Source organism: Chiloscyllium punctatum, chromosome 27 (assembly GCF_047496795.1).
Source record: "Chiloscyllium punctatum isolate Juve2018m chromosome 27, sChiPun1.3, whole genome shotgun sequence".
Taxonomy (NCBI): Eukaryota; Metazoa; Chordata; class Chondrichthyes; order Orectolobiformes; family Hemiscylliidae; genus Chiloscyllium; species Chiloscyllium punctatum.
The window spans coordinates 24,789,959-24,934,137 of NC_092765.1; the positions used below are offsets into that span (position 1 = coordinate 24,789,959).

Consider the following 144,179-nt stretch of genomic DNA (forward strand, 5'->3'; position numbering starts at 1 on the left):
AAAACAAGATGAAAGAGCAATGGATGTATACACTGATTTTAGCAAGGTGTTTGATAATGTTCCCCATGGCAGGTTCATTCAGAAAGTAAGGAGGCATGGGATACAGGGAAACTTGTCTGGATGCCGAATTAGCTGGCCCATGGAAGATGGTTGCAGATGGAAAGTATTCAGGCTGGAGCTAACTGACCAGTGGTGTTCTGCAGGAATCTGTTCTGGGACCTCTGCTCTGTGATTTTTATAAATGACTTGTATGAGGAAGTGGAGGGGTAAGTTAATAAGTTTGCCGATGACAGGAAGGTTGGTGATGTTGTGGTTAGTGTGGAGGTCTGTTTTAGGTTGCAATGAGACTTTGACAGGATGCAGAACTGGGCTGGTAAGTGGCAGATAGAGTTCAACCTGGAAAAGTGGGAAGTCATTTACTTTGGAAGGTTGAATTTGAATGCAAAATATGGGGTTAAAGGCAGGATTCTTGGCAGTATGGCAGAACGGGGGATCTTGGGATCCATGTCCATAGATCCCTAAAATCGCCACCCAGGTTGATAGGGCTGTTATGGTGCACTGACTTTTATTTGCAGCGGGATTAAGTTTAAGAGCAGTGAGGTTACGCTGCAGCTCTGCAGAGCCCTGGTTAGACCGCACTTGGAATATTGTGTTCAGTTCTGATCACCTCAATATAGGAAAAAGGTGGAAGCTTTAGAGAGGGTACAGAAGAGATTTACCAAGATGCTTCCTGGACTGGAGAGCATGTCTTACAAGGAAAGATGGGGCTTTACTTATCGAAGAAGGATGAGAGGTGACTTGATAGAGGTGTACAAGATGGTGAGAGGCAGAGATAATGTGAATAGCCAGAGATTTGTTTTTCCCATGGTGGAAATGTCTGCCACGAGGAGGCATAATTTTTATTGGAGAAAGGTTTATGGGAGATGTTAAAGGGAGGTTCCTTCCATTGAGAGTGGTGGGTGTGTGAAATGCACTGAGTCAGATGTATTAGGGACATTTAAGCGACTCTTGGATAGGTATATGGACGTTACTACAATGAAGGGTATGTAGGTTAGTCTGATCGTAGAGTAGGATTAAAAGTTGCACAACATAGAAGGTCAAAGGGCCAGTACTGTGCTGTACTGTTTGGTGAAGTGGTTGTCGGTCCCACTAACAGTAACCATAGTGTGGCATTAAGTCTATAAGAAGTAATATTAGATGCTTGTAATAAAGTCACCCAATAATCATGGGTGACTTTAATCTTCACAGAAAAATTTGGTTAGATTCCAGTGGTAGCCTGGAAGAGGAGTTAATAGAATGACTTGAAGATAGTTTCTTCGAGCAATGCTTTTTGGAGCCAATCAGAGGGCAGGTTACTCTCAGCACTGCTGCCCCACAATGACAGGGGCGTGGGTTCAATTCCAGCCTTGTGTGACTGTGGACTTTGCATATTCTCCTTGTGTCTGTGTGAGTTTCCTGAGTGCTTCAGTTTCTTCCTACGGTCCTAAGGTGTACAAATTAGATGGATTGGCCCTGCTAAATTGCCCATCATGCCCAGGGATGTGCAGGCTAAGTCGTTTAACCATGGTAAATGTGGGGTTAGGATGGGGGTCTGAGGGCGATTGATCTTTGGAGGATTGGTGTTGAGTCAATGGGTTAATGGCCTCTTTCTGCACTGTAGGGGTTCGGTGATATGGTTGATATGGTTTTGTGTAATGTGACAAGATTAACTCATGACCTCAAAATTAAAGCTCTCACAGGTAACAGCGACCACAATGTAATTGAATTTGCTTCACAGTTTGAAAGGGAGAAGATTAGATTGAAACCTACTACTTTAAACCTAAATATCTATGAACACATTAATGTTGAGTTAGCTGAAGTGGACTAGTGTATGAGACCAGGAGATGGATCAATATAGACACACTAGTAGAAATTTAAGGTGATATTTCAGAACGCTCAGAATAAGTATACTTCTTCTATTTAAAAAAAAATTCTCAATGGAGGGCCCACCATTCTTCATTAACTAAAAGAAGTTACAAAAATATCAAACTTCAGGAAAAAGCATATAACTGTGATAAGCTGAATGGCAGGTCAGATGATTGATTAGAATACAAAGAATGGCAGACAATAACTAACAGATTAATCAGGAGGAAGAAATCAAAATGAGGAAATTTAATATTTAAAAAGTGGATCGTGAGTTTCTCCAGGGAGTTACAAGAGACCAAGTGAAAATGGGGAGTTAGACAATAAGGAAACAGCAGATGAAATGAACAGCTGTTTTGCTTTTGTCTTGACTATTGATGATACAAATAACATTCTAATAATAACTGTAAATGAGGAGTTGGAGGGCAAGAATGAACTTTAGTGAAATTACAATCATAAGGGAGGTGCCACCGAGCAAACTGATCTAGCTTTGGATTGACAAACCTCCATGTCCAGATGGATTTTGTTCTCAGCTCCTAAAGTGGTTGCTGATAAGATGATGAATACGTTGGTGTTAATTTTTCAATTCTCCCCAGATTAAGGAAAGTTCTCTGTTCTGTAAAGTGATAAATCTGATCTCTCTATTCAAGAAGGGAGGAGGAGAGAAAACAAAACTATGGGCCAGTTACTTTGCCATCTGTTGTGAAGAAGGTATTAAAATTGATTATTAGAGGTTACAGCTACACATAGAGAAAAACAAAGTAATTGGGAAGAATCAACATGGTTTTATCAAAGGGAAAATCGCATTTAACCAATTTATTTTGATGAATGTGGATAAAGAGAATCCATAGATTAGGTGCCACAGCAATGATTATTCTAAAAAAATAGAAGCTCTGGTGTAGGGGATACTGTATAAACTTGGATGGAAGATTGGCTGGCTGGCTGGCAGAAATGTCAGAAGAGTTAGCAGAAGGTATTAAAAACAAATTGCTGGAAAAGCTCAGCAGGTCTGGCAGCATCAGAAGAGAAAGCAGAGTTATGCTTTTTAGTCCAGTGACTCTTCTTCAGAACTGTTCTGAACAATTTAATGCATAAATGGGTCTTTGCCAGGAAATGAGTGAAGGTGCAGTAGCTAAATTTGCAGACAAAGATATGTTGGAAAGTATATTGTGAAACAGACATAAAGACATTGCAAATGGATAGGGATCAATCATCAAATGACCAAAAATATTGTCAGATGAATATAACATGAGAAAATGTGAAGTGGTTTATTTTGGCAAGAAGAATGAAAAAGGGTATAATCTAAATAGCGAACGATGGTGAAATTCCGAGGTCCGGAGGAGTTCAGATATTCTAGTGTATGAATCACAAAAAGTGAGCATGCAGGTACAGAATGTAATCAAGAAGGATAATGGAGCACTATCATTTGATGTGAGAGGAATTGATCCTAATAAGGAAATTATGCTTCAATTGCATAGGGCCACATCTTGAAAATTGTGTGCCATTTTGGTCACCTTAAGGACTTTAATGCAGTGGAGGTGGTTCAGAGGACCTTTTCTCAATTGATGTCAGAATAAGTCTCAGGAAGATCTGTTGGCCAGGCTGTGATTATTTCCACTGCAGTTTAGAAGAGTGAGGAGTGACTTATTGAAGTGAATTAGAATAAGCACCTCACCAAGACCTTCCCCACCCCTCCACTTCTTACCTTTAAACAACCAGATCCTTGTTCGTAGCAAACTGCCAGGCTTTCAGGACAACACCATACAACCTTGCCATGGTAGATGCTTCAAGCCGTGTCAGTGTGTTGACACATACCACCATTACATGTGGGGACATCTCCCACTGTGTACGCAGTAGGTACTCATGACTCGACCAATGTTGTCTATCTCCTGCGCTGCAGGCAAGGATGCCCTGAGGCATGGTACATTGGTGAGACCGAGTAGAGGCTACAGGCAATGGATGAATGAACACCGCACAACAATCAACAGACAGGAATGTTCCCTCTCAGTTGGAGAACACTTCAGCGGTCCAGGACATTCGATCTCGGAACTTCGTGTAATCATGCTCCAAGGTAGACTTCGGGACAGGCAACAACACAAAGTGGCCGAGCAGAGGCTGTTAGCCAAGTTTAGTACCCGTGGGGATGGCCTCAACTAGGACCTTCGGTTCATGTCACACTACAGGTGACCGCACTGCACCACGCACACTCACAAACACACGTGCTCCTACAGACCCATACACTCACGCATACCCTCTCTCAAATGCTCACATATACACCCTCTCACAGACTTTTACACACACACATACATACTCTCTCACAGACACTCATGCCCCTCCCACCCACTCACCGCACGCGTGCACACAAGTTTGTGGGATGAATTTGTATTTGCACAATTACATTTGATTTTGTTCAAAAACTGCATTAATCCATGTAAGATTCTGTAAACCCTTTTTTAGATTAGAATCCGTCTGAACATTGGGGCACAGACAGCCTTACACAGGGCACCTCACACCTTCAATGCATTATCTGGGTCAACATGATACCATTGTTAAAGTTCCCTTGAGAATATAACTTTAATGAAGTCCTGGGATTTACATATGAAAGAACTGAAGCCAACATGTTCATGCTAAAAATGAGAGACTTAAACAAACAATCCAGGTCTTTTTCAATATATCATTCCAATTACATCACACTGTAAACTTTTGCTATAAATTCTGTCTTACCATTTTATACTCCTTAACCACCTGATGAAGGAGCAGCGCTCCGAAAGCTAGCGCTTCCAAACAAAACTGTTGGACTATAACCAGGTGGTGTGTGATTTTTAACTTTGTCCATCCCAGTCCAACACCGGCACCTCCAAATCATAGATCCTGAATGATCTTGACAAGGTTTATGCGAAGAGGATAAATCTTGTGATCAATCCGGAACAGGAGGGGTCTCTGTTCATATTTCACATGTTAATGGCCCTTTGCATTTGTCTGACAGTTTGTAAAATAGGATGCAGATTAATAAACCTGGAGGCTAAAACTTGAGTATGTTTTATATGTATATTAAAAAATCATTTGTCCTTACTTGTTCACTTAAAGCTAATAAAGACCTAGTGTGTGGGATCACAGTTAACAAGAAAATTGACTCTTTGGATCTGATAATCTGTCCAAATTTTTTTTAAGTATAGAGGCTCAGTGAAGAATCCATTTGTACAAATAATTTTATTCAATATTTCCACTACCAGGAAAAACACTCCTGTGGGCAGGGAACCAGGGACAAGCAAGGCTTGATAAGGGCAACATGGTGTTCAAGGGGTTGTGTTCAAAGTAAGGTACCGTACATGTATTGTCGGGATTTGCACCTAAGATCTCCTGCTGACAAAGCAGGCACTTTAACCCACTAAGCCACAGCACTTGTTTATAATCACAGTGACCATCAGCTGTTTTGACCGAGCATCCACCATTTGTCATGACATTATCTTGTATGAGACAATTTAAAAACTCCCCTATTGACTAAGGTACCCACAGTAGTTTGAAGTTTTCAATTTGGATGTTGATCCCCAATTTTACTGAGTACTATAGTAGGTTGTGCAACATTACCACTAGATGGCAGCAAAACAACAGTCTAATCTATAAAGAAAGCGCCATGTTTGCAGTCACCGAATGCTCATCATTTTGGTGAAAAAATTTGAATCTTTCATTCAAAAACCACAATTGAACAGTGATGAGAGGAGCACAATCAGCTCATTGAAAGTACCTGTTTCAAATTGATTCTTGTTCATTAATTGTACATTTTCCAGTCCTCTGGGACCCTCCCTGACTCCAGTGATTCCTGAAATATCACCATCAATGTCTCTACAATCCTCTCAGCAATCTCCTTCAGAACTCTGTGTGTAGTCCATTCAGGCTGGTTGATTTACTTATCTTCAGACTTTTAAGCTTCCCCAGCACCTTCTTAGCCATAGCCTCTACACTCACATCTGGCCCCAGATTCTCTTGAAATTCCGGTGCCTTCCACTGTGAAAATACCTATTCAGTTCCTCTCACTTCTTCAGTCCACATTATGATTTCTCCAGTCTCAACTTCTATACATCTAAAAAAATTATTGCAATCTGCTTTTATATTACAAGCTGGCTTACAAGTCACCATTTCCCACCTTATTGCTTTTTTTTAGTTGTCCTCTATGTTGGTTTTTAAGTTTCCCATTGGTCTTTACCACATATATGCTTTTACTTTTCTGCAGTCCCCGACCTCCCCTGTCAGCCATGGTTGTCCTGTCCTCCCCCTTAGTATATTTTGTCTTGCTTGGGATGAATTTCTGCTGTGCCTCCTGAATTACTCCCAGAAACCCCCGCCATTGCTGCTACACCATCTTCCCTGCTGGGTACCCCTTCCAATCAATTCTGGCCAGCCCCTCCCTCATATCTTTGTAGTTACTCAGTTGTAATACATCTGATTTCAGCTCCTCCCTCTCAAACTACAGAATGAATTCTATCATATAATGGCCACTGCCCGCTAAGGGTCCCTTTACCTTAAGTTCACTAATCATGTCTGCCTCATTACACATCATCAAATCCAGAATTGCCTGCTCCATAATGGGCTCTATCACAAGCTGCTGCAGCAAAAAAATGATCTTATAGACATTCTAAGAATTTCTTAGAATCTGCTACACATAATGCTACACATTGTGGTGCTCAGTCCACCTGCATATTATAATCCTCCATGGTTATTGTAGTGACCTTTTCTATCTTCTGATTTATTTTCTGTCCCACATCCTGATTACTGCTAGGAGGCCTCTACATAATTCCCATCGCAATTTTCTGTCCTTTACGAATCCTCAAATCTACCCCAACAGATTTTACGCCTTCCAGTCCTATATTGCTTCTTCCTATGGACTTAATTTGATTTCTTTTAAACAAAGCAATCCTGACCCCTCTGCCCATCATCTTTTCTTTTCAATAGGATGCATATCATACAATATTTAGTTCCAAATCCTGATCCACTTGCAACCAAATCTCTGTGATACCCACAACATCATACCTGCCAATTTCAATCTGCACTACAACCTTATTTACCTTGTTTTGTATACTGCGTGCATTAAAGAACTTTATCCTCACTCCTGCGTTGACTTCGCCCTTCATTTAACTGTCCCCTTATCTGCTGCGCCTGAAGTTAGATTCCTGACCCTTTCCATACTCCCTGCCCTTTTACTTGTTCGAGAAACTTTACTAACTTCTCCTCAGCTGTCATCCCTTTAACTAGATTCAAGTCCTTATGATGATCCTAATTAACATTTCCATCAGCATCTTGCTCCCAGATCGGTTCAGGTGGAGCCCATTCTGATGGTACAGTTCCGTCCTGTCCCAATATTGATGCCAGTATGCCATGAAATGGAGCCCCTCTTTCTTGCACCACTCCTTTATTCATGTGTTTATTTCTTCTTATCTCTTTGCCAATTTGCATGTAGCTCAGGTGATAATCCAAAGGTCACAACCTGTTTTTAACTTCTGTCCCAAATTCCTGAAATTCACCAAACAGGATCTCTTGTCTTCTCTTGCCTATGTTGTTAGTGCCAAGATGGATCGCAACAACTGGATCTTACCCCTCCCTCTCCAGTATCTTTTCAAGTTAACTTGAGACGTCCTTTATTTTGGCACCAAGAAGACAATACACCATGTGGGACTGCTCATAAAAGATGCAATCTATCCACCTAATTATAAAATCCCATACCACTATCCCTTTCCTTGTGCTTCCTCATTCAAAAGGCTTCCCAGACCATACTGCAGTGGTCAGTTTGACTATCGTCCCTGCAGACTCTTTCCTCATCCATAAGTACCTCATACCTGTCAGACAAGGTCAAGAGCTAAGGCTGCGCCATTGCTCTGTTCCGGATTCCTCAATCTGCCTCACTTGTTTGTCACACCCTCCTGTGCCTGACCAGTGGGCAAATTTGAAATATAATATTTAAACTACAGGATATGACTGCCTGGAACATAGCATCAAGGTAAGTCTCCACCTCCTAGATGTGCCGCATCGTCTGAAGCTCAGATTCAAGCTCCACAGCACTGAGCCAAAGATCCTCGAGCTGTAGACACTCTCGGTAGATCTGGTCATGGTAGTTTACAAGGGGATCCACTAGATTCCATCCCATATAAGAACAATGTATTGGTATTTCAAAATAATTGGATTTATATTGTTAAAAATGTGAATTCTCAGATAGTTCCCAAATTATTATTATCCCGCTTTCTGATTCTACTGCTGTTTAAGGCCAGTCATGAAAGTGGATTGCTTACCAACCAATCACACCACACCTTCTGTGATGTCACTGGCACTCCCTTTTCAATCACTTCAAATGTGAACACATACATCAGCTCCATTCCCAGTCTGCCTCATCGCTCCATCCCAGTCTCCCTCATCGCTCCATCCCAGTCTCCTTCATTGCTCCATCACAGTTTCCTTCATCACTCCATCCCAGTCTCCTTCCCTGCTTCATCCCAGTCTCCTTCATCACTCCATCCTAGTCTCCTTCACCGCTCCATCCGAGCCTGCCTCACCGCTCCATCCCAGTCTGCCTCACCGCTCCATCCCAGACTCCCTCATCGCTCCATCCCAGTCTCCTTCATTGCTCCATCCCAGTTTCCTTCACTGCTCCATCCCAGTCTCCTTCACTGCTCCATTCCAGTCTCCTTCACTGCTCCATCCCAGTCTCCTTCATCACTCCATCCCAGTCTCCTTCCCTGCTTCATCCCAGTCTCCTTCATCACTCCATTCCAGTCTCCTTCACCACTCTATCTCTGTCTCCTTCACCACTCCATCCCAGTCTCCTTCACCACTCCACCCCAGTCTCCTTCACCACTCCATCTCAGTCTCCACCCCGTTCCATCCCAGTCTCCCTCATTACTCCATCCCAGACTCCTTCATCACTCCATCTCAGTGTCCACCCCTGTTCCATCCCAGTCTGCTCCCCCGGTCCAATCCAGTCTCCCTCACTACTCCATCCCAGTCTCCTTCACTGCTCCATCCCAGACTGCCTCACCATGACACTGACTGTGAGCACACCATTCCCCACCTTGGCGCCTTTCGCACTGTAGTAAAACACCTCTACGTTTATATTCTATTCCCCTTGCAATAACACACTCCATTTGCTTTCTTGATGATTAAAATTTTATGATTAATGTAGCAGGACACTCTGATGTCTTTGTACCTCTGAATACATCAACTTCTATCCACTTACACAAAATACTGTTTTTGTCGTCTTCCTGTCAAAGTAGTCAAATTCACATTTGTCCACAATACCACCTGACAGAAAGTGAGGACTGCAGATGCTGGAGAGTCACATTGGTGCCAGAAAAGCACAGCTGGCCAGGCAGCATGCGATGAGCAGGAGAGTTTGTTTACTCTCTTCCTTTTAAAATGTTTACAGACACTATTACTGTTTTTATATTTCTAGCTAGCTTTCTCTCATTGCCTAATTTTTCTCTCCTTTTTAATCTTTTAGTTGTTCATTGCTGTTTTTTATTTTCTTCCAAATTTCTGTTGTATTACAAATCTTCGCGGTGTTGACTTTCGTTCAATTTGATATTATTTTTAATCGCTTTAGCTCGCACAGATGCAACATCCTAACCTAATTTTTGTTCAGAAAAATCCACATTTTTTTGAGTATTCCGAAATGCCTGCCATTTACCCACCTATTAATATAATTTACTGACTAATTTCAGTCAGCTGTCTCATTGCCCTTAATTTAAAACTGCAATATTAGATTCATTCTTCTCATCCTCAGGTTAAATATGATATTCAATCATATTATGATAAATGTTCCCTCTAAGTTTCTCTGCTGCTGCATGAACCTCAGAGGTCTGTGCATGATAACAGCTTCTGCAACCTGAAGCTAAATGTTAGCATGCCAATGGTGTACACACAGCTTCCATGGCAGCACAGTTTACAGGGATGACTGGTTATGATTACTGTTACCTTGTACCTTTCCTATGAGGGCATTAATTAATTCTGCCTCATCGCTGATTAACAGAAATAGTAAAGCTTTCTCTCTGGTTGGCTCTAAAATGGACTACAATTAGAAACTGTTCCAAAAATATTCCACGAATGCATCATCCAGGTTACCTTCATCATTTAGATGCATGTAGCTTAAAATCACTGATGATTAACGCTGTACGTTTCTCACAAGCCCCATTATTTCTTCCTTACTCTATCCTATATATTGCTAGGGAGTCTATAAACCACTCCAACTAGTGCTTTCTTACTATTGCTATTTATTTTCTCTAAAATAAATTATTTTTTTTTAACCGTCTTGATTTCTAAAAGAAAGCTTATTTCTCTCTGCTATATCAATGCCACAGTTAATTAACAGTGTTATCTCTGCACCTTATCTTGGCTTCTGGTCCTTCATAGATGCTATGTGCTTGAAATAACTGCACTGAGGCTGGTATTCTGTCACCGAGTCACCCTTCATTCACATGTACTCTGACTAGCCAACTCAGAGCTAATCCCTAGGATGAGGAGACCTTATGTATCTCCTGTTTATTTTTTATTTTTTATGCTGGGTGATCAAACACTGAAAGGGAGGGCAGGGGTTAAATCAAAATAGAGTTGGAGGGGGAAATAATGCGCTCCACTCCCTGTGGCGCCCACCTCTCCCTGAACAACTCCAGAGTGTTGGTGGACCTTCTCCAGAGCCACCTGGGCTCTAATGTATCCGCGGAAGAGGAGCAGGCAGTCGGACCTAACGACCCCCTCCACGGCCCGCTGCCTGGACCTGTTGATGGCCAGTTTGGCCAGGCCCAGGAGCAGACCCACGAGGAGGTCTTCGGACCTGCCCTCCCTCCTCCGTACTGGGTGCCCGAAGATCAGGAGTGTGGAACTGAAGTGCAACCAAAAGCAGAGAAGGAGGTTTTTTTAGAAATCTCCTACTTACTTTTTTCTTCTTTTTTGTTTATTTTCTATTTTTTTTCCTTTTTGTTCCATTACCCCCACACTACCGCCTAACTGCGGTAGTGCTTATTTTTTCCCCAGCACCCATGGTGTGTGTGCAGGTGTGAGACACAATGAAAGACACAAGGTGCACAAATCTTTATTCAGTTTCCACCACCAGGAAGATAGGAAAACACCCGTGGCCAGTGACAAGCACTGCCCTTCACACCAATGGGCAATGCTGTATGATCAAAGTGAAGGGGAGGGCATGGATTAAATCAAAATAGAGTTGGAGGGGGAAATAATGCACTCCACTCCCTGTGGCGCCCACCTCCCCCTGAACGACTCCAGGGTGTTGGTGGACACCGCGTGCTCCTTCTCCAAGGACACCCGGGCTCTAACGTAACCGCGGAAGAGGGGCAGGCAGTCGGCCCTAACGACCCCCTCCACGGCCCGCTGCCTGGACCTGTTGATGGCCAGTTTGGCCAGGCCCAGGAGCAGACCCACGAGGAGGTCTTCAGACCTGCCCTCCCTCCTCCGTACCGGGTGCCCGAAGATCAGGAGCGTGGGACTGAAGAGCAACCAAAAGCAGAGGGGAAGGTTTTTGAGAAATCTCCTATTTTTTTTGTGACGAGCACTGCCCTTCACATCAAAGGGCAATGCTGTGTGATCAAAACAGTGAATGGGAGGGTAGGGACTAAATCAAAATAGAGTTGGAAGGAGAAATAATGCACCCCACTCCCTGTGGTGCCCACCTCTGCCATCTCCTGGTTATATTTTTTTAATGCTGTGTGATCAGTTTTTAGATTTATATTTTTTTTATTTAACCCCCACTCTACCGCCTAACCGCGATAGTGCTTATTTTTTCCCCAGCACCCATAGTGTGTGTGCAGGTGTGAGACAGTGAAAGACACAAGGTGTGCGAATCTTTATTCAATTTCCACCACCAGGAAGAAAATCTCCTATTTATATCTGTCAGCCAGGACTGCCTGATTCACTCCGGTTATCAACCCCAATCAAGAATCTCATAGTCAATGAGATCCACTTGGCCCTAGTTCCAATCATTTCAGTGCTCTAGAATATTCAGTTCACCGTCTTTGTCATCTTGAAACCAATTTTCTGTATTAACTATTGCATCAAATATATTTATTTCTATGTCTGCTGACAATACATTTGTTTGTTTGCAAACTTTATGTACATTCATAACAAACCTGAATGGAAGGAAAACCAGATACTGGTTATATTGAGTGTGTAATCCCCCTGCTGGATTTTCCTTTTTGTGCACCCCAAGGTGATGCTTCATATCCAGACTGCAAAGATGGCAGAGGAAAGTTCCTTGAGTCCATACTAGTCAGACACTACAGTGCAGTATTAATGGAGAGTTGCACCGTCAGTGTTGTAAAAGTGGTGTAGTAAAAGATTTCATGTAGTAGAAGATCTTTAAGAAGACCTCTGAGCAGTACCATGGCTCAGTGGTTAGCACTGCTACTTCACAGTGCCAAGGAGCTGGGTTCAATTCCACCTTTGAATGACTGCCAATATGGACTTTGCATGTTTTCCCTGTGCCTGTTTGGGTTTCCTCCAGGTGCTCTGGTTTCCTCACACAGTCCAAAAGTGCATTGGTTAGGTGGATTAGCCATGGGCAATGTAGGGATGAGGTAGGTCCGGGTGCGATGCTCTTCAGAAGGTCAGTGTGAACTCGATGGACCAAATGGCCTGCTGGTGCTCTGGGAAGTTCTCCCAGTATATCCTTTAACTGAAGTGACTAAAAGACAAAAATGATCTGGTTATTGGTTAATTCTGTTTGTAGGATCTTACTGTGCAAAATACTTGTTATATTTGCTACACTAAACACACAATATACTTCATAGAAAATTACATGGTCATGAAAGGTGGCATATAAACATAAATCTTTGTTGTACATTTATATATACAAATTGATTGGGGTGGCACCATGGCTCAGTGGTTAGCACTGCTGCCTCACGGCACCAGGTCCTGGGTTTGATTCCAGCCTTGGGTGGCTGTCTGTGTGGAGTTTGCATATTCTCCCCATGTCTGCTTGGGTTTCCTCTGGGTGCTCTGGTTTCCTCCCACAATCTAAAGATGTGCAGGTCAGGTGAATTGGCTATGTTAACTTCCCAAATCAGGGGTAAATATAGGGTTACTCTTTGGAGGGTCAGTATGGACTGGTTGGGCTGAAGGGCCTGTTTCAATATTGTAGGGAATCTAAGTCTAAATCTTTGAAACACAAAATATGCAGGAATTACCATCATCAATAACAAAAAAGTTACCAAATTCAATCTTGTCATGACTTTTGGAAATTAAGATTTAAATGTGAACTCTAATATGGCCTGCATTTATTTAAACAGAACAGACTGAAGTACCTGTGTTGGTGTCTTAAGTGTATTAATATGATCTTGATTTAAATCCAGACATCAAAAGGAATCATTCCGAACTGAGTTGAACCTGATCCGAGTTCTCACAGTTGGACAAAGATTTGCTTGATCTTTTACCAATTAGCGTTTTGATGGTTTGATCTAGGTTTTGGCTCCTGCACAGTAATCTGTCACCAGGGCAGTTTTTATGTCTGTTCATCAATACAAATTTAGGCCTTTGAACAAGTCCCTTCCTGATCCCCTGGTGAACAGGTGTGCTATGGAACAGCCAAAATCAGTTTTTATTTAATCTCATGTGCTTTCTACTGAAAAAAAACCCCTAAACTCAAGTTTAATATGTATTTCATGCCATTGGATTGAACCATTTATATATATGTCAGGCCAAGTTGCAGATTGGTAATTGAACTCATGGTACTATCTTTCTCTTCTCAAAGAGCTTTGGCTGAGAAAGATATGATGTTGAAATAAAAGATCACTGATGGAATTCACATTAATTTTTAAGAGGTTTAGCCATTTCCCTACAAATCAAACTAACAACAATGGTAAATAATGAAAAATGTCTGAAGTACTTAGCAGTACAAGTCAAAGTGATGCAGTCCTCAAAGGATTATACAGGCTATTAGTTATAACTCTCTTTATCTTCACCTTATCAAAAGTTCATCCTGATTGCCAGTTTTTATGTATTGTAGCAACTCCTTAAAAGGAGAAACACAATTTCTTTGAGATGTTGCTTAAAGGAACATAGGAAGTATGAATTAACATGCCAAGCAAAGTTATTTTATGCTGTTTAAATCCAACTTTCTATATAAAAGACACCATCCAAAACAAATACGTTAATAAACAGGCAAATATTCACTGAGAAATCATAGAATGGGGTGGTTCAGCAAGGTTAGGGTTCATGAATGTTGACAGGGGAAAATGTTGATTAACAATCACTGAAAACAGAAAATAAATATATTCCACATAATGTTGTCTTTTTGGGAAATAGTCCAAGCACCATCTAGTATTTACATTGTTTTCACCTTCTTGTAACTTAACTATATTAATCCTGTTTGTATTAATCAATGTCTTGGCTTCGTATTCAGATCTGAATCAGAACGTCTTGGTTTGAATTGAACTTCAGAAACTTGGGTATTTAATGTATGACACTATAGCTACATTTTGCACTGAGAGTGTGCAGTTCTGATGGCGGTACTATCAGGAAGTTATTTGGGTGGAACTGAGAACTAAGAAAGGGATGATCATCTTATTGGGACTGTATTATAGACCCCCTAATGGTCAGAGGGAAATTGAGAAACAAGCTTGTAAGGAGATCTCAGCTATCTATAAGAATAATAGGGTGGTTACGGTAGGGGATTTTAACTTTCCAAACATAGACTGGGACTTCCATAGTGTTAAAGGTTTAGATGGAGAGGAATGTGTTAAGTGTGTACAAGAAAATTCTCTGATTCAGTATGTGGATGTACCTACTAGAGAAAGTGCAAAAGTTGATCTACTCTTGGGACATAAGGCAGGGCAGGTGACTGAGGTGTCAGTGGGGGAGCACTTTGGGGCCAGTGACTATAATATAGATTTAAAATAGTCATGATTCGGAGATGCCGGTGTTGGACTGGGGTGTACAAAGTTAAAAATCACACAACACCAGGTTATAGTCCCACAGGTTTAATTGGAAGCACACTAGCTTTCGGAGCGACGCTCCTTCATCAGGTGATAGTGGAGGGCTCAATCGTAACACAGAATTTATAGCAAAAATTTACAGTGTGATGTAACTGAAATTATACATTTTTCAATGTATAATTTCAGTTACATCACACTGTAAACTCTTGCTATAAATTCTGTGTTACGATTGAGCCCTCCACTATCACCTAATGAAGGAGCGTCGCTCCGAAAGCTAGTGTGCTTCCAATTAAACCTGTTGGACTATAACCTGGTGTTGTGTGATTTTCAACTAGATTTAAAATAGTGATGGAAAAGGATAGACCAGATCCAAAAGTTGAAGTTCTAAATTGGAGAAAGGCCAATTTTGACGATATTAGGCAAGAACTTTCAAAAGCTGATTGGGGGCAGATGTTCGCATGTAAAGGGACAGCTGGAAAATGGAAAGCCTTCAGAAATGAGATAATGAGAATCCAGAGAAAGTATATTCCTGTTAGGGGGAAAGGAAAGGCTGGTAGCTATAGGGAATGCTGGATGACTAAAGAAATTGAGGGATTGGTTAAGAAAAAAAAGGAAGCATATGTAAGGTATATACAGGATAGATCAAGTGAATCCTTAGAAGAGTATAAAGGAAGTAGGAGTATACTTAAGAGGGGAATCAGGTGAGCAAAAAGGGGACATGAAATAGCTTTGGCAAATAGAATTAAGGAGAATCCAAAGGGGTTTTACAAATACATTAAGGACAAAAAGGTAACTAGGGAGAGAATAGGGCCCCTCAAAGATCAGCAAGGCGGCATTTGTGTGGAGCCACAGAAAATGGGGGATATCCTAAATGAGTATTTTGCATCAGTATTTACTGTGGAAAAGACTTAGAAGATAAAGACTGTAGGGAAATAGATGGTAACACCTTGAAAAATGTCCAGATTACAGAGGAGGAGGTGCTGGATGTCTTGAAACGGGTAAAGGTGGATAAATCCCCAGGACCTGATGAGGTGTACCCTAGAACTCAAGGGAAACTAGGGAAGTGATTGCTGGGCCTCTTGCTGAGATATTTGTATCATCGATAGTCACAGGTGAGGTGCCGGAAGACTGGAGATTGGCTAACGTGGTGCACTCTTTAAGAAGGATAGTAAGGACAAGCCAGGGAACTATAGACCAGTGAGCCTGATGTTGATGGTGGGTAAGTTGTTGGAGGGAATCCTGAGGGACAGGATGTACATGTATTTGGAAAGGCAAGGGATTAGGGATAGTCAACATGGTTTTGTGTGTGGGAAATCATGTCTCACAAACTTGATTGAGTTTTTTGATGAAGTAACAAAGAGGATTGATGAGGGCAGAGCGGTAGATGTAAGGCGCTCGACAAAGTTCCCCATGGGAGACTGGTTAGCAAGGTTAGATCTCACGGAACACAGGGAGAACTAGCCATTTGGATACAGAACCGGCTCAAAGGTAGAAGACAGAGGGTGGTGGTGGAGGGTTGTTTTTCAGACTGGAGGCCTGTGACCAGTGGAGTGCCACAAGGATTGGTGCTGGGTCCTCTATGTTTTGTCTGTTATATAAATGATTTGGATGTGAGCATAAGAGATATAGTTCGGAAGTTTTCAGATGACACCAAAATTGGAGGTGGAGTGGACAGTGAAGAAGGTTATCTTAGATTACAACAGGATCTTGAAACGGGTAAAGGTGGATAAATCCCAAGGACTGAGGAGTGGCAGTTGGAGTTTAATTCAGATAAGTGCGAGGTGCTGCATTTTGGGAAAGCAAACCTTAGCAGGATTTATACACTTAATGGTAAGGTCCTAGGGTGTATTGCTGAACAAAGAGACCTTGGAGTGCAGGTTCATAGCTCCTTGAAATTGGAGTCACAGGTAGATAGGATAGTGAAGAAGGCGTTTGGTACGCTTTCCTTTACTGGTCAGAGTACTGACTACAGGATTTGGGAAGTCATGTTGCAGCTGTATAGGCCATTGGTTAGGCTACTGTTGGAATATTGCGTGCAATTCTGGTCTCCTTCCTATCGGAAAGATGTTGTGAAACTTGAAAGGGTTCAGAAAAGATTTACAAGGATGTTGCCAGGGTTGGAGGATTTGAGCTACGGGGAGAGGCTGAACAGGCTGGGACTGTTTTCCCTGGAGCGTCAGAGGCTGAGGGGTGACCTTATTGAGGTTTACAAAATTATGAGGGGCATGGATAGGATAAATAGACAAAGTCTTTTCCCTGGAGTCGGGGAGTCCAGAACTAGAGGGCATTCGTTTAGGGTGAGAGGGAAAGATATAAAAGAGACTTAAGGGACAACTTTTTCACACAGAAGGTGGTACGTGTATGGAATGAGCTGCCAGAGGAAGTGGTGGTGGCTGTTACAATTGCAACTTTTAAAAGGCATTTGGATGGGTATATGAATAGGAAGGGTTTGGAGGGATATGGGCCAGGTGCTGGCAGGTGGAACTAGATTGGGTTGGGATATCTGGTCGGCATGGACGGGTTGGCCAAAGGGTCTGTTTCCATGCTGTATATCTCTATTATTTGGAGCATTATTTGGAGAAATTAAAATGAGGTTGTGTCTAGGGCAGTTGCTTAGAAACTGCTGTGATGCACTGGGGATGACGTCATTAGAATTAGAATTAGAATTAGAAATAGGCTATCCTTTATTGTCACATGTACTCAAGTACAGAAGTACTGGAATACAGTGAAAGGTTTACAATATTGCCCCATATGGCAGCATCTTGGGTACAAAGTATCTCAATACAGATCTTACATACAAAATACAGAAATAAAGCAGAAAAGAAAGGAAAAAGTTACATTATACATGACATCTATTGTGATTTGAGATGGATATGCCAACTGCTCGCTTACTTAAATGGGAGACGGTGTTGGCGAGAAAAAGAACGAAAACCAACAATGTTTTCTGTGTCCCAATCAGTTAAGGAGGACAGTTTATAAATAATATTAATTGAAATATTGTATGCTATGTTATTTTAAAAAGTAGTCAATGTAAAATTGTCATACGCTTGAACTGCCAAATGAGGAATCACTATAGCTATTGTACGAAGGAATAAGTGAGGACTGCAGTTGCTGGAGATCAGAGTCAAAAAGTGTGGCACTGGAAAAGCACAGCAGGTCAGGCAGCGTCCGAGGAGCAGGAGGGTCAATGTTTCAGGATTCCTGATGAAGGGATTATGCCTGAAATGTCAATTCTCCTGCTCCTCAGATGCTGCCTGATCTGCTGTGTTTTTCCAGCACCACAGCTATTGTACAAAACCTGACAATGTAATTGTTTAGTATGTGGGCAGTATATTTTTTATGTATTTGAATTTTTTTATGGTCATTTGTTGAACACTTTTATTTGACATGAGCTTTAAGAGTCTCAATTCAAAAGTGTGATTTGGTTATATGAAAGGTATAAAGCAGATCTTTTGTATTCGTTTTCCCCTATTTTGCTGCCACTTTTCAATGATTTACAAAAGGTTTGCATCCAAATAAATTTTGTAAACAATTACAATTATTCTGTTAATTTTCACTCTATGTATTCAGACCCCCAAGTAACACAGCTGCCAATCAGGTGAAATATAGCATTCCTGGAGAGAACAGAAGAAGTAGGAGCAGCAGTACCTGCTCCACCAAACAATAACATCACGATTGATCTGAGTGTCACTTTCATTCCATTTTCTTGCTTGTCCTGCCCTGAACCTTTGCCTATTTTCCTTGCCGCATTGTAGTCCATTTGCAACCATGTCTGTACATGCTAAATCCTTGAGGTCGAGAAAACATACTTCAGCACACAATCCTTGCAGTTTCAGAATTCAAGGAACCATCAAGCTTTTATTCAACTGCAACAATAACCAGTAGAAGTTGACCAACAACCAACCTGAAAAATGCTGTATTACTCCAATCCCTTGAAGTAGAAGCTGGGAGGGAATGTTGCCTGTGAGTCTGAAAGGTTTAGTAATGAGTGCCATAAGCATCAACCATAAGGACTTGTTAGCAGAACAGATTGGTGCTTTCTAAACCTCTTCACTCTGTGACCTCATTTCAAGACTTGAAAATTGTTGCAACTCCTTAATGTGAACTGTTGAAGTTTGGGCACAACTGTTTTAACTTGGCCAAAGGTCTACAGTATCCATTAATGACCCAGGGTGAGTTTTTTTTTACCTTAAGATCCCACTTGGAGTTCTGACCCCAACTTTGGGAAACTCTGATTTAACTGGTTGCTAACCTGTAATAAAATATATCTTGTTAACTGGGCCGAGCGCTGCCAAATGGTACTAGATTAGGCTGGGATATCTGGGCGGCATGGATGAGTTGGACTGAAGGGTCTGTTCTGTGCTGTACCTCTCTATGACTCTATAAGTTTACATTAAGAAGTAGTTTTCCTCTACCATGTGAAACCAAACAAGCTGTGTAGTTTCCTACATTTAAAGATGATGGTGGCAGTAAACTTTGTCATGAGCTGTATAGCATGGTGAGATGGCATAGCCATACACATAGGAGAGATGTTCTTCTTGCTGATGAACACATTTTCAGTTGTATGTTTTTCAGAAATGGTTTTAAGTTGAGCTCCAAAGTGGCATTGAATCATCATATTTGGCCCTCCCTAAAATTGCAATAAGCTTCTTCAAGATTGCTATGGATATGCCAATTCTATTCAGCCATCATAGAGCAGGACTTTGACATTGGAATTTAACTGACATTAAGAGAAAATGACCTGGAGTTTGCAGCTGTATTAATAGCAAAACTATTAGTGTTTGCCATCATTACAATTATGGAACTGATAGCAACCTTTGACATTAGCATTTGCAGTTAAACATGGAAAATTCATAACTTGCTATCAATGGATTCTTTGCTCCTTCACAGGGATGGCTGTGAATGCTTCACATGGAAACCTGGCGTAATTCACATGGTGTAAATGTTCACTTTTTATGCTTTATAGTCTCTATGTCTTGTAATTGTATTGCTACTTCCTCCCTCAATGCTGTACCAGAGCAAGTTGTGGCTTGAAATGTGAAGGATTATTAATCCACACCAGAAGTCATTAAACTTTTGTAAATAGCTTTTACTGGTAAGTGCTATTGATTCCAAAATCTGGGATCATATTAAAGTTAAGAATTTCAGATCATGGGGACTTATTTGTAACATGGACACGTAAAGATGTTTGGAGTTCAGAAGCCAAGCATTTTATCCTCAGGAAATTGCTGGAGAAGTTTTGCAAAATAATATGCAAGGCACGATCATCTTGCGCTCCTTCACTTCTGATCTTGCTGACAACACAATGTCTGGAATGTTTGTGGAGGGTTACATCTTGTTTAATACAGCTTGTAACTCCTCAGAAACAGTCTGTGTCAGCATGCAACAAGATCAGGACAACATTCAGACTTGAGCCATTAAGTGACAATTAACATTCATTCCACAAAATAATAGGTAATACCACTTTCAACAGCAGAGTCTATCTCCGTGATGATATTAAATGCACATTACTTTTACATAATGTCCCATCACCATCCTGAGGTTGAAATAAACAAGAACCTAACAGGACTATGCATATAAATAGCACCTAGAAAACGGCAGAAATTGAGAATTCTACATTGTGACACTTGCCTGCTGATATTCCAAAGCTTATCTAGCATTTACAAAATGTAAATCAGTAGTGTAATGGAATGCTTTCCACTTCGTTTATAAAGAGAGCTTCAACCACACTTGAGAAGTTCAACTCCACAAAGCAGTTAACTTGCTTGAACTTCATCTCTCAGTTTAAATCTTACCTAACCCCCACAGGAATATTGCAGTGTCAGTAAAATCCACATAACTGAGCTCTACCATCTGGAACAATTATCAACCAACTATAGTTCATGCACGTCTCTTTTCGCATCTCAGTTGCAGCTTCCAACTTTTATCAGCCACTTTGCATTTCATGAAACAATCCTAAAACTGAGGAAATGACAGCACGGAGAAAAAGGAGACAATTTTTGACTTCCACAGTGAAATGGTATTAAATAATTTTGGTAAATTTTATTGGTGCTAAACAAAAACAGCACCACAAGCTTAAAATAAATTGATTTGGGTCACATCTACACACAATAGGTACAATGTGTTCAAGGGTTGTTTCACAACTGACACGTTAGCTTTATCATAGCTGAACACAATTATTTTGTATGTTGTATTTTCATATGACTAGAATTTAAGGGCTGGAAAATGACTTCATTCTTTAATTATGATCTTAACACAAATTTAACAATTTTGCTGATTACAAACATGAAAACAGAAAGCATTTATTTTTCGTCAATTTTGAAAAAATAAGTAGGTAATTGATGTTTTGTTGCTGTGCTGTCTTGAAAAGTTGGCATTTTAGACAAAGTCCGGAAAAGAGGGACAAGGGAAGCTGAAACATAGGAACACCATTACCTGAAAGTTACAAATTGCCCTGACTTGAAATTATGTTGCTGTTCATTCGTGGTCACCAGATCAAAACTCTGGAACACCCTCCCCAATAGTGGGCATAACCATACCCAGGATTTTACGTGGTATGGTGACAAAATATCTGAAAACAAACCTTCCAGCTCAACGAGCACACCTACATCCAGACCTCAACCTGAGCTACAAATCTTCTCGAGACTTGCTAATACCCATCCTACACAGACAGCGATGAAAGCTCATCATTACCTTTTTGAGGGTAATTAGGGTGGACTGTCCTTGCATACCCCACAAATGATTAAAATATAAGTCTTTTCCAAAGAACTCTATAGAAAATGTATTTGAATTCCTTTCAAAATTTGAAAATAACTTAGGAACATGTGCTAAGTTAATGTGAAGCTTATTTAATCTGTACAATTTATCCATACACTATTACAAGGATATTTACATTGAATACATTTTACAGAAAAGCAAATTTTCGTTAGCAAAGATTGGTGTCCAGTGACAATTGTTTTCTGTTGAATATATTTACAGAAGCTTTACATTTGTATTCACCAATATTTTGCCAACGCTTGCAATTAAAATAGTTTCATGACTGATAAAAGCAAGCTTTATTCAACAATGTATCCTCAATCTTCATAAGAAGCAAAAAATGACTAAGACTTTGACAAAATCATCTTAGACATCATACCAAATTCCTTTTGAATAACGAATAGATAACAAGTCAAACAATCTTAATTGCTTGATAGTCCAAAACAAGTCACAAAAAACACTCTGCATGGAGACATAATCCAGGATGACACTATAAACATTGGCAGTCATCAGAAAAGCATATTCCAGTAAATGATATGACATACAGACTCTCTGTTAGAGATCACAAGTGATGTTCATTGCATTAAATATTTTGTAACACCAGTAAAAGGTTGAATTTGTACATCAGTCCAGGATAAAATCATAATCTCTACATGGCATAAAGCGTAAGCAATTTGAATCTTTTCAGAAAACATGTCAGACAGCAGTTCCTCTCTCCAAATTCTGCTTGATCTCTGCAGTGTATTTTCCATAGAATCGTTCTGCTTTCTTGTTAAAATTGGCATTCCTCTCATTAATATAGTCAATATCAGCATCATCATTGTAACGACGACGTCTGCTGTATTTGGCACGCTTCTCAATTCTGGGAAGAAAAATGAGGTACATTTTATACTACAGCAAATAACAACACAAAGCAGAATGATATACCAAACAACTGCCCAGGAGAAACTTCTGTTATCTGTGCTGATTTGAAAGGTCTCAATGATGCCAACACTACTGATAATTTTCTTGGTAGAAAGATGTGTATTTACAGACAATCCTATTTCATGAATTACACTCAACACACTCGACAAACATAGGAACTGCAGCTCTTAGTATCTCAATGGAATGCAGTTTCTCCAATGGCTCCCAAAGGAGACATTGTAAGTGAGGTACTGACACTCGGAAATACTTTGTGCAACCTGTCTGACTGCCTTGTATTCTGACAGTCTGGTTAGCTCCTGAAGCGTTTTCATTCAATGGCTGTAATTAGAATTTTACAGGGAAATTTCATTGGAATGGGGGTGGGGAGTACTTTCAGAAAAGTACTCCTATCACGACTGTAAAAGAACAAGCTTATTTGTTCCAGTTCAGCAACAGCCTCATGGAGACTCACTGTGTTGGGTTTCCTGGCCGGAAAAGACATGCTTGGATAATGTATTCAAGGGATTTGTTTCCCGACAGCTGTCATTGAGACGAGAGGAGGAATTAGCTCCTTCTAGAGCTCTGGATGCCAGCCTTGGCACCAGGAAACAACTTTAATATTCAGAACCAGCCAACATCCCCATAGGGTCTGTCCAGTAATTTGATGCACATTCCTCACCAATCCACAGATCAGAGCAACATGGAAACTGGGAGTCTTCCAGCTAAACACAGACACATCAGGTAGGCTAAGTAATTTAAAAAAAAGTCACCAATCCCTGGCAGCATCTTAGAGAATAGTGCAAACTATTATAGGCCACACCTGGATTATCTATCATCATTGTCTAGTCACACCTATTGAAATTTACAGTGAGGTACAAGTTGGTTAAAACACAAGATAGCTCAACACTTTCATCAGCACCCTATCAGTTCCTAACACAGCATTATCACAACTAAACCATGACTATTAGTTTATATCAGTTATGTATGCTACTATTCTGTCTTTCCAGTTCTGCAAAATTAATTCCTTCTGTATTAGTTACATTTTACAAACACAGATTAGGCACTAAAACTATAAAAACACTCACTGCTTTTCAACATCTGCCACCAGCCTGTCCACACCTGCTTTGGATGGAACATGAGTTCCATGTATTAGACTGTTTGCAGTTGCGTAGAACTCGTCCCCACTGTTGGAAAGAAATACAAAAGCAATCCCCTTAATACAATGAGAAATGTGATGTAACTTCAATAATAATTTTAAAAAAGCAACTAATGATATCAGTTCTTCCACTGTTTGAAAACCAAGTGAAATGTGAACTGTTCATGAGAAAGGAAAAGTACTTCCTAAGTAGAAAGGTTTTGCAATTAGCACATTAATTCAAGCCTAGCAGAAACCCACAAAACAATTGCATTCAAATTAGTACCTTTACTGCACAACACTATTTCTTTAAACTCAGTATTTCTAGTTATCCAAACCCACGACCACTTCATTCCAGTCGAGCAGCAGATGCACAGAAATGCCATCTGCAAGTTCCCTTCCAAACCACTCATTATCGTGACTTAGAAATATGTTACCATTCCTTCTCTGTCTCTGGGTCAAGATCGAGGAATTTCCTCCCTAAGGCATTTAGTACACTAAAGATCAAGGCGGCAGCTCACCACACCTTCTCAAGAGCAACTAGGGGCAAGCAATAAATGTTGGTCAGCCAGTGACACCCACATCCCATCAGTAAAATTTAAGAACATCCAAGTCATTGTCAATGGAAGCAAGTTACAGCTTTCTTAGTCACTAAAGAACTGAAGGTCTCAGACAGACAATAACAATTTTGAATGTAACCTGGGGAGAGTTCTTTAAAGTCTAGTATGGATGCAGATTTATAGACTTTGTACACAGCATTTGGGCAACAACAAATATTAGTAAGTTCATGAGAACTACTTTGAAATTGAAAGTTTGTAACGTAAATGAGGATATAGGATGGGGTAGGGGTAGGGTAACAGGTAGCTAAGTGGGTCATGATAAAATATGCCAGGTGGGTGACAGGGCAGAGTGTATCAGATGTTGTTGGGAGCAGGGGGCAGCATTTGGACTGGGGTGATGTTGGTGGGGAAATATGTGGGCTGCGGCATCAGCTTCCTGTGGGTTTGTTGGTTTTCTGGCAGGTAGTTGAGGGGGATGTCAGAGTGATGAGGGATCAATTTTATAATTAACTAGGAGTTAGAGCAAGGTTTAATCCTGGTAATTTATCAACGCAATTAAATTAGAATCATGTGGAGTCACACAGCTAGGGATCATGTTGGTATGTTCCAAATGCCAGGTAATTGCCCATTAGATGTTATAACTTCTTGGACAAGAGAAATTTGACATTCCACAAATATAAAAATGAGCTCTTCATGATCATTGAGGGTGTTTATCTATAAAAAAGTTAGTACACTTTTAAACTCCAGTTAAACAAGACATACCTTATTGAATTTGTTGTAAGTGTTATACTGATAAGTCTTATCTTTATGGTTAGTGGTTCTATATAACATTTGCCTTTATTTTCTTCCTTGGTCAGTGAATAGGATGAAGATCAGAAGGCACAAATTTAAAAAGTGACTCACGCATCATCCTTCTGCTTGTCATATGCCTCCAAGTCTGGTTTAATCTGCTTCACTAATCTCTGATATTGGCGGAACTGAGCTGCTGCAAAGTCTGGAATAAAAATATAAACATTGTCTAACCAGCATCTTGATGTTCGAATGACAAACCTAGATCAGAAATGAACCAAGTCTGTGATAATGTAATTAAACGAAACATTACAAAAATCTCACATTTCTTTGTTTACAAATGAAAAAGGCTCAGCCTGGTAAACCTCAGAATGTTCTTGAAATGTAAGACTGAAATAAAATTGTCACCCCAGAATTCTTTGTTTTACAATAAAAGGAAGAAAAGTATAGCACAACTGTGATGGATTCAAAAATCATTTATACAATCAGGAGACTCATACACTACAGAAGCAGATACTTCGGTCCAACCAGTCCATGCCCAACATAATCTCAAACTAAACTAGTCCCACCAACCTGCTTCTGGTGCATATCCGTCCAAACCTTTCCTATTCATGTACTTATCCAAATGTCTTGTAACTGTGTAATTGTAACAGTGTAATTATATCTGTGCCCGCACGTACTGCTTCCTCATGAAGTTCATTCCACTGCGAACTGGCTCCTGTGCAAAAAATCTGTCCCTCATGTCTTTTTTAAATCTCTCCCTTCTCATCTTAAAAATATGCCCTCAGTCTTGAAATCCCCCATCCTAGGGAAAAGAGACCCACCATTAACTCTATCTATACCACTCATGATTTTATAAATCTCTAAAGGTCACCTCTTAACCTCCTCTCCTCCACTGAACAAAGTCCCAGCCTTTCTTTGCAACTTAAACCCTCATATCCGGCAACATGCTGTCAAATCTCTTCTTAACCCTCCCTCGCATATCATTCTTCGAACAGGGAGACCAGAACTGGTAACAGTACTCCAGAAGAGGCCTCACCAATTTCTTGTACAACCTCAACATATTCTCTAGAGTTTGAAAATACAAGTTATAGTTAAGGCCGCATCAGAGTATTTGGTAATGAATCACATGTCTTTAAGTGATATTCCTGAATATCTCTACAATAAGTTGCTTGCTAGGCCATTTCAGATGGCATGTTATAGAGTTAAAAGTTTGGTTAGACAGGGATCCTGTGACTATACCTTTAAGAGTCTTAGAAACGTACAGCACGGAAATAGACCCTTTGGTCCAACTCGTCTATGCTGACCAGATATCCCAACCATTTACCATCTAGCACCATTTGCCAGCACTTGGCCCATATCCCTCTAAACCCTTTCTATTCATATACCCATTCAAATGCATTTTAAATATTGCAATTGTACTCACCTCCACCACTTCCCCTGGCAGCTCAGTCCATACATGTACCACCCTCTGCGTGAAAAAGTTGCCCCTTAGGTCCCTTTTATATCTTTCCTATCTCACCCTAAACCTATGCCCTCTAGTTCTGGACTCCCCTACCCCAGGGAAAAGACCTTATCTATTTACCCTATCCACGCCCTTCGTGATTTTGTAAACCTCTATAAGGGCTCTGACGCTCCAGGGAAAACAGCCCCAGCCTATTCAGCCTCTCCCTGTATTGCAAATCCTCCAACCCTGGCACTCCACTGGTCACAGGCCTCCAGTCTGAAAAACAACACTCCACTACCACCCTCTATCTTCTACCTTTGAGCCAGTTCTGTATTCTGAATAGATCCCCCTGTATTCCATGAGATCTAACCTGGCTAACCAGTCTCCCATTGGGAACCTTGTCGACAGCCTTACTGAAGTCCATGCGGATCACATTGTTCTCTCAAAACAAAACTCTAATCCACTAATTACTTAAAATCTTTTCTGAACCCTTTCAAGTTTCACAACATCCTACCGATAGGAAGGAGACCAGAATTGTATGCAATATTCAAAAAGTGGCCTAACCAACATCCTGTACAGCCACAACATGACCTCAACTCCTGTACTCAATACTCTGACCAATAAAGGAAAGCATACCAAGCGCCTTCTTCACTATCTTATCTACCTGCGACTCCACTTTCAAGGAGCTATGAACCTGCACTCCAAAGTCTCTTTGTTCAGCAACACTCCCTAGGACCTTACCATTAAGTGTATAAATCCTGCTAAGGTTTGCTTTTCCAAAATACAGCACCTCGCATTTATCTGAACTAAACTCCATCTGCCACTCCTCAGCCCATTAGCTCATCTGATCAAGGTCCTGTTGTAATCTGAGGTAACCTTCTTCGCTGTCCACTACACCTCTAATTTTGGTGTCATCTACAAACTTACTAATTATAACTCCTATATTCATATCCAAATCACTTATATAAATGACGAAAAGTAGTGAACTCAGCTCTGATCGTTGTGGCACTCCACTGGTCACAGGCCTCCAGTCTGAAAAACAACCCTCCATCACCATCCTCTGCCTTCTACCTTTCAGCCAGTTCTGTATACTGAATAGCTTTCCCTGTATTAAATGAAATCTAACCTTGCTAACCAGTCTCCCATGGGGAACCTTGTCGAACGCCTTACTGAAATCCATACAGATCATATTATTCTCTCCAAACAAAACTCTCATCCACTAATTACTTATAATATCCAGTTCTCACCCAATTATCCATTCATTAACATGCTACCATGTTCCCTCATTTCATTTGGTCATATTTTGGTTAGTGCTGTATTTTGTTTTATAATTCATCTGTGAAGCACATTTTATTAACGGTGCTACATAAATACAAATTGTTGCTGTTGAGTTTACCGTGCAGATCTTTATCCAGATCATAGCAGCTGTTTATGAAGTAGTAAAGGCAGAAGACCAAGAACAGGTTTGTTGCCTGTGCTTTTAGCTACTGAATGATGCTTGCAGAAATTTCAGTAACAATGAGTCTAATACAGATATTAAATCAGGTATTTTATAGAAACAGTTCGTTCCATTCTTACACTGAATTCCAGCAGAAAAGTTACTAATTAGGATGTTTGAAGATTTTCTCTAAAAGTGGTTGAACCATACAAACCCAAGTTAATAATTTGAGCTGGATTAGCTGATCTCAATCAGTGTAGCAATACCCCTGTTACCATTAGCTTCAATATCTCAAAGGAAATGGCAATAGAGGGAGAATAAAGCCAGGCAGAGTTTCTCTTTCAGATTCAAGTCCAGTGGCTCCTACAATCTATTCTGACATAACGCAATAGCTCTGTTCCCGTGAGATCCTGCATTATGTGAAAATTGTGTATTAGCAGTACCATTTAAAGCTATGGGACTGGAATCACACTGAAGCCAATACAGATAAGAAAAGTTCACCTTCTTCAAATAATGGTCTAAATTCTTCAAGTGCGAAATGTGCATAACAGCAGATCCGACTTTATTTGATGCAGGCACATGGATGCGCTGGGGGACAGATAGGTTCTGAAAATACTCATTGTTAAAGTTCACACATGAATAATAACCACTAAGTGAGAATAGCCACAAAGCCACACACTAGCAAAGTGAGAAGGCCTTTAGGAGACAAATAGTGGCAGAATGTTTTTCCAAAAACTTCCTGCACACTAAAGTGTATTGAATTATTTTTAAAGCAGTAATACACTGTCAGAATCACTAATTTATTCTGGGCTGTACCAATGCTTTTCCAGTCTGATCCTTTGGAGCATGCTGTCTAGAAAAAGTGGGTAAGGACATGCTGCTATAGTACCAAGTGGTCATCAAACAACTCCTTGAAAACCACAGTATGTTAAGTTTGATAAAACCAAAATATTTTTGAAGAGTTATTAATGGACAAATGACACTATTTCAAGCAGTGAATGGTCACTGAAGCCAAGTACCTGAAAAACCTGGATCCGAATTTTTCTTTTTTTTCTTTCTTTCCCATCGCTCTGCATCATCAGCACTTATTTCCAATAGCTTAACTCGTTCATAATTTTCTCCCTTCTCCAGACACTCCTAGAAGGTAAAGCAGGAAATAGAGATAGAAATCACTGCTCTAGAATCATTATACATAACTGTTTCATGCTGATGCACTTTTTAGTTTGTCAAAGACCAAACAAATGTGCTCCAATTAATTTGGAGAAGGCAAGAAACATTGAGTTTTACACAAGAGTTAAAAATGTATTTACTGCTCTTTGTTGTGAAACTAATATCAGGCTAAATGACGCCCCTTTGTGGGAATCAATTTTAAGATTTAATTTTATACACTTGCTGAAAAAGATTGCATTGGACAGATTGCATGGTGGCATCCCTAGACCTAGTTTTACTGTGGCATTTCTGCAGTTACATGCAACAATAGTATTCATTCTACTATAAACATCTGGATTGCTGATACTGTAAAAACAGACCTTTATCAGATTAAATACCCAACTGCACTTCATAGTTTGATTACTTCCAAGATTCTCATTTCAATTTACATCATAATGAAATATTTAGAGATGTATTTGGATGAGCTGATTAAACACAAATAGCAATAACAATACAATTCCTGCCCCACAAACATACAACTTATATTTTTATGTAATTTCTGTATTAGAAGTAAGAGAATTGCATTTAGAGTCCCATATTATACTTCCGGAGGAATGGGTCCAAACTTTCACACAAAATGGATTTCTTTGTATTTGTGATTGCTATATTGGCAAATGTGAAAGCCATATTGACAAAAAGCTCTGCTTTTTTGAGCAAAGTCATGTACTTGCCATTTAAGTAGCTAACAATGCAAAATATTGATATACTTTATAATCTCAAACTTTCAAGGAATGCTTAAGGTTAGCATAAATGCTGGTTTAGTGACTGGTAAACTGAAGATGGAACAAATTTCATAATTCAGACAATATTTTTCCAGATGGTGAGATGCTTTGTATCACAAGATCAAAGGGAATTTTGTTTTGAAATTTAAAGAAAAACTTAGTCCTTAGCCTCCAATTTGTGAATTGCTACAAAGGACTTACAGAGTCATAGAGATGTAAAGTACGGAAACAGACCCTTCAGTCCAACTTGTCCATGCCAATCAGATATCCCAACCTAATCTAGTACCTTTTGCCAGCACTTGGCCCATATCTCTCTAAACTCTTTCTATTCATAAACCCATCCAGATGTCTTTTAAATGCTGTAATTGTACCAGCCTCCACCACCTACTCTGACAGCTCATTCCATGCTTGCACCACGGTGCGGCACGGTGGCACAGTGGCTAGCACTGCTGCCTCACAGTGCCAGAGACCCGGGTTCAATTCCCACCTCAGGCGACTGTCTGTGTGGAGTTTGCACGTTCTCCCCGTGTCTGCATGGGTTTCCTCCGGGTGCTCTGGTTTCCTCCCACAGTCCAAAGATGTGCAGGTCAGGTGAACTGGCCATTCTAAATTGCCCGTAGTGTTAGGTAAGGGGTAAATGTAGGGGTATGGGTGGGTTGCGCTTCGGCAGGGCGGTGTGGACTTGTTGGGCCGAAGGGCCTGTTTCCACACTGTAAGTAATCTAATCTAATCTAATCTAAAACCCTCTGCGTGTAAAGGTTGCCCCTTAGGTCCCTTCTATATCCTGAACCTATGCCCTCTAGTTCTGGACTCCACATGCCAGAGAAAAGACCTTGTCTATTTATCCTATCCATGCTCCTTGTGATTTTATAAGCCTCTATAAGGTCACCCCTCAGCCTCCAGGGAAAACAGCCCCAGCCTATTTAGTCTCTCCCTATAGCTCAAATCCTCAAACCCTGGCAACGTCCTTGTAAATCTTTTCTGAACCCTTTCAAGTTTCACAACCTTCCGACAGGAAGGAGTCCAGAATTGCATGCAATATTCCAAAAGTGGCCTAACAATGTCCTGCACAGCCGCAACATGACCTCCCAACTCCTGTACTCAATACTCTCACCAATAAAGGAAAGCATACCAAACACCTTCTTCACTATCCTATCAACCTGCAACTCTACTTTCAAGGAACTATGAACCTGCACTCTGAGATTTCTGTTCAGCAACACGGAACTTGACAGTTCAGATACTCAATGAGAGATAAAAATATTGTGGATACCTTTTTTTTCTCTTCCACTTTCAGCTCCCATTCCAATCGTGCTTTTTTAGACTCCCAGTTAGCTGGTAATTTCAGGATTCTGTCCTCCTCTGCCACTGCCTGATGATTCAATTTCCGAGATTCATTCTGGGAATAAAGGAACAAAGACTTTTGCAGCTTATGTCCGAAATGCAAGAATTTTTAAAGAGCCTGTGCACTGTCATAACACGATAACTTTCCAAATTCACATTTAAAAGGAGGTAGCAGTCACAACAATATTAAACTACTTGCAATTTGATCAGGTAGTTACCAGAAGGACAACAGAAAAGCTTTGGGAATATCCTCAAATAATCACTGAAGAGGTCAAACAGCTCCATTTACAATGGGAGCCCCTGGTTTGCGACCAACTAGAGTGAAGGATAATCATGTTGAAATCCAGTGAACTGATTTAGAGACTTTATCAGGAACCTACAAAACCAAAGGCAACACATCAGAGAACACACAAACCTCCCAGTCTCAAATCATCTACCGAGACTCCAAGCATCAACTGCGTCACATACAGTAGAGTCTGCAGATTAAACAGAAGACCATAAGATGGTAGAGCTGAGCTAGGTCTTTCAAGCCATTAAATCAGCTCCGCCACTGAATGAGATCACAACTCTAAACTTCTCTTGCCTGGCTTTTCTCCATAACATATGATTCCCTTACTAATTGAAAATCTGCCTATTTCAGCCTTGAATATAAATTAATGACCCAGCTGCAACAATTGTGATAATAATATTTCATAGATTCATAACCCACACAGAGGGGAAAAAAAAGTCTTCCTCATTTCTTCTTGAATTGACTATTCCTTATACTGAGATTATGACCTCTGGTACTAGACTCAGAGCAAAAGCCTCGTTATATCGATCTTGTCAAGCCCCCTAACAATTTTATATTTTTCAAAAAAATCTCCTCTCAATCTCCTAAACTCCAATGAGTGCAAGTCCAACTTAATCAAACTTTCCTCCCAGGAAAATCCCTCCACTCCCTACCTAATGAACTTTCCCTGGACTGCCTCCAAAACCAGTATCTTTTCCTTATGCAAGGGGACCAAAACTGCTCTCAGTTTTCAGGTGCAATCGGACTAGTCCCCTGTAAAGTTTTAGGAAGATTCTACTACTTTATACTCCCTTCCTTTTGAAATAAAGGCCAACAGTCCATTGGCATTCTTTATTACCTGCTAAATTTCAATCCCTCCATGCTGCAGGTTTCTGTAGTCTTTCGCCATTTAAACAAATTCAGCTCTTCTATTCTTCCTGATAAAGTGCATAATCTCACATTTTCCCACATTATATTCCATCTACCATGTTTTTGCCCACTCACATAGTCTACGGGGCAAACAGCAGTTTATCACCCTCATGACTTATCTTCCCACCTATTTTTGGGTCCTCTGCAAATGTGGTGACTGCGCATTCACTTTCCAACAAGTCATAAATATATATTGTAAATAATTGTGACCCCAACAACAATCAGTATGGCAGTCCAGTAGTTACAGGTATCCATCCTGAAAATGTCATGTTTATCCCAATTCACTGCCTTCTATTAGGCAGCCAATCCTCTAAAAATATTAATGCTAATAAACATTTTTAATCACAGTTCAGATGTCAGATGTTAGGACATTATTGCTGTGTCACAGGAGCCTTTACCCATGTTAATGTACCACCTGCAATGTGTGGGTTCTTACCTTGTTAAGGTAGGCTTATGGGTGGTACTGTATTGAATGCCCTTTGGAAATCCCAACATATTAATGTACTGGTTCTCCTGTATCCATTCTCTTTGTTAACTCCTCAAAGAATTGCAACAATATTGTCTGGCATGATTTTCCCTTTCTAAACCAAGTTGATTCTGCTTACTTATACTCTGCATTTCAAAATGCCCTGATATTACACTCTTCATAATAGGCTTTAGCAGTTTCCCAATGACAGATGTTAAGCTAACTGACCTATAAATACCTAGTGTTTGTGCCTCTCCCTTTCTGAATAAAGATGTTACACTGGCAGTCTTGCAAGTCTCTATGACTACCAACACATCCACTACCTCTGTAGATACTTATGCTAAAACCCAAGGACGCAAATCCATCAGGTTCAGGGGGCAAAGGTTTTAGGTCTGTGATCATCTTACCAATAAGATCCCAAAATGTTTGAGTTACTAGCAACAGCCTTCCCAATTTCAAAACAAACTACTGCACAGCAGATTGGGGAATATCTTCTGCTAACAACCACGTGATCTACGTTACCTATGCTGAACATAAATCAGCAACAATGCACAAACAATATGACAATGGTCAATTAAGAAGTACCATATACTTTAATGAGTTAACATGACAGGAAGACGGTCCCAATATGACTTACCTCTCAGTAATCAAAGGAATTTTATATACAATTAAATTCATACATATTTCTCTTATTGGCTAGTTTGCATTGATTTAATACATTTAGTAGCTACTGGTTGCTTTTTCCATTAAAAACCAGCTCAGTCAGTGAGGTATACAAGATACTACATAATGTAGCCAGTGATTTCTCACCCGCTTAAGATGCAGATCTCTAAATCTCTTCAGTCTTTCCTCCCTTTTCTCTGCTGCTGAAATTGTAGGCTCTCCACTGCTGCAAGGAATGTCCTGGACCTGCAGATATTAAAAAAAACAAAATTCAGGCAGAAATTCAAACTTATTTCTAAAATAAGATAGCTTCCGAATGTAGTTTGATGCAGAGAAAACCTTGGATAAGAAAGTAAGCTCATTGTGTTCACTGAAAGTCAGTGGTTATAGAACACAGATACTGCCCTGGGTAAGAAAGGCCAGGATTCTACAGGCCAGTGCAAAGAACAGAACTTCACAGAAAAAGTCAGAAAAGGACAATTATATGCACTTAATGGGGTCTGTCATACCTCTGTGAATCCACAGAGTTACAAAAAATAAAGGAAGTAGTATGTCATGCAGATTATTGACCCTGCAGAATAAGATTCTGGCAAATCTTTGGTGCCAACTCTAATTTCCTGCCAGTATCCAGTTTTAATTACTCCCTTAAGAAACCAAAAAGCTACACGTCAGGCTTGAATATACTTAATGTCAACAACTACAGCAGTCACAGGTACAAAATTCCAAGAACTCAGCATTCTCTACATGAAGTAGTCATTCTTCATCTCAGTCTAGGTGGCTGACCCTTTAACCTGAGATTACATAGCTGGCACTCAAACCTGCATTGTCTGAGGTACTATACAAATGGAATTTGTTGACACACGTCAGTGGAGAACCATTAAAGTCAGTAAAGCTCATACCATTATTAAGCATTCAAGCCTAATGCCCATATTTGAGACCTGTAGAATGCAGCTTATCAATCAAAGGTAATGTAAAGGAAAAAAAAATCAGCAATGCAGTCAAACAGACTTTGTTGTGTATTCAATATTAACCTGGATATTTTAATTAATAGTATAATGATTGGAGTTTCTTTTCTTGTCCTGACACATTCGGGTAATTAGTATTCTTTTACCACGGGGCAGCACAATGGCTAGCACTTCTACCTCAAAGCGCCAGGGTCCCAGGTTCAATTTCAGCCTCGGGTGATTATCTGTGTGGAGTTTGCACATTCTCCCAGAGTCTGCATGGGTTTCCTCCAAGCGCTCCAGTTCCTCCCACAATCCAAAGATGTGCAGGTCAGGTGAATTGGCCATGCTAAATGGCCCATAGTGATAGGTGCATTCGTCAGAGGGAAATGGGTCTGGCTGAGTTACTCTTCAGAGGGTCGGTGTGGACTCTTTTTTAGATTAGATTACTTACAGTGTGGAAACAGGCCCTTCGGCCCAACAAGTCCACACCGACCCGCCGAAGTGTAACCCACCCATTCCCGTATATTTACCCCTTTACCTAACACTTCGGGCACACCTTTGGGCTGTGGGAGGAAACCAGAGCACCCGGAGGAAACCCACGCAGACACGGGGAGAATGTGCAAACTCCGCACAGTCAGTCGTCTGAGTCAGGAATTGAATCTGGGTGTCTGGCGCTGTGAGGCAGCAGTGCTAACCATTGGGCCACCGTGTCGCCCATATTGTTGGGCTGAAGGGCCTGTTTCTACACTGTAGGGAATCTAATCTAAACAACAAGCCTATTTTTGTAAATATTAATGTATTTATTAGGCCGTGAAGATCACCGCCGCTATCGGACATGCCACTGTTCTAAACTCAGAAAGGACTGCGGATGGGGGGGGGGGGGGGGCATCTGAAACAAGGTAAAAACAATGACTGCAGATGCTGGAAACCAGATTCTGGGTTAGTGATGCTGGAAGAGCACAGCAGTTCAGGCAGCATCCGAGGAGCTTCGAAATCGACGTTTCGGGCAAAATCCCTTCATCAGGGATATAGGGATCTGAAACAAACACAGAGGACGCTGGAGAAACTCAGCAGGTCAGGCAGAAGCCGTGGAGAGAAAAGCAGAGTTAATGCTTCAGCTCCGGTTACTCCTCATCACAACTCAACATCACTACTCCATTAGCGTTCCCTCCACCTCCTCCTCCTTACACACACACTCCAGGCAGGACTCGACAGGAACCGCACCTTCCCCCCTCACCTCGCTATCCGCCGCCATCTTCCTTTCGCCGCCGCCGCCCTGTGCGGAAATGACGCGATAATCGAGCGCCGCGGCCACGTCACCATGAGACGGTCGGTTGCCATGGTAGCGCGTGGCCTTCCAGGTGGGCCGGCGGCGGAGGAGAGGGACAGAGGGACTAATGTCCCGGCGAGGAGGAGGGTGCAGCACCGGGCCAGCGGGGAGCTGCCGAGATCCCCCCCCCCGGGCCGCCCCCACCCGATCAACAGCCCTTCACCATCTGCACAGCTCAATCCGCATTGACTGGAGTGACCCTGGACAACAACAACAATATACACATATAATACAGGTACCGAGACTGCCCGCAATCTGACATCCCAGTTAAAAACAAAACACGGCTGGAAAAGCTCACCAAGCGTGCCTGCACCTCTGGAGTTCTGACTGAAGGCCAGCCTTATCCTCTACCTCCCTCCGTGCTGACTACCACATCTTATCTTTATATTTATTCCTCATAGAACCGTTCTGTTCTCTCAAATCCAGCTTCCAAATCATGTCCGCTCCCAAAGGTTGACAATGGAAAAAGAAACTGCACTGAGGATATGTCCATAAAATAAAATGCTTATAGTTGCTTATAGTAGAACAAGTTAAAGTTAGTTGTGAGCAAGATTCTACACCAAAACTCGTTTGAAGCAATGACGATCTGAGAAATAACTAACAGGATTTGCTTTTCCTTTTTGGAGACTGTGGTGTCTATTATGGAACTGACTTTCAAACCAAAATTATTGTTGACAGCACAGAGACATTTTAAGTATGAAAATGAACTAGTTGTACAGGCTTGTTTTGTCAATTTAAATTGTGTTCCCCATTAATGCAATCAAAGGTTAAATTATTTTAGATAGAGTCATACAACAAGGAAACAGACCCTTTGTTTTAACTTGCCCGTGGTTTCCCAAACTAAACTGGTCCAAATTGTCTGTGTTTGACACACATTCCTCCAAATCTCTCCTATTCATGCATTTGTCCAAACATCTTAAATGTTGTAACTGTACCTGAATCTACCACTTCCTCTGGCAGTTCATTCCATATACAAACCATCCTCTGTGTGAAAGTTGTCCCTCAGGTCCCTTTTAAAATTTTCTCCTCTCACCTTAAAATTATGCCCTCTAGTTTTGAACTCTCCAATCCTATTCACTTTATCTATCCCTGTCATGATTTTACAAAGCTCTACAAAGTCACACCTTAATCTCCAAATCTCAATGAAAAATGTCGCAGCCTATTCACCCTGTCCATAACTCAAATTGAATTGAATTGAATTTATTGTCACGTGTACAGAAGCATAGTGAAAACTTTGTCGTGTGAGCGATACAGGCAGGTCACAGAGTTCAGTAGCATAGATAAGTAAATAATAGGTAAACAGCAGCAAAAACAAAAGCACAGGTACAGGCGAATGTTAAGAGTTTGTGAGTCCATTCAGTATTCTAACAACAGTAGGGTAGAAACTGTTTCAAAACTGGCTGGTGCGTGTGTTCAGGCTTCTGTACCTTCTCCCCGATGTAGAAGTTGTAGAAAAACATTGCTGGAGTGGGATGGATCTTTGAGAATGCTGGCGGCCTTTCCTTGACAGTGGGCCTGGTAGATGGATTGTATAGATATGAAATTGGTCTTTGTGATTGTCCGGGCTGAGTTCACCACTCTCTGTAACTGTCTCTGTCTCTGATCTTGAATAGTACAGTTGCCATACCAGGTAGTGATACATCCAGACAAAATGTTGGCAAGGGTATTTGCCATCATGCCAAATTTCTTCAGCTGCCTGAGGAAGAAGAGACATTGTAGAGCCTTTGTAACCAGTGCATCCCAGTAGCATCCTTGTAAATCTTTTCTGCAGTCTTTCCAGTTTAATAATATCTTTCCTGTAGCAGGGTGACCAGAACTAATTTGATATAGTTTTTAATATGTAGAGCAAAAATACACTTAAACTAATAAATGGTATAGCAATGCAGCTAAAGATAATAATTGATAGAAAGATGAGGACCCTACATCTCTTCATCAGTTATTCTAAATCAACATTTCCAGTATTTCAGAGGTATTTCAAGTAATTTTATTAGTTACAGAAGTAAGGAATCTGACCGTACCTATTTGCAAAAAAAACCTGCTCTTTCTTGAAACACAGCTTTCAGAGAGGCAACTTAAAATAACTCCTAAGACCGCATTGATGCAGCACGTTTTGAACACTGAGTGAAATCTAACCTATTGTGCAGTGTTGAAAATGTGTTGCTGGAAAAGCATAGCAGGTCAGGCAGCATCCAAGGAGCAGGAGAATCGACATTTCGGGCATGAGCTCTTCTTCAGCTGAGCTTTGACAAAGGGTCAGTTAGACTCAAAACATCAGCTCTTTTCTCTCCTTACAGATGCTGCAAGGCTTGCTGAGATTTTCCAGCATTTTCTCTTTTTTGGTTTCAGATGCCAGCATCTGCAGTAATTTGCTTTTATTATTGTTGAGTTTGTTGAGTTTGGTACAGGTAGAAACAGCCTGTAGAAGATTAACAATAGAACTCATGGAAGATATTTTTCAATTGAAAAGCCATCATCTGAGGTTTGACATGATAGCCCATTGCATGCAGTCACAGCCATCTTTGCCATTGTTAAAGTAGTTGGCAGAGCTAATGTAATTATGAGTAGTGAAAATAACTAGTATCAATTTTCTGGAGTCACAGTTATGTAATGACAACTGGAAGATGTGAACAAATAATGATTGAATAATAATAGTTATATGTATTAGTTTAATGTGATTGGACAATAAAGTCATATGTACTAACTTGGAACATAAACTATGCAAACACGTGAATGGGTAGAATTATACGTGAGTAAATGTATAACCTTTTGACTGGAAATTATTATCTGTAAGAATAGTGGTTAGGAAGCTCTAAAACTGCTCTTCAAACCTTTGTTCTTCTAATAAAGATTTGAACAGTATGTCATTTTTTGAAGTGTACATTTCCCATGCATGAATAAAAGTTTTAACATAAAAACCTGAGTTCTTCTGGTTTAATAGAAACAAAGGATTAACTCACCCTTTCAGTGAGAGATTCAATTTTCAATTGCTTTATCATTCCCGTACAGCTATAGATGTGATCTCATGCACCTTGACACAGAACAAGAAAATAGTCAACTCTCTGGGATGGTATATTTTATTGCCAATTGCTTCTGAGACTTTCAGAAGTATTGAGCGTCATTGATTGGCAAGAGATTGACTATCAATTTTGTGTTACTGGATTTGGTCACCACAGTGTAGAAGTAACTGAACAGTTGGTACTGAATACAGAGATATAGATTAGAGGAAATCAAACATACCGCATTTTTATTTTAAATTTATCTAATTCTATTTTACACTGTCCTGCAGATTCTCACATTTTCCTAGGGGACAGTTCCACAGTTCTGGTTGCTGTACAGAGCTTTGTTCAACTTGTCATATATTCACATATGAACTTTGGTACTAAATGCTGATAGCACATTAAAATAATGGGTATATTATAGATAAGCTTGATGGTACCCTCATCTGGCATCAACATGCACAGTTAGAACTGGAAGAGTTAGACAACACTGGATGATTTTCTTATGTAATCCAGAGGCACTGAGGACCAAGATAATTGTCTTTGCTGAGATCATAATCCCAATACATAATGTTGAAAGTTTCTACTAGGTGTCTGTTAATGATCCCCGTTCAATGGAGTCCTAACAATCTGAAGTCCTCAATCTTGGTATATCCTGGTAAACCACAATGTCTTTCTAAGGCCTTTGCATTCTTTCTAAAGTATGGTATCTGTAATTATCCACAATACTTCAACTGCAACTTAAACAGTGATTAACAAACTTAGAACATGTTCTCTGCTTTTTTTTTGTTATCAGTTCCTTCATTTAGAAACTTAAGCAATGCATATGACTTTTTAATTATCTTATGAATTTACCCTATTACTTTTAAGCATTTGTATTTATACACTCACAGAGTCATGGCAAAAAACGAGACCAATCAGTAAACTGAGTTCATGTCAGCTCCCTGTAGCTCCCTGCAGTGCTCCGAAAGCTAGTGCTTCCAAATAAACGTGTTGGACTATATCTTGGCCATGTGTGATTTTTAACTTTGTCCACCCCAGTACAGTACCGGGTCCTATCACTCTATTAGGTAAAAACAATAACTGCAGATGCTGGAAACCAAATACTGGATTAGTGGTGCTGGAAGAGCACAGCAGTTCAGGCAGCATCCAACGAGCAGCGAAATCGACGTTTCGGGCAAAAGCCCTTCAGCCCTATCACTCTATTGCTGTTTCCTGGAAGTTAATTTCTGTTAAATGCCTGTCCAATTTAAAAAAAACTCTTTTTTCACTTTATAGACACTGAATTCCAGGTATTTGTCACTTGTATAAAATGTTCTTCCTTACAATCCTTTGCACCCCTCGCCAAAAACCTTAATTCTGTATCCACTCATCCTTATACAAACAGCAAAGGGAATACATTTTCTTCATCAACCATATGTATATCAATCACGATTTGGAGGTGCCAGTGTTGGACTGGAGTGGACAAAGTTAAAAATTGCACAACACCAGGTTTATTCGGAAGGTTTATTCGGAAGCACTAGCTTTTGGAGCGCTGCTCCTTCATCAGGTGGTTGATAACCTTGCACATAAATGAAAAAAACTAAAAGAAGTGCAGGCGCTGGAAATCAGAAACCAAAACAGAAATTGCTGGAAAAACTCAACAGGTCAGAACATGTTCTAAAGAAAGACCCAAAACGGTAATTGTGCTTACTCTCCAAAGATGTGCCAGACCTACTGAGTCTTTCCAGTCATTTCTATTTTTATAATGTGCATTTCCATTTGATCTACCTAGCTCTTTTGCTTCAAGTAGAACAACCCTACCTTCTCTAGCCTAACCTTGTAGCTAAATTATCTCATCCCAGGAGCCATTCTGGCAAACTTCCTCTGTTCCTCAAGGACTTTCACATCCTTTCTAAAATATGTTCATCAAAATAAGGCATTGTACTCAGTTATGACCAAGCCAAAGTTTAGTAAGGGTTCTGTCTAACTTCTGTCATTAACTGCTTTTGTATTCAATACCTCAATTTATAAAGTCGAAGATCCCATGCACTTGCTAATGACTCCCTGTGTCCTTCCACATTCAAAACCTATGCCCATGAACCCCCAGATTCTGACTTCTCTCCACACTTTCTGAACTATATCATTAAGTATAGATTGCCTCTCCAAAGCCCTTTTGCCAAAATGCAATTAACATTCACACCACATAAGTGCCAGACAATGAACATCTTCAGTGAAGGTGAGTCTGACCATGACTCCTTGACATTCAAAGGCATTAACTGAAATCATACTATTGACATTCTGGGGTTACTATTGACTACAAATTGAACTGGACCAGCTACATGAATACAATGGTTACAATAACATGTCAGAAGGTGGGACTTCTGCAGCAGGTAACCTCCCTCTAATCTCCCCAAAGCTAGTCCATCAAGACATTTCAGGAGCCTGATGGAATACTCCACTCTTACTTGGATGAGTACAACTTCAGCAACACTTAAGAAGCTTCACACTGTCCAGGACAAAGCACCCTGCTTGACTGGTACCCCAGCCAACACTTAATTGTCACTCCCTTCACTATTGGTGCACAGTGTCAGCAGTGTAGACCATCCACAACTTACAGTGCAGTAACCTGCCAGGACTCCTTTGACAGCACAATCCAAACCTGTGACCTCTACCACCTATGAGGATGACAGCAACAGAGCAATGGGAACGTGAACACCTGCAAATTGATGTCCAAGAAATGCATCAATCTGATTTGAATCTATATTGCTAACTGTCACTGGATCAAAATTCTGGAAATCCCTTCCTAACAGAACTGTGGGTATCCCTATACCACAAGGACTGCACCAGTTCAAGGAAGTGGCTTCTGCCTTCCCAAGTGCAACCAGGGATGAGTAAGAAATGCTAGCCTAAGCAGTGATGCCTGCATCTATTGTTACCATCAACAAATTCACACAACCCTCCAACGAGATTTTACCACTTACAATGAATGAAAATATCTCTCTATATTACATTCCATGTATCACTTATCAACCCATTCTGCTAGCCCATATACGTCTTATTGCAAATGGATTGTTGACATTCTTCACTGTTTACCATTCCTCCAAGTTTAGTAATATTAACAACTTTTTGAAATTTTACTTTGTAATGTAATCTCTAATTCCTTATATATCACAAGCAGTGCTCCTTGCACTGATTCTTGAGGAACCACTAACAACCAACTTCTATTCTGAAAAACATTTCAGTGTTTTGTCCTTGAATCAATTTTTGATTGAGGCTGACACTAACCATAATCCCTGAGACTCAATACTTATGGTTTCATAAAATCTATATAGACAACATCCACTATATTTCCTTCATCGCCTCATCATGATGTTATTGTATGAAAGCAAAAGTTATGTTCAAATGATGTATTCTGTCCGCAGTCAAAAGATACTTGGGGTGGTAGAGGAATGTCTTCCTCAGTTGACCAATAATGGGCCTAGAGTTGTCTCTGCCATGCTCACCGAATGTATGGAAAGTTTGCCCAAAGACAGGATACGTAACATTTTTTTTTGTTTTGCTCCTGGTCTCATCTTAGCCCTGAAATTCTAATACATATCACCCAGGTGGTGATGTATTATATGGGCCATCTGGAAGTGCACCTTCATTTGTGACATTTTGAGATCAGCACCACTTTATACTGAGGTCCGGAGTATCATCCATGGCTATCTATCTTTGATCACAACTCTACCATAAGATTTTTACTAATGGGACATAAAATTGAGTACAATCTTCCTTTTTTAATTGGAGGAATAAAATATTTTTAAAGATTGAAAATGATTAAATTACAAAATGTGAAGAACAAAGAACTATGATAACTAGTCAGAGAAAGAAATGCAGGGCTGAGAGGAGATAACAGGGAAATAGGGATAATTGTATAGTCCCTTACAAAAAGCGGATACAGGCTACATGGTTCTACTTCAGTACTGTATTATTCCATGATTCTATTGCCCTGTAGCTTTGTCTACATTCAATCTCCTTTCATGGTGCATATTAGGGTTATTACTGGTGGATAATGCTTAATTACCTGTAGAGAATGAGGAAATCTTTGTTACCAATTAGTGTCTGTTCATACTCACCTCTGTCATATTCAAATATGTCTTCTGAATCTGAGAGACCATGTAATTTCCCAGAAACTAGCTCTAATTTTCATTGTCTAAGTGGAAGTAAATCCCACTGAAGGAACAAAATTAATCCCATTAAACCAATCTTCTGCAGAATTCCCTTGTGGGCAGCTTTGGTTGCATTCACATACATCTCACAGACAGTAAGGCCCTGATAAAGCAGTGTCATGGGTACGAGCTGCTGATGGATTCTCTGACAGCTTTAAAAGCTATCACTCACATACTTAAAACCCATTCAAGAGATCAGGTTGACAAATATTGATAAATGATTTCCCGGAATTACATTGAATGGCATACCAATATATCGACACAACTGACTTCCACATTTAACGCTTCCATCTCTCCGTTTAAACTTCAGGGTTTAAGGGTATAACTTATGTTTCTACACAATCAAATATATATGCTGTTTCTGACCTCTCCATTTCCATTGAAATGCTGAGGTTCTCGGTGATAGAATCATAAAATGGTTGCAACGTAATCACAGAGAAATATAGTATTAGCATAAATGAAAGATATGACAAAATGAAATGATTTATGGAGACTTTGTTTTAACAATGAATTGTGTCTTACAAATCAAATTATGTTTACTACTGGATAAGAATTAATTATGTGATTGTCTTGATTTTCATAAACAAAATGGAAAATCTTCCATAAACTGCAGTAGGGATGGGTTATAATTGTGATATTCAAGGGGAATATGAAATAGGATACATATATTGATAGGCAATTGATTGAAAAGGATGCTTATAAAATAACACTTCTCATGATGGATCAGTAATGAGTGGAGTTGAGGATTGATCGAGGTGAAGTTGTAAGATTGGCACTTTGTGTTATGAAGATGGACGTTCTCAAGAATGAGAGGCTAGGCACATGAGAAAACTATTGTCAAATCTCATGTTTATGATTGTTAATAACACGTATTGATTTAGTGCACAAAAATGTAAATTTTAAAGAAGATGTCAGAAGAAGCAGAATTGCAAAATCGAAACAAAATTAAAATATTGCAAGTGCTAGAAATCTGAAAGGAAAATTGGAAATGCTGGAAGTACTCAACAGATCAGTTAGTATCTGTAGAATCTGTTTCTCTTTGCCAATGCTGCCTGATCTGCTGAGTATATGGAGCACTTTCTTTTGTTTTTATGTCTCAAAACTCAGCATGAGATGAAAGTGACAGGCTAGATCCTTTTTATCCAAAGATTAGGATTACAGAAGAGTGATTTAGATTGTTTGAAGAGCATTTCCTGAATTTGCTATGGTCTAATTACTCCCTTATGATCTGAAATTAGACCTGGATAAATGGATAGAGAAAATAAAAGATAATGGAGTTGAAGGATCAAAATAAACCAGTAAATGACTAGTTCTGTGACTTTTAAAATGTAGATTTTGTTGATGTTTTCTTTTAACATAGCATTTTGTTGAATAGTCGTAACTACCCAAAGTTCCAGATGTAGGACTGAAAGAAAGCAGATGTCATTGTTGTACTGTGAGAAGTGCCCAGAGGAAAGTGAAGATGAGCTGTAAACAGGAAATCCAGTTCTTTTATGTTCTGTGTGTATTCTAGTTTAGGAATTGATTTCAGCTGACCTAGCAGCCTATCTATTTGTTAGCACATGTAATTTATATTCAAGATGATTTTACTACCCTTTGTTACTGCTTGCCTGCAGTCTCCTCATCAGTGATCTTACTAGGCATTGAACTAAATATAATGTTCGCTCAGTAAGAAATTATAAATATGATTAAAAATATCCTTTTATAATTTTATTTACCACATAAAATACAGGAATCATATGACTTCGCAGTACAACAGTATGCTGTATAGTGTAATAGATAACTTAATTCAACAATTGATAAATAAAAACCTGGGCAGACATTTAATAGCATAATAGAGAAACATACCTGCCATGCTAGATGATCTGTTGCTCAAGAAACTATCATATCCTTAAGCAGTTGACCGTTCAAAAAAGTTCTAAAAGGCTTGTCATATCTAAGCAGCAGGTGTGCCAAATATTCCATAACTTTTATTGAAGTTAAATGTCTACAAAAAAGCAAATTCTGAAGCAGTTGTGTGTTTAGAAATTATTGAAAGGGATATGAGTACTGAAGGCATGGGAAACCAAATCAGAAATTGCTGGAAAAACTAAGCTGGCCTTGCAACATCTGTGGAAAGAAAGCAAAGTTAAAGCTTCAGGTCCAGCGATCGTTCTTACATTTACCAAATATGCTCATTGTCATATCTTTCCCATCTCGGGATCCCATTGAAACCCAAAGACTATTGTTTAGAGTAATGGTTCTGATTTATAATTTTGGAATCTTCATTAAGCTCTACTCAATGTAGTAATTTCAGGAGGATTGGATGAAAGGAGCATAGATAAGGTGAATAGCAAGCATCTTTTCCTTAGGGTGGGGAGTTCAAAATGAGGGTGCATTTTTTTAAGGTGAGAGGAGAAAGATTTAAGAAAGGACATGAGGGCAAGGTTTTTACACAGAAAGTCTTTCATATTTGGAATGAATGGCCTGAGGAAGTAGTTGATACAGGTATAGTTGCAACGTTTAAAAGACATTTGGATAAGTACATGAATAGGAAAGGTTTGAAGGGATATGGGCCAAATGCAGGCAAGTGGGACCAGTTAGGTTTGGGAACATGGTTGGCCTGGACTAGTTGGACTGCAGTATCTGTTTCCATGCTGTTTGACTCTCTGAAAGGAAGAACATGGGCTCCTGAAGAGGACAGACTTGTTATGCTAAATATCCTCATTGACCTCTTTTAAAAATTGGTATTGAAGTGAAATTGTGTGATTGGCAATTGTGTTCTGAAGATGGAAGTTCTTGAAAATGAGAGGCCAAGCTTATGAGAGAACCATTGGCAAATCCCATATTTATGACTGTTAAAAGCACACATATTAGTTATCAGTGCACACAATCATGTAACTTCAAAAGGAGCAAAAATGTAAATTCAAAAAAAAGATAAAATACTGCAGATGCTAGAAATCTGAAAGTAAAATTGAAAATTCTAGAAATATTCAACCAATCAGACTGTATCTATCAAGATAATCTGTTTCTTTCTACAGATGCTGCCTGGTCATATTCCAGAAAGTAGCATGAGATTGAAAGAGACAGGTTAAAAATCTTTTTATCCAGAGATCAGGATTATAGAAGAATGATTTAGATGATTTGAAGGGCATTTCCTGAATTTCCTACAGTCTTGATTAATCCTTTGTGATCTGAAATTATGCCTGGATAAATGTGAGTTGAAGGATTAAAATAAACCTTAAAATGACTTATTCGGTGACTTTAACAAGTTGATTTTGTTAATGTTTTATTTAGGTGTTGTAACTTAATTGGTTTTATTTAATAAACTGCACCTTGTTTAAGACAAGAGTCTCTTTTCGTTAAGACTCACAAATAGATTGCCTCTACCACTGTAAAGCAAGTAGGTCCTTAGACACATCAAGGAAAGAGGATAGTGACAGCAAACTGCCCCTACCCCAAGCTGGTAGTGTTTGATATCACAGCACATACAACAGAAACCATCGGGGGAATGAGCTGCATTGAGAATATGTTGATTTAATGAAACTGTAATTATTTTAATAATATATCAATTATTGTATATTACTGGGACAAAAAGGAATTCTGATAAAAATTACATCAAATTATTGGCCTCCCCCGCCCCCATTTTCTTTTAGATTGTGTAGTTAGTACAGTTCAATAAAACTTCTAAGTTAGAAACAGTAGTTAACAATGTTTGAGGATAAAATACACAAAGTAGTCTGTAACCCTTCAAATTAAGAAGATAAGATATGAAAGGAATCCTCTTCAAAAGTTTATAAAGGCATTAAAAATATTCATTGCAATTATCATGGCTTGCTAATCAAAAATGCTTAATACAGAGTGTTAATACACTTCATACATAGCATAATATTTTAAAATAAATGAAGCTGGTTTCAACTCAAAACCTTGTAAGTTCACTGGGCGCTGACATAAATAAAACTAGTTAATGCACTTACACCAGGGAACATACTTTTTTCTCTCTTCATCTATTAGAAAACGGCTACAACAAGAAGACGGATTAACTGGCTCCCCTTCTTTCTTCCACTATCTTCTTTGGTTTGTTATAACAGAGTTTATTTAAAAAGGATTCCTTTCCCTTCTCCAAGACCTAACTGAACATATGTTTTAAAAAGGAGCTAATTTGATGAGGCTACACTTGATCATCAATAAGTGATGGAAGACATCATCAACGGTGCTATCAAGCAGCACCTGCTCAGCAATAACCTGTCCGATGACACCCAGTTTGGGTTCTGCCAGGGTCACTCAGCTCCTTACTTCATCACAGTCTTGGTTCAAACATGGATAAAAGAGCTGAATTCCAGAGATGAGGTAAGATTGACAGCCCTTGACATCAAGGCTGCATTTAACCCAGTGTGGCATCAAGGAGCCGTAGCAAACCTGAAATCAATGAGCATCAAGGGGCAAAATCTCTGCTGGTTGAATTCATACTTGGCACATTGAAAGATGGTCATGGTTGTTGAAGGTCAGTCATCTCAGCTCCAAGACATCTCTGCAGATGTTTCTCAGGGTAGTGTTCAACGCTCAATCACCTTCAGCTGTTTCATCAATCACCTTCTCTCCATCATAAGTGGGGATATTTGTTGATGATTGCACAATGTTCAAAACCATTTGCAACACTCAAATACTGAAGCAGTCCATGTTCAAATGCAACAAGATCTGGACACTATCCAGACTTGGGCTGACAAGTGACAAGTAACATTCACATCATATAAATGCCAGTCAATGAACATCTTCAATAAGAGAGAGTCTAATCACCACCTCTTCACATTCAATGTTGTCAATGAATCCCCATTATCAACACTCTTGGGGTACCATTAGAAATTCAACCAGATTCACTACATAAATACAGTGGCTATAAGGTAAGTCAGAGGCTAGGAATACCGCAAGTAACGTACATCCTGACTCCCCACATTTAAAAGGCACAAGTCAGGAGTATCTATGGAATACTCCCCATTTACCTGGATGTGTGCAGCTCCAGTAACACTCAAGAAGCTTGGCACCATTCAGGACAATGCAGCTTGCTTGATTGGCATCACAGCCACAAGCATCCACTCCTTCAATTACCGATGCTCAGTAGCAAAATTTTGTACTATCTACGAGATGCATTGCAGAAAATCACCAATGATCCTTAGACAGCATCTTCCAAATGCACGACCACTTCCATCTGGAATGACAAAGGCAGCACATACATGGGAACACCAGCAGCTACATGTTTCCCTCCAAGCCACTCACCATCTTTGAAATACATCGCCGTTCCTTCACTGTTGCTGGATCAAAATCCTGGAATTCCATCCCTAATGCTATTGAGGGTCAACCCACAGCAGGTGAACTGCACCAGTTCAAGAAGGCAATTCGCCACCACTTTCTCAAGGATAACCAGGGACAGGCAATAAAGGCTGGCCCTGTTAGTGATGTCCACATCCTACAAGTGAATAAAAAAAGTCATACTTGAACATAAATCAGGAGTTTACTAACTGCTAAGGAAAAAGAACTTAGAATGTAACAAATATATCCACAAAGTAGAAATAAGAGGTGAGTCCAAAAACATAAAAGTTTAAAAGATTGTCATACAGATCAGTCTCTGAATTATATGTGAAGAGTGGAAGGTTGAATGTGCAGACACTGCAGTGGAGGTTATCGTTAGCATTGACTTCGGGAATTGAACTGTTGTATTTTGAAATTCTGGATTTTGTAGGCTGATTGAAGTTCTTTTGTTATGATTCCTTTAGTAACCTGGTATGCAGCACTCAGTAGAAAAAGTCTTTACCTGCAACTCAGAGATATCTAAGTAACAGTTCTTCAACTGTGACTTTCATTGCACACAAATGCTTGAATACAAGCTCATACACATAAGAACTTTCAATTCCAACAGCATGTTCCTGTACAGCTTAAAGTGGCTTTTCAACCCCTGTACTTGTGCACTCTTCACAGGACAAAGGACAAAATGTATCTCCAATTTGGGACATAATCAGCAGAAGGTCATCAGCTCCTTGCTACCTTTGTAGTCAAGCAATCTTAGTCCAGTTTGCTTTAGGTTTCTTTGTCAGCTTTAGGTGTTGCATCCAATTGGTCTTGTACAGAATTGTTTAGGTCTGCAGTTATCTTATCACTGTAGCAGTTCTCTTTTAAACTGTATTTTGGGGCTCTGTTCTATCGTCATAACAACTGTTTGTTGCATGTGTTTGACATGATGGGTGGAATTTCACACTCCCTTGAGCAGTGTAGGCAAAGGAGAGAATTGTGGGAAAATATGATGAAAATGAAAACAAAGTCAGAACCTCAACATCACGAAGTGTCCGTTATTTTCCTGAAGGTTTAAAATGGTAAGTTCAACATGTTGCTAATGAGTGACAATTCCCTTATTTCTATACATTTGCAACTCGTATATAGCCCAACTCACCTTATTTCTGTGAATCATATAACGGAAAATGGGTTGAGTCTATGGGGAAGGTAGAACATCATAGCTTTCAAACAGTTAATTTTGCTGTCAGTAATTTCTTGAAAAGCAACAGGCTAAAGATATCAATTACAAAAATACCATGTGTTTTCCAGTATTTTCCTGTAGGTAGTAGCAGCAACCAGTGGGACCTGAGAAGCATTAGCTTGCATCAGTGACATCCCTCATTTCGGAACCTGATCAGCTTTGCAGTCTGCGAATACTCATCTATTTTAAAGATTATTCAGGCTAATGACCTCTTTAGAAGCTCAGGTATCCTCCTGAGGTTGCTGTTTACAAATCTACCTACTCTTCAATATTTTTATAACATCACTGATTTTTGTCAAACAGAAAATTTAGTGGGAAACCTGATTCCAAGAGGTAAATCTTAACATGAACTTGTTTTCAAATATTGAATGGCTTGCTGTGTGGGCTACAAAATGGGTTTAACAAATGATTGGAACACAGTTAAAATGTACCCTTTATACCTAACTAGGTTCTCTTGATAATTTTTTAGCATGAATTCTTTACAGAATTATTCCAGACTGTGGAGAAAGTCAAACCACTGTCTATCTCTTTGCTGATGGTCAATGGCAACTGTTTGAAATTATAAAACTTGAAGGTAGCACTGAGCAATGTTATGCCATTCTTTTGTATCAAATTCCTTTACCCTCTACTTTAATGTCAATGATAAGCTGTTTAATTTTAATAATGAAAATCCACTTCAAAATACTAAATACAGGTATCATATACAAAGATGTTGCCACATGATGAGTTTCTTGAGTAAATATTTTCAAGCCAAATCTCTTGCAAGTACCAAAAAGGGAAGCTGTCAATCACTTTGGGCCATTTTTGCAAATCTCTTTATGACTCGTTACAGAGTGGTGTTGACAAGAACCCAGGGAGTAGATACTCTGCCCTTTTCCAGATGGGAATGAAACATAATCTAGGAGCCTTTAAAAAAGAAAATATATTGAAAGAATGGGTTACAGGAATAAGACCTCTGGTTCGAAGATTGACAAAATATTAATAACATACAACCTGAAAACTTTCAGAGCGTGGGATAAGAGGGCAAGAGCGAAAAACAGTATATAGGAACTGGCATTAATTCACATTAATATGGCAGCTATTTGGTGAGATCACAAGAAACGTAGGAAATGAATAGGTTCTACATTGCTTCAATTTCCCTGAGGTTAGTTTTGAAATCATTCCATTGTTTACATAATATGTTACCTTTGCTTGATGCACCTTTTCACACAAATCAAATCAACATATGAGCACTCTTTTGGGTGGATTTACAATTGTCATGTCAAGCTATTATTACTTCAAAACACTTCAGAGCTAGTTATGTACTTGTGCAAAACTTGGGCAAATTAGACAACTAATTTCTACATCTTAAAAATGTGTTGCTGGAAAAGCGCAGCAGGTCAGGCAGCATCAAAGGAACAGGAGAATCGAGGTTTCGGGCATAAGCCCTTCTTCAGGACAGCTAATTTCTACTTGGCAAGAAAAAAATATACATGTTCTGTTGATTTGTTTTTATATCCTTGTTTAAAGTGTGAATATGAAGAACCTCCTACTCTTCTTTTAATATTTCTTTGGTACCTTTTGCTTGCTCCTCAACAGTCAGAAAAGGCACCACTTTAGCTTCTCATTCAAACATAATGTAGTATTATTGCTGTACTGTGCTGATATATCAGTCCAGATAGTAGTACTTTCTAATCAACCTGTTACACATGTTAGTAAAGACCTCTGGAGCATGTGGCATTTAAACCTGGGTTTTCTGGCTCAGGGGTTGGGACATGCTTATCTCTTAATCCAGATTACTTGCTTACATCCTGAAGTGGTTTTTGAACCCATAACAAATTGACTTCAAGGGGTAAGTGTTATCAAGAGACAAACTGACACTTAGCAGGTATTAATCCAATGATACATTTTCATTGCAAGTTCATGTCAATTTATCAGAACCTAATTAGTCAATGGGACATACGTCATGCTGCACAAAGTTGTGGAAAATGTTTTTCTTAACTTTTATCCTAATGTGAGAATATAAGAAACTGTAGTTTATCCTTCGTTCATTCTTCCTCCTAGCTGAAAGGATCAGTGTGGAGAAAGCTAATGATGACTTTCAGTCCCCCTTTTCCAAATGAAACAAGTTATGTGGGACAATTATTCATTTTAATTCTCTGCCACATAAAACTGGCAACATGGAGATCAGTTTTATTGCGCTCCTTTTACTTGGAGCCTCGCAGAACATCTATACATCTTGTTCTCCAGCTAAAGCTGACTGCTTCAAAATTATTGTTTGCTTGTCCATCTTAAATTAATTATGACAGTGACTTCCTCAACATTTCAGTTGCTGCTATGATGTGGTATTCAACTTTTCCTCTGCTGTCCTTAGCAGATAGGTAACTTTGTGATTGAGACTCTTCCCCATCCCCAGTCTGTTGAGCTGAAGCAGGCCATTTGAATTTTGAAACACTAAAGGGACAAAAAAAAACTTAGGAAAAGAATAAAAAACAGTGGTTACACCATGGTCAAATCATTCATTCTTCTGAATATGGAATAAAATAACATTAGCAGCAGTACAGCTGCTTCACATCTGGAACAGTCATCTAAACAGTGAGGTTTATAAATCCGTTCCGTGCTCTTAATTACTATTCCTGTAATTTCCACTCTGAGTGCACAGTTATTCATGGGGTTCCAAAACAAACACACTTTGGTAAAAACTAAGAGTCTTTAGGAACAAACTCCCCTCTCTCCTCTACCTGTTTTTGAGCAGTAGAAATTCCAAATGTCATTTGAAACATGCAGACCTGTTTTTTAAAATAGCAAAGTCCATCTGTGTGGGCCATTCAGTGGAATGTTTTGGCACATTCCAAATTAATTTTAATACCCATTCATTTCTCCTTGTGCTTGAGCAATTAAACACACAAAGAGAAATTGATTAATTGAAATCGTGTCAATATCCTGGATCCTCTTTGCTTCTCTGATTTTCCTTTCTAATTTCGTTAAAGCGGTGGTAAGAATTGTTTTCAAGGCATAAACAGCAGAGCTAACCTAAATACAGAATTGGTCAGGTGAAATAATACCTTGCCGCTTGGTGCTCAGAGAAAGAACAATCTATCTTGGTCTATCTACATGGATGCTGCAGTCAAGAAAGCACACCAACGCCTCTAAATCCTCAGAAGGCTAAGGAAATTCTGCATGTCCACAATAACTCTTACTATTTTTATAGATGCACTGTCGAAAGCATCCTTTCAGGATGAATCACAGCTTGGTATGGTAACTGCTCTGCCCAAGACCACAAAAAATTTACAGAGATTTGTGAATGCAGCCCAGCCCATCACGCAAACCAGCTTTCTTTCCATTGACTCCATCTGCCTAGGGAAAGCATCCAACATAATCAAATACTGCCCGCCCTCACCCCGGTTACCCTCTCTTCCACCCTCTTCCTTTGGGCAGAAGATAAAAAGGTTTGAAAATATGTACCAACAGGTTCAAGAGTAGCTTCTTCATCACTGTCATCAGAATTATGAATGGACCTCTCATATATTTGAGGTAATCTTTCTCTGCACCTTGCTGTAGCTGTCACACTATATTCTGCTTTCTGTTCTATTGCCCTGATGTTCTTATGTAAGGTATGATTTGTCTGGTTGGCATGGAAAACAATATTCTTCACTGTATCGGTACATGTGACAATAATAAATCAATCAAATCAAATGAACAACATTCCTGTGCAAATGCTATTTTCCGTATTTTTGTTCTTACAACATCTAAGAACTAGACTCACCAACCAGTACTGGCTGAATGCTTTTTCAAAATGTTTATATGGACTTGAAGTAAACTATTCAAAAAATTAAGCTATAACAAAATTTTGGATAATGGCAGAATCTGCTGTTGGTATACAGTATATTTTAATTGGTTACGCACTACCAAAAATTTGTACTATCACAATATCTTGCAAAGTTAGGAAATAATGTGAGAGGCAAGGTTAAATTTTAATAGATTTTAAATTGGTTGTCACACTATTTTTACTAATATACACATGAGCATTGTTCCACTAATCTTCAAATGATCTTGTTAATGTTGATCTTGCTTTGTGCACCTCCTACATAGTGTAACCTGTATTCCTTACACTGTCCAAGCACCCAATGATCTGTATGTCCTTGCTTACTATGATCTGCCTGTACTGCTCACAAACAAAGCTTTTCACTGCACTTAGGTAAACGTGACAATAAATCAAATCATCATCATAAATCAAGTCATCATCCTCATTATCACTATCAATACTAATTTGTCATCATTAGGACCTGGTAATATTTGACGTAAATAGATAAGCAGGAGCTTGCTTGCCATATTAGACTCCAAAAGATAAATGTAAAATTTGTGGGATCATTTAGGATAGTCAGAGATTTAATTTCTGCTTCTGTGTTAGTTGACCATAGCCAGAATGCTGGTCAGGATACACCTCAAGGTCTTAGTATCATTGCAGAAAATTGTCCTAATAACTCCTTGTAGGAGGTTAATATGAGGAGGCTTTAGGTGAGGCTGAAGCAGTTTAGCTGTGGTGTTCCCTCCACCCCTGCATTAAAAAAATCCCCCAATTCTTAGTGTTGAACGTTATACTTGGATAGTGTCCAAATTATGCTAATGCTTTCAGGAGAGAAGGAGAAAGATGCAATTATCAAGGTAAAAATGTAGTACTTTTGAAAAGTGCTATAATCTAATAGCCTTCTTTTTTGCTAACAGTGAAATGAAAGTAAACAAAAATTCCTGCAGGGTCTGTAGTTTTGCTTTTAATGACCATCTTCTGTCCTAATTATAAAATTGTCCAAAATATCAAGCAATATGAAATAGATCCCTGCAAAACAAAATTAAGTTTGAAAAATGGAAACTAATAGATAACAAACATAACTGGGGTGGCCTACTTTTGATTGTTGAGGTCATATAGCTCTTTGATTACAGCTCAGGAATTACTCAATGCTCAGTCACTCAGAATATTCAAGACGTATAAATAATTATATAATTTTGCCTACTAAAAGAATGAAGGGATATTGAGATAATGCAGGAAGGTGGAATTGAGGGAGAAGATCACCATGGCGTTATTTTCTGGGTCTGTAGATTGTGAAGGAGCAAAAATGGCCTTTGCAGTGATATGTACTTCTTGTCAGATGTGGGAGTTTAAAGAAAGTTTAAGGGTTACTGCAGATTATATCTGCCAGAAATGCTGTTGGATGCGAATCTTATCAGATCGAGTGGATCGGTTGGAGAGACAGATAGAAGCGATGAGGAATTTGCAACAGCAACAGTATGTGATGGATGGCAGTTATAGGAAGGAGAGGGGAAGAGTCTCAGATACAGTCACATAGACGGGTTAACTCCAGGAAGGGTAAGAGAGGTAGGCAGCGAGTGCAGGAGTCTTTTGTGGATATACCCATTTCAAACAGGTATGCTGTTTTGGAAAATGTAGGGGGTGATGGATTCTCAGGGGAACGTAGCACCAACAGCCAAGTTTCTGGTATTGAGAATGGCTGTAATGCAATGAGGGGTACGCCGGCTTCCAAGAGATCAATTGTGTTAAGGGATTCTGTAGTCAGAGGTACAGACAGACGTTTCTGTGGCCAGCAGAGAAAAAGCAGAATGGTGTGTTGTTTCCCTGGTGCCAGGATCAAGGATATCTCAGAGAGGGTGCAGAATGTTCTCACGGGGGAGAGGGGCCGGCAAGGGGTCATTGTCCACATTAGAACCAAGGACATTGGAAGGGAAAAGGTTGAGACTCTGAAGGGAGATTACAGAGAGTTAGGCAGAAATTTAAAAAGGAGGTCCTCAAGGGTAATATCTGGATTACGCCCAGTGCTACGAGCTAGTGATGACAGGACAAGGAGGATAGAGCAAATGAATGCATGGCTGAAGAGCTGGTGTATGGGAGAAGGATTCACATTTTTGGATCATTGGAATCTCTTTTGGGGTAGAAGTGACCTGTACAAGAAGGATGGATTGCACCTAAATTGGAAGGGGACTAATATACTGGCAGGGAAATTTGCTAGAACTGCTCAGGAGGATTTGAACTGGTAAGGTGGGGGGCTGGGGTGGGGGGTGGGGGGTGTGGGACCCAGGGAGATAGTGAGGAAAGAGATCGATCTGAGACGGGTACAGTTGAGAACAGAAGTGAGTCAAACAGTCAGGGCAGGCAGGGACAAGGTAGGACTAATAAATTAAACTGCATTTATTTCAATGCAAGGGGCCTAACAGGGAAGGCAGATGTACTCAAGGCATGGTTAGGAACATGGGACTGGGATATCACAGCAATTACAGAAACACGGCTCAGGGATGGGCAGGACTGGCAGCTTAATGTTCCGGGATACAAATGCTACAGGCAGGATAGAAAGGGAGGCAAGAGAGGATGGGGAGTGGTATTATTGGTAAGTAATAGCATTACAGCTGTGCTGAGGGAGGATCTTCCCGGAAATACATCCAGGGAAGTTATTTGGGTGGAACTGGGAAATAAGAAAGGGATGATCACCTTATTGGGATTGTATTATAGACCCCCTAATAGTCAGAAGGAAATTGAGAAACAAACTTGTAAGGAGAGCTCAGCTATCTGTAAGAATAATAGGGTAGTTATGGATTTTAACTTTGCAAACATTGACTAAGACTGCCATAGTGTTAAAGGTTTAGATGGAAAGGAATTTCTTAAGTGTGTACAAGACAATTTTCTGATTCAGTATGTGGATGTACCTACTAGAGAAGGTGCAAAACTTGACCTACTCTTGGGAAATAAGGCAGGGCAGGTGACTGAGGTGTCAGTGGGGGAGCACTTTGGGGCCAGCGACCATAATTCTATTTGTTTTAAAATCGTGATGGAAAAGGATAGACCAGATCTAAAAGTTGAAGTTCTAAATTGGAGAAAGGCAAATTTTGACGGGTATTAGGCAAAAACTTTTGAAAGCTGATTGGGGGCAGATGTTCGCAGATAAAGGGACAGATGGAAAATGGGAAGCCTTCAGAAATGAGATAACAAGAATCCAGAGAAAGTATATTCCTGTCAGGGTAAAAGGGAAGGCTGGTAGGTATAGGGAATGCTGGATGACTAAAGAAATTGAGAGTTTGGTTAAGAAAAAGAAGGAAGCATATGTCAGGTATAGACAGGATAGATCGAGTGAATCCTTAGAAGAGTATAAAAAAAAGGAGTATACTTAAGAGGGAAATCAGGAGGGCAAAAAAGGGACATGAGATAGGTTTGGCAAATAGAATTAAGGAGAATCCAAAGGGTTTTTACAAATATATTAAGGAAAAAAGGATAGCTAAGGAGAGAATAGGGCCTCTGAAAGATCAGCAAGGCGGCCTTTGTTTGGAGCCACAGAAAATGGGGGAGATACTAAATGAATATTTTGCATCAATATTTACTGTGGAAAAGGGTATGGAAGATATAGACTGTAGGGAAATAGATGGTGACATCTTACAAAATGTCCAGATTACAGAGGAGGAAGTGCTGGATATCTTGAAACGGTTAAAAGTGGATAAATCCCTAGGACCTGATCAGGTGTACCCAAGAACTCTGTGGGAAGCTAGAGAAGTGATTGCTGGACCTCTTGCTGAGATATTTGTATCATTGATAGTCACAGGTGAGTTGCCGGAAGACTGGAGGTTGTTTAAGAAGGGCGGTAAAGACAAGCCAGGGAACTATAGACCGGTGAGCCTGGGCAGGTTGTTGGAGGGAATCCTGAGGGACAGGATGGACATGTATTTGGAAAGGCAAGGACTGATTCGGGATAGTCAACATGGCTTTGTGTGTGGGAAATCATGTCTCACAAACTTGATTGAGGATTTTTAAGAAGGAACAAAGAAGACTGATGAGGGCAGAGCAGTATTTGTGATCTATATGGACTTCAGTAAGGCGTTCGACAAGGTTCCCCATGGGAGACTGATTAGCAAGGTTAGATCTCATGGAATACAGGGAGAACTAGCCATTTGGATACAGAACTGGCTCAGAGGATGGTGGTGGAGGGTTGTTTTTCAGACTGGAGGTCTGTGACCAGTGGAGTGCCACAAGGATCGGTGCGGGCCCTCTACTTTTCATCATTAACATAAATGATTTGGATGCGAGCATAAGACGTACAGTTAGTTAATTTGCAGATGACACCAAAATTGGAGGTGTAGTGGACAGTGAAGAGGGTTACCTCAGATTACAACAGAATCCAGACCAGATGAGCCAATGGGCTGAGAAGTGGCTGATGGAGTTTAATTCAGATAATTACGAGGTGCTGCATTTTGGGAAAGCAAATCTTAGCAGGACTTATACACTTAATGGTAAGGTCGTAGGGAGTATTGCTGAACAAAGAGACCTTGGAGTGCATGTTCATAGCTCCTTGAAAGTGGAGTCACAGGTAGATAGGATAGTGAAGAAGGTGTTTGGTATGCTTTCCTTTATTGGTCAGAGTATTGAATACAGGAGTTGGGAGGTCATGTTGCAACTGTACAGGACATTGGTTAGGCTACTGTTGGAATATTGCATGCAATTCTGGTCTCCTTCCTATCGGAAAGATGTTGTGAAACTTGAAAGGGTTCAGAAAAGATTTACAAGGATGTTGCCAGGGTTGGAGGTCTGAACTACAGGGAGATACTGAACAGGCTGAGGCTGTTTTCCCTGGAGCGTCAGAGGCTGAGAGGTGACCTTATAGAGGTTTACAAAATTATAATGGGCATGGATAGGATAAATAGACAAAGTCTTTTCCCTGGGGTCGGGGAGTCCAGAACTAGAGGGCGTAGGTTTAGGGTGAGAGGGGAAAGATATAAAAGAGACGTAAGGGGCATCCTTTTCACGCAGAGGGTGGTATGTGTATGGAATGAGCTGCCAGATGAGGCTGATACAATTGCAACATTTAAGAGGCATTTGGATGGGTATATGAATAGGAAGAGCTTGGAGGGATATGGGCCAGGTGCTGGCAAGTGGAACTAGATTTGGATTGGGATATCTGGTCGGCATGGACGGGTTGAACCGAAGGGTCTCTTTCCATGCTGTACATCTCTATGACTCTATTGAATGGTGGAAGAGGCTCAAAGGGATGAGTGGCCATTTCTGCTCTTATTTTGCATGTTTTAAATGGGAGTATCAGTGATTCAAAGTATACTCAGTGTTGCTTCAGCTGGACTACACCTTGTACTCAACTGTTTTAGAAGCTAATGACACAGTATTTGCTTTTCAGCTTTGACCACATTGTAATGTTTCTAAATTCTTGGTTAGGACTGTACTAACATTCTCGGCAGTGTGTGAAAATCCACAGTAACCACATTCTACCTTGTTTGTTATTTCATCGAGTAAGACAGTGTATTGGGGTTCAATCATGTTCTTGAATATCTTTTGCGAGCCAAAGGATTATGCTAGTAGAATTTAAGAAAATTTGTTAGTAGATTTGTTAAAACCTCATAGGCACCTTGTGTTCACAAAATACTTCAGATTACGGTACTAATTGCAATGAGTCTGATTTTGTTGCTGAGATGTATATCAGCTATACAGTTTTTTTATTAATACTTTAGCCGAATTTTAAAAATGAATCGTCTAATAGGCTCCTCATCTGGAATTGATTTTTTAATAAATATTTATACAGTTGTGAAAAGTATTTTATAATAAATAACATAAGATCTCATTTGAAACAATGTCTTTTTATAATGTAACAGGCAAGTTCAAGGAACATCCCAAACAATGGCTGAGTCATTTGGTGATAATTGTAATATTGTTATGTTATTTGTAAAGAGCTAAGAACTAATCGTTCTTATATATAAATCAGGATATTCCATTCACTGCTGCACTGTAGTCATGTGCCGATTAACAATGGGCTAAATTTTACCAGAAATCAACTGTGTCAATTTTGATGAATTTCATGAGGGTTTCTCTGTGAGCCCCAGCAAGATTTCTCATGCTATCATTCCAAACTCACCTCATTATCTGTGCACCATTCTTGAAGCTGAGCCGTGCACCCAGCCAGATGCTGGTACTTCTGAGTTGCATTGCACTGTCCCTGTCAATTGCCCAAATATATCAAACAGAGGCAAATTGCCCACTTTGCTGACACGGTCTGGAGTTCTTGGTAGATGAGGGGTGCGTGTGGTTGTAGCACAAGATTCGAGGACTGGAAGAATAAGCGGCCAGCTGGGGTCACCAGGTTACTGTTCTGAATTTCATGTCAGGAATTGTCACCATCAGTCTCTATCCAGTGGTAGGAGAATGGAAAGCTTCATAACAATGAGGTGAGATTAACTAACAGCGAGATGATAATGCATACAAATAGTCTTCTCATCACTTGCTAGTGAGAATCTTGTCTCACTATACAATTGTTGGTTCCACATTGGAAATCTCCCCACTGCTAATCTCACATGATTTTCCCAACTTTCTCATTCATGCCCATGGTTGTTCAGTGACTGGGAAAGTTCTGCCCAATGTTTCAGTTCATCAGCCGCATGGAGAGAAGCAAGAAATACATCTGCTGAAGTTCCAGTCTTTTGAATCTAAAGTGTGGTTTTATCTAATAGAATCCAGAAGATATAACAATAACCATGTCTATTTTACAGGCATGAAGAAGCTTAAGTATCCAATATTGAAGGAACATGCACATATTGCACCAAAAATGTGTCACCTGCTTATCATGTTAGTCATGGTTCACACCTGAAACAAATGTCTGTCTGCATATTAAATAGGAGACCTATGGCTAGACACTGCCATCAAAATGGTGTTTAGAGTAAAATGATTATCCTAGATCTTGGAGAAGCTTTGTGATCTTTATGTTCCTCCTGGGCTCATTGCATTCATAAAGATCATTTAGTTTCCAGATGCTCTGTCCCCTGTCTGATCATCACCACCCCCAACCTGAAGGCTCCTTCTGACAATGCAGTGGTTTTTTTTTCCAGTTAATTTATTTCAGGATATGGGTATCACAGAATCATAGAGTCTTACAGCATGGAAACAGACTCTTCGGACCAACCAATCCATGCCGAACATAATCCCAAACTAAAATAGTCCCACCTGCCTGTGTCTGCCCCATATCCCTCCAACCATTTCTTATTCATGTACTTATCCAAATGTTTTTTAAACATTGTCATTGCACCTGCATCTACCACTTCCTCTGGAAGTTATTCCACACGTGAACCACCCCATGTATTTTTTAAACTTTCTCCTCTCACCTTAAAAATATTCCCCCTTGTCTTGCAATCCCTCACCTAGGGAAAAGATACCTGCCATTTAACTTTATCTATACCTCTCATGATTTTATAAACCTCTACAAAATCACCCCTCGACCTTCTACGCTCCACTGGCTAGGCCAGTACTTATGCAAATCCCTAACTGCCAGAGGGCAATTAAGAGTCAACCTCTTCCTTCACTCCCTATGCCCAATGGCACCTTCCCCTGCAAACGCCAAAGGTATAACACCTGCCCATTTATCTCCTCCCTCCTCAATATCCAAGGGCCCAACTATAACTTCCAGGTGAAGCAGCACTTTTTCTGCACTTCTCACACATTGCTGATGAAGGGCTTATGCCTGGAATGTTGACTCTCCTGCTTCTTGGATGCTGCCTGACCTGCTGTGCTTTTCCAGTGCCACACTTTTTGACTCTGATCTCCACAGTCCTCGCTTTCTCCTACTTCTCTCAATCTAGTTTACTGCATTCACTGCTCACAATGTGGTCTCGTCCAAATTGGGGAAACGATGCATGGACTGGGTGAACAATTCGCAAAACATCTATGTTCTGAATGCAAAAAGACCCTGAGCTTCCAAAATGTTAACTCTGAATTATCTTCACAGATGCTGCCAGACCTGCTGAGCTTTTCCAGCACCTTCTGTTTTTGTTTTAAAAGTCAACCTCTGTGGGTCTGGAGTCACATGTAGGTTAGACCAAGCAAATTCCCTTCCCAAGGACGTTAGTGAACCAGATGTGTTTTTCCCAACAATCGACAACAATTTTTTTAAATTAAATTTGAGTTCCACCATCTGCCACAGCCAGATTTGAACTCAGGTCCCAAGAATGTTATCCGGGTGTCTGGAGGATTAGTTGAGTGATATTGTCACTCAGCCATCATCTTCCCTAAATCCCACAGTTTACATTTGTTTCAGACCCTTGTGCCTCCTGTGCCCTCAGCTTGGTGGTTTCATTTAAATGAGGCTTGAAGCCAATTTCAAATGATGGCGTGAGCTGGCCTGGCAAATGGAGGAATACCAGATTGTCTTCAATGCAGATAAAACCAGAAAAGTTGTCAAAGAATGCTTTGCCAACAGCATCAGAGTGGTTAGTTAAATGACCCATTCTGACCAATGGACTGTGCTCGCTGTCTAGTTTATTGATATTTTTAAAATGTCACTCCTAATTAATTTTACATAATCAGTTTAAAAACTGGGAGCAATTTTAAGACAGTGCACTTGAAGGTTTCCTTTCTCGCTAGACTGTAAATAGAATTACTTGATATAAATAACTGCTCAGCTATATTTGATGCGAGAGTTCTGGAGAAAAGTAGGATATAGTTTTGTGTCTGCAGTCAACCTCCACCGAGAGCTATCAGTATTAATGCACTGTGTAGACAAGTAGTGATTGGAGTTCAGAAGCTAATATGTTTGATGAGGGCAGAGCAATAGATGTGATCTATATGGACTTCAGTAAGGCGTTCGGCAAGGTTCCCCATTGGAGACTGATTAGCAAGGTTAGATCTCATGGAATACAGGGAGAACTAGCCATTTGGATACAGAACTGGCTCAAAGGTAGAATACAGAGGGTGGTGGTGGAGGGTTGTTTTTTCAGACTGAAGGCCTATGACCAGTGGAGTGCCACAACGATCGGTGCTGGGCCCTTTACCTTTTGTCATTTAGATAAATGATTTGGATGCAAGCATAAGAGATACAGTTAGTAAATTTGCAGATGACACCAAAGTTGGAGGTGTAATGGACAGCGAAGAGGGTTACCTCAGATTACAACAGGATCTGGACCAGATGGGCCAATGGGCTGAGAAGTGGCAGATGGAGTCTAAATCAGATAAATGCGAGGTGCTGCATTTTGGGAAAGCAAATCTTAGCAGGACTTATACACTTAATGGTAAGATCGTAGGGAGTATTGCTGAACAAAGAGACCTTGGAGTGCAGGTTCATAGATCCTTGAAAGTGGAGTCGCAGGTAGATAAGATAGTGAAGAAGGCGTTTGGTATGCTTTCCTTTATTGGTCAGAGTATTGAGTACAGGAGTTGGGAGGCTATGTTGCAGCTGTACAGGACATTGGTTAGGCCGCTGTGGAATATTGTGTGCAATTCTGGTCTTCCTACCGGAAAGATGTTGTGAAACTTGAAAGAGTTCAGAAAAGATGTACAAGAATGTTGCCAGGGTTGGAGATCTGAGCTCAGTGAGAGGCTGAACAGGCTGGGGCTGTTTTCCCTGGAGCGTCGGAGGCTGAGGAGTGACCTTATAGAGGTTTACAAAATTATGAGGGGCATGGATAGGATAAATAGGCAAAGTCTTTTCCCTGGGGTTTGGGAGTCCAGAACTAGAGGGCATAGGTTTAGGGTGAGAGGGGAAAGATATGAAAGAGACCTAAGGGGCAACTTTTTCACGCAGAGGGTAGTACGTGTGTGGAATGAGCTGCCAGAGGATGTGGTGGAGGCTGGTACAATTGCAACATTTAAGAGGCATCTGGATGGGTATATGAATAGGAAGGGTTTGGAGGGATATGGGCCAGGTGCTGGCAGGTGTGACTAGATTGGGTTGGGATACCTGGTCGGCATGGACGGGTTGGACTGAAGGGTCTGTTTCCATGCTGTACATCTCTATGACTCTCTGTGATCTGGGAAAGCTAAACAAAAGGGGAAGCCTTGTATCTATAAAATATTTAAGACTGATGCAGGTTTCAGTTTTTAATTAGTAAAATTTCAGTTTTTAAAAATCAATACGTATATTTTAATTTTAATACAACCAGTTAATTTAAATATATTGTCACTATTTAAGTAAAGTTAATCCATATCAAAGCCATTTTTCAAAATATGATATGCTGTGTTGGGAAGATGCAATACAAATTCTATTTCCACAATTATGTCTCTGCCAACATTTTTGAGAAATGAAGAGCAATATTTATTGGAGGTCTTGTCCACCTGTTGAAAAGCCAGTGAGAGACTCATATCTCCTTCTCCCAGGAAGACTCGCTACATTAGACATTTAACTGGGCACCGGTGGGCAAATTAAAGGACCTCAGACTAGAAATCCAACCACTCCATTGGGAAGCAATGGCTAATCAAAGGCCAGCAGCAGTCCATTGCTTGACAACTGCCAATAGGAGCAGGTGGCATAGCACCCACGAAAAGCTGAAAAATTGGTCACAGACCAGTCCATGGTTGCTTGATGACAGGTTGTGGTGGGAATGGAGGAAACTTCATTAGCAAGGGCATGAGGTGACTTTGAGTTGGGTCTCCCCTACCCAATGCGGGGCTCCTTGGTTAGGCATTGATTGCCTTCGGACAGGCCTCCCCTAACCTTGAAACTCACAGATAAGTCTGACAGGAATTGAAAGACCCAATAGTGATTAGCTTAACCGTGGAGTAAGACTGGTTTTGTGGGCAGGGTCAGCTTCTTGAGTGATTTTGTTTTTGCTTTTCGAGTTTCCATTAAGTGAATTCACCGCCCATTGTTCTGGGCAGTGGCAGAAAGGTGGCCGGGTCCCTGCCCAGCACCCTCCCATGTGATGAAATGTACCATGTCACAAAACCAGCTTCAGGATGGGCATTTACATCCACCCAAACTGAAGTTATGAGTTGCTGTATTTTTCACATTACACTTGGACTGGATTCTGCTAATCCAATCTATTGACCTGGGTACAGGATAAATTTTGTATCTAAAGCATCCATCAGAGTTCCAATGCTAACTTCCAAGTTTCACATTATGTATAAATTATCAACAAATCATGATAGAGCAATTATTTTTTAGAAAAAAAAATATATTGTAAAGGAAGTATGGTCATTTCCTGGTACGGTTTTCTACTGAATTAAGCTGACCTTGTCAAAGACTAGAAGCAAAGCTACTGCTACAGACACGGCAACCTCTCAATTCACTTATATAAGCTATTTTCTCACAGGGAGTACCTAAGCTTTAGCTTTAAAGATAGAGCATAGATTGGCAGCTGAAATTACGGACAAGAGTTTCTTTTATTTTATCCCATTCAATATTGCGAAACATGCACAAATTTGTACGCGTTTTCAAAGGTGTTTTTGTTCTCTAGTTTCTGTCCGAGCTCATTTGCTATTGCTAAAATGTAAAATCGACCATGAACAGGGCATTGGGCAATGTTTATAGTTCAATAAAGAAAACTTTGTTGCGTTAATATATTATCTGATATAGTTAAGAATCATAACCCGATGCGGCTTCTTAATCCAGCTGAAAATGGGTTTACCACAAAAAAACGTTTAAATCAATCGTCCAACACCTGTTAGTAATGCAATTTATAAACTCACAAAATATAAATATTTACTATAAACATCGGTTTATAGTTCACTACAGTACTACAAACATTGGTGTACAGTCAAAACGCAAAAACTTTAAAATGTGCCGATTTGCACCTGAAAGAAACTTAATGTTATGAACCTCCTTGAAGACTCACAAAGATTCGCAGTTAATTGTAATATCCACGAGTGACTCGTTTATCCTCATAGTCTGGTTAGTTTTGTGTGCTGGGTCAGCTTCTCGAGTGACTTTTTTAAAGCTAACAACGCAAAAATAAATCATGGAACCACAATTTGTGTTGGATATAAACAGTGCTTAAAACCTTGAGACCATTTGTGCTGCTGTGGCCGATACTGAACGACGTTGTCAAAAGAGAATGCAAATTCTTGTCCGACAATTTTGCCAAAGGTATGGGCTACCTATGAATAATGCTATGGAAATTGGCCAGAGTTACAGTATTTAAAATGTTTTCATTTATTTGATCATTCAATTGAAATTGAGCTGCAGTAATACAGGGGCTATTAATTATTAATGTTTCTTAAATCACGTAAATTTGACCAAAGATCTTTCCCTTCAATTGACACCACCAACAAAAACATAATTATCTGGTTATTCGTTCTTTTGCTGTTTGTGGCTATTAAATTTGGCAATGTAAAGATGATGGATAATTAAAAGTTACATTTATTGTACAGCATTTTGGATCAACGTGGGAACTGGATATGGTGCTGTAGAATTCAAGCTCTGTCCGTCTTCCTGCCTGCTTAGTGTCTGCTGCTCCTCTTCAAAAGATTCTTGGGACATTATGCCAAGTGAAAGGAGCTATACAATTTCTTGCTCATGATATTGCACTGGATTATAGGAAATCATTCCATGTGTTATAGACCACATCTGTGCTATAATGTGCAAGCCATTATTTAAATCTGTGGTAATGGAAAAGTACTGAATTATTTGCAGTAAAGGGTGACAGTAATTTTGTTCTCAACTCTCTACATGCATTTGTGTCATGAAAGGGGTTGCAGTTAAATGATATTATTATAGAGCATCATGGTATAAACTTTGCCGGAGACACAAGGTCATACTTAAATATTAAAACATATTCATATTTAAATAGTGCCTTTCACATACAACTGTTTAAACCTCACATTTTCTATTTCAATGAAACTCAATCATGGATCATCACATCTGTCTGTCTACAAGATGTCCTTTTAAAACAACCAGGCTGAATTATGAATCTTATCACTTCCCTCTCACAAAAGTTTTTTAAAAAGTCTTTATCTATGTGAAGCTTTTGTACAAATTTTCTGTCCATTGATATTTAACTGAGCACATTTAACTATTATCCAGGTTGATCATCAGGGACCTTGTGTCACAAAGCAACTCCTTATGCTTTAATGGATTAAAAAAAACTACAGTCAGAATACACAACTTGTCATTGGGTAGAATTGCAATGCAGTGAATCACTTCCCAATCACCCCCATGCGAAACAGTATCTAATTAGTCATTAGGGATTTATTATGATTACAATATTGGGTGTTAAAAGTTGCTTATTTTCACTTGGGCACTGCAATCCCAAAAGTTAACCTCTAAAACCTAAAGCTGACCTGAATTCTTGCTCATACATTTTCTAGTGGGCTACCATTAGTACTTACGTACTGCAATAATTATTTACTTGTGTGCATACATATAGATTAAACAGGAAAAGCATTGTTGGGTGAAGATACTTCACCATCGATTCTTATTAATGAACTGTGTTAAAAACATAACATGATGTTTTTCTTTCCAGATATGCTTGGGCCTGCTGTAGATTTCCAGCATTTTCTAAAGATGTCTTCAAATTTTCTAAATCTCCACATTTCCCCTTCAATGTTATTATAAAATCATTCATAAGAATAGCATACATAAACATATTCCATTGCATTCTATTACATGCCAACTTTGACTCTCTTCCCTCTAAGTCTGAAGGCCATGAGTTTAAGCCCTGTGTTAGGGTTTGAGCACACTCTGTAGGCTAATATTTCAGTATAGCTTTGTGAGAATGCTGCAGATGTGAAAGTGCCGTTTTTCAGATAAGACTTTGAACAGAGAACCTGTTTGCACTCTGAAAGGGATACAGCCAACCTATGGGTTACAAATGAATTCTGGTCCTGAATATGTTCGTAAGTCGATTTATATGGAAATCAGGACACAATACAGTATAATATAAAATAGCCATTTGTAAGTACTAACAAATATTTGCATGTTGGATCTTTAAAATTAATATCAATACACCTTATATGGGATCTTGGTTGTAAGTATAAAAGTCTGTAAGTTGGGCATTTGTAAATCAGGAACTATCCGTAAAAGAAGTTCCCATAACACTTATTTGAAGAGCAGAGGACATTTTCTCTAATATATTGATGAGTCTTCACCCCTAATCCAACATTACTAAATTTGTTGGATATCACTGCTTGGAGGCGATCTGAGCACATGAATTGCTGGAGCAGGACTTGTGACCTGAAAGAGTTAGTGGTATCCTATTCCAATGGCCATTAAGGTGACAGCTGCATTGAACTGTAATACGATTTTTTACTTCAAAGGAGCCAGAGGAAATGATCTCTCAACCATTCACCCACATATGTATCAGGGTTGGTATTGATATCATTTGTGCCAGAACACACTACTTCATCTCGTTTCCCCCGATAAGGTTAGGGCTGCAGCTTGGTCAGTAGGCTTTGCCAATATAGCTGGATTCCACATGTGCAGGGCATGATAGACTATACACACATTATGCTGAGAGCACCACATCATAATGGAACTGAGTTCAAAAATGGTTCCATTCCATCAATGTGCAAATCAGCTGTGATCATCAGTTATGTTTCATTAGTCAGAAGTCACATGACACCAGGCTATAGTCCAACAGATTTACTTGAATTCACAAGCTTTCCAAGCGCTGCCCCTTCTTCAGGTGAAGTCCTGATGAAGAGGCAGTGCTGCAAAAGCTTCTGATCTCAAATAAACCTATTGGACTAGAACCTAGTGTCATGTGATTCTGACTTTGTCCACCCCAGTCCAACACCGTACCTCCACATCATGGCTATTTTCTTAGGGGTTTGCACATTATAACCTGCAGCTTCCATGATCCCTATATCCTTGGAAACTCTCCTGTCCTTGCTGCGTTTGAAGGGACACATGGCTCACAAAGATAGTTTCTGGGAGACAAGGCTACCCTCTGCATAAATGGAGCATGCAAATAGAGAATGTAATAATACTAATGAACTGGGGGAGTGGGAGCAGTCTTCTGAGAAGGGTGAGGACTTTGAACAATTGAGTGGGAGGAACATCACCTTCAGTCTGATGGAGCACAGCAGAGTTGGGCACTGCAAGTCAGTCAGGACTTAAATGACACCCGATTCCAGTAAATAAGAGATGGTACAGTGATCGTTCATTAACTGTAAAATTATAGTGCTTGACAAGCAAACAGTTTGTTTCTGTTCTGAGAAACAAATACAACTTCTGTTTGTTTAATTTCTGTTTGGTTTTGGTATTGGTGAATAAAGATGATGTTTGAACTGTTTGAAATCTTCCCTGTATGTGATGGTCCCACATTGAACAATGATAAGATGCTGGGCCACTGTGAGCATTGGCGAAAGAGTAATAGTGACTTACAGGGTTGTATGTGGGAATATGGCTAAGGACAGGTAAACTCTGGCCTGATGCCTATTCTGCAATAGGTATAGCAATGTGCTTTTGTATATATTAGGAAATGTCAGCCTTGCCACCTGTGTGCCCTGAGAAGTGTTGGTTTATGGCTGCTGTACCCTTATGTTCACAGTGAATGGCAACTTTGGGTGCATGGCTGGGGCCAATGCTTGACTGGGTGCATGGCTGGGGACTAAAGATGGTTCCAGTGCAGGGATGCCTGGACTTCCCAAGATATCCTGTCAGTAACAAATATTTCTGACTACAACTAGTGGGAGAATTGGGTTGGCGTCTGATGAGAATGGTGCCAAAGGAGCGTGCTATTTCATTCATGAACTGAGTTTTGGATGAAGAACAAAACTCAACAAAAAATACATTTAGCCAAAATATATAAAGATTCAGCCTGAGGTGTCTGAGAGCTTATAGAGTCAGTCAAGATGGTAAGTAGCATTGAAAAAGCAAATCTGAGCGATCACTTCAAACTGAACTTGACAATAGGACAAAGGACTTTCAATTTAAACTATCAAAGATAAAGTTTGTTCTTTACACAAAAAGATGATCAATCCATTTCCTAGCAAGATACAGAAGCAAAAGTCTTGCAATCATGTAATAAATAGTTGAATATTATCACAGGAAGTATGGGTGATTCTTCTGAAAGGATAAATTAGGATATGTCAAGTTTTCTTTGTTTTCAGGATGTGCATGATATCTAGTCTTTTAATGAAAGCATTTCACAGACCTGCTGTTCAGAAGCTACCATTAATTTCCTTGCAGAAGGTTGATCTGTGGAAATTTAGATCAGCATGTATTTTTGGGCAAAATAGCTGAATTATTATCATTTTTGAGCAGTAGTTTGCAGCTAGAAAAAAATTCAAAAGTGAGAAATAGTTATAGCCTGATACTTTGGCCCTTATTGGGAGAGATTGTTACATTTAAATATAATTTAAAAATAAATTCAAAGTCTGAAACAAACACACAATTTTCAAAGGGTGGCACAGTGGCTCAGTGGTTAGCACTGCTACCTCACAGCGCCAGGGACCCGAGTTCAATTCCTGCCTCAGGCAACTGTCTGTGTGGAGTTTGCACGTTCTCTGCCCGGGTTTCCTCCGGGTGCTCTGGTTTCCTCCCACAGTCTAAAGGTGTGCGGGTTAGGTGAATTGGCCATGCTAAATTGCCCATAGTGTTAGGTGTAGGGGAATGGGTCTGGGTGGGTTGCTCTTCAGAGGGTCGGTGTGAGCTTGGTGGGCCGAAGGGCCTGTTTCCACACTGTAGGGAATCTAAACTAAAAAATAATCAACTAACTGAAGAAAATTCTTTCTAATATTCTTATCCACTTCTATCACATACTTCATTCTCATGGGTTTCTTTTAGATGTCATATGTTAAATGACTGAGCAAGGACATGAATAAACAAAAATATTATACCAACTTAATAGGGCTAGCTCCTGATCATAGCTATGAAAGGGGGCAGCGACTTGCAATGGCGAATTCCCTACAGAAGAGAGGTAAAATTAACAGGCTTGAGGCTAGACTTTGATATTTAACCACTGGCTCCAGAGTACTATAAGTAGAAAATTGGAAGTTGAATATGGATATGGATAAGGGATGAAGGTGGCAAAGCAAAACACGTTAATGTAAGTGATCAGTTGTCATCTCACATTGCATTGTGCAACAGGTTAGAGGATGAAATAGAATATATACATTTTGAGTCCTTAACTTAGCAGAAATGTATTCCAACTAATATATTTAGTGCTTGCCTGTATTTTATGCTTGTATTTTAATTATTGTTTGGTTTTCTGCTGTTTAACTGTGGAATATCAAACTACTTAAAAAGCAATGACCTCAGAATTAGATGATTCATGGTGACTGGGTTCAATCGCAGACCTTATAAATGTGGTTAATTCCTGTTTGAAAATCATGATGCTTTGGCAGTCTCAATCTAGTTCCTTGCTTGAACCCAAAGGACAGCACTGTTATCAATTTGCAAATCTAAGGATGGTTAACAAGTGGCATCCTGGTCACTAAGAGTACTCTGCTGAGATTGAGTTTGGTGCACTATGTAGAAGAAGCTTCAGTCTCTATTTCAATTGACCAGAATTGCGAAATACTTCATTCTCCAACATTAGCTTCCATCATCTTGATATGAAAACAAACACAAGTTGTCTAAGTACTTTGGCGACAAAGGACGGCAAGATCTCCATCTAATTATTTCCTGACTACATTTTGTATTAGCTACTCAGTTTAAATAGCATGTTGGTTTCAGCAACATCCTGCAGAGGGCATCCCTACTTCAGGTTTGAGGATAACCCACAGCAGTGAAACATTTATGCATAGTTTTAGGTATTTCAAATAACCAATCACTTCAAGATAATTTAATATACAAAATTTCTGAACCACATATAATACGATATACATAACATTGTTCTCTGAATAAAATCAGTTCTGATGACAGCTTTAAATATTCCTTCGTTTGTGAAAAATGTTATGATAGTAAATGATTTTTGAATTAACTTATTTTCAAAGGTAAAATGGATCATGTAATGGATTGAGGTATACTAACTGAAGCTAATTCTTTTATACCTAAAACTCTGGACCATGCAATAATTCATGTTAAATGTATCTCTATTCATATGTAATTGCATTGGAATGACTGTGCCTTAAAAGGACTTACTGAAAGTATGGCACCTGGTTCCAATGTCAAGATTGTACGAGGAACTGTTGGGGCTAATCAATAATATAGTGCTGCCAGTAGTGAGCTGTGCTGGAAGGGACTGTGGGTAGGGACAGGACTACAATACTGTTCTATAACCTATGGCTGTCTTTATAACTGGACTGATGAATTTACTCATGTATGCCAGAATCATTTGGTCAAGTCATTGTTGCAAGGATTATTGTAGAATTTCAGAAAATAAACAAAGCTTAAGTGTTGGTTGCTTTTTCTATTTGGGAACATGTTTCCCAATTCAGCTGATTATTTCTGAGTGGAATTTTCTCAACCCTTGAAATTTTGTTGTAAGCTTAAAGGAAAACAAATATTTTAACCTATCTGCTTTAGGAACAGGATGCTTTACATCAGCAGCCAATGAATGATATAAGCCTTAATTTTGATACAGAGCCTGACTTGTGTTTGGATTTAATAGTGCACCATTAGTGTATGCCTGACCTTTAGGGCATTGACCTACTATCATTTCCAGAAATAACTTTCTATATCAGCAGCATTTGATTTGACAGATAACCCATTAATAGTAGGTGGGGGCAAAGAGGTATTCCACTGTTACAAGCAAAGATTTTTCCCACGGAATCATAGAATTTTACAGTACAGAATGAGGCCATGCAACCCATTGTGTCTGTAACTGTTCCTGAAAGAGCCACCCAGCTAGTCCTATCCTTTAGCCCTAACTTCGTTATTCTCTAAATTCATCACTTTCAAATATATATCCAGCTTTCTTTTGTAACCTCCCATTGCATCCATGTCTGCCACTCTCCCAGGCAGTGCATTTCAAATCCTGACCATTTTCTGAATGAAGAAGTTTCTCTTCATCTCAATCCTAGTTCTCTTGCTGACAATCTTGATATTGCAATCCCTAGTTACTGACATACAAATGAGGAAAAAGAACATCCTTCTTTACTTTGTCAGAATAGTCCATAATTTTGAACATCTCCAAGGACATTAAGCCCAATTTTTCTCATCTTTCCTTGTATCTAAAACTCACATTCCTGGTTTCATTCAAGTAAATCTACTTTGCATTCTCTTCATCCTTCCTTAAATAAGATGCCCAGAACTGAATACAATACTCCAAAAGTGGTCTCACCAATGATTTGTAGCGGGGTAGCATTGCTTTCTCGTTTTTATATTCTATGCCTCTATTTGTAAATGCAAGGATCCCATATAAGCTTTCCTAAAAATTGTGTCAACTTGCCTGGCCACTTTCTGAGAATTATACATGTGAACCCTTTTGTTCACCCCTTAGAGTTGTACCATTGAGTCTCTCCATGTTTCTTCTACAAAAAACGCATTACCTCACATTTGTCTGCCCATTTGGCCAACTTGCCAATGTCCCCTCTGAAGTCGCTCAGCATGATCCTTACAATTCACTATTCCCTATTCTCCCTAACTTAATTTAGAGATTTTGCCCTCAACACCTATCTCCAACGGTGATAGTGATAGACAATCACTGTCACTTTCCTCAACCAGTTGTGTGGGCAACAAGAAGCTGATTTCCTGATGGAAAATTAAGATTAGAACTTGCTGACCTATAATGATTTGGTTGAAGACCTTCATCTGGCACTAGCTGGCATGAGAGAGAGCACAAATTGAACTTGTCTGGATTTTTAATAAAATTGATTTTCACCTGTGCTCAACCCTTTTTAACTCAGGAAAATGTTCATTTTTTTGGTCAACTGGTTAGCAGATCAAGCTGTGGTATATATTCTACATTCCTGAAGAAGGGCTTATGCCTGAAATGTCGATTCTCCTGCCCCTCAGATGCTGCCTGGCCTGCTGTGTTTTTCCAGCACCACATTTTTCAACTCTGGTTAGCAGATCAGCTCACTGTGTGTGGCTGGAGGCTGTTACAAATGTGAATTCCTATTGTGCTATTCAGCATGCCTTAGTTATGACTTAACCATTTTAATAACCTCACTAAATCCCTTAAAATAGGAGATAACCAGAGATCAATGACCGGGGCACAGAATTAAGGCAAAGGACAGAAGGTTTAGAGGAGATGTGAGGAAAAACCTTCCCACCCAGAGGGCAGTGGGAATCTGGAACTCACCATCTGTAAGGGTGGTAGAGGTAGAAACCCTCAGAACATTTCAGAAGTAGTTAGATGTGCACTTGCAATGCCCAGGCATGCAAGGCTATTGGTCAAGTGCTAGAAAATGGGATTAGAATAGCTATATGGTTGTTTTTGATTGACATAGATATGATGTACCAAAGGTTTTGTATCTGTGCTGTAGATCTCTATGACTGTATGCACTCACAGCCTATATTAATGTTATGCACTAAACATAGATATTACCTAGAATTTCTGTCACATACAGTTGTACAATATTTTATTTTCTGCGTGGCTCTTACTGTAGCAGCAACTGTACTTTCAATGCACGGAGTATTGAATCTTTAATACGTTCCTCTGTGATAAACCTTCATATCTACAATCTCTAGATAATAACTGTAAAATGATGCATATTGTCACACTGACTATGTGTGAGTATGTGCTGACATATGGCAATATCTGTATTTCTTCTGCTATTTTTTTCTTTTCTACTTGCAGGGAAAACAATAGATAAAAAGCTAGAGAGAACCACCAAGGAACAAACCACATCCTCCATCCTCATACCCGATTGGCAAGTCGATCCTGAAGATCTTAAAGGATCAGTGATTAGGGAAGTAGGAAGCCTGACCACAGTGCAGGTATGAAATGATCATGCACTCTCTTTTGTACATTCTACATATATACTCCAGGCACTGGAGTATCATGTGGAAGGTGGATAAAGATAGCATCTTACTATACCAAACAGAGATTCTCATTATAGATTTGAACCACACCACGTTACTGCTTGTGTTGTAGATTGCTGACTGTTTGATTCCATTGCATCATTGGCCTGTTGTTGAAGATTGTTATGGTAATGTTGTGATGGTTTATAGAAACTTAGAAAGTAGAAGCATCTGTAGGTCATTTGACCCATTGAGCCTGGTCCACCTTTCAATAGAATTGAGGCTGATTGTGTAGTTCAATATGATATTCCTATTTTCTCCCAAACCTATTGATGTCTTTAAAACATAAAAAAAATTGCTTTCTAAGTACCTCCTTACTGCTGCCATCACTGACCCTGGATTATTTGCTGCAACCTTGCTTGGAAGTGCACAGCATTTCAGAGTACTCCAGAATTTGATAGAACTCTGCAACAGGTTGTCCTGAGTTTTGAAGATTGTTACATTTTTCCCTGTAGTTGTATTCTTGGGCCTTCTCCCACTCCTCTCTCCATGAGGTAAAACTTTTCACTCCATTTGTTTTCTTGTATTCCCTTCGCTCAGCATTAATTCATTGGCTGCATAACCAAGAGCAAGGCAGCGACAAAGACCCTTAAAAAAGGGATGAGCAGAGGACTAAATCTTACCAAAAATTAACTAACTTTGTGAAATTTCATGGATGATATTACTCTGTGAGCTCTAGCTAATTATCTAACCTTATTCTCCATTGCCTGCCCCATAGCAATGCACTATGTCTCTACAATGCCCACTCACATTACTGTGCATTTGCCAGTGATGGGGATATTTGGTGCTGTCAAGACCACTTGGATTTTGGGTGCCATTTAAAATGTAGCTGTGCAGAGGTTGTGTGCTGTCAGCCTGGAGCTGTCCTTCCTGGCTCCTGTGCCTGAGAAAGGGAAAGTTAACTTTCTGCTCCTGTGACAGGGATTTGAAGGTTCTGGTAGAGGATGGTGCAGAGGAGGGCCAGCCTCTTTCCTCAGGACTGTCAGAGGAGACCACTGCAGTGGATCCTGACAGCCTGAGCTAACGTTGAAAGCTTGGTCAGTGCATTGATCACAGTCCAGAGAAGCACTCAGCAGTGCCACAAGAAATGTTATGACTTTATGGACCTGTACGAAGGTACTTGTCACCTTCTTCTCTCGGTTACTTCGCACTCACTCTATCTCTGCTATTGCATTAGCTTCCAGCAAAGCTCATGGTCTACACTCTCATTATTGCATACAGCATCTCCCCTCACTTACTCTCACTGACCAAATCTCCACGGACCAATAACCCTGCATACCCTTTGCATTGTTTATTCTCTCACTTGGGACACTTCATGACCTTCCCTCCACCTGCTGCAGCATTAACAGCCTTGCCACCCACTTCCATCTCACCAAACTCTTCCTTTTGTCTCATTCCAGAACAAATCGTCCCACAGTGTGGAGTCAAGATCTGTGTTGGGGTAACTAGTATATATTTCTTCACCCTCGAGAAGGACAGGATCTTTGCTCTAGCGGGAGACGAAAGGGTTGCTCATTTGGTGATGCCGAGACCTTTATCCTCTGGCAACCAAATAAGAATTGCGGTAAAATACGATACTGCTGTCCCACCACAACCACTTAACATTGCCAAACTTCAACCCTAGCTTCAAAATCTATTTATGATCTATGCTTGCACTTGTAGGCACCGGTGTCATCTGCACAGTCTCTGTCCTGAAGAAAGTAGACTGCAAGATATCATGGCTTTCTCTACCTCTAAGGACAAAGCCATGGATCCTTCAATAGCAATACCAGCAAGCTTGCCAAGTGCACCCCTCACCAGCTCAGATACTGTCAACTCATTCGTTAGACTACAGTCAAGAGCACATTCAGGTGAGCATGTCACTGGGACACCTCCACAGCTGGCTGAGGCAGAAATACTCCAGGTTGCTGGCGCAAAGAAAACTATGAGAGAACAGGCACCTGCTTAGTACCTGGCAGGGGAGAACTCCATGGTGTTGGGCACTCCTGTCCAAGATGGAAACCCGAAGGAGTGAACGGAGAACTGATGCTGCCAAGTTCTTGCTCTTACTTTCATATTGGGAATTGTTGCTGTTTTATTTCTGCTTGACACCTGGGAAAATGGGAAACTGCATATAAAAGAGTTGAGATAAGGTACTAATGCTATAGAAGTGGATGTAAATAAGCCTCTCATCACCACAAGCGAGATTCTTGTCTCACGGTTCAAAATTTAGTTGCAGAATCGGACTTTTATACTTAATGTTGAGAACCTAATTTCTTCAAATTTTAGAAATATTTTACCAACTAATGCATTGTTGCCCACATCATTCAGGGGCTGGGAAGATTCTGCCCATTGTTTCTATGTTAAAATTCCTAGAGAAGTTACATTGTGCACTCTGTAGCAAGTCAGCTGGTTCTGAATGCAGATTTAGAACCAAAACTTTTCCAGTCAGATTTTGATCTTATCAAATGACCATTATTCCTAAACCAAAGACCCCTACCAGGTAAATGTGAAGGATCCATGGCATTATTTCAATGAAAGGAAGGGGAATTCTGCTATTCTGGTAAATGTTTATGGCTCAATCAACATCATTAAAATAAATCAGACAATCGGGTCATTATCACATTAATTTTTGAGGGAATTCTTTGAGTGAAAATTAGCTGCTACATTTCTCACATTACAAAATAACTCAAAAGTAGTGAGTTGGCTGTAAAGCACTTTGGGACAGCAAGGGGGGTTGTGAAAAAGTGCTGAATTGCAAGTTTTTCCTTTTGTTTTTCAACCAACAGCACTACATTCCAACCATAGTAGCAGAGGCCAATAATAAAATCTTCTACAACAAAACAAAGAACTGCGGATGGTGGAGATCTGAAACAAAGAGTTCTGATGAAGTCACCACATACGAAAGGTTAACTCTGCTTTCTCTCCACACAGGCTGCTAGACCCACTGAGTTCTGCCACAATTGCTGTTTTCTTTGGAGTGAAATCTTTTCCCTCTTATAAATTGGTCCCTCCAGCACTATAGCACATTGTCAATACTTACCGGTTTATCAGCCTTGGTTCTTATGCTTAGGTCTCTGAACGGGGACTGAAATTTATAAACTTTGTCTCAGAGGCAATAGTATGCCTGACTGAATGAGAACTAAAGTAAGCTCACAGTAATTTTATTGACATCAAGTTGATGGTGTTTAAGTTTCTGCAAGATAAAATCAGTGTTTTAGTACATTGTTATCACTTTTAACATAATTAACACTTTTGTTAACACATTTAATAACGCAAACTAATTTTTATTTCCATTCTATTGATTCCATCCTTTTCTCTGGCCATTGCCTCTGGTGAACCAGGCTATTGGAACTTATGTATTCCACTTGACTGATGGATGAACTCACTCCATATATTCTGCATCATCAAGACCTTCTACTTCCACTTCTGATACATTGATAACCTTGCTGTCTTCCTCAGCTCATCTGTCACTAAAGCCTGAAAGAATTTTTATTTAAGTTACATTCGTTACATTGAATCTAATGACGTCGAACACAGTCTTTGGATGGAGACAGAGAATTAAACACTTGCCTTTGTTGGGGCAAATATATAATTTGCATCTCCCAAGAGTCCTAGTAACTATGCCTGACTAGTAATGTCGTTGTATTTTTCATTGTTTTGGAATATACCATCTTGTTAACTAAGACAAGTGGTTGTTCTGCTTAGACTGAACACTGGTCTATCTTCTACCACTGATAATTAGACAGGCCCTAGAATCAATACAGATAAAAGAAGACTGGTGATTGTGAACTAACTCAAACAACTCTTACGCTGTACCACATACTGACAGAATGGCAGTGCCATAAAGTGCTATCGCTGACAATCAAGACAAAAAATACAAAACCTGTCTTTTCAACCTCTAGATTTGGCTATTTGAATGTTCTCCTGGCTGGCCTCCCATCTTCTAATATTCATAAACATCAATCAAACAAAAACTGTGCTGCCTGTGCCCTAACACATAGTAAGTCATGTTCACCCATCACCCATGTGCTTACTAACCTACATTGGGTCCTGGTCTGCCAGTGCTGTGATTTTGAAAGTCTTATTCTTGCTTTCAAATTCCTCATCCCTGCCTATCTTGGTAACATCTTTCTGTTCTCCAACACTATGAGATTTCTGGACTTCTCCAATTCTGATTTCTTGAATGTTTCTAGTTTAATCACTGTACAAATATGTTATATTAGCATTCAGCCATTGAGTCTCTAAGGTCCGTAATTCACTTGCATAACCTCTCCACCTCCCTATATCGCTTCCCTAGATGTTCCTTAAAACTCATCTCCTTGGTTATCTGTCCCAGTGATTTGCTCCTGTGCCTCTATGCCAAATTCTCCTGGATGTTATTGTGATATGCCGGCAAGATTGGATCAAACACGATGGAAGTGGCCTCAAGGAGAATGTACTCTGGCACAGACCAGTTGAACTGTGTGGTCTGTTTCTGTGCTATTTGTTCTATGAAATTCTATGAACCCCGCATGTGTGATATGTTCTCAGATTGGTCTCAGTTCTCAGTTACCTGTCAACTTACCTGGAATCATGAGGAAGTTTTATCGCCATCATTTTGCAGCAATTTGTCTTTGATACTGCCCACTCACTAACTTTTTTTTAAACTGCTATTGTGTGTTCTTGTCTCTTGCTAATATTGCAACAAGTTGGCCTTGATCCACTTTTTCAATCATAGAATAACTTGAAAGAAATAATATCTGATCTCTCCACAGTGTTGAACAGGATACCTTGGTGCAGATCAATGCTAAGATAACTCTAGACAGGCTACCTGTACAACACCTGTGCACCTGTTGTCTGACTAGGCAACTTTGAACTGAAGCAACTATCTCTTTCAAATGTGGGTTTGATCTTTGGGACCTGACTCCCCCTTAATCAGTCAAGTACTGAACCTCTCACAAATGAGTCAGTGCACAAGTAAGTCTTCAAAGCAAGTTTGGCTCAGCAGGTATCATTTAAAAAAAATGTTATCACAAGATTTTCACACTATTTTTAAAACATGAAATGCTTTTCTGCAAGCATATATAATTCAGGGCAACAAGACGTATTGAGAGAGTAGTTAGTATTGTGTATGGGATCCTGGACTTCATAAACAGAGACATTGAGCACAAAAGTACAAAGATATGCAGAATCTTTATAAGTTCTAATTCGATCACAGTGAGAGGATTGCCTCCAATTCTGGTGACCACATTTTAGAAAGAATGTGAGAGTCCTTAAGAAGGTGCAGAGGAAATTTAACACAATGCTTTGAGTGTTGGTGGATTTTAGCTATAAGGTGACATTAGAGAACTGAGATTGTTCTCCTTGTAACAAAGCAGATGATGGGGAATTTGGTGAGGTTCTGACAGATTCAGATAAGGCAGGCAAAAGCTTGTCCCATTATCTTATGATCTAAGGACCAGGAGACACCAATTTAAGGTTTTGGGCAAATGGTGCAGGGGTATGTTAATATTTTTATGCAGCATGATAATGATTTTCATCTCACTGTTGATGAAAGTGAGGAATTGGAGAATATCAATGATTTAAAAAAGAAATTAAGTGGAAACTTGTGGGAAATAAATTTGTAGGGCAATGGGGGTAAAGGTGGGCAAGGGAGTGACTAGATTGTTCAAAAGAGAGCCTGCATGCATATAATTGGCCAAGTGACCTCCTTCTGTGCTGTAATGGCTCAAAGGCAATCAACGTTTAAGGTAGACAGTAGAATATAATTTAAAACAGAATTGCATAATTATTTGGGAAAAAAGAATATAAAAAGACATACAAGAAAATAACAGGGAAGTACGCGAACTGTGACATTAATCAAATGCAAATAGTTATACTTCTAAATATATCTGTATTTCAAAGCCATTCAGTATGGAAATGATAACATAAAGGGAAATAATCTGAGTGAAAAATCTAATCAATTTACTAATGTCTGAATTCCATTGGTGTGTTAATATGTGAGTACACATGTGCAATGTAATTTATATAATTAAAACTACTTTTAAGCAAAGTACCAATCCATATATTAAATGTATAATTATATGCTGTGCTAATAGTTTCTACCCAAAAGTATTTGATAAAGTAAACATTATTGTAACTCTTAACATACCTCAAATTAGTTTAGACATTGAGGTAGATTTTAACTTTTATGTTTGTTTTAGTGCTGGCAGGTGACCCAATCAACTTTGAGGGTGGTGCCTAGTTGTGGGTGCTAAACTGCCACCCTGAACCTACCTGCTGGCCCTGGGCCAGGTATGATCTTACTGAAGTGTAAATTGTTGCCATTTTATACATATGTTAATTGAAAGACTCAGGGGTAAGTGTGGTGTTCTTTGTGGCAGATGCAAGACTTTTATCATATGTTTAGATAGAGGTAAGAGGAAATTATTTGAATTGTGTGCTTCTGTTGCCAAACCTTACCAACTCACAATACATATAAGGACATCACAAACACTCAAGACTTCCTAACCTATTTTTCTGACAATCCATGAATTTTGTAAAATAATCTTTTACGGTACTTACTTCAGTTCTTAGTAATCTGCTACAGCCAGCTTACATATGTTTGTGTTAATTTAGTAATGTCACATCTTTTATTATCACCTTTAGTACTTTCTCCAACTTCACCTTGCCACTGCCATTGTGCTCAGAACATGATAAAATAAATAATACAATCAATCAGCCTTACAGCTAAAACAGGTTATGCCAGTTTGGCAAAAATGCATCTCAGTGCATCAAAAATGCCTTCCCGATCAAAACGTGCCTAAAACGTGGGCTCACCTGCTCCTCGGATGCTGCTTGACCTGCTGTGCTTTTTCAGTGCCACACTTTTCAATGATGACTCTCAAGCATATGCAGTCCTCACTTTACCTCAAAATGCATCTTAGACAACTTTACTTCAATTAATGTGCATATTTTTTCATCGTTTTGTGCAATGTCTCACATTTTGAAGACCAAAATAGAATGCTGAAGTTTTAGGTAAAATATCTAATCTCTTACATAATGTACATGGAGAAATTATATTGTATTCTATTTTTGAAAAATTAATCAAGTCAACCTGTCATAGTCATAACGGTGATACTTTCCTCAACCTCCTGTAATGGAACAAATTGCATTTAATTGAAACTGGGACAAACAATATCTATTTCAGTGATAGTCATGTGGATGGGCTGATGACTCCTGGGATTAAGGTGAAAAAATTTTCCTCCCATCCCCATTCCAAACATGAAATATTAATGTAATAATTTATTCAAAAGAGTTTAAGCTAGTATCTAATGCAGGTTTCTGAATTGCTATGTAAACTGATGCTCATATTAATTACTACTATGAATTGATATTCATTGACAAGACTCGATAATATTGAGGTTTTAATGGATTTTTGCCTATCCTGATCAAGACTAATTTCCTGACTTTAAAGATAATACAATTCAAATTGCTTTCTCATCATCTTTACTAATCAGGGATTCTCACAGCATGGAAGGAGGTCACCTGTCCTATTGTATTAGTGGTGCTGGAAGAGCACAGCAGTTCAGGCAGCATCCAACAAGCAGCGAAATCGACGTTTCGGGCAAAAGCCCTTCATCAGGAATAAAGGCAGTGAGCTTGAAGCATGGAGAGATAAGCTCGAGGAGAGTGGGGGTGGGGAGAGAGGAGCATAGAGTACAATGGGTGAGTGGGGGAGGAGATGAAGGTGATAGGTCAAGGAGGAGAGGGTGGAGTGGATAGGTGGAAAAGGAGATAGGCAGGTTGGACAAGTTTGGACAAGTCAAGGAGACAGTGCTGAGCTGGAAGTTTGAAACTAGGATGAGGTGGGGGAAGGGGAAATGAGGAAGCTGTTGAAGTCCACATTGATGCCCTGGGGTTGAAGTGTTCCGAGGCGGAAGATGAGGCGTTCTTCCTCCAGGCGTCTGGTGGTGAGGGAGCGGCGGTGAAGGAGGCCCAGGACCTCCATGTCCTCGGCAGAGTGGGAGGGGAAGTTGAAATGTTGGGCCACGGGGTGGTTTGGTTGATTGGTGTGGGTGTCTCGGAGATGTTCCCTAAAGCGCTCTGCTAGGAGGCGCTCAGTCTCCCCAATGTAGAGGAGACCACATCGGGAGCAACGGATACAATAAATGATATTGGTGGATGTGCAGGTAAAACTTTGATGGATGTGGAAGGCTCCTTTAGGGCCTTGGATAGAGGTGAGGGAGGAGGTGTGGGCACAAGTTTTACAGTTCCTGCGGTGGCAGGGGAAAGTGCCAGAATGGGAGGGTGGATCGTAGGGGGGTGTGGACCTGATCAGGTAGTCGCGGAGGGAACGGTCTTTGTAGAAGGCGGAAAGGGGTGGGGAGGTAAATATATCCCTGGTGGTAGGGTCTTTTTGGCGGTGGCGGAAATGTTGGCGGATGATTTGGTTTATGCGAAGGTTTGTAGGGTGGAAGGTGAGCACCAGGGGCGTTCTGTCCTTGTTACGGTTGGAGGGGTGGGGTTTGAGGGCAGAGGTGCGGGATGTGGACGAGATGCGTTGGAGGGCATCTTTAACCACATGGGAAGGGAAATTGCGGTGTCTCTAAAGAAGGAGGCCATCTGGTGTGTTCTATGGTGGAACTGGTCCTCCTGGGAGCAGATACAGCGGAGGCAGAGAAATTGGGAATATGGGATGGCATTTTTGCAAGAGATAGGGTGGGAAGAGGTGTAATCCAGGTAGCTGTGGGAGTCGGTGGGTTTGTAAAAAATGTCAGTGTCAAGTCGGTTGTCACTAATGGAGATGGAGAGGTCCAGGAAGGGGAGGGAGGTGTCAGAGATGGTCCAGGTAAATTTAAGGTCAGGGTGGAATGTGTTGGTGAAGTTGATGAATTGCTCAACCTCCTCGCGGGAGCACGAGGTGGCGCCAATGCAGTCATCAATGTAGCGGAGGAAGAGGTGGGGAGTGGTGCCGGTGTAATTACGGAAGATCAACTGTTCTACATAGCCAACAAAGAGACAGGCAGAGCTGGGGCCCATACGTGTGCCCATGGCTACGCCTTTGGTCTGGAGGAAGTGGGAGGATTCAAAGGTGAAATTGTTAAGGGTGAGGACCAGTTTGGCCAAATGAATGAGAGTGTTTTTACCTCACCTGTCCTATTGTGCCCACCTAGATTTCTGAAAGAGCTGGACGTAGCATTCAATATAAATTCAATGGTAAAGAACTATAGCATAGAACATAGAAAAGTACAGCACAGAACAAGCCCTTCAACCCATGATAGCAGTTAGAGAGCAATAGATCATTTTGAGCCAGTGAGCTATACAAAATAATTTAACAAAGAAAAGGTAATTCTGATGAATTGTTATCAAACTGAAATATTAACTACGATTCTTTCCCTGCAAATGCTGCTAGATTTGTTGCATTTTTCAGACTTTGTATATATCAGAAAAATATATCAATATTATCAAGTGTCCCAACAGTGACCCCTGGGGAACTCTACTACACATATTCCTCCAGCCCCAAAACAACCGATCAACCACTGTTCTGTTCCTTGTGACTCAGCCAAATTCTCCCCCATGCTGCTTTTGTTCCTTTTACTCCACAAACTATAGTTTACTCGTTGATCTACTGGACAGTACTGTATCAAATTCCTTCGGAAGTCCATGCACACCACAACAACAGCATAGCTCTCGAGAACTGTCTCTGCTACCTTTTCAAAAAGCTCCAGCAAGTTAGCTAAAAATAAATTTCCCTCTGCAATCCATGCTACTTTTTCTTAATTAGCCCTTTTTGTCCCTGAGACAATTATTCCCCCAGTTAAGCTGATTGCCTGTCATTACTGGATCTTTGTAGAACCTAAGTCTAAAATGCTTAATATGAACTGTTATAGGGAATACCAGTTAAGCTTTGGTAGGTCTAACAGGTATTGCATTGAGGACTTCTCTTGACTAAAGTATTTTTCATTTTTTTTAATGTTTGAAACCTTTTTTCTATGAAAACATTAAGTATACGAAGGCTTCATTACTAAACTGAATCAAATTTGTAGCCTAGACTTTGTAGACAGCAAAGAAATGAATATTCACCACTGGCTTTGAAGGAAGCTACCCACAAATCACTAGTGAGCCCTAGCATGGCCCTCCCCTCTCCTGATGGTAGTTTAAATAAAGTGCCAAGTAAAGGGGATTTCTCAGCATGCTGCAGGATTGAGGGGGAAGCTGCCGATCATGTTAAAATATTGTTACAGGCAGCAAACTAGGAAGCTTAAAGTGCTTTGGCCTTCCCTTTTAATTTAGTTTTTTTTGATAATGATGTAAATTATTATGGTTGGATTTAAACAGAAACTAAAATATCAATATAAACAAGGGACAACTGTTTCAAGAGTCTTTACAGTGAGAATAACTGTGCAAAAGTGGAAACTCTCAGCAATTCACTGGTTGTATTCTAGGGGACCTCAACACTGCACTTGCTTGAGGACCTTAGAATCAATAACTGTAACTTCTGTATTTCTGTGCTGTCCTGTTCATGTATAAATCCCTGAGGTAAGGTTTTATGCTCTCCACAGATAGTTTTGCGGAGGGGTGAGGAGGAGGTTTCCTAAAATACCATGGGCATCTTTTCCAGTGAACCTGTCTTGGACATAAATCACAAAACACTGTAGCAATCTGCCTTGGTCCAACCACATTGACACGATGGTCAAGAAAACAGAAGAATGCCTCTACTTCCCCAGGAGGCTAAGAAAATTCAGCATATCCATAAAGACTCTTACCAGTTTTTATTGATTCACTATTGAAAGCATTCTATCGGGATATATCATGGCTTTGTATGGCAACTGCTTTGCCCAGGACCATAACAAACTATGGAAAGTTATAAACAGGCCAGTCCACCACTTCCATCCATTGACTCCACCTATACTTCTCACTGCCTCAAGAAAGCAGCCAACATAATCAAAGACCCCATTCTACTCAGTTTATAATCTCGTCCAACTTTGTCCATCAAGCAGAAGATACAAAAGCTGAAACATACATACGAACAGATTTGAGAACACCTTCTTCCTTGTTGTTATTAGACTTTGGAATGGACCTCTCATGTTTTTTTAATTTAATGTTGACCTTGTTCTTTGTGCACTTCCTCTGCAACTGTAACATTGTATTCTTTGCTCTGTTCTATTACAGTAATACACTTTGTATGGTATGATCTGCCTGTACTGCATGCAAAACAAAACTTTTCACTGTACCTAGGTACAGGGGACAATAATAAATCAGATCAAATCAAACCAAACCCTGGTTCTCTGAATGATACTCACTATGAGCGAGGCAGCAGAGCAACACAAGGTTATCCTTCATAGATAATAACATCCAGGTCAGAATCAAGCAATTAAGCAACACAGGAAAGGAACTGCTTTGTCAAACTGTCACTCTGTGCCACAGAGACATTCTGTCCTCAAAACTGTCATCCCTCTGCACCTGGCTGAACAGATGTGAAAAACAAGTGAAATGAAAGGAAATCTATTTCTGTGAAATATTAGACAGTATTGTTCAAGCCCCAGCCTAGATGTTGATGAAAGTTGGGATTTCATTTCTGACGATCCACTGGACACATTTGAAGTTGCTGGCAGAGAGCCACTGTGCGAGCACGATTCAGCTTTGCTTCAGATTCCCAAACTGTTTCTTCTTCTGCCAATTTCTGCCACACTCTATAGGAATAAACAAGATCCAACATAATTCAGAATATCAGGTTTTATAATCTGAAATAAGTAGAACACGATACTTGGATAATCCTACACTATGCAGTTATTTTAATATTTTGTATTTTTCTGAGTAAGTTTGTGGGAATTCCCTCCTTCCCACTCTTTCATGTTTCTGACATTTTATTTATTATTGTGCCAGCTAAGTAAAGAATGACGGTGTTGTCTTGCAAAATAACTGTTCAGATTGCCTTATTAGATTTTATTGTATCGCAGATGTCATTAAGATAATAATTATTTTCCGATGCTTGCACATGTGCTATGGAAGATTAGAGTTTAGAAATAAGGGAAGTGAAATATCCGTGACAAGGAATTAAGAGCACAGTTTTGATTGGGAAATAAAGCAGTGCAATAGAAGGTTCTCTGCTTGTTTGCTTGTTTCATCAGCTGCTTCATGCTTAACATTCCCATCTGAAAAGCTGTCATAGAGTCATAGTCATAGAGTCATAAAAGATAAAGACCCTTCAATCCAACCAGTCCATGCTGAACATAATCTCAAACTAAACTAGTCCCACCTGCTTGCTCCTGGCCCATATACCTTCAAATACTGGATTAGAGGTGCTAGAAGAGCACAGCAGTTCAGGCAGCATCCAACGAGCAGCGAAATCAACGTTTCGGGCAAAAGCCCTTCATCAGGAATAAAGGCAGTGAGCCTGAAGCATGGAGAGATAAGCTAGAGGAGGGTGGGGATGGGGAGAGAGTAGCATAGAGTACAATGGGTGAGTGGGGGAGGAGATGAAGGTGATAGGTCAAGGAGGAGAGGGTGGAGTGGATAGGTGGAAAAGAAGATAGGCAGGTCGGACAAGTCAAGGAGACAGTAACTGAGCTGGAAGTTTGAAACTAGGATGAGGTGGGGGAAGGGGAAATGAGGAAGCTGTTGAAGTCCACATTGATGCCCTGGGGTTGAAGTGTTCCGAGGCGGAAGATGAGGCGTTCTTCCTCCAGGCATCTGGTGGTGAGGGAGCGGTGGTGAAGGAGGCCCAGGACCTCCATGTCCTCGGCAGAGTGGGAGGGGGAGTTGAAATGTTGGGCCACGGGGCGGTTTGGTTGATTGGTGCGGGTGTCTCGGAGATGTTCCCTAAAGCTCTCTGCTAGGAGGCGCCCAGTCTCCCCAATGTAGAGGAGACCACATCGGGAGCAATGGATACAATAAATGATATTGGTGGATGTGCAGGTGAAACTTTGATGGATGTGGAAGGCTCCTTTAGGGCCTTGGATAGAGGTGAGGGAGGAGGTGTGGGCACAAGTTTTACAGTTCCTGCGGTGGCAGGGGAAAGTGCCAGAATGGGAGGGTGGGTCGTAGGGGGGTGTGGACCTGACCAGGTAGTCACGGAGGGAACGGTCTTTGCGGAAGGCGGAAAGGGGTGGGGAGGGAAATATATCCCTGGTGGTGGGGTCTTTTTGGAGGTGGCGGAAATGTCTGTGGATGATTTGGTTGATGCGAAGGTTTGTAGGGTGGAAGGTGAGCACCAGGGGCGTTCAGTCCTTGTTACGAGCACCAGGGGTGTTCTGTCCTTGTTACGGCACCAGGGGCGTTCTGTCCTTGTTACGTAACAAGGACAGAACGCCCCTGGTGCTCACCTTCCACCCTACAAACCTTCGCATCAACCAAATCATCCACCGACATTTCCGCCACCTCCAAAAAGACCCCACCACCAGGGATATATTTCCCTCCCCACCCCTTTCCGCCTTCCGCAAAGACCGTTCCCTCCGTGACTACCTGGTCAGGTCCACACCCCCCTACGACCCACCCTCCCATCCAGGCACCTTCCCCTGCCACCGCAGGGACTGTAAAACCTGTGCCCACACCTCCTCCCTCACCTCTATCCAAGGCTCTAAAGGAGCCTTCCACATCCATCAAAGTTTCACCTGCACATCCACCAATATCATTTATTGTGTCCGTTGCTCCCGATGTGGTCTCCTCTACATTGGGGAGACTGGGCGCCTCCTAGCAGAGCGCTTTAGGGAACATCTCCGAGACACCCGCACCAATCAACCAAACCGCCCCGTGGCCCAACATTTCAACTCCCCCTCCCACTCTGCCGAGGACATGGAGGTCCTGGGCCTCCTTCACCGCCACTCCCTCACCACCAGACGCCTAGAGGAAGAACGCCTCATCTTCCGCCTCGGAACACTTCAACCCCAAGGCATCAATGTGGACTTCAACAGCTTCCTCATTTCCCCTTCCCCCACCTCATCCTAGTTTCAAACTTCCAGCTCAGTTACTGTCTCCTTGACTTGTCCGACCTGCCTATCTTCTTTTCCACCTATCCACTCCACCCTCTCCTCCTTGACCTATCACCTTCATCTCCTCCCCCACTCACCCATTGTACTCTACGCTACTCTCTCCCCACCCCCACCCTCCTCTAGCTTATCTCTCCATGCTTCAGGCTCACTGCCTTTATTCCTGATGAAGGGCTTTTGCCCGAAACGTTGATTTCGCTGCTCGTTGGATGCTGCCTGAACTGCTGTGCTCTTCCAGCACCACTAATCCAGTATTTGGTTTTCAGCATCTGCAGTCATTGTTTTTACCTTATATCCCTTCAAACCTTTGTATACATTTGCTTACAGTTGTAACTGTCCTCATCCATCATTTCCTCAGGAAGTTCATTCCGCATGCGAACCACCCTCAGTGTAAAAAATTCCCCTTTATGTCTTTTTTAAATCTCTCTCCTCTCACTGGAACTCAGAATAATTTTATTTCATCTTGTACCCATCCTTCCCAGCCAGAATTTATGTCTCTCCATCCTTTCAAAACTTGCCATCACTAATCCTTGTAAGTCTCTGCTTTCTCTTCCTGCAGAAGAAATTGAAGAAGTCCAGGGAGATGCAGGGGACCAGGGCTAGCACTCCAGCAACTGCCACCCTGGCTGCTGTGGAGGGTAGTGTGATGAACATCAGCAGAGTGGCAGAGTTCATGGACGTGGGAGTAGAACTGGAAGCCTCCCCGAGGTCTCAGACAAGGGTGTACCTCAAGGCCCCATTAACCAAGGCCCAGGGGCTGGGGGATGGTGGGGTGTTGATCCTAGTTCATATACTTATCTATCAAATTGTGACACTCACTCAAGTTGAATTAGTGTCATCAGTAACCAAAGTATCATCATCTGCACAATGATAACTTTGAAGCCTTCTCCTTGCCAGTTTTAATACAGATCCTTCAGTGTTCTGTGACAGTGATGGAGAGTTCCCATTAGGGGTGTGATAATGAGGAAGAGAAATATTCTGGAACAGAAAAAATGTGAGGCATTCTACCAGCATTTGCAGATGCATTGCACATCATGAGAGGGAGATCCACCTGCAGCATAGTTTTGAGCTGATGTCCTCTACTGTGGAAAGAGGGCCACCCATGCCGACCATCACATGCAGCAAGTATCGAAGTGCATGCAGACCCTCATCCAATGGCTTATGCATTCAAACTACTTTTATCCCTTCTTGGTCAGAGTCCCACATGCTAACATCTATTTCAATGGCCAGTTCCAAGTCTGCTCCTGAAGAGAGCTCAAAAATCCATAGGCTATTTGTCAATAGCACCTCAGCCAACAATGCAAGGAAACAATTGGCTTTCCTCTAGCTTTGTTAAAGACATGGTATGGAGGTAATAGGAAAAGGAAGAGAACAAGTTTGAACTTCACAATGGGAGTCACCTAGGTGTTTACTGTAATGTCACATTGTCAGCTTTATTGTTAATATTTATTAACTACAAATTTGATGTAAAGCTTCCACTGTTCAATCAACTCTATTGTTTCTTCTTGCAAGCCAAGTAGATATCAGCCTTGGGGAAAATGGTCTAATCTGAGTAGAAATCTAGCAATGGGGTTCTGTTACATAGAAGGATTGTTGACTATTGAATAGTTTGTGTTTGGAAGAGATGGGAATATTGGCAGGAAACTTCACTTTTGCTGTGCCATCTGACTTCACAGCCTCAGATTAATTGAACTGTGTCTGTGTAAGTCTGATATGGGTATGTCTGGTAAACAATTGAAGGAAACCTTACCATGCCAGGTTCTTCATCTTGTTATACATCTTCTTTGTCTGAAGAAGATGCAGAGCCAATATAACCTTCATCCTCCTGCAGCTTCAGTCTTCCCTGCAGCATTATATTGTGAAATATGTAGCAGACCATTATCATTTGGGATACTCTGACTGGTATATCCTGCTATACTATATTGGTGTACAGACAGATTTCAGGCACCTGAAGTATGTCTTCAGCACTCCAGTGACCACTTGATGATTTATCTTAATATGGTTCTGGTTGTACCTTTTCTGTCCACTAGTTTAGGTTTCCTCATAGGTGTAATCAGTTACATACCTAGAGGATATCCCTTAACTCCAAGGAATTATCAACTGACATTGTTTGATGGTGCAAAGGTCAGTGGGATGTGACTGGTGCAGAATAAGCATGGCTGCTTACAGGATATTTCACACAGACATGAATAAAAACCTTCCAGTCATCACATATTAGGTAAATATTGATTTAATAGAACTCCTTTCAAGGAGCAAGATGGTTGATTGATCTGAGGAAGCCTTGATTGTCACGTGGCTGCAGCCCATGACTTTCAGTACTAGTGAGAATCCAGCCATTGCAGTAAATCTGAGGGTCCTCTTGGTCTGAGTGGACACACCAGTAACACCAGTAAGTGATGGTCCTGAGAAAGGTGACATTGGTCACTTGGGGAACATACTTGTGCAGATTGGAAGATCTTACAGCTGCCATCAGTAATCCTGGGAGGATACAGAGCTAGAGAAATTGAGAGTAATGTTGACTTTGTAATGTGGGGTGTGCCTGGAAGAGTTCTTGTTTTAGGAAGCTGAAGGTGTCAGTATAACCTACCAACGAAGCCTGAGACTCTTGACAGACTCTATTACTGAGTTCTGTTTAGAAAACCTGAATCTCCGTGGTAATGGCTATTCCTCTGAACTGGAACTCTGTTTTCATCCACTATGTCCTTGTAGAGTTGTTAAGCAGACAACAGCTATTGCTCTGGTGTTCCTATTGCTCCATATCAGAGACCCAAGGGAGAGTTGCATAGGATGCTTCCATACTGCATGAGAAAGCTGATAGTAGGAATGCGTAGGTCAAAGGAAAAATAAATGTCCACGGTAGAAGAAATGATGGAAGTCATATTTGAAGCAGAGAAGGAGCAGTCTTAGAACAAATCCTGAGAGAAAAATGCACTCACTTAGATAAGAAAGCAACTGTTGTAATTCAGCAATTAAAGATTTTCCACCCCGTCCATTTCACAGCCCCATTAATCCCTGCTGTGCTCTTGTATCAGTTTTACTTAGGATACTGCAATCCATTTTATGCTATCATGGCATAATTGTAAACTCTGATAAAACTAACTTTATATGAAATATTACACTTTCCCAGTAAAGCACCATGTAAACATATCTCTAAACGAGTTGGAGCCAGGAGACAGCAAAATGTTATACTTCACAGTACAGATGTTCACTAAGTTATACCATTATACAGAGATGCTACATGTTCCTGAGGTGCTTTGTTATGAATGATGTTTAGATCAGGCCATGATCAGATTTGGGATAAAAATAGGAATTCTGTCCACCTCCCATGGGGAGAGTGTGACTTACTTAATAAAGCATCTGCTGGTGTGCGTAAAATTTGGATGAATGTGTTCATTTTGCTAAATAAGCAATGAAGTATTAATAAAGTGGTCAAATGAGAATAGCAGCAACATCCAATCATGCCTTCTATAACTTAAACTATAGACAGAAGAATGGGATTTCATTTAAATGAAAAGTTTAACATTGTGACTAGACCTTTCCTAAGCTGAAGTCTTAGACTGTGGGGATCAATTGGTATACCGCTCCCAATCCATACTCTGCAATGTGAATCCTGAATATATCAAGAAGAGCATTTTAAAAATCTGATATCAATAGTGGGTTTCTAAGTTAACTCATTTAATTGGAGTTGTGAAATTCAATCATCAATAGTCCAACTTTTATTGCAATAACAGATATTATCAGCAAAACCCTCACTACAATATGCTGTCCTTGTACTCAAAGACATTTTCCAGTTCAATAAAACTCATTGACATAGTTTGTTTAGTGGATTATAAAAACTGCAAAGTAGATGAAGCAAAAGATGAGATCAGCCTTTCAAGTATGCACACTAATGTGATTTTTCAGAGACCCAAGAGTGATACCAAGCATGTGTGAGAATGCACATTATATCACACACACATGAACATATTCTTAGATTGATGTTACCAGATGTGGGAATTTGAGATCATTGTTACCATGCTCAGTGGTCAAAAATCATTTGGAATTGCTTATACAAATGTAAAGTGATTATGCACTTAAACGATCAGTGCAGAAACAGCTGACGTAAAATGTTCTGGATTTAATCAAATTGCCATTTTCCTATTCCTCCAAATTTACATGCCCCAACAGAAAATGTATTCCTTCATTTTGAAGTAAAACAGAATCTGCTTCTATTAGCTACTGCCTGTCGCTACACTGTGATTCTCACCACCACTTAAAAGGAAAGAACATTCAAAATGCTTATCCTTTGAGAAATCAACCACATTTCTACGTAAGTAGACAGTTTCAAACTGATGAAGAGTCATTGGACTCAAAATGTAACTCTGCCTTCTTCCTACAGATGCTGCCAGACCTGCTGAGTTTCATCAGCTATTTTTGTTTTTTGACTACTTACAGTGTGGAAACAGGCCCTTTGGCCCAACAAGTCCACACTGACCTGCCAAAGCACAACCCACCCAGACCCATTCCCCTACATCTAACACTACAGGCAATTTAGCATAGCCAATTCACCTAACCTGCACATTTTTTGGATTGTGGGAGGAAACCAGAGTACCCGGAGGAAACCCACGTAGACACGGGGAGAATGTGCAAACTCCACACAGAGAGTCACCTGAGGTGGGAAATGAACCCGGGTCTCTGGCGCTGCGAGGCAGCAGTGCTAACCACTGTGCCACTGTGCCGCCCATTTGTTTCAGATTTCCATCACCTGCAGTTTTTCGTTTTACTTTTAGCCTGTCACACATGCTTTGCCATTTAATATGATTATGGCTGATGAAACAGTTCAATGCTTTGAAGATAATGAACACCAAGGGACAGAAAACATTGGTGGGTGTTATCTGTAGGCACCCAAACATCAGTGGAGGCATTAAACAGGAAATTAGAAGCACAAGCGACTTTAATCTATGCATACATTGGACAAACCAAGCAAGCAATAATACTGTGGAGGAAGATATTCTGGAATGTATACACGGTGTTTTTTTAAGACCAAATTGTTGAGGAACCAATTAGAGAGGAGATTATCCTAGACTGACTAAATATGCAATATGAAAGGGTTAAATAACAGCCTTATTGGCGGGGCTCCATTAGGGAAGACAAAGCATAAAATTATACAATTGTTCATGTAGGTGAAGAGTGAAGAAGTTGAATCCAAACTAGGGTCCTGAATCCAAGGGAAAATGTTTATGTCTATAGTGGTGTACTTCAGGACTCAATGCTTGAGACCCAGCTATTCACAATATATAAATACTTGCATGAGGGAACCTGTTGCAATATTTCCACGTCTGCTGACAACACAAAATTAAGTGGGATTGTGATTTGTGAGGAAAATGCAGGGAGGCTTCAGAGTGATCTCGGCAAGTTGAGTGTGCAGGCAAACACATGGCACATACAGTTAAATGTAGATAAGTAAGAAGTGATATACTTCTGTGTGAAAAATAGGAAGGCTGAATATTATTTAAATGTTGATATATTGGGAAATGTGGATGTGCAAAGGGATATAGGTGTCCTTCTACACCAGTTGATGAAGGTAACTAGGCAGGTACAGCAAGCAATGAGGAATGGAAATGGTATATTGGCATTCATTGTAAGAGGATTTGAGTTTAGAAGTAGGGAAACCTTACTGCAGTTATACAGAGCCTTGGTGAGATTGCACCTTGAATATTGTATGCAGTTTGTGTCTCCCTTCTGAGGGAAGGATGTATTAGTCATTAAGGGAGTACAGCAAATGTTCATTTGGCTGATACTAGGGATGGCAAGACTGAGGTTGTATGAGGAGAGATTAGTTTGACTGGTCCTGTATTCGCTACAGATTGAAATGCTTAAAATTCAAACAGGATGAGACAGATTAGATACAAAATGGATATTTCTCCTGATTGGGAGTGTGTAACCAGGGGATACAGTCTCATGAAGCAAGGTATGAATGAGATAAGATGCTGGAATCTGTACTGAAAAACAATAAGTGCTGGTGATCACAATGGGTCAAGCAGCATCCATGGAGAGAGAACAAGCTAACGTTTTGAGTCTAGATGACTCTTCAGCTAATAATTATCAGCTTGCTTAATTGAAATAAAGAATGGCTTTCATCAAAATCTTATGACTTAAGATAAATGACTCAACAAGTTACCTGGTGAGTTCATTGCTTCTTATTGTTGATTGGAGTTTTTATGACCCATGGAAAAAATAGATAGCCAAAAGCCACAAATATGTTAAGTTCTGAAGGAAAGATCCACACCAGCAGAAGGGCAGTTTTGTTTGAGGAAGTCTTCAGATCATCAGAGCTAGAAAGAAGCCTCAAAGTAGTCAAAGTCAAAGAAAAGTCAGTAGGTTAGCCTGTCTGCATGTCTTGGGTAGAGTGAAAGAGAGTCCAGTGCAGTGAATGTGCAGAACGTTATGACAAGGAAATGCTTGTGATTGACAGTTCTGTAAGTATTTTAAGGATAGAAGTGATACTTCATTAATTGAGGTAAAGGGCTTTTTTTGCTGTTTATGATAAGATCTTTCCAAATTGTCATATATATATATATATATATATAAAACTTTGATTTTTTTCTTTTCTATTGTTAAAAATATATTGACCACCTTGTGTGAATGCATTCAATGATTCACCACCACGCTATGCAAATTTAAAAAAATAAAACCTAAAGTCTATCAAATCAAGTTCACTCTGGAATCTGATTTTTCCTGTGTGACCATCAACTGGGATCATGACAATACTTAAATTTATTAAAAATTTAAACTTGCTTGGAGACTCTGAAAGTTCAGCTTTCTGCCTGGAAAAGGTAATATTTATAATCTTGAGGACTTTTTATTTACTGTTGCTGTATGCTTAGCAGGAAATAGAGTAAGCAGCATTTATTTCAAATGTACACGTAAAGATATATATTTCAGATCTAAAGATAATCTAATCAGGAAATTAATAAGTCTTTATTAAATTGCAGGAGGATCAAACTAAACTTTTCTACATTGAGGTGAATATTTTGTACCTGAGCTAATTTGTATCGTGTAAACAAGCAATGTGTTTATTTTTGAATTACCTCATCTGTGAATTTCTTATGTTTGATGTGCATTAAAATTAAAAAAGAACAAATGGCTCCTGTTGCTCTTTCAGCATAGATCTGATGGAGTGAATGAAGATAATCATTCTATGATTCTACAATGTGATCTGTGACATGTAAAATCCCATTTAATCTGGTAGTTTCTCCATTTTATTGTGCAATTCTTAAAATTGTTCTTAAAAAAAATTGCAGTTTGAGAAACTAATGATCCTCTGTGTTTATCTCAAGTTTCACTTTATTTCATTGAAAAGATTAAAGTAAAGATTTCGTGAATGACTTAATGTTTCTGGTAATATAGATGAGCAAAGAATTTCTCATTTTAGTATCTCAGGCCAATATTTCAAAGCAGTTGCTATATTCTAGGTTTTAATCTTTGAATTGAACCAATGTGGCTGAGACGTAATCTCCAAATAAAAAGAGAGATCAGTATACTCATCAGTTGAAGACAGCACAAGTTCTCACTGATGGTTAGTGAGTATTTATTGTACCCACAATTAAAAGCAACTTGGAGCTGTCTGTGTGAATGTGCTCCCCAGTAATTAAATCTTCTGGTTATAGTGGGATTAGCAGAGTCAGTACATGCAATAATAAACTGTGAGAGTCTGGCGTGGTTACTGGAATGGTACAGTGATTCCTTTGTACTCATTCACAGGATGTGGACATTGCTAGCTAGGCCAGCATTTATTGCACATCCTTAGTTGCCCTGGAGAAGTGGTGCTGAGCCGCCTTCTTTCATCATTGCAGGCCTTGAACTGTGCTTACATCCATTGTGCTTTAGGGAGGGAATTCTAGGATTTACACCCAGAAACACTGAAGAAACACTGATATAATTCCAAGTCTGGCTGTTGTGAGAATTGGAGGAGAACTTGCAGGCTGTGATGTTCTCATATATTCATCAGCCCTTGTCCTTGTAGATAAAAATGAATGCAGGTTTAGGAGATGCTGTGAATGAGCCTTGGTGAGTTACTAAAGTGCAACTTTTAGGTAGTACACATTGCTACTGCTGTGCATCAATGGTCAGGGGAGTGAATGTTGAAGGTGGGGCCAATAGTGCTAATCAAGAGGGTCTTTAATAGTTGGATGATGTCAAGCTTCTAGGGTATTGTTGGAGAAGCACCTATCCAGCAAGGGCTGAATACTACATCACATTCCTGATTTGTGCCTTCTAAATGGTGGTCAGGCACTGAGAGAGACGACATGAGTTACTCATTTTAGTGACAATACCACTTCACAACTATCTCCCTGACCCTTAGCTAATATGTTGAGGAGTAGATAAAGCCAGTCCAGCATTCCTGAATGTTCACATTCTTGAAATCCTACATGTATGGAATTAGTTACCTTTGACAGAAAGCTCTGCATCAAGTAAATGAAATAATGACTACAGCTAGCTTCATGATTCAGCATAGTGACTTCATCCTATATTTTGCACATTACTCCTCCTACGTTGAACTGATAAGTAATTTATTGCATATACACTAATTGTGTAGTGGTATTGTCACTAGAATGAGTAATTTACGTCCTGTATACTGTCATATTGAACTATTGCTAAAGCTCCTGCCCCTCTTTCCATGCTGTTCTTGGATATTGCAATATTGTTAAAAAGAGAATGGAATTTTTTACAACCACTGCATACATCGAACATGGCTTCAATTTACCATTGGAACATTTTAGTTTATTCCACGGCAGAACATCTATGATAATTAGTATTACCACTTCAACTCTTGAGATTGAGAGGTATTGAATTCTATCTGGGAACAAGTTAACTAACTTAGACTGTACCCTGCAGTACACAAGTGACTACAATTCAGAAGTACTTCATCTGCTGTAGAGCATTTTGAGATGTCATGAGGTCATGAAAGGTGCTGTATGAATGCAAGCCTTTACTTTTTATTCTTTTACATCTTTTGAGGAGAGGCTTTAACAACTATTCCTTCAAATGGTTGTTAGCAGGATTCAAGCTTCTTTGGTCTGAATGTGACATGTCTGATTCAAAGAGATATGTTAACCAAAGTAATATTCTTATACCTGACTCGAGGTGAAATGCTAGTTTATAAAGGGCTAGTGTCCAAAGACACCTGGGGATTAGGCACTTTAAAAAAATATAGTTGACAATTGCTCAATTTGTGAAAGCCTGTAGAGTGAAATGTTTAGTACCTGCTTCAATCACTAGACGTGATTGTCTTATTTACTATCAATTACAATCCTTCAGTTTAGACACATAATCATTGCAAAGGAAAGGGAAAGAAAGCAGAGTAATGTATTTAAAGAAAAATTAACCTGGTTACCGCCTTGCTCTGTAGAAAATGAGAAACTGCTGATAGCAAAAATCAATCTCGTTAGGACAAAAAATTAGTTCTTGGCTGGGTTTGAATTTCAACTAAATGGGAAACCCGAAAAATACAGATGCTAATCCTGTTAAATCAGATTATTCATCACACAGCTGAAATAATTTTTTAGTTAATTATATTATCTCTTTTGAAAAGAGAAGCTGACTGCAGGACCGTTGTGTGCAAAACTAGCTTCCTACAGTATGAAATATCCAAAATATCATCATGAATACTTCACAACTTTATATTCTAATGATATGCTATTTAAGGTTGTCGTGTCTCACATTATTTTACTGAAAGCCATGGTAGCTGTGACTCAGAGGCTGGCTGTCATTCAGAATTGTTTGACATGGTTAGGATACACTTGGCTAACTTTGGGTAAGTGTCAGCAGTGGCTCAGCTACATTCTCGTCTCTGGAATAGAAAGTCATGGGCACAAATAGCGCCAATACAGAGATGATATTTAATAGAGAAGAAAGTTGTCTCACATTGTCTCTTTTAGGGAAGGGCTTCCAAAATAATTGCCACTCATGGCCTTAATTGGGCAGCAGCCTGCCCAGTGAGAGGCTAGCAGCTGTACTGAATGGCAGTGCCACTTTGGAGGTGGTGGTTACTGCCAGTATAACGCCCACCTGAGGCCTAGTATCATATATGCATGCCAGGTGACTGGTGATTAATGGTGGGAAAGGATTTGCAGGGTGGAGAAGAGTTGGTAGGAAGGGCAGGGGCTGACTCTTTGGGGGAATTCCTAATGCTAGATTCCTCAATTGAAAACTGAGTGCCTGTTAAGGGACCCGTCCCTCCATCCTGGGTTTGCTTTATTATCGTGCTATGGCAAGTCCCTCCCCCATGTGATGTAGGTTGAATACCGACTGTGATGGGATGAGACCATAGAACATAGAACATAGAACATAGAACAATACAGCACAGAACAGGCCCTTCGGCCCACGATGTTGTGCCGAACTTCTATCCTAGATTAAGCACCCATCCATGTACCTATCCAAATGCCGCTTAAAGGTCGCCAATGAATCTGACTCTACCACTCCCACGGGCAGCGCATTCCATGCCCCCACCACTCTCTGGGTGAAGAACCCACCCCTGACATCTCCCCTATACCTTCCACCCTTCACCTTAAATTTATGTCCCCTTGTAACACTCTGTTGTACCCGGGGAAAAAGTTTCTGACTGTCTACTCTATCTATTCCTCTGATCATCTTATAAACCTCTATCAAGTCACCCCTCATCCTTCGCCGTTCCAACGAGAAAAGGCCGAGAACTCTCAACCTATCCTCGTATGACCTACTCTCCATTCCAGGCAACATCCTGGTAAATCTTCTCTGCACCCTCTCCAAAGCTTCCACATCTTTCCTAAAGTGAGGCGACCAGAACTGCACACAGTACTCCAAATGTGGCCTAACCAAAGTCCTGTACAGCTGCAACATCACCTCACGACTCTTGAATTCAATCCCTCTGCTAATGAACGATAATACTCCATAGGCCTTCTTACAAACTCTATCCACCTGAGTGGCAACCTTCAAAGATCTATGTACATAGACCCCAAGATCCCTCTGTTCCTCCACCTGACCAAGAACCCTACCATTAACCCTGTATTCCGCATTCTTATTTGTTCTTCCAAAATGGACAACTTCACACTTGGCAGGGTTGAACTCCATCTGCCACTCCTCAGCCCAGCTCTGCATCATATCTAAGTCCCTCTGCAGCCGACAACAGCCCTCCTCACTGTCCACAACTCCACCTATCTTTGTATCATCTGCAAATTTACTGACCCACCCTTCGACTCCCTCATCTAAGTCATTAATAAAAATTACAAACAGCAGAGGGCCCAGAACTGATCCCTGCGGAACTCCACTTGTAACTGGACTCCATGCTGAATATTTACCATCTACCACCACTCTCTGACTTCGACCGGTTAGCCAGTTTTCTATCCAATTGGCCAAATTTCCCTCTATCCCATGCCTCCTGACTTTCCGCATAAGCCTACCATGGGGAACCTTATCAAATGCCTTACTAAAATCCATGTACACTACATCCACTGCTCTACCCTCATCCACATGCTTGGTCACCTCCTCGAAGAATTCAATAAGACTTGTAAGGCAAGACCTACCCTTCACAAATCCGTGCTGGCTGTCCCTAATCAAGCAGTGCCGTTCCAGATACTCGTAAATCCTATCCCTCAGTACCCTTTCCATTACTTTGCCTACCACAGAAGTAAGACTAACTGGCCTGTAATTCCCGGGGTTATCCCTATTCCCTTTTTTGAACAGGGGCACAACATTCGCTACTCTCCAGTCCCCTGGTACCACCCCCGTTGCCAGTGAAGACGAGAAGATCATTGCCAACGGTACTGCAATTTCCTCTCTTGCTTCCCACATAATCCTAGGATATATCCCGTCAGGCCCGGGGGACTTGTCTATCCTCAAGTTGTTCAAAATGTCCAACACATCTTCCTTCCTAACAGATATCTCTTCTAGCTTATCAGTCCGTTTCACACTCTCCTCTTCAACAATACAGTCCCTCTCGTTCGTAAATACTGAAGAGAAGTACTTGTTCAAGACCTCTCCTATCTCTTCCGACTCAATACACAGTCTCCCACCACTGTCCTTGATCGGACCTACCCTCGTTCTCGTCATTCTCAGGTTTCTCACATACGCATAGAATGCCTTGGGGTTATCCTTGATCCTATCCGCCAGGGATTTTTCATGCCCTCTCTTAGCTCTCCTAATCCCTTTCTTCAGGTCCCTTCTGGCTATCCTGTATCCCTCCACTGCTCTGTCTGAACCTTGTTTCCTCAACCTTATGTAAGCCTCCTTCTTCCTCTTTACTAGACATTCAACCTCCCTCGTCAACCAAGGCTCCCTCACACGACCATTTCTTTCCTGCCTGATCGGTACATACATATCAAGGACACGTCGTATCTGCTCCTTGAAAAAGTCCCACATTTCCACCACATCCTTCCCTGACAGCCTATGCTCCCAACGTATGCTCAAACAGACCCTTACATGAGCATTAATTACTATTTAATGTCATTGATTGGTACCAGGGCATGAAAACCATCTGAAGGTCTTCCTGCCACAAACTTAATAGAGGTGGAAACAGGAAAGTGAATTCTATCTGGGAACAAGTTAATTAACTTAGACTGTACCCTGCAGTACACAAGTGACTACAATTCAAAAGTACTTCATCTGCTGTAGTGCATTTTGAGATGTCATGAGGTCATGAAAGGTGCTGTATGAATGTATGAGAGGTGGAAGGTTTAAGGGGGATACACATGGCAAGTACTTCACAGAGAGGGTGGTGGGTGTTTGGAACGTGTTGCCAGCAGAGGTGGTAGAGGCAGGCACGGTAGATTCATTTAAGATACGTCTGGATAAATGCGTGAATAGTTGGGGAGTAGAGGTGTACAGATGCTTAGGAATTGACCGACAGGGTTAGACAGTACATTTCGATCGGCTCAGGCTTGGCTGTAAATTTTCTTAAAATGGCAAGGTAAGACAGCAGGAATATGAGCTTGAAACAGGAATATAAGGTCTCCATTCATGCCATCTGATTAAACACCCTGTCTGACCAAAGTTGCCATGGTGGGGAGGCATTAAGACTCATAAAGGCTTCAGGACATGAGCAGAAAAATCAAGGTCGACACTCCAGTACAGTACTAAGGGATTGTTGCATTATTGGAGGTGGTATATTTCTGAGGAACTGTTCATTCAAGGTCCGTTTGCCCTTTCAAGCACACATACGATATCTTGACAGAGCATAGAGGAGTTCTCCTCAGTGGCCTGGCTAATACAAAACCCTCGATCAACATCACAAAAAGCAAAAACAAAAGTTGCTGGAAAAGCTCAGCAGGTCTGACAGCTGCTGAGAAACCAAAGTTATCTTTTCGGGTCTGCTGACCTTTCCTATTTATAGCACCACAGTTCTTTTGGCTTTTATCACAGAAAATAAACTAGCTGGTCATCATCACATAGCTGTTTAGTGGGTGATTGCTGTGTGCCAAATGGCTGTTGCAATTCTTAATTTGTAACAGTTACTATATTCTAAAAGTCCTCTTTGTTGGTGTAAACAGAGATGGGAATCCTGTCATAATGACCAGTGATGCAATATAAATTTTTGATGGGAGGTAATGATCTAGTGGTACTACCTCCAGACTATTAATCAAGAAGCTTAGCTAATGTTCCAGGGACCAGGATTCAAATCTTGCCTTGCCAGATGATGGAATTTGAATTAAATTAAAATCTGGAATTAAAGAATCTATAGACGACCGTGAAATAATTGTCATTTGTCAGGAAAAATCAGAGAAGGAAGTCTGCCATCCTCACCTGATCTGGCCAACCTATGACTCTAAACCCATACCAACGTGATTGCCTCTTAACCACCTCTGAAATGTCTATCAAGCCACTCAGTTTTAAGGACATCTTGGCCAGCCACTAACACCTATGTCCCACAATGAATAAAAAAATGGAAGGTTGGTTAATTGAAAAGAACTGTCTTATTATTCACAATCATTGTTTTGAATGTGATGTTCTCATCTGTGAGTTGCAAATTGATTTAGTATATGGCTATGATTGAAAACACAGAGACATTTTAAAACAAGTAAATCCTTAGGCCTGAATTCCTTTATTCCAGGTCTCCATATTGCATGAACTTAACGCTTTAGATCTCTCATAAAACAGGGGGAAACCCGTAGCTTCCTGCTGTCGTTGCTTTGCCCTGTGATGAGTTTGACTCCTCTTTGTCATTAGCATCCGGCAGAATTACTACTACCCCAGCCACCTCAATAAGGTTTTTGACTAGATCTCGAATGGGAGACAGGTCAAGAAATTAAGTGCCCATGGGCAGGGCGTGTACTGAAATCGCACAAACCCTTGAGTGAATGCTAGCCTTCTTGACTTGATGGAGGCCTGCTGATAACTATGACAAGCCTTCTGGCATTGTAACTACACTAAAGGGAAGTCCACATTTGAGATTTGAAGGGAAATCCACATTTGAGATGTAGGAGGCTTTCAAAGATAGGTTAAAGATAGCGCAGGATAGGCATGTCCCGTTGAAGGCAAAGGATAGGAAGGGCAAGATTCGTGAACTGTGGATGACAGGAGAAATTATGTGACTAGCCAAGAGGAAAAGGGAAGCATACATAAGGTCCAGGCAGCTAAGAACAGAACGGGCCCTGGAGGAATATCGGAAGAGTAGGACAAGTCTTAAGCGAGGAATTAAGCAGACTAAAAGGGGTCATGAAATAGCTTTAGCGAGCAGAATTAAGGAGAATTCCCAAGCATTTTATTCTTATATAAGAAGCAAGTGGGTAACTAGAGAAAGGATTAGTCCACTAAAGGATAATGAAGGCTGTGTGTTAAACCTGAGAGAATGGGTGAGATTCTGAATGATCACTTTGCATCAGTGTTCACTGAGGAGAGGAACATGATGAATGTTGAGATTAGAGATAGAAGTTTGATTAGTTTGGATCACGTTGACATAAGTAGGGAAGATGTGTTGGGTAGGAGAGAGGTTATTCAGGTGGACAAATCCCCAGGACTGGATGGAATCTATCCCAGGTTGCTGAGGGAGGCGAGAGAGAAATAGCTGGGGCCCTGACAGATATCTTGGTGGCATCCTTAAGTACGGGTGAAGTGCCGGAGGACTGGAGGTTTGCTCATGTTGTCCCCCTGTACAAGAAGGATAGTAAAGATATTCCGGGTAACTACAGACCAGTGAGCCTGATGTTGGTAGTGGGAAAGTTGCTGGAGAAGGTACTAAGGGATAGGATCTATTTATATTTAGAAAAGAATGGGCTTATCAGTGATAGGCAACATGGTTTTGTGCGGGGAGATCGTACCTTACCAACTTAATAGAGTTCTTTGAAGAAGTGACCAAGTTGATAGATGAAGGAAGGGCTGTTAATGTCATATACATGGACTTTAGTAAGGCGTTTGATAAGGTTCCCCATGGTAGACTAATGGAGAAAGTGAAGTCATATGGTATGCAGGGTGTTCTAGCTAGGTGGATAAAGAACTGGTTGAGCAGCAGGAAGCAGAGAGTAGTAGTTGAAGGGAGTTTCTCGAAATGGAGAAAAGTGACCAGTGATGTTCCACAGGGATCAGTACCGGGTCCACTGTTGTTTGTAATATACATAAATGATCTGGAAGAGGGCACTGTTGGTATGACAGTAAGTTTGCAGATGACACGAAGATTGGTGGAGTAGCTGAAAGCATAAGGGACTGTCAGAGAATACAGGAGGATGTAGATAGACTGGAGAGTTGGGCGGAAAGGTGGCAGATGGATTTCAATCGAGACAAATGTGAGGTGATGCATTTAGGCAAGACTAATTCTAGAGTAAATTATACAATGAATGGAAGAACCTTTGGAAAAGTTAATGTGCAGAGAGTTCTGAGAGTGCAGGTCCATTGTACCCTAAAGATTGCTGCACAGGTGGATAGAGTGGTCAAGAAGGCATATCGTATGCTTGCCTTCATTGAACGAAGTATTGAGTATAAGAGCTGGCAAGTCATGTTAATATTGTACAAGTCATTGGTTTGGCTGCATTTATAATATTGTATACAGTTTTGGTCACCACATTACCAAAAGGATGTGGATGCTTTGGAGAGGGGGGAGAGAAGGTTTACAAGGATGTTGCCTGGTATGGAAGGTGCTAACTATGAAGAGAGGTTGAGTAGGTTAGATTTATTTTCATTAGAAAAAAAGGAGATTGAGGAGGGACCTGATTGAGGTTTATAAAATCATGAAGGGTATAGACAGGTGGATAGAGACAAGCTTTTTCCTCGGGTGAAGTATTCAATAATGAGAGGTCACGCTTTCAAGCTGAGAGGTGGAAGGTTTAAGGGGGATACACATGGCAAGTACTTCACAGAGAGGGTGGTGGGTGTTTAGAATGCGTTGCCAGCAGAGGTGGTAGAGGCAGGCACGGTAGATTCATTTAAGATGCGTTTGGATAAATGCGTGAGTAGTTGAGGAGTAGAGGGGTACGGATGCTTAGGAATTGACCGACAGGGTTAGACAGTACATATGGATCGGCTCAGGCTTGGCTGTAAACTTTCTTAAAATGGCAAGGTAAGACAGCAGGAATATGAGCTTGGTATCTCTGGATGAAGGGGATAAAATGCAAAAGGATGTTGTCAGATTTGAGGAGGATCAAATTGAATGAATGCTATGATAGCTAGCAGGGAGTCCAGCCTGGTCCAGTTCATGAGCTGAGTACATGCCTCTGAGTGCATAGTATCCTTACTGTGGCATTACAATGATAATGACAAGTGTAGCCAGGTCCTGCATTGAAATGAAGTATACTGTAAGTGGATCAGAAATATGTCATGAGGGTTCTTAAAGGCTAGCATAGGTTGAATGCCAGTGTGCACGGATGTGCCCTGAGATGTTGGTGCCTGATGTCCAACATAGATGTCAATTGGAGCAAGCAGTGAGCTGAATCTACCAAGAGGTGGTTCTGGTTTCCTCATCGAGCTTTGCTGACATTAAGCTTGGTTGACAAGTTTGGTAAGAAGGAGGCTGATTATTAATTAGATGAATTGTGCTGTTAAATTAATTTCAAATAATTTTAAGTACTGAAAGCAATCAAATTTATGTGTGGAACTAAGATAAAAGGGTTGTTGCAATTAAATTCAATGGCATGCATACAATCCAAATTAATTTGGCAATGCACTTGACTCATATGCCATAGGTTCTAATATAACATACTGAAATGGCTGGTAATAGCTTGGCTAGCATAGTCATGCCAGTTACTTGAGACCGTGCACTCTTAATGACAATATACATCACACAATACTCAAACTTCAATTCCTCTGTTTTCAAGATCAACTGAAGAAACTAATTATTTACTTTCTTTTAATTAAATCTAATATTTTCAAAGGCCAGAGAGAAAGCAATTATAGACAGCATTTTGAATAATCAGTCCTTACTCTTGTGCTGAATCTTTAAAATATTAGAGCCAGCATTCTACATTGTGACATTTCTCCCCCATTAAAAAACTGAAAGAACAATGGATGTTGTAAACCAGAAACAAAAAGCTCAGCAGTTCTGGCAGCATCTATGGAGAGAAATAAGAGTTAATGTTTTGGATCCAGTGATCCTTCCTCAGAACTGATGATAGCGAGGAAAAAGTTGGTTTTTAATGCAGATGATAGGTTGGAGGAAGGGGCAAGGGATAAGGAGTAAATGATAGGTGGTAATAGAGCCCAAAGACAGAGAAGAACAGGTTGGACAGACAAAGGATTAGATAACGATCAGCCTAGGAGAATGAGTAGTCACTAATGGGGACTCTTAGTGGCGAACAATGGGTTTTGAGTAATAGCAGACTGTGTGATAACAAGGCCTGTTGTGTGGGGGTTGGGGTAAGGATATGGGAGGAGGTGCCTCAAGCCTCTTTTCTCTTTACAGTATATACCTGAGCTTTCAGCCTCAATATTAATGGTGCTGTTAACTGTGGTCTGCTGAAGCAGTAATGGTGTATTGAGAGAACCTTTTACAAAACCAATTGCTAGTCAGGAGTTGTAAAAACATTATGTAAGTAAAAAGTATTGTCATACAAGCCCATAAAGATTACAGAAACTCCCAAATCTCCACCCCAGGAGTTGAAGCCGGCTGTCAATACTCCATCTCCATCTGCTGTTACATATCAGATGTGCAAACATTCTCTTCAAATGACCTGGCATTCTCTCACATTGTGTGTTGTGTTTTCCAGCAAAGGGAATGCACGGGGCTAATCAATTGTTGGACTCTAGAAATTTATTTTAGGCAAGGAGCACAAACTGGACCAAAACAAACTAGCAGAGACTTTCCTCTCTGTTCCATTGAGTTTTCCAATAATTTTAATAGTAAAGGAAATTGAGAGGATAATATTGCAGGCTTTGCTTCACTACCACCAGTTTTGCAATACTATCTCAGATTCATTTCTACCTTCAGCTGCTGCAGTTTCAACCAGTAAGAATTTGTAGAATTAATCGTAATCATAGTCGGTGTAAAAGTGCAACTCCTAGGATGAGATATTTTCATGCATGTCTGGATAGGAAGCTGTTAACACAGTTGTAGCAAAATGATTTTGCTTCTGCTACCAGGAACCCTAAAAGCTGCTGCCATAAATGGCAATTCTTCACTATTACTGCAGAGATAATCCATGTACTGTTCTGTAACTTAGTTATTTGCTGTTATTTATCCAGAAAAAGACTGCCACCTTTGCTGCTACAATGAAGTCATTACATATTTTCTAACACCAAAAATGATGGAGGTGCCATGATCCTATTAAATGGCAGAGCAGGCACGAGTCACTGAATGGTCTATACCTGCTCTTAATTCACAGCTTTGCAAGATGTGTGGAGAGAACAGTTAATAAAGCAAAATGTACCTCAGGCTTTACTAATTGGGACATAGATTACAAGAGAAGGTAGGTTTTGCTGAATTTGATTAAGATTTTAATTGGAGAATTGTTTTGGGCATCACATCTTAGGAAGGATGTGAAAACTTTGTAGAGAGAATAGAAATGGTTTATTAGAATAGTTCCAAGGATGATCTACTTCAGCTGTCAGGAAAAATCTCTGAAGATAGATTCTCTGAGGAGAAGTTGGAGCATATAAATACCTCCCTATTTCTCCTTTTTTTTTAGCTTTGACAAAAGGTTAGTTAGACTCGAAACGTCAGCTCTTTTCTCTCCTTACAGATGAGATTTTCCAGCATTTTCTCTTTTTTTGGTTTCAGATTCCAGCATCCGCAGTAATTTGCTTTTATTTAGATGCTTGAGCAGTTTTTCTTGAAAATAAAAGATTAAGCAGAGATCTAGTCAAACTTTCAACACCATGAGGGATCTGTGAAGAAAAGTTAGGGAGAAACTGTTCCGACTGCGTTGGTTAGCTCAGTTGGCTGGATGGCTTGTTTACAATGCAGAGTGATGCCAACAGTGTGATTTCAATTTCCAAACCAGTTGAGGTTGCCATGAAGATCCCTGACATGAGCTGTGGGGTGACCCTCAGCTTAAACTCACCACCAGTCATCTCTATTGAATGAGAGGACAGCGCCATAAGAGGAAGCATGTTTAAAGAGTCACCATTATTTGGAACCTTTCACTAGAACTGATGATTGAAAGAGTGCAGTGTGCTGGAGGTTTGATGTGTATTGGAAGGTAGGTATGAGCTCCTGGAACTATTGGACTCTTTGACTGCGTGGGCTGTATTTCTTTTCAGAGAAATGAGAATTTGAGACCCAGAACACTTCTGGGGAATGAATGGGAAAGGAAGCTCATGCTGACTTCAGGTGAGCATCCTCCAAGAGATACAAAACAACACAGAATATGGTGACTCTGCCTTTACTTTATTCGTAAGGGGATCATGAACAAGAGAGCACAGATTTAAAGTAATTTGCAAAAGAGGCTTATTAATGGAGCGAAAAGAAATGCCACACAACAAATTGTTAGGACTTGGAGTGCACTACCTAAAAGTGTGGTGTGGAGGTAGTATCTACAGAAGCTTTCAAGAGGGCAGTCAATGATTATTTGAATAGAAGTGATGTGCAGGATTGTGGGGAAAAGGCAGGAGGATGGCATCAATTCCTGATACATTACATGATGTGGAGGTGCTTGTGTTGGACTGAGGTGGGCAATGTTCCGAAAGCTTGTGATTTCAAATAAACCTGATGAAGGGCTTTTGCCCGAAACGTCGATTTCGCTGCTCCTTGGATGCTGCCTGAACTGCTGTGCTCTTCCAGCACCACTAATCCAGAATCTGGTTTCCAGCATCTGCAGTCATTGTTTTTACCTTTCAAATAAACCTGTTGGACTATAACCTGGTGTCATGTAACTCATGACCTGGTACATTACATGTTCTCTTGCATTTGCTTGACAACAGAGATGCACATGTCCTTGACAAGCCATTTGAAGAAATCTGCAATGTATTCATTTCCTATGGAATATCTAGTACAGAGTGGATTCTGATTCAGCAGCATGAAACATTAAGCTTGCACATACCACCAGCACCATTGCTGCTGTTTTTATTCCCACAGGCAGTTGTTTCAAAAAAATGTAAATACACATTCATGGATAGCATGAAAGGAGCAACATTTGTACAATGTCACTTTGAAGCCTGCTGAGCTGGCTTCAATTTCCTGATGAGTTAGTTTGGACTTGCAGTAAACCACTTCAGACCCCACTCAAACCCACAGTTGTTGGGAAACATTTGACAGAGAATACATTGACAGACATTTATTTTCAATATATCATCCAAAAAGAATATAATCAAGCTTACGGTAGTTGGTTATGATTCAGAGCTGCAAGTTAGCTGTAGAACTATGTGGTTTTGTTCTGCCTGTTCTCAATTAGTGCTCTGCCATTAATGCATAAAAGATGCATAACAGACAATTGGCCATGGTTGGTTCAATGGAAAACCTATGATACTATAAAAAATATAGCAATGTTCCTATTACTTAGCATATGCGACAACATGAGTAAAATCCCAGTAATTTCAAACAGGAAAGCAAATTGAGGAAGCATGTTTAAAGAGTCATCATTATTTGGAACCTTTCACTCGAACTGATGATTGAAAGAGTGCAGTGTGCTGGAGGTTTGATGTGTATTGGAAGGTAGGTATGAGCTCCTGGAACTATTGGACTCTTTGACTGCGTGGCTGTATTTATTTTCAGAGAAATGAGAATTTGAGACCCAGAACACTTCTGGGGAATGAATGGGAAAGGAAGCTCATGCTGACTTCAGGTGAGCATCCTCCAAGAGATACAAAACAACACAGAATCACCGAGCAGAAACTGATAGCCACGTTCTGAACCCATGAAGATGGTCTCAACTGAGATCTTGGGTTTATGTCATGCAACATGTGACTCTACCATATTGCTTTGTACACGTAAAATCTTCCTTACTGTCCTGTTTTGACACCATCATTTGTTATGTGTAAATTGTTATGATCTCTTTACCTTAATGAGTTTGTACAGTTTTGAATTACTTATTATTTTGACTAGACCCTCGGCATGCGACCCTTAAACATATCATGTTATTCCAGTCATTTAATTTGCATCCAGCACCACCTTATTTTTAATTCTTTGGAATTATCTCTCTGCCTCATTTAATAGGATTATAGGTCATCCCTTCACTGGTTATTCAGCTGTTGACACTTTACTCTCTGTTCAACACTCTTGGTCACCTGCAGAGACTTATCTGACACTCCAATCACATCCGTTGTATGATCTTTTGATCTTTCTGTCCTTGATCTTTCTGCCTATAAACTCTTGTGCCTGTGTGCTCTTCTCTCTCACTGCACCTGACAAAGGGGCTGCAGTCCAAAAACTTGTGATTTCAAATATACCTGTTGGACTATAACTTGGTGTCGTGTGACTTCTGACTTTATCCATCCCAGTCAAACACTGGCTCCTCCACATCATGGCTACATAAAAAGAAATTAATTGTAGAAATGAAAAAGTCTGCGTGTTCTTGTCAAAAATTAAAATTGCTGTTATCATTTGTGATGTTGGCTTGAAACATATAGTTACCATATAAACACGCAACACTTAAGTTATTCAGGGTTGATAGCAAACCAATCAGCAATGTTTTCTTTCATAATATAAAATGTTGTGGTAGTTTGAAATTTGGCCTTCTTGCATTTGTCCTGATGAGCTCAAAATGAAAAGTTTCAGCAACATGTTTCTCTTTTGAGCAATGTTTAATAAAAAATATTTTTAAGTGATTTATAAAAATATTAAAACATTGTCTTCCTCACTTGGGCCAATATGTTGTATGTTTGGATTTCATAATTTTAATGAGCAAAAAATAATAGATGCATGAATTAAGCTCTAAACTCAGAATTCTAAAATAAAATTGCATTCATTGTGTGTCTCTCCTTGATATTGTGACAGCGACTCTATTCTTTACCAAGTAAATGCCCCTGAGCAGGATGTGTACTGATATCGCACAAACCCTGAGTAAATGCCAGCCTTCCTGACTTTGTGGAGACCTGCTGATAACTATAACAAGCTTTCTGGCTTTGTAACTGCACTAAATGGCAAGGTAAGGCAGCAGTAATATGAGCTTGGTATCTCTGGGTGAAGGGGATATAGAATGTTCTTGAAACTCCAAAATTACTTTTATATTCCAATTGTAGCATTGGTGTTTGAATTAGTACCACAGAGGCCAATATCCTGTCACCAAGTTACCCTTTCCTTACACTTGACTATCGTATTGCCTCATGCAGACTCAGGTAGCAGAGTAGCAGAGTCTCTGACACTCATCCTTTTAATGTCAACCAATGCCTCCCTGATTGAACCAGATTAACAACCTCAGTCAGGGAACTCATAGTCTCTGAGGCCCAGCTGACTGACCTTGTTATAATCACTACAGCGTTAAGCTATAGTACAATGAGACTCAATCTCACTTCAAAGCCAAATGGTGTGAGAGTTCACTACCCCAGGTTCATTCCTTAAATTAGGCTGACTCTGAAAACAGATGAAAATTCATATCAGTACAAAACAATACCACTTAATTTCAACATAACAAATATGATATATATGAAGCTTCCAAGATAAAACAGGCATTTATATCTGTAATGTGGAAGGTAAGGGAGAAGTGTAATGTTTTAAAATAAACAAAACATGATCAACTTGATTTGTAGATTTAGATCTTGGTGAGGCTCATTGTCATTAAGGAGTAGATGAGAGACCAGTTTCTGGGTTACTGTACATGCAGCAGAATTGTTGTCCACATTACTGTGTTTGTATGTGAGTTTTGATCTAACATTACCTCAACTCTACAAGTATGTTTGAGTGTGAAGTTGCCTACTCACCTATTAGGTATCCACCACACATTTCCATAATGTGTTCATCAATTTTGAATATTATGATAAATATTAACTATTTCCAAGTAACCTCGCTGACAATAGCTTTTGCAAATATGGGGTCTCAATTCTTTTGGATTTCAATTATCATTGGAGATTCAAAATAATATTTTTGCTTTTACTTTTCTTTCAGGGTCTTTTATCTCATTCAATTTCATCTTTCATTCTTTCCATTTCTTTAGTTCTATTTTACATGATTTTCCATCAAATTAAATGTTTTAACTTGCACTTATTGCTTTAGAGTTTGTCGCATGCCCATTTTTTGTAGCTGTAGGATGTCTTTATTTAACAGATTGTCAAGTTTCATTACATACACCTTTAGCTCAGTAATTCACCTTGTTTAGTATACTTTAGAGTCATTGTCAAGGGAAGTGGGTGATACAACTGCCAGTACTGTGATCCTGACACATCATTCTGATGTGTTGTGCTCTGTAATACTGGATACAGAAGCTCACCTCGTGCATTCGAGACCTCAGCTGCATTGGGTTCCAACATGGAATTAAGAATAGTCATTGGTCATCATGCCAACATTTGCTTTGCATTATTAGGGCAAATTTCAGTGTTTAATTTGTGTGTGTTTCTTTTTGGCGGCTGCAAATAAAACCTCATCTTTAGATTTATCCAATCATTTAACTGTGTGTGATGTTTCCTATCTAGACAGTGACAATATGCAGATTGACAGTGGGCACTGCTGGTAGAGTAGTGGTGCCCCAGAGATGATATTTAGACAGGATGTATCATAGGACAGTTGTTGGCATGGATTGTGGTGAAACAATGACAGGGTGAGAGAACAGGGTTACATGTGCGAGTGAGTGTCAGCCATGCTGGCTGTGTGCCATGAGTAGTATGACATTGTGGTTGAGTGCCATTACATTGCTAGTGAGGGTAATGCCGGATTGCCATTGTTGTCCAGGCACACAGTGGCCTTTTAAAGATGGCAGTAGGGATGCCGGTCTTCTGGTGGATAACCTTTGTGTGGGGAGTTCTTCCAGGAACAGTAAATGATAAGATGGGCCTAAAGGGCACCATAGAGGTGGGGTAGGTAGGTACTGAGGCTGGTTTAATAAAGTATATCAGGAGATATCACTAGGCCTGATGAGGAGAAACCCTGCATGAAACATGACAAAATTGGCACTTACATATTGTAAGATTTAGTCCAATAGTTTTTGTGTACATTAGAATGATTTAGAACTGAGCAAGGTAAGCAATTGTCCATCACGATTTCTGTGAGAATTCTGGATTGTCTTTTTAAGCTTAGGGGAAAACACCCATGGTGAGAGATCCTTCAATTTTAGTCTCAGTTTCAGTGCAGTTCCTCTCAGGTCCTCGGATGAAGATGGAGGTATAAAGCAAGGGTCCTGAGAAAGCGAGAATATTGTTCGATTTGTTGACACTGGGGTAGCTTAGAGTTGTGGTCTCCAACATGTAGAACATAACCAACTGGTCAATTGAAGGGTCTCTGGTGGTTGTCTTATATCTGTGCTCCCTCACCTCATGCACAGCGAATGTCACTCTGCAGCATGGCTTTTATTCTATTGAGCTGAAGGGCTGGAAAAAATACATACCCTTAACAGGCTTTACCGGCTTGATGCATCATATTTCAATTTGGTCCAGATGGACTATCGTTACAGAATACAGTACGTTTTGTGACAGAAAATACAAATAAGTGAATAAGAAATATATCATGATCTGATGTGTGAACTCGAGTTATGTTAGAACTAGAAACTTAGGAGGCACTTCAGCCCATTATGTATAGGTAGACTCTGTTCAACAGTAACTCAGCTAGTCCCACTCCTCTGCCTGTTCTCTGTAAACCTGCAAATTTTCTCTTCAGCTGTTTATATAATAGGTCCATGCAACATGTTGTAAGTAATGGGGAACACTGCTGTCTTCCACTTTCAATATTAGCCAACGAGGGGCCCTTGGAAGCAAATCACAACAGAAGTGACCACCCATGCCTCCACTTGAAAGCAGCCAGTATTGTCCTGAGTGCTACAGAATTACACATCCAGAGCAGGACTTGCAGTATGACCAGCAGCAAAGTTACAACACGAACTACAAGGGGAAGCAACAGTGATAAGTGATGAACCCAGACCATCTGAAAAGAAACCAAAAATGAGCAACCTCTACGCGGAATGGGAAAATAAATTTCTGTTCATAACTCCAAAAGATAAACCTATTGAGGTGTTGGAGAAAGGGATTCTCTGGTGTGAGTGCTGTGCAAGGGATGTGTTGGTGTTTGTAAAGGAATACTTTAGGATTAATGGAATTATACATTTGCTGGGTGTTTGAAAATCTTTATGTTTGTGTCATCTGAAACTCAATTGGATGACTTAATATTATGTTTTCCTTTGGTTAATAAACTTTTGTTTTATTGTTAAAACCAAATCTGCAATGTTTTGTGCTTATGTTTCAGTGAGAGACTACCTCATTAAAACCAAAACAAAACATGACCTGGCACTGCAAAAGGCATTTTCCGAGAGCAAGTCCCTGCCCTTGCTGCTGAGTACTCACCTCTCAGATCCCACTGTGAGTCTGCTCTATCGCTCCTATCCTGACGTGTGGTCCCTTGGTGATTGTATGCCTCTCCTTAGGTCCATTAGTCAGTAGCTGCCTCTATTCCTATTGGCACTGCCAACAATGACAGTCATGATTTGGAGATGCCGGTGTTGGACTGGGGTGTACAAAGTTAAAAGTCACACAACACCAGATTATAGTCCAACAGGTTTAATTGGAAGCACACTAGCTTTCGGAGCAACACTCTTTCATCAGGTGATTGTCTGATCACCTGATGACAATCACCTGATGAAGGAGCGTCGCTCCAAAAGCTAGTGTGCTTCCAATTAAACCTGTTGGACTATAACCTGGTGCTGTGTGATTTTTAACAATGACAGTAACTGTCATTCTCCGAAAGTCAGCAGCTCTCTGCCAGAATTTCTCCCTTTTGGGTTTTTGATCCGAGGACATCTCCCTTGCTTGCTACTTAAGCATCTAGTGATCACTGTACTTAGTGGGTCTTCCCCAAAGAACCCTTTTTACTGGCTCACGGACCAATGGACAAGTCCACCATTGCCTCTGTGTACACAATTTCCCTGAATAACTAAAGGTTCAGAATTGGGCATGACTAACAATGAACAGATACTGTACCTTTGGAGGACATCAGTTCATGAAACTGACCTGGTTTGGAAAGTGTCAAGAGTCGTAAACTACTAATAATAGGTAGATACTATTGCGTATATTTTTGTGGGATTATATGGGTCTGTGGCAAGATTTGTGACAAAGGTCAGATGAAAAACATTTCACAAGTGGTGTGGTGAGTTTCTCTCTCGGCAGTGGTGAGTTGCCAATAAAGGGGGATTATTGTTTGCTCAAAGCCTTATTAATGGCACAACTTGCCTCACTAATATTCAGTTTTTATATCTTACCAAATTCACCAAACTGTTTATTGAGAAAACTCAACAAGACACCACAGCAGATACCTGGTGAATTCAGCTCTCCGCTTGCTCCAAAGGATCTCTATGTTGCATACTGGCCACCAACAACTCAGTATACGCTCCATGGGAACTGGTCCCATGTTCATCCAATATGTGCCAGCCTCCATCAATCCTCATGGCACAACTGTGATCCACTTACAGGATGCTTCTGCAATTCAATACTGACCTCAGGTGTGCCAGTAACTCTCAGTGTAATAGTGCAGCAAGGAAACTGTGTGCTCAGGCCACACACACAGCTCATGGACTGAATAAGGGTGCACTTCTGGGTGTCATTGCATCCTGTAACTCAGAATCTGGTTTGATACTCATAGCATCTGTGCTTTGCATTGCATTGCCTTGCCCTTTTGTGCTCTGCTCCCTCAGCCAGAGATGCCAGATTCACAGTACTTCTGTTTCTCTTTGCCATTAAGCAGAGGCACAAAGGCAAGATGCTTGTCATGGTTGTCTGGAAACCTCAGTCAAGTCAAGGGAACTAACCTTCACTCCGAGGAACGAGGCACAATAAGTTAAAAGCAGCATCCGATACCTATCCAGGAGGTTGGAAATGGTTACTCAGCCACTTGGGGCAGTCAGTATCATGGTGCACTCCACATGTGGGATGAGGAGAAAGACGTCGGGCAGTCCACCAACCAGTTTGACTCTTGCTGTCCTATTGTGGGCTGTTTCCCTCCTGCAGTGAAAAAGGGCAGGTATAAGCTTCAATCTGCAATTTGAGAGGGAGTGGGTACAATCGGAAGTGACAATATTTCAGTTGAATAAAGGGAAATATGGAACTATGAGGGAGCAACTGGCCAAAGTTCAATGGTGCAATACCTTAACAGGAAAGACCGTGGAGGAACAATGGCGGATATTTCCGTGTATAATGCAGAAGTTGCAGGATCAGTTCATTCCTAAAAGGAAGAAAGATCCCAGGAGGAGACATGGGCGGCCGTGGCTGACGAGGGAAGTAAAGAAACATATAAAGTTAAAAGAGAAAAAGTATAACTTAGCGAAGATAAGTGGGAAAACTGAGGACTGGGAAGCTTTTAAAGAACAACAGAGGATTAGTAAGAAGGAAATACGCAGAGAAAAAATGAGGTACGAAGGTAAACTGGCCAAGAATATAAAGGAGGATAGTAGTAAAAGCTTTTTTAGGTATGTCCAAGGCAAAAAAATGGTTAGGACAAAAATTGGGCCCTTGAAGACAGAAACAGGGGAATATATTACTGGGAACAAAGAAATGGCAGAGGAATTAAATGGGTACTTCAGATCTGTGTTCACTGGGGAAGACACAAGCAATCTCCCTGAGGTAACAGTGGCTGAAGGATCTGAACTTAAAGGAATTTATATTTGCCAAGATTTGGTGTTGGAGAGACTGTTAGGTCTGAAGGTTGATAAGTCTCCGGGACCTGATGGCCTGCATCCCAGGGTACTGAAGGAGGTGGCTCGGGAAATCGTGGATGCGCTGGTGATTATTTTCCAGAGTTCAATAGAATCGGGGTCGGTTCCTGAAGATTGGAGGGCGGCTAATGTTGTGCCACTTTTTAAGAAGGGTGGGCGGGAGAAAGCAGGAAATTATAGACCAGTTAGTCTGACCTCAGTGGTGGGAAAGATGCTGGAGTCTATTATAAAGGATGAAATTACGGCACATCTGGATAATAGTAACAGGATAGGACAGAGTCAGCATGGATTTATGAAGGGGAAATCATGCTTGACTAATCTTCTTGAATTTTTTGAGGATGTAACTCGGAAGATGGACGAGGGAGATCCAGTGGATGTAGTGTACCTGGACTTTCAGAAAGCTTTTGATAAAGTCCCACACAAGAGGTTAGTGAGTAAAATTAGGGCGCACGGTATTGGGGGCAAAGTACTAGATTGGATAGAGAATTGGTTGGCTAATAGGAAACAAAGGGTAGTGATTAAAGGCTCCATTTCGGAATGGCAGGCAGTGACCAGTGGGGTACCGCAGGGATCCGTGCTGGGACCGCAGCTTTTTACAATATATGTAAATGATATAGAAGATGGTATCAGCAATAACATTAGCAAATTTGCTGATGATACAAAGCTGGGTGGCAGGGTGAAATGTGATGAGGATGTTAGGAGATTACAGGGTGACCTGGACAAGTTAGGTGAGTGGGCAGATGCATGGCAGATGCAGTTTAATGTGGATAAATGTCTGGTTATCCACTTTGGTGGCAAGAACAGGAAGGCAGATTACTACCTCAATGGTATCAAATTAGGTAAAGGGACTGTTCAGAGAGATCTGGGTGTTCTTGTCCACCAGTCAATGAAGGCAAGCATGCAGGTACAGCAGGTCGTGTAGAAGGCTAATAGCATGCTGGCCTTCATAACAAGAGGAATTGAGTATAGAAGCAAAGAGGTGCTTCTGCAGCTGTACAGGGCCCTGGTGAGACCACACCTGGAGTACTGTGTACAGTTCTGGTCTCCAAATTTGAGGAAAGACATTCTGGCTATTGAGAGAGTGCAGCGTAGGTTCACGAGGTCAATTCCTGGAATGGCAGGATTGCCTTACATGGAAAGACTGAAGTGACTGGGCTTGTATACCCTTGAGTTTAGAAGACTGAGAGGGGATCTGATTGAAACGTATAGGATTATGAAAGGATTGGACACTCTGGCAGGAGGAAACATGTTTCCGCTGATGGGGGAATGCCGAACCAGAGGACACAACTTAAAAATATGGGGTAGACCATTTAGGACAGAGATGAGGAGAAACTACTTCACCCAGAGAATGGTGGCTGTGTGGAATGCTCTGCCCCAGAGGGCAGTGGAGGCCCAGTCTCTGGATTCATTTAAGAAAGAATTGGATAGAGCTTTTAAAGATAGTGGAGTCAAGGGTTATGGAGATAAGGCTGGAACAGGATACTGATTGGGAAAGATCAGCCATGATCATATTGAATGGCGGTGCAGGCTCGAAGGACTGAATGGCCTACTCCTGCATCTATTGTCTATTGTCTATTGTCTATTGTATTAAGGGAGATGGAAATGAATGGCACAGCTGTTACTTTCCATGCAGCTGGCTAAGTAGGCAGGGTAGTGGTACCAGAATCTTCACGGGCAAAAGTGTTAGCCTTGCCAGTGATGCTGGCACCCTGAGGATTATAAAATGGTTTGTGGGACATCCTGATTACTGACCTCAAATGAATACTTGTTCAAATACAGCCACAGTGCAGGACAAATAAAATTCAATCCTGCACTTCAAAAGAGTTGATGTTGCCAAGTAGTGGAATTCACATAAACACAAGAATTTGTGACACACTTTCTTTCTCCTCAGAAATGGAAAACAACTGATAAACTTTGAACTTGAGACAATGGTGGTTGACAATGGAAAAGAGGTTAACCTAAAAGGAATAGAAATTAGAGTATGATAAGGAGCTATAATCCAAAAAAAGACCATAGACATCTGGCAGGGGAGTGGGGTGTGGGGGGAGCAATTGGTTATGTATAGATTGAGGGTAACCACTCCACAAGCGTGGAGTAAGGTGATGCGGTAAGACATTTTATGAACCACCACAACTGATATGTGGATTGAAACCATGCTGTTAGCTTTATCCTGTACACTTTCTAGTTATCTAACCAACTGAGCTAACCAAGCGACACACTAAAGGACAGTACGAGAGATAGGAAAGCAAGAAAGAATGCAGTTACCTCACACTTGTCATGACTTCAGGACATCTCAAAGTATTTTACGGCTATTGAAGTATTTTTGAAGTGAATTCATTGTCGGAAATGTGGCAGCCAACTGTGTCTGCAGCAAGCTCTACAAATCTCAACATGATGACAATCAGAAACTTATTTTATTAACTGAGGGATAACAATTTTAAAGGGCACCAGAGATAACAGTCTTGCTCCTCTTTAATATTGCCCATGGGATCTTTTTGTATCTAACTGAGAGGGCAGTTGTGGCTTGGTTTAGTCAGCTTACTTGAAAGATGATCCCTTAGTACGACATTGAGATATCAGCAAGATTTTTGTCTCAAGTCATTGAGTAGACCTCGAACACACTACTCAGAGGTGAGAGTGCTATTAACTAAATGATGATTGGCAGAGAGCTATTAGAAATGTAAAAAAAAGTATGTAAATCAGAAAAGTTGATAGAAAGAAGCTAAAGATCTAGCAAAGTGAGAAGCCTAGAGAATAAGTGCTATAACAAAGCAAAACATAACATCCTCATTGATAACAATTCTATGTGAATCATAAAGAGTGTACAAGTTAATAGTGTTTGGGCAACTGACTGGATTGAATGAGAAAAGGTTTTTTGCATGTTGCATAAGTCTCTAAAATGGGTTTTATTACTGAACCAACTTTCAGTACAGTGGTCACATTTTAGCAGAGCATTAGCTACTTCAAGTAAATAAGAAATGAAGAGCATCACATAAATGTGTTAAATGCCCAACCACTATTGTTGGCTGTTGGATTGAACCTCATAAGCAAACAATTTTCTTGTATATCAATTCTCTAATAACCAATTCAGGTTGTGGGTTTGCTTTCAGTGTGATGGGTATGCTTTGCACCCAATTTGTGTGCTTTGTTAGATTTTAGAGGCACTTGAATCATTTCACCTGGATGCAGAAAAATATCAATCTTTTCTATCACAGATTGGAAGATAAATATGATGCTGGCAGTTGTAGAGAAACCTGTGATCTCATCCAACAGTACATTGGGTTGGATGAACAAACATCAGAGATGGCCTTAAGGGAGCAATAAAGAAGATGCTTTAGGAAGAAGAATGAAAAGCGAAAGCAAATGTTCATTTCTCCGCCACTGTCATCCTTCACCTTGATAAGCATCAAACCAATTTGGTGTGACAAGATGTGACAGTAATAGCCCATTGAAATTACAAACACATGGCGTTATGGACAAATCTCCTGGTCCAAATTCTTAATGCCTTATACTCATGTTACCTCACCCTCTATTCCTTCAGGTTCTTCATAATGCAAGGAATACACGGCTCCACTTTCAACGGGAATGTGCAAGGAAATGGTCACATGATTTACTGTTGCTCAGGATGCACCTTTGGTTTTGTCTGAAAGCAAAAAAGGATAAAGTATCCAAAATTAAGCATTTTAAATACCACAGTGTTTGCCATTTCTACCCAGTCCCTGCAACATCAGAACCATTTTCATGCTCAAACTGTTACCTTATACTTTGAAAATACATTTTTATTGCCATTAAATATTTATGAAGAACTTTAGCCCTGAAAGCAATATCTGTATTGCAGGGAGTAGCAAATCTTTGCAATCATTGAATCAGACAGAATGTGAACTGAAGAAGGATACCATAATGAAAGCTTCAACTAAAAGCTGTTGTAAACCATAACATTAATATTGTGTGTTTTTTCTCTTTACGTTTTAGCATAGTTAGAGAATGTTGTTAACTTGTTGAGTACTATAGGAATTTTGCTTTAATGAAATTGAAAATCTGTAAGGTTATATTTTCTACCTTATTTTGGGAATGTTGCAATTTCAGAAGTGCTTGATGCCCTTGTACTATTTGAAATTACTCTTCAGCTGCAGCTACTGCTCTAACTGCATTCGGCTTTCTGTGCCTCAATATATGAAACCACAGCGGATTGTTCTTTTCCACTGTTGCATTTGGATAACTTGGAACCAATTCTTGAAGTGAAATAACTGCAACTCACGCCTCACAGTCAGGCTATCTAAATGTTGGAAGCCTTGTGATGACCAACATTCACTAAAATAACATTTTCTTTGGCAGTCTACGCTCATCAATCTAAGTTATGTTCGCAAGTTTGCATAACCCACATGATTTAAGCACTGCTATCGACTGGGTCCAATTTACAAAATCCTGTGAGGTACAAAGAAGGGATATTGTCTCTGAGAGCAGCCATGTTTTACCTCCTTAAAAATGAACCAAGAAACATTGCAGAGCCATGAAGATTCTATGAGTCCATTCTAAAGGTGGCAGGCCAGAACTGATCTGAAAAAAACCTTCTCTGATATACAGAAATTGTGGAGTTTTGAAATTTAAAGTGAGCTTGAGGATAAAGCATTCTGTTTAATTTCCATCAAGAAGTATTTAAGTCTGAGACTTTCCAAATACCTAATCTGACTGAAAACGTTGTAGGTCGACCTTCAGTATTAATGTTCATGGTCCCAGCTCCATTGGGAGGTCAAGGTTTAGTCGGTAAAAGGTATTTGACTTTTCAGGAATGCTTATGGTTAACCCCAAATTGCCCGAGTCTTGAGCACTGACAATATTGTAGGTCATCCAGAGAAACTGTAGAAAAAAAGTAGAATATTGCAGATGCTGGCAATTTCGAGTAAAAGCAGAAAGTGCTGGAAATGCTCAGTAGTCTTAGTAGCAACTATGAAGAGAAACAAAACTAATGTTTTAAGTCGAAAATGACAGGGATTTGAAGAAAATTCATGTTCAATTTGAAACATTATCTTTGCCTCATTCTCCACAGATTGCATCAGACCTGTTGAGTAGTTCTAGCACTTTACGTATTTAATTTAGATTTGCAATGTTCATAGTATTTTACCTTTGTTTTAGTGTTTCTCCTCCAGGAATGCCTACCCCAAAAAATTTGTTCTTTTCTATAATGTAATTTCTGTTTGTCGCTTTTATTTCATTCACCTTCCCTGTTTTCCATTTCACTCCTGATGTCTATCAAAACTTGCTTTCGCAGCCACATGTCCTTCCTCAGCAACCACCTGATGCTGAATTGTTCCATTTGGACTCCAACAGAAGTTCTATTCTTCATATTTCCAATCTGTCCAGGTTTACAGGTATCTCTGAGGCATATCACATTCTTTGGTTTGCTGTTCTCAACACATCCCTGCAGTCATGTGCGAGTCTGTCTACATTTGATCTCCTTTTCCAACAGCATTGACTCACCCTAAATCAAATTCAGAGCTGTTCTTATCCACAGTTTCATTTCATCCTTGGCCTCAACTGACACTTCAAAAAAAGGTTTTTTCACTTTCTTTCAGAAATCAAGATAATGCTAGCTCCAACAACTCATGCCTACCAAGGTCTGTCCTGCTCTTTCTTCTCCTTCACTTCCCTTTGCTCTCATCTCTTCACCTAATCCTGCATCTAGCTGCATATTCACAGTACCTCTTACCTGTCCTTTGTTACACTGAGACTGTAGAGATTGCTGTTTATTTTAGAAACAATGCCAATCCTATTACAACTGACTTCACTGTTATGGTTAGACCAGATTATGAACGTGAGAAGCAAAGCCTACAGAGTTTGGACATTTTCCTTTGTTAAACAGCAATGACAAAGACGTGTAAAGTTCCCATCCTCTATTGTTGCTTCAATAGCCCAATTCTTCTGTTTCAAAACTTCTTTAATCTTTGACTTTAATTCTTGTGCATTAATAAATGGAATAGTACAAACAAAGATCTGGATTTAGTGGCAGTAATTATGGCGAAAGTGCCATTGTTTATAGTCACTACTCTGAAAAAGGCAGGAGCTGTAGAAGTCCATACACAGGCGGTTGAACATGGAAATGGTGAATTTGCTGTCATTGATTTTGCATTTCCCCATGGGTTGTATGGTTGAATTCCCTTAGACTGCAATCAAGTAGAAACTGATGAAATAACAAGAATGTGCCCTCTCATGTCATTAGTCTTGCTGTAAAAACTCTTGAGAAGTTACACATTGTTCAATGAGTTTTAATTGGATTTTGAATGATGTACAAAGTTCACAATTATTACTGAACATCCTCAACGGCCCAGAAAAAGTGATTTTCATTAGAAGAATGTCAAATTCCTCCATTATGAGAAACAAATCACAGTTCTTAATACTTGTTTATGATATTTTAACTTCTACCTTAATTCCAAGTGTGTGGCCCAATCACATATTTTAGTCTCTGGAAGATTTAATTAAAAGCAAATTATTTGAACAGTGCAATCTGTGAGAATACTTCAATACTCCAAGGCTACATGGTGTGCTCAATTACATCACTGTTGTGAGATGGCCAACAAACTCCATGTCTTGTGCCATATATAATGTCAACTAATGGGAAATCCAAGTCACAAAGGTTGCTAGATCATTGTGGGCTGTCTTCTCTGATAACAGCAATGAACACTCATTTTTCTGCTGACTACAAAATTTGTCATTATTTTCACATCTTGCAAACTTTTCCATTGTCAAATGTTATGAAAGTATATTAAATTTGTCACCTGAAGAAATCAGGTAAAATTATTTATTCTATATTTTTCAGTATATGGTGACTGTTTGCCACAGCTTTATCATATTCTTAAAGTAAAACAATTATCTTGCAATATTACAGTAATACAAATAATGTTGCTTCTGTTGTTCACATGGTGACGAGCTGTTCCCCAATACACACATTTGTGCTTTCCCTATAATGTGGCGACTGTGTTTACCAGTTTACAGGAGAAAATAACAACTCACTTCAGTGGCTCTGTAAGTCAGGAATCTTTGCTCATACAATAACATGCCTCACAATAACTCACCACTGCAAATGGCAGCACATTAGATGATCCAATTGTACTCACTCAGAGCTAACAATCCATCTGCTACATGCACAGTATATGTAGGGGATCAGATCAGAAGCAATTAGCAGTACAGTAGCTTCATCATTCTAGGCTGTATTTGTGAATTTCTCATTTAGGGTCAGCAATATAAATTCAGTTCAAAACATGACTTTGCTTGGAAAAGTCTGAAACTAAATTGATTATAAGCTTTACCTCTCCATCAATGCTGTTTGCTTGGATGAGCACCACCAACAGGAGAGGTGACTAATCTAAACATAATTAGCAAATAACTTTTAAACATGTTCAGCTTTGGTTTGCTTATTGTCAGCTGTATATTTTGAATATTTTTAATTGTCTGCTTTGCTCCTCGGATATTTTTAAAACTGATTTTCAGAGATCTGCTTTATCTGTCCTGGATTCAGTTAAAAATCACACAACACCAGGTTATAGTCCAATAGGTTTATTTGGAAGCACTAGCTTTTGGACCGCTGCTCCTTCATCAGGTAGCTTACCTGATGAAGGATCAGCACTCCGAAAGCGAGTGCTTCCAAATAAACCTGTTGGACTATAACCTGGTGTTGTGTGATTTTTAACTTTGTCCACCCCAATCCAACACAGACTCCTCTCCTCCTTGACCTATCACCTTCATCCCCTCCCCCACTCACCCATTGTACTCTATGCTGCTTTCTCCCCACCCCCACCCTCCTCTACCTTATGTCTCCATGCTTCAGGCTCACTGCCTTTATTCCTGATGAAGGGCTTTTGCCCGAAACGTCGATTTCGAAGCTACTTGGATGCTGCCTGAACTGCTGTGCTCTTCCAGCACCACTAATCCAGAATCTGGAAAGGGAAGGTGTCCATCAAAAACATGTATTTGCAAAACAGTATTGGAATTAGTCTTTCTTCTACCTTGTTGAATTTCCCAGTTTTTAATACTTTAACTATAATGTGTTACAATACAGCCCTCTGCCCTGTTTCTCCACATTCCATTTTATAAATTCCATATTAAAGAAGTGCTACATATGTTTTAACAAGGCTATATGATTACAGTCTCATTATTTTTCTTCAGGGACAGAGGGAATACCTATCTGTTCTTGCCAAGTGAACGAATGCACTCATTATTAGGATCAAACAACCCAAATGTCAATGTGAAATAAAGCTCCTCCACACTGGCTCAAAAATGAAGAGCGAGTACTTGAAGTGAAATCATATATATGTGTTTGAAGACTAGAGGATTTGGTTTGATTTAATTTATTAGAGTCACATGCATCTAAGTACAGTGAAAAGTTTTGTCTTGCGAGCATTCCAGACAGATCATAGCGAACAAGGACGTACAGATCATAGGGTGCTTAGACAGATCAAGGTATACGGTTACATTGCATGGTAGATTCTCCCTAAATGCTCTACACTCCAAGTTCCAGGAATACACCATTACTTGAACTCCTTTACACTTATGTTCTGCACATTGGTTAATCCTTTGACAACACATTTTGTGAAAATGTGTGTGAAATCAAGAGATGCTTAAACATTGGATTGAGACTGACCAAGCCCGTCAGAATTAGGAACCATACAAACAGTAAAGAGAGATAAATTATTTTGTCTTCATGTAGCTTTTTTGTTGCTACTTTTTGCAAGTGAAGTGTTTTATCATTTTTTCCATGGTACTATCTTAAAAAAAACTACTCAGTAGTGAGAAATGTATATTGTCTATCTCAGGATATTATTGTCTTTTAAAAGCATATTGATGTGCACTGTGCAGTCTTTAATGTAAATGCAGTGGAAAACTCAGGTTCCTCACTCTTATGCTCATTACATTTTAATGTTTAATATTAAACTGATAAAGTTTTGCTTTTCTCATCCATCCTGTTTTATAAATGAAACATGAAATGCTACTTCTGGGGATTCACACCTTTTCACATAACAATCGCAAAACTCATTAAGTCGTCCATTAAACCTCCACAAAAGAGCTACAGCTGATGCACTGGAGGCCGTTTTCAATCCCATTATCCTGTCTAGCCTGTGATTGTTTCTCTTGAAATGCTGTCACTTTCAGCCTATAACAGTGTCAGTCATACTCCCTCCAACAACCTGCATGTTATATGATGTCACATATGGAGCAAAATTGAGAGCAGGGATACAGTAGTGTGAAACTGAAGATGTTATCAACAAGACAGAAATTGTTGAGCACACAGGTTTTAATAAAGAATCCTTTAGTTTTGTATATTTATAAATTTCTTCAGAAGGAAAGAAAAGATTCACATGGTAACCATTTGATCTGAATGTAAGGATCTGAACTTGGCTCCATATCCTTTCTTTTCTGAGGCAAAGGAAACACAAGTTTGAAAAGACTGACATTCCGTGTTGAAATGTTGATGTAACATGCTGATGAAAACAGACTGTCATTCATTCACATATAATAAAAAAGGTGACAGATTATACAGTCCATTTGCGTCCACTGTTGCCACTGTACCCTTGTGCCTCCCATGTCCTCTACCCATACAACAGTGGCATTGTTCGTTTTTGGGGGAGTTAATACAAGAACAAAGACTTATTAGGAGCTACTGGGAAAGGTTCTTTACAGTGAGCCTACTTATGTAAACAGGCAACTTCTTATCACTTCGATAATTAATTAGTGTGAACACAAACAGAAAAATGAATACGCTTGAAGTACACAACAGGTCAGTCAGCATCTGAAAGGAAACTATTTCATTACAACCTATATTTGCTTCAGCTTGGTCATTATAAGCATTCTGAAGGCATCACAGTTCACCACATAACATTTAGTCCCATCAAATATTTATTAAACATATTCTGTAAAATTGCAACTTGGAAATGTAGTGAGTCACATGCAGGCCGGAAGCCACAGGTAACACTTTGAAAGGCACAGATCACACCATAAACATATAATAAAAACTGAAGTGCTGCTATTATGCTGTTTGAAATGGAATCATAATGTCATTTCACTAAATCATATGGAAGAATTACATTCCCTTTATACAAGATACTAATAAAATACACTTAATGGGCTTGAGCTTTTCAGATTGGGACAATCGTTGGAGTGAATCTAATCATTTGTTTTATTTTGATTTGCACATCATTTGTTTGTAGTTTTTTTATGAATTTATTTTTCTAACTTTGCAGTTACCCTACATTCAGATCCCAGAATGAAACCTGGCCTGGTAGATGATATAATTAATATTTGCAGTTGGTTAATATACATGACAGTTAGTTCTTAACACAAACAGCACAAGTTTCAAACTGTTCTTCAATAGGATTCCCTGTGATATTCGATTCCAGTGAAATTTCACTTCTAACTCAACTCTTAAAGTTTGTAGGAGAAAGTGAGGACTGCAGATGCTGGAGATCAGAGTCAAATGTTGTGGCACTGGAAAAGAAAGGAGATCAGGCAGCATCTGAGGAGCAAGAGAGTTGACGTTTCGGGTATAAGCTTAAGCCCAAAATGTCAACTCTGCTCCTCAGATGCTGCCTGACTTGCTGTGCTTACCAGTGCCACAGTTTTTGTCTCTTGAAGTTTATACTTAACTGACTCCTCCCAGTTTCTTTTCCTCGAGCTGCAGAGACAATTTTATGACTCCTAGAGATAGTTTTATGACTCCTTTCTGGGTGCATTGGCATGAACCATTCACTATTCTAATAGCCTAAACACTCTCAATTATACCAACTTGAGGATTTCTATCTGAAGTCTCCTGGCTTTGGAACTCCATAAAACTAAAACACTTCAGCTGAGCTCACTCGTTTCCCTGAACTAAAAACTTGATTCCTCTGCTGAGGTATTGTTTTCTTTTTTGATCTGAGCTCCTCATTCTTCTGAACTGAATTCAAATGAAAATTAATGGCTTTCTGGCTTGTTGTAAACCGATTAATATAAATATTCCATCCATTAGCTCTCACACATTCTATCAGGATGATAGCAATCAGAGGGAAATTGAGAAACAAATTTGTAAGGAGATCGCAGCTATCTGTAAGAATAATAGGGTAGTTATGGTAGGGGATTTTAACTTTCCAAACATTGACTAGGACTGCCATAGTGTTAAAGGTTTAGATGGAGAGGAATTTCTTAAGTGTGTACAAGATAATTTTCTGATTCAGTATGTGGATGTACCTACAAGAGAAGGTGCAAAACTTGACCTACTCTTGGGAAATAAGGCAGGGCAGGTGACTGAGGTGTCAGTGGGGGAAAACTTTGGGGCCAGCGACCATAATTCTATTCGTTTTAAAATAGTGATGGAAAAGGATAGACCAGATCTAAAAGTTGAAGTTCTAAATTGGAGAAAGGCCAATTTTGATGGTATTAGGCAAGAACTTTCGAAACCTGATTGAGGACAGATATTCACAGGTAAAGGGACGGCTAGAAAATGGGAAGCCTTCAGAAATGAGGTAACAAGAATCCAGAGAAAGTATATTCCTGTCAGGGTGAAAGGAAAGGCTGGTAGGTATAGGAAATGCTGGATGACTAAAGAAATTGAGGGTTTGGTTAGGAAAAAGAAGGAAGCATATGTCAGGTATAGACGGGATAGATCGAGTGAATCCTTAGAAGAGTATAAAGAAAGTAGGGGTATACCTAAGAGGGAAATCAGGAGGGCAAAAAGGGGACATGAGATAGCTTTGGCAAATAGAATTAAGGAATATCCAAAGGATTTTTACAAATATATTAAGGACAAAAGGGTAACTAGGGAGAGAATAGTGCCCCTCAAAGATCAGCAAGGCGGCATTTGTGTGGAGCCACAGAAAATGGGGGAGATACTAAATGAATATTTTGCATCAGTATTTACTGTGGAAAAGGATATGGAAGATATAGACTGTAGGGAAATAGATGGTGACAACTTGCAAAATGTCCAGATTACAGAGGAGGAAGTTGGATGTCTTGAAACGGTTAAAAGTGGATAAATCCCTAGGACCTGATCAGGTGTACCCGAGAACTCTGTGGGAAGCTAGAGAAGTGATTGCTGGGCCTCTTGCTGAGATATTTGTATCATCGATAGTGACAGGTGAGGTACTGGAAGACTGGAGGTTGGCAAACGTGGTGCCACTGTTTAAGAAGGGCGGTAAAGACAAGTCAGGGAACAATAGACCGGTGAGCCTGACCTCGGTGGTGGGCAAGTTGTTGCAGGGAATCCTGAGGGATGGGATGTACAGGTATTTGGAAAGGCAAGGACTGATTTGAGATAGTCAACATGGCTTTGTGCGTGGGAAATCATGTCTCACAAACTTGATTGAGTTTTTTGAAGAAGTAACAAAGAGGATTGATGAGGGCAGAGCAGTAGATGTGATCTATATGGACTTCAGTAAGGCGTTCAACAAGGTTCCCCATGGGAGACTGATTAGCAAGGTTAGATCTCATGGAATACAGGGAGAACTAGCCATTTGGATACCGAACTGGCTCAAAGGTAGAAGACAGAGGGTGGTGGTGGAGGGTTGTTTTTCAGACTGGGGGCCTGTGACCATTGGAGTGCCACAAGGATCGGTGCTGGGCCCTCTACTTTTCATCATTAACATAAATGATTTGGATGCGAGCATAAGAGGTACAGTTAGTTAATTTGCAGATGACACCAAAATTGGAGGTGTAGTGGACAGCGAAGAGGGTTACCTCAGATTACAACAGGATCTGGACCAGATGGGCCAATGGGCTGAGAAGTGGCAGATGGAGTTTAAATCAGATAAATACGAGGTGCTGCATTTTGGGAAAGCAAATGTTCGCAGGAGTTATACACTTAATGGTAAGGTCCGAGGGAGTGTTGCAGAACAAAGACACCTTGGAGTGCATGTTCATAGCTCCTTGAAAGTGGAGTCGCAAGTAGATAGGATAGTGAAGGTGTTTGATATGCTTTCCTTTATTGGTCAGAGTATTGAGTATGGGAGTTGGGAGGTCATGTTGTGGCTGTACAGGACATTGGTTAGGCCACTGTTGGAATATTGCGTGCAATTCTGGTCTCCTTCCTATTGGAAAGATGTTGTGAAACTTGAAAGGGTTCAGAAAAGATTTACAAGGATGTTGCCAGGGTTGGAGGATCTGTGCTACAGGGAGAGGCTGAATAGGCTGAGGCTGTTTTCCCTGGAGCGTCAGAGGCTGAGGGGTGACCTTATAGAGGTTTACAAAACTTTGAGGGGCATGGATAGGATAAATAGGCAAAGTCTTTTCCCTTGGGTCGGGGAGTCCAGAACTAGAGGGCATAGGTTTAGGGTGAGAGGGGAAAGATATAAAAGAGACCTAAGGGGCAACTTTTTCACGCAGAGGGTGGTACATATATGGAATGAGCTGTCAGAAGATGTGGTGGAGGCTGGTCCAATCGCAACATTTAAGAGGCATTTGGATGGGAATATGAATTGGAAGGGTTTGGAGGGATATGGGCCAGGTGCTGGCAGGTGGGACTAGATTGGGTTGGGATATCTGGTTGGCATGGACGGGTTGGACCGAAGAGTCTGTTTCCATGCTGTGCATCTCTATGACTCTATGACTCTATGACATGCTTACTTGGAATTCATGTGTTCAACACTATTCATACATTGTTCCCAAGTGATTTTCTGACATATTTTTTAAAATTGCCTTCACAGAACTGACCCAATTCCTCTGCCTCTATTTCAAAATCCAAATTCCAAAATGTGGTATACATTGTACATCATCACAACAGCATTTTATATTTAATTTTTACCTTGAAAATGAAATTCAAAAGTACAGAATCAGAGTGCACAAGTCAAGGAAAATTGGTGTGTTACTGTTTGTTAATTGGCCTTGTAGGTTTGAATTGTTGATAAATGGTCTAATAAAACAATTACAATTCCAAACACTGCACAAGTTTTTTTAAGTTCAAAAATATACTTTATTCATAAATATTTTTATATGCATACATAGTCACTAGAGCAGTTCAATTCTATACTCAGTCTTTACATATGTAGAACAAACAAACCTGTTCAAGGAACAACCCCTCCTTCTCCTGCAAGGTCACCAGAGCTACGTGTTGACAACTTCCTGATGGATTTGTGATCAAAGGTGTTTTTCTTTGCAGACTTCTCCTTGAAGGATAGGTGATAAGGAACAGTCCCATCCACTCCAGGCTGGCCACATTCTTTTTATTTTCTCTTTCTCTCTCCCTTTCATCTTTTGCTTTTTCTTCTTTTCTTCATCTTCCTGATGTTGTGGGTAGGCCGGAGTGTGTTGGTGATGACTGGAGCGGGAACTCCTGGCTTGGTAGGCCCAATGCCTGGACTCCTAGAATTGGCTGCAAGGAGCATCGGCTGCAGCGATGGCAGAGTGGGAACTCCTGACTGTGTTAGGCCCGAAGCGGTAATTCTTGCACTGACCTTCCATACGTCCTGGAGTCATGTTTGGGACCCTGGACAATGAAGATAAACTCTGTTTAAGTACTGTATCTCAAAATGGTGCTGGATTGTGGTGATAGAACACTTTTCACTGTATCTCCATTGATATATGTGATAACAAATCATTCATTCATTCAAATCAAACTACTTGGAGCATTCCATGGCAACAAGGCCAGACCCAGCTTTCACAAAGCTTTCTAGGTGAAGTGACGAAGGACCAGCACTTTGAAAGCTTGTAATTTCAAATAAACCTGTTGGACTATAACCTGGTGTCGAGTGACTTCTGACTTTGTCCAGCCCAGTCCAACACCAGCGCCTTTACATCATATTTCACAATACTGGGGGCAGGTAGAACCTCAGTAGGTAGTGACATTTGGTGTTTGTGTGCTGATGATCTACAAATGGTGGCATCGGGTATATTCTCGCCACCGCTCTGCCCTTACCCTGAATTTTGACATGGTGTCCCTGTTGATATGGTCCACCTTAGATCTCCAGATGGTGGAAGATGGCTTAGGTGACTGCCATGGTGTCGATTCAAGGGAATGGGCCAGACCTGTTCTATGTTCAATAGCAGAGAAAGAACCTTGCACCTGATGATCAAACTTTTACCTGCAATGGAGAGGGAGCAGTGCTCCCAAAACCCCAGTTTTTGCCTCACTTTTGCGATACACTCCTCCCAAACCTTTCCTCATGGTTGGCACCTCTGAACCATATTCCCAACACCTTCATGTAATCTGTTCTGATGGTGAACAGGATAAAGGATTGTTTGGCCCAGTTCCCAAAGAACATGACCTCGCTCTTGCTTCGATTTACCTTGGCTCCTGAGGCCAGTTTAAACTGGTTATAGATGCTCAGGAGTCTGTGCACTGACGGTGGATCCGAGCAGAAAAAGGCGATGATATCATGTACAGGAAAGCTTTGGCCTGCAGGCCCCCGCTGCTTGAAATAGTCACCCGTCTCGAGCTCACATTATTCCTGACGGACTCAGCAAAGGGCTCCATACAACAAGCACACAAGGCAGGAGAGAGTGGGCAGAACTGCTTGACTCCAGATCTGATTAGGAAGCTTTCTGATTCCCACCCGTCGATTGAGACTGCACTCACGATGTTGGTGTAGAGCAATTGGATCCAGTTGCAGATTCCCTCCCCAAAAGCCATTTTGGAGAGCACGTCCCACATGTATGTGTGTGATATCCTGTCAAAGGCCCTCTTCTGGTCCAGGCTGATGTAGCAGGCATCCATCCCCTTGCTCTGCACGGAGGTGGCCGTATTCCTGAAGAGCTTGACAGTCTCAGAGATCATCCTGCCCGGTACAGCACAAGTTTGGTCAGGGTGAATCACTGATCCCAGAGCAGACCTGACCTGGTCAGGGAAGATCTTATTCAGGATTTTGTAATTTACATTCAGCAGTGAAATATGTCACCAATTTCTAATTTCCTCCCTCTCCCCATTCCACATGCAGATGAGGGTGATGAGGCTTTTCTCATGGATTCACCCATATTGTCATATACCTCCAGCAGGTCCTGGCCAATCAGGTTCCATAGAGCTGAAAATGACTCAGCCAGTAAGTTGTCACTTTTGGGTGTTTTATTCTTTTCTAAAGAATCAAGGGCTTTGGTTAGGTCATCTAGAGATACATCTAGTTGCTACAGCCTCTGCAATTGTCATCTAAGACCTCCGTGATAGAGGACAGGATTGTTCAAGAGGCCACACTATCTGTGGACTTCATGTCATACAGTCTGGCATTAAAGGATTGGCTAATCCTCAGGATGTCAGACTGAGATGATGTTACCAAGCCATCTTCTTCCTATGGGCTACAGAGTTCTCCTTGTGCACCTTGTTGAAGAAAAAACGTGAGCACATCTCATCTTACTCCATAGTGTGGGTCCTGGACCGGAAAACTATCTTGGAGGCCTCCAAGGCATAGAGTGAGGCTTGCTGGCTGTATTGTTGATCCCCTGGCCTCAGGTGTGGGCACTTGTAAACACCATAGCACTGGTTGACTGGTTAGTTACTGAATTGGTGCTAGGCCAAAACAGCATAAAGATTTACCAATTTCAGCTCAGCTCAACCTACGATCTTTCAAATTGCATTCAGAGTCATGATCCAGTGATGATCTTCTTCTGATGATGTTGATGGTGATGAAGGTTCTCAGCTCAGAGTCATTTTAAGAGAACTACCTTCTGGATCATGGTCTGTCCCATCAGTCAGAGTGACAATCAATTTTAGACAGAGCGTGTAATGAAGTGCCGTGTATAATAGGGCTGATATGCTAATTGGATTTCAAGTATGAACCTCCTGCAATCGTCTGAATTCCACAGTCTATTGACATTTACTGCACTATTAAAATTCAGATTGATGGTTATGGTGAATTAATATTGACCCAAATCTTTTACAGTGAAATGTTCAGTATAGAATCTTTTCTACAGCCAGTGGGAGGTGAGAGGAGAAAGATTTAAAAGAGACTTGGGAGGTATTTTTTTTCGCACAGAGGCTGGTTCATATGTGGAATGAGCTGCCAGAGGAAGTGGTAGATGCAGGTACAGTTACAACATTTAAGAGATATTTGGACAGGTTCATGAATAGGAAAGATTCAGAGGGATATGGGCCAAATGCAGGAATGTGGGACTAGTTTAGTATGAGAAACTTGGTTGGTGTGGACTAGTTGGACTGAAGGGTCTGTTTCTGTGTTGTATGACTTTATGACTATGTGACAGGGTTGGAGGGTTTGAGCTATAGGGAGAGACTGAATACGCAAGAGCTATTTTCCCTGGAGCATTGGAGGCTGAGGGGTGACTTTATACAGGTTCTTTAAGTCATGAGGGGCATAGATAGGGTGAATGGTCAAGGTCTTTTCTCTGGGTTGAGGGAGTCCAAAACTAGAGGGCATAGGTTTAAGGTGAGAGGATAAAGATTTGAAAGGGACATAAGAGGCAACCTTTTCACACAGAGGGTAGGTGGTATGGTGGAATGAACTGCCAGGGGAAGTAATGGAGACTGGTACAACTACAACATTTCAAAGGCATCTGGATGGGTGTATGAATAGGAAGGGTTGAGAGGATATAAGCCAAATGCTGGCAAATGGCTCTAGATTAATTCAGTATATCTGGGCAGCATGTATAAATTGGACCTTTCAAAACTGAGCCAATAATTCTCAAGGCCAAAGAATAACAGTGTAGGAAGAAAACAATTAGCCAACTATGTGTAAGACCACTCCATAGTGCCCACATGTCAATATCTAAAAATTCCTTAAATCATTTTAGGAATTTTATACTCCACAGAAAATGAATTTCTCATGTAGGAAGTTTCAGCCTTAGCCTAAACATTGGGAAACAATATTGAATAGAGCCTAGTCATCTTTGCAAAGGACTTTGGCTAATAAGATGCCTCAAGGCATTTTTACATGTTTCTAGTCATCACTGTTCTGGGAGGAGGCCTGTTAGTCGAGAAACAGCGAATGATGTGGGGAGAAGAGATGGCATTTGGAAGATTAGAATATTTTCAGAGGGGTATTGAGTGAGCTGAAGTATTTGAGCTTGTTCTATCACCTATAAAGAGTGCGAAATGTTAGTGGAACCGGAAAGTATTCTATTAGCAGCTTTTATATATTTCCAAAGGGACACCGTCTCTTTAAAACTGTCTTCTAATTATATGTTAGATGAATTTGTAGACAACTGCTTTATCTTTTACACAGGATATAAAATGGTTGAGAAGGCTTAAATACATTGGTAGTTTTTATTAATTTTAGAAGCTATTGGCTTGCATTCCTTTCCACCTACACAAGTACTAAACATCCTGACCTTAATGAGTCTGGTTTAAGATTTAACAAGCAAACACATCTTGAAAAATAGCAAGACAGACATAGCTTAACTAATTAGCATTGAACTCTTTCAACTACTATAGTAACGCAGTTCTAGTTTTAGGGAGAGTTATTTTGCAGAGTACAGAGTTAAGAGCAGTCTTGGTGTTTCTTATGGCTATTGAACAGACAAGCCATTCTGTTTAAAAGTTTTTAAAGGGATTTTTTTTCTTTGAAGTGATCAACTGGAGAATGATGAGAGAAACCTCAATTCTAATTTATCCTTTTAATGCGTGTGTCTGCTACAAATTCTTTGTTCTTTTCATTGACTTTTTAATGCTGTGCTCATAGAATCCCTAGAGTGTGGAAACAGGCCCAACAAGTCCACACCGACCCAGTATCCCACCCGGACCCATTCCCCTACTCTATTACTCTACGTTTTGCCCGACGAATGCACCTAACCCACACAGGCAGGGGGAGAATGTGCAAACTCTATACAGACAGTCACCCGAGGTTGGAATCAAACCTGGCGCTGTGAGGCAGCAGTGATAACCACTGAGCCACCATGTTGCTCTGAACTATTTTCCCATTGCAAAGCTTTTTGATTCATGTATTAGATTTCGGTTGCTGCATAAAGCGACATAATCTTTTTGAACAACTGAAAAATAAACTGTAGTTCACCACTCTTTAAGACAGGAACTTAATTGGATTCAGTTGAAAAATTAGATCATCTCTGAATGTTGGGAAACAAAATTATTCCAAAGGGAAGCGGAGTGCAGACTGGGTGCTATTTTCAGTTTTAGTACAGTTTTGGTACATTTTAATGCTCAATAGTACACACTGGAAAACTCCTATTTGGCTTTGTGACAAAGCATCATGTATCACTGACTGAGTTTTCTAACTGAATGCCACAGGAAGTTACATCTATAATTTCAAGAAGGTTAAAGAGGTTACTTGCTATTCCAATCACAAGAAGGCCACAAATTGTAACTTTACTAATCATATTGGGAAGCCAGGCTCATTCATGAGCAATGTCTGTGAGTGGTGAAGTTTTAACAAGTTCAGTTTTATAGTTTTGAGTTGTGGGTCACACTTGGCAAGCAGGAGACCTATAAAAATGCAAACACCCCCAAATAGCCACCTGCTCTGCCACCACTGCTATTTCTCTCGAGGCAGAGGAAGTATCAGGAATCCTAGTCAAACTTTTGACAAATGAAGACCTTAAGTGTGTAATTAATGAACACTTAAGGGCCACAACTCACCCTCATTGAGACTTAACCAGCAGCAGGAGAAACTCATTACAAGGGTCCAGCCCAGCAGCTTTCACTGATAATACCAGAGCAGATATAAGGGACTCTCTACTGTATCCCTGGTGCCATCAGAAAGCTTGTCTCCTGGTCTTTTCCACTCTCCTGGTAGTCCTCCCACTAAAAGCACCGGCTTGTCAACTGTTGGTCACACATTTTTAAAATGCAAAATGGATTACTGTCACCTAAATTTTATCCTCTATGTTAAACTCCAGATGGGTGTGATTATATAATTATAGTTTTCCTTTGGTTTCTCAGCTGCAATGCTAGTTGATCATCCTTCTCCATTTCCTTCTGTCATTGACTTATTCCTCTTCCAGTCCCTTGTCACTTCAACCTTCCAGCTGGCCTTAGGTCTTCCTCTTCTTCCTCCTGACAGTCCCATGTCTATCACTCCCTTAAACACATATCCTCTCTCTACAACAAACCAGCACAATTGCAGAATGCTAGAAAACCTCAGTAGATCTGGTAGCATCTGTGGAAAGAGAAACAGTGTTAATGTTTCCAATCTGGTAAGACACTTTTTCAGGCTGTTCTTGGAATAAGGGGTTAAAAAGAAAACGTTGCTGCAAGTGATTTGACTACTCAGCTATCACCTCAAAGTGGATTGCAGAGAGACATGCCATGACATGTAAATATTGTTGAAATATCAGGAATTTACAGGCAATGGAGGCATGAAATTTTAGGTTCAGAGAGAAGCAAACAGGAAGAAGAACTTCAAAAAGGGACTCATCAGAACTGACCACTTTGTGGAGCTCTCAAAGATCACATTGTACCATACTGAGCTTTTGAACTGCAGAAAGAAATCTGGCTAATAGCCTGGGAGAACAACTCCAAGAAAAAGACTGAGTGTTCAAGGGTACAGGCCAAGTGCTGGAAAATGGGATTAGAATAGTTAGATATGAATTGGCCATGCTAAATTGCCCATAGTGTTCAGGGATGTGCAGGTTAGGGGCAACTGTCAAGCCTACATGTAGAGTAGTGGGGAATGGGTCTGGGTGGGTTACTCTTTAGAGGGTCAGTGTGGACCTGTTGGGCCAAATGACCTATTTCCATACAGTAGGGATTCTACCGTTATATGATTTCTATACTTGATGACTGGCACAAACGCAATGGGCAAAAGGGCATTTTTATGGCTCTATTTCTCTCCATGACATCCACCATCAGAGGAGGATTTTGACCAAGAGACACAAAGAGAGAGAGATTCCATCTTGAACCATTCCAGAAGAAAACACCAAGAGGAAGAAAAACAAGCAGATGTAAAAGAACTGGACCATTAAAAATATCACATCTGCAGAACCAGAAACCAGGAATTTTTCTGTTCTGTGAAAGATACCTGAACATGAAAATACCCAGCTCTTCAACTCCCAAAGCATTACAGCTGCTGGATTTGATTGTTATTCTTTTTGTGTCAACAACAAGAAACAAGTCCCAATGTTACACCATGGATACTTATTGGGATTCTTCTGAGAAGTAGCAATCTTCTGTTTCATTGGTATTTGTTTTAACCTTGTAACCTATAATTTCTCGTTAATAAATTTCTCTTTATGCCCAAGCAAATTGCAGTAATAACTTGCATTAAACTAATCTTCAGGCTTGACTGCTGGTTTGCTTTTATCTGAAATTTTACAATTTAAACAGGAGGCTAGGGGGCTCAGGGACATATGTTAATCTTCAGTTCACTGACCACGTGATAGCCACACCTGGTGATCATGACATGGATGCTGAGCAAGTTTTTGAACAAGGCCAGTCTCAATTGTCTTGCAGATTCTTCCTTTCAGTTTTATTGTTTTTCTATCACACAAGCTTCTACCGCTCTTCTCCCAATTATTTTTTGCTTATTTTCCATTTTTATGTCCATTTACTTTCCAAGTCCCAGGTACTTGAAACTGTTGACTTTCTTAGAGTCTTCAGCTTAATCTTTACTCTTTCAAGCTGATAGTCCAAAAATTGGGTATTTAGTTGATAATCTTCATACTCCTGCCTTTCAGCCAACCTTCCTCCAGTTCTCCAGGTATTCTGACAAGTTCTCATCATTTCCACCACATAGGTCACTGTCATCTGCAAACATCATTGACAATGATCCTTCCTATCTCACTTGCTCAGTTAGAATATCCATGCCAATCAGAAGGAGGAAGGTGCTCAGTGCCGATTCTTGGTGCACACCAACTTTCCCTTTGGAACTCTCACTCTGACCCATGCTGCTTCTTATACCTCTCTGGTACTCCTTGTACATTATCTGTTATAGGTAAAAACAAGGGCTGCAGATGCTGGAAACCAGATTCTATAGTAGAGTGGTGTTGGAAAAGCACAGCAGTTCAGGCAGCATCCGAGGAGCAGGAAAATTGACGTTTCGCGCAAATGCCCTTCATCAGGAATAGGGCTATTCCTGATTAAGGGCTTTTGCCCGAAATGTCGATTTTCCCACTCCTCAGAATGCTGCCTGAACTGCTGTGCTTTCCAGCACCACTCTAATCCATTATCTGTAATAGTCATATGTACAGCTCGGAGACACCATGCATTTTAGTGCAAATTAAGGCTTCCTCTGTAGACAGTGATCAAATGCCTTCTCTAAATTGATGAATGCAATCTTCATGTGGCATTGGCCTTTCTGCATTTTCTCTACCACTTACACTAAAAACAGAAATTGCATCTGTGAAGTTTCTTTATGGCATGAATTTGAACTGACCTTTACAGATTTTCATAGTTTTTTTTTCTGTTTAATGGCCAGCTCCCATATTGTTTGGACGTTTTTGCAATTTTGAACAACTCCCTTTCCATTCAGTGTTGGTACCATACTTTGCCTTCCTGTCATTGTGATTTTCTCTCATATCAGCTTGTTCAGGAGCTGAACCCCATTTTCCCCTTGACAAGACCATATGTTTACTGGTCTCTCATGCAATCCTATTGCTTTATTGTTTTCCATTCCTTTCCGTGCTGTAGCTATCAAATCAGAAGGAGAAACTTTTTTTCCCAATATTTAGGGCATTCAAAAATAATAGAACACAATTAGATGGTGAGACTCAGTGACTTTATAAATGAATGGCTGCGTGTATAAAAAATGACTCGCTGCTTCTATTGAAGGGGAAGAAGGTGAGGAACTGGAAGAGTGCATAGATTCTCAGGGAAATTCGCAAAAAAAACCAAAGAAAACATGGTGAGACATGTTCTAAACCCAAGTTCTGGTGAAAAGCTATTGGAATGAAATGTGCTGATTTGTACCAGTCCAAACCCAGTGCCACAAATTGTATCACAAAGTGTCAATTTCAGGGAGATTCAATCACAGTTTTGTCCCAATGAGCTCTTGCAAGTTCTTACCCTGTGTTTCTCAATGTCTTGTTAACAACACACCATACCTCTGTTGCACCCTGCTCACATTATTGTGTGTGCAGCAATACTCATCATTGTCAGGACCTTTTGAGATTCCTAGAGTGAGATTCCTAGAGTCCCTTTTTAAAGATTAGATTCCCTACAGTATGGAAACAGGCCTGGCCCAACAAGTCCGCACTGACCTACCGAAGAGTACCCCACCCAGACCCATTTCCCTCTGATTAATACAACTCACACTACAGGCAATTTCCCATGGCCAGTTCACCTAACCTGCACAGGTTTGGACTGTGGGAGGAAACCAGGGCACCTGGAGGGGATCCATGCAGACATGTGGAGAATGTGCAAATTCCACACAGTCGCCTGAGGCTGAAACCGAGCCCAGGTCTCTGGCGCTGTGAGGCAACAGTGCTAAGCACTGATCCACTATGCTGCCCCAAAGCAAAGCCATCTTCCAGGTTAAGCACTGCCAGCCAGAAGCTGCCATTTCTAGTGCATCTAATGGAAGGGGAATAAAAAGAAACGCTTGTGAGAGCACATTAATGGTATAGAGTGCAAATACAAGCTCAAGTCCTTAAATGGATTATCACCTGTCATTGCAAATACAGTTGTAAGAATCAAGCTGCCTTTAGCATTAGTTTAGATTAGAGTGGTGCTGGAAAAACACAGCAGGTCAGGTAGCATCCAAGGAGCAGGAAAATCGACATTTTGGGCAAAAGCCCTTCATCATGGCTCCTGATGAAGGGCTTTTGCACGAAATGTCGATTTTCCTGCTCCTCGGATGCTGCCTGACCTGCTATGCTTTTCCAGCACCACTCTAATCTAAACTCTGGTTTCCAGCATCTGCAGTCCTCACTTCTGCCCTTAGCATTATCCTATTTTGGAAGGAGTGCTATTGTTTCCCCAGTCCCAGCAGAACATAACATTTCATTGTTCAACATGCAAGCAACATGCACTACACAGCCTTCAAATGAGTGAAAATGATCACTTTTGTACAAACAACAGTAAAGTGAAGAGAAAAAAACCCAAATGAACCTGCATCTGTTTTTGGGAACAAACGGGGATCATTTTCCTTTCAAGTAACAATCTTCGCCAATGAATGGTCACTGCACTCAGCTTTCATCTATTGAATCCAAGCGTCAATGAATTCCTGTTTGGCTGTTGCACTTGACGCTGCACTTCTTTATCATACATAAAGCAATGTTCCTCCTATCAATGACCTCATCTTCCTCCTTGAATGATTGTTGCCACTTTCCCAGCTCTTCAGCATCCATCCAGACTTACCTCTACCCACTCCTGTTGTGCAGAGTGCAGCATGCTACAATTTTGCTGCACACCTTGTCTAAAGTGTACTCTGAACCCTCCTCCCCAGACTGATTCAGGTTATCGCATCCTTATTTTCAGGAGGCTGATCATCTGCTCCATGATGAACTTGGTTGAAGAATGGGCTGCTTTGTATCTACACTCAGCATTAGTAAAGAGGCTGAGAAATAGAGCCATCAGCTGTGGTTGTGGAAAATAGCCTTTGTCTCCCAGTAAATTGCCCTTATAAGGCATCCTGCCCTTGAAATGAATCAGGGTAGTTCTCAAGAATCTAGGCATCGTGGTAGCTCCCAGGGTACCTGACGCAGATCTCTAAGATGTGATAGCAATAATCACAGATGAGTTGTATGTTAATGGAATAAAGCCATTTTATGGAATCCTTACAGTGCAGGTAGAGGCCATTGAGTCTGCACGAACCCTCTGAAACTTTTCCCACCCTATCCGCCCTTATTAACACACTTAGCCTGCCCACTACAGGTCAGTTTGCCATGGACACTCCAACTAACCTTTGCATCTTTGGACTGTGGAAGGAAACTGACGAACCTGGCAGAAATCTGCATAGACAAGGGGAGAATGTGAAAACTCCACACATATGGTTACCCAAGGCTGGAATCAAACCCAGGTTCCTGGCTCAGGGAGGCAGCAGTGCTAACCACTGAGCCACCCTGTGGTGTGGTGCTCTCAGCAAAATTTGTGTACCATTTGTACCACCCCGAACCACCCTGAACCCAGGGCAGTCCAGCAATATAAGCAAAGGCAATTCTTCAGGTTGAAGCACTGACCTTGTCACAGTGAAATGAGATGAAATGTGATCTAGCACAAATTGCATTGATAACAACCTTGATATATGTGTAGTTTGAGGATTGAAAGATCCCAGACAGGCCTCCTGTGGATTCTTAGAAGTTGCCAGTAGCAGAAGTGTTTATTGCAGTTGTCACCTTGATGGCCACTGGGATTGGATAGTCAGATCCCACTCTAGATGGCACAGTTCTGTGATAGTGTCCTGGGAAATCTGCAGTTTGTCCCAACACTCTGCCTCTTTCATCTGGAGGAAATGGCATCCAAGACAATAGGCTCTGGGCCTCCTGTACCTCCTCCGATTTCACAAGGAAACTGTTCAGCAGCTACTGGGTAGCTGCTATTGATCCTGGGTTTGCTGACACACTTGTCCTTTTCAACATCTCTGTACTTCATAGCATCATGGCCACAATGATGATTAGTCCAGCTGTGCTGGATCCAATGGTCACAGCTCCAATAGCCCTATGTGAAGAATATCAGAAACTGAACATACATACATGCATACATGACAGTTAATCGTTGTCTTCCATATATTGGAATATGGAGGACACTGTCAAGAAAGATCATAGAATATCTCCAGATGGGGAACATTGTTCCAATGTATACAACTGGCCATGACACACAAGTACAACCAGAGACAGTAAGTGCTGTTCGGTTAATGAAACTGCACATCTCCATCCTCACTCCACCCCCACCCCCCACCCCCCACTCCTCAAATCACCCCCAAAGGCAGTATTGCATATAGCATCATGTTGGAGAATAGGGTCATAGATATGTACAGCATGGAAACAGACCCTTCGGTCCAACCTGTCCATGTTGACCACATATCCCAACCTAATCTAGCTCCACTTGCCAGCACCCAGCCCATATCCCTCCAAACCCTTCCTATTCATATACCCATCCAAACACCTCTTAAATGTTGTAATTGTACCAGCCGCCACCTCATCCTCTGGTAGCTCATTCCATACACGTACCACCCTCTGTGTGAAAAGGTTGCCCCTTTGGTCTCTTTTATATCTTCCCCCTCTCACCCTAAACCTATGCCCTCTAGTTCTGGACTCCCCGACCCAAGGGAAAAGACTTTGTCTACTTATCCTATCCATGCCCCTCATAATTTTGTAAATCTCTATAAGGTCACCTCTCAGCCTCCGACGCTCCAGGGAAAAAAGCCCCAGCCTGTTCAGCCTCTCCCTGTAGCTCAGATCCTCCAACCCTGGCAACATCCTTGTAAATCTTTTCTGAACCCTTTCAAGTTTCACAACATCTTTCCGATATGAAGGAGACCAGAATTGCACAGAATATTCCAAAAGTGGCCTAACCAATGTCCTGTACAGCCGCAACATGACCTCCCAACTCCTGTACTCAATACTTTGACCAATAAAGGAAAGCATATCAAACACCTTCACTATCCTATCTACTTGCGACTCCACTTTCAAGGAGCTATGAACATGCACTCCAAGGTGTCTTTGTTCTGCAACACTCCCTCGGACCTTACCATTAAGTGTATAACTCCTGCGAACATTTGCTTTCCCAAAATGCAGCACCTCGTATTTATCTGATTTAAACTCCATCTGCCACTTCTCAGCCCATTGGCCCATCTGGTCCAGATCCTGTTGTAATCTGAGGTAACCCTCTTCGCTGTCCACTACACCTCCAATTTTGGTGTCATCTGCAAACCTACTAACTGAACCTCTTACGCTTGCATCCAAATCATTTACGTAAATGACAATATGTAGAGGACCCAGCACCGATCCTTGTGGCACTCCACTGGTCACAGGCCTCCAGTCTGAAAAACAACCCTCCACCACCACCCTCTGTCTTCTACCTTTAAGCCAGTTCTGTATCCAAATGGCTAGTTCTCCTTTTATTTCATGAGATCTCACCTTGCTAATCAGTCTCCCATGGGGAACCTTGTTGAACGCCTTACTGAAGTCCATATAGATCACATTTACTGCTCTGCCCACATCAATCTTCTTTGTTACTTCTTCAAAACACTCAATCAAGTTTGTGAGACATGATTTCCTACGCACAAAGCCATGTTGACTATCCCTAATTATTCCTTGCCTTTCCAAATTCATGTCCATCCTGTCCCTCAGGATTCCCTCCAACAACTTTCCCACCACTGAGGTCAGGCTCACTGGTCTATAGTTCCCTGGCTTGTCTTTACTGTCCTTCTTAAACAGTGGCACCACGTTTGCCAACTTACAGTTCAAGGTGAGAGTGCCCTTGTACAGCCAATGTGATCTTGAATTGTCCTTGTGAACAGTGGCCCAGAGGTGAGACTTTCAAGGTAACCTGTGATTATTTCGGCTTCCCTCCAGAAAAGCTGCAGAATCAGCAGATGATGTGGGTCGATGACACGGAGGACCTCCAGGAGGTGAGGAACCAGCAAACCTCGCTCGTTGCCTTGAAGGCCTCCAAGATAATGCTTTTGGTCCAGGATTTGCTCCGTGGAACAGGATGTGATACGCTTGTGTTTCTTATCAGAGAATCCCTATAGTGCGGAAGCAGGCCATTCAGCCCATCAAGTCCACACCAACTCTCCAAACAGTATTCCACCTAGACCTAACCTCTACCCTATCCCTATAACCCTGCACTCCCATGACTAACCACCTAGCCTGCTCACCCTGGACACTATGGGATATTTTAGCATGGCCAATTCATCTATGGTCAGATTGAACTGGCCTCAGGAGCAAATCGAGGCAAGACAGAGGCCATGTTCTTTGGGAATTGGGCCAACCAATCCTTTACCCCCTTCACCGTCAGGATAGATTATCTACAGGTGCTGGGAATATGGTTTGGAGGGGTTCGGGCGTGCACAAAAATGTGGGAGTGCGTATCGCCAATTTGAAGCAGAAACCAACCAAAGTATGGAAAGATCACTGTCTAAGGTTTTTCAGCCAAAGTATAATGGGGGTCTGTTCGGTTGTCAGACTCTTTCATTGCCTCAAAATGAATGTAAATAGCCTACTGCATAAGTAAGAAATGCCTTGGATCTGTTGAGAGGGTCAAACTCCAATGTTTGTTTGCTAAGACTGTACAGAACTGAACTGCTTTAGTGACTATGTATGCATGTAAAAATATTTTTTTCTG

General features: G+C 40.5%; 1 protein-coding gene and 1 long non-coding RNA gene across 3 annotated transcripts; one reads left to right on the top strand and one right to left on the bottom strand.

Annotated features, from left to right (window-relative positions):
* Positions 1–21,660: 21,660 nt before the first annotated feature.
* Positions 21,661–35,717, bottom strand: syf2 (SYF2 pre-mRNA-splicing factor). The gene is made up of 7 exons (XM_072548352.1): positions 35,640–35,717; positions 33,603–33,701; positions 31,058–31,183; positions 28,876–28,993; positions 25,086–25,176; positions 23,573–23,671; positions 21,661–22,446 (listed from the first exon to the last, which is right to left on the bottom strand). The coding sequence occupies exons 1-7, from the start codon at positions 35,655–35,657 to the stop codon at positions 22,281–22,283; spliced, it is 717 nt and encodes a 238-aa protein (XP_072404453.1). The 5' UTR covers positions 35,658–35,717; the 3' UTR covers positions 21,661–22,280.
* Positions 35,718–35,741: 24 nt separating this feature from the next.
* LOC140453563 (uncharacterized) lies at positions 35,742–85,236 on the top strand. 2 transcript variants are annotated; one of them, XR_011952434.1, is made up of 5 exons: positions 35,742–35,967; positions 73,793–73,932; positions 78,753–78,954; positions 80,181–80,271; positions 84,522–85,236. It is a non-coding gene; the product is annotated as an uncharacterized lncRNA (long non-coding RNA). The 2 variants fall into 2 exon arrangements; XR_011952433.1 differs by lacking the exon at positions 78,753–78,954.
* The last annotated feature ends 58,943 nt before the right edge of the window (positions 85,237–144,179 follow it).

What these genes read in the sequence shown, in the direction of transcription:
- syf2 (XM_072548352.1), bottom strand. An exon ending in GAGATCTGCATCTTAAGCGG is followed by an intron (nt 31,184 to 33,602) that starts GTGAGAAATCAC and finishes CTTTATTCCCAG; the next exon opens with AATGAATCTCGGAAATTGAA. An exon ending in TTCGGATCCAGGTTTTTCAG is followed by an intron (nt 25,177 to 28,875) that starts GTACTTGGCTTC and finishes TTTTTATTCCAG; the next exon opens with ACTTTGCAGCAGCTCAGTTC.